This window comes from Pelodiscus sinensis, chromosome 4 (genome assembly GCF_052426305.1).
Source record: "Pelodiscus sinensis isolate ZL-2025 chromosome 4, ASM5242630v1, whole genome shotgun sequence".
Classification (NCBI taxonomy): Eukaryota; Metazoa; Chordata; order Testudines; family Trionychidae; genus Pelodiscus; species Pelodiscus sinensis.
Window position 1 is genome coordinate 47,521,912 of NC_143055.1, and position 144,179 is coordinate 47,666,090.

At 40.6% G+C, this 144,179-nt stretch overlaps 1 protein-coding gene across 1 annotated transcript; it reads right to left on the reverse strand.

The window, feature by feature from the left end:
- Positions 1–625: 625 nt before the first annotated feature.
- GABRA2 (gamma-aminobutyric acid type A receptor subunit alpha2) lies at positions 626–79,915 on the reverse strand. Its single transcript, XM_006111926.5, has 10 exons — positions 78,491–79,915; positions 77,747–77,836; positions 74,398–74,513; positions 49,586–49,653; positions 31,556–31,776; positions 29,815–29,897; positions 26,276–26,419; positions 25,039–25,191; positions 14,074–14,276; positions 626–5,914 (listed from the first exon to the last, which is right to left on the reverse strand). Exons 1-10 carry the CDS (start codon positions 79,129–79,131, stop codon positions 5,606–5,608), a joined length of 2,028 nt encoding a protein of 675 aa, XP_006111988.3. The 5' UTR covers positions 79,132–79,915; the 3' UTR covers positions 626–5,605.
- Between the last annotated feature and the right edge of the window lie 64,264 nt (positions 79,916–144,179).

Consider the following 144,179-nt stretch of genomic DNA (forward strand, 5'->3'; position numbering starts at 1 on the left):
TCTTTTAGCCTTTAGTGCAAAGCTGTCTGCCCACAATTGGTGTGTGATAACTATAGATTCAATATCCCTCTGCAAATGCACACATGAAGTATGTAAGCTTCCCAAAGGCTGTTTAGAAAGGACATACACTTACCAACTCTTCTGGAGAAGTAGTGTTGCCATTCTATCCCTCACTGCACCACTAGTTCCTAATTGCTCCCCACATGGCTCAACCAGTTTCCTGTCCTTCTTACATTCTCACTTCAAGTTCCCACAGTTTCCTGAGCCCACATACTTTCTCTGTTTCTCATCAGTCCCTTTTCCTTCATATTCTCTCTCATCCTTCTGAGTATGTCTACACCACAGAGTTTTTTTCTGAAAAAACTTCACTTACATTGCAATCACGTTCTTTCAAAAAAAAAAAAAAAAAAAAGAATAGAGGGGTTTTTCCAAGATTGATAAATCTCTTTCTATGAAGCAGAAGCCTTTTTCCGAAAGAGCTCTTTCAGTAAAAGGCATGTGTGGACGGGAAGAGGGAGTTCTTTCAAAAGAATAGGAAAGATGAAAAAGCACAAGTGCCCTGGTGACCACTCTGACCATAGTAATCACAGCTTAAATGTGAGATAGCATCCATTCACTGTGGATGCTATCTTTTGAAAAAGCAGATCTCTTTTTTGATGCACTTTTGCTGTGTAGCCACTCTATTTTGGAAGACATTTCTATTTTGGAGGCCTTCAGTCTAGATGTAGCCTCTGTTGCACTCTCTCAGTATCTTGCATACCTCCCCCAGCCACACATAGCTTTCCCTCCAGTTTCCAAACTATGCAGAGCCTTCATGGCAGGCATTTCTCCTAAAAGCATCATGACTCAGATCCTCAAAGAAATTTAAACTCTAACTTCCACTGATTTCAGTGGAAGTTACGAGACTAAATATCTTTGAAGATGTGGACCCATATAACTTCACACCAGTTGAAATAACAGGACATGGTGGCCATTTTGAGTAAGTGTAAAAATTTACACAAAAGCACTGAGAGAACATAAGAACATAAATAAAACATCACAATAGCAGAGAAGCTCACAATTGTCTTATATATAAATGGAAGATAAACTTGTTTTCTCTGTCAGAAAATATCAAAAAGAATGTTTGTAAGTCACTGCATTACAACAGACACACAAAGCAAGGAGACTACCACAGAGGCTGCCTTGGCTGATAAACCCAGGGATCTCTCTTTTTTCTTACTCCTTAATTCCAAATTATTATTAATATGTGAGCATTATTCTCTAGTCTTATGTATCATAGAGTAATTTTGTAATCCAACATCAAAAGGCTATTCTTTAACAGTGATTTGGTACCATGTTGAGCCTAGTGCAAGTTACCACAATGTTAGGCAATTTTTTAATGCAAATTAGTGTTGTATTTGTTTCTTTGGGTCACATGGGAAATGCTATCCCAGAATGCTAGAGATGATGCCCAGGGAGGGCAGATATAGTGGGCATACACTAGAAAAGACAGAAGTTAGGGAGTAAGAGAGGTCAAAAACTCAAATTTAAGTTCCTAAATCCATAAATAAATCTCTTAAATAAATGTGGGTTGATTTTTGGTAGTGCTGAACATTAACAAATCATATTGAAATTGACAAGACTTCCAACTCTACCTCTGCACAGGGATAGAAGACCTGCAGCACAGCTGTAATTTACCTGAGGCAGCTGACTCAAGTTCACAAGGCTTGGCCTGTAGGGCCAGAAATTTCTGTGCAGAAATTGGAGCTTGTGCTGGAGTCTGAATTCTAGAACCCTGAAAGGGTGGAGGGTTCCAGATCTCTGCTTCCAGCTCAAAACCCGACATCTATACAGGAAATGTGCAACCCTGAAGCCCAAGTTCTATGACCCAGGCCAGCCATGTGTTTGTTATCCCTGTGTTGTAGAATTACACCAACTACTCCACATCTATGCAAGTGCCTACATATGACGGGGGGGGGAAGCTCAGTGGTTTGAGCATTGGCCTGCTAAACCCAGGGTTGTGAGTTCAATCTTTGAGGGGGCCATTTAGGAACCTAGGGCAAATCTGTCAGGGATGGTACTTGCTCCTACTATGAGGGCAAGGAACTGGACTAAGTGACCTCTCAAGTTCCCTTCCAGTTTTATGAGATGGTATATTTCTATAACATAACTTTTCAGTGCCCAGGTTTGAAAAATCTTGACCACAGACTGAAATGAATAACTTCTTAAGTCTGGCATTTTAAAATTCATGTTTAGATACATGTGTTCACTTAAATCTTCACATTCAACATACAGTTGTCACTCTTAAGAACTCACCAGTTTCATTTTAGTCATTTTCATCATCATAAATGATTTAACATTGGAATCACAAGGACAACTAATAGAAACTGCTTACAATGCAATGAACAAAAGACATCTTTAAATCTAAACCAACTATATAAGACTTCAAGCCAAAACTCTACTTTAAGATATAACATAACAAACATAAGGACATAAGAATGACCATACTGGGTCAGACCAAAGGTCTATTTAGCCCAGTATCCTGTTTTCCAACAGTGGCCAATGCCAGATGCCCAGAGAATGAACAGAACAGGTAGTCATCAAGTGATCCCTCTCCTGTCATCCATTTCCAACCTCTGAAAATCCTTGCATATCCTACTGACTTCAGCAGTAGTTGCATATAGCTATCTGAAAGTGTATTTATGCACATAGGTAGCATTTAGATGGTATTTGTTTTTCTACAGCCTAAGTATGTGATCAATGTCTGGTGCTTATAACATTCACTCTAAGTTTTGCACAAGTCCAAAGATACTGTTCAGTGAATTAAGTTTTTGCTCCTAAAGCATTATATTTGCTCCTGAAACTACCACTGATTTAGGTGGGAACAGGATCAGGTCCTATGTGAAGTTGAGGATGCATAATTTACAGCAGTCCTTGTGCAACTATAAACTTTTCATGTTGATTTTCTGAAGTGAGGACAGGACTTACTTGATTTTGTAAGTCAGATACGTGTGTGTGTGTGTGTGTGTGTGTGTGTGTGTGTGTGTGTGGTTTTAAACAAGGATACATAGCCCTCTCTCATCATAATCAAATGCATCTCTGGACACAGTCATAGACAGTACTTAATTTGTAATGGAAGAGATGCAAGGGCTCTAGCAATTTTTTTTTATATTCCTGACTGTTGTAGCAAGCCCAGAGGTGCTAAGTCTGTAAACTGCCAAGCCTAGAGATGCTAGGGCTCATCTCTGGCACAAATTAAACACTGTTCAGGTATCTAGAGGGCAGAGTTCTGACTGCCCATTATTTGAGACATGAAACCTAACATTGTAGAGCTATCTGGGATGTAACAAGTGGAATACAGACCATGCTCCCTATAAGCTGAGGTGCAGAAAGGCCTCAACTCTTGTTGAACTTAATGGGAGTTGAGTGCTCCCATCAGGTTGCAGAAGGGCACCCAAAAGTACATGAGAACAGTAATCCACCTACTCAAGAGTCTGAGAGTAGATAAACTTGGGCCTCCACTGTACTACACAGTCAGAGCCCTTTGCCAAAAACAGAGAGAAACATGAAAGGATTTCTCTACAGTACCAATATTTACAAATATTCTACATATGTACATATTTATATACATTATACCTGGACACCATGACATTAAAGGGATTTTTTTTTATAATTTACAAATAAAACATTTTTAAAAGGTATAATTATACCATGAAAAATCTTTTTATTGCTTGCCTTCAAACCTTATACACATTATCACACTATTGCACACATCTCTGTATTACATGGAAGAGCTACATTTATATATAAATATATATATGAAAATAAGGATATTTCTATTTTAATGTTTTGAGTAAAGTGCTTGTTTTTCAACTACTGTTGATGAATAAAGATGGTTTAATTAGAGGGGATTAAGGGAATGCACATTTTACTAGTGGTTCTCCCTTGTTTGACTCAAGTCAAGTCTGTCTTCCTTGTAAAGTCTACTAATAAAATGCATTTATGACCTTGGCATCTATACTGTCATGCAAAGCACAAAATAGAATCACATTAAAAACAAAGAAAAGACAAGAAAATTAAACAGAAAAAAAAGCAATGTTTGAGTCTTCTTCTTTGTTTTTGCTAGTTTTCATGTCTTAAGATAATTCATTTATTCAGTTTTAGAAATATTTTTACAAGTTTGTCAAACTTTAAACATACTTATTTTATGCACTATATTCAAGTACTGTACAAAACTGCAATAAGTGACACTATACGATGACATATGTTTCTACTGTAAACACACCATCATAAAGGTGCATCTATTTTAAAAGGTCAACTAACAACTGCTAATGCGTATGTGAATCAAAATATTTTTGATTGGCCAAGTATATTAAAATCTAAATACGCTACACAATTATTAGTGATGCCATGATTTACCAGGCCTTCGAGGACATAAGGAATATTTGCAAAGGTTCCAACAAAAATTAATTTTACTAACTAAATATTTATATAAAATTGCAAATGGCCACTCCAATTTTACTTCAATTTGTGTATGACATAACTGATAATTACTGATGATCCACTGAAGTTTATTAAAAATAACATTCAAATCTTAGCAAAACCCTTTCTAATATACAAAGTTAAGTTATGTCAGTGAAATTGCAATTTACAAAAGCAGCAATTAATCGTATCCATGAGGACAACTTCCTGCACTGCAATCACAAACTGCTGTTTCCTTTGAAAACAATAGCTACTATGGGTAGATGAGAAGAAACCTTATTAAGGCAGCTTTTCCTTTAAATACTAAACAGGAAAAATGCATCTTTTGTTTCTGATGTGTTTGACCCTGAAAAATTTCTGTGTGTCAATTCCCAATATTTATGAGCCTGATATCAATCTAATTTAAAAAAAATATATTTTCTGACCTTGCTGAATAAGAGCACTTGGTTCAGCAACCTCAGATAAATAAACACTGAGGAGAATAAAATAGGTTTTTTTTAGTGGAAATTGGTTAATGCTACAAATTTGATTAACTACTACTGCTCACTAAAATGAATTGTAATAGTTCATTTAAATTTTAAAGCAGGTCTAGAAGTAAGGAACTCGTGACCTTGGCATTCCAATAGTCTTTACTAAGTTTCAAACATAACTACTTTTCAGCATGTTTGTAAACAACAAAATAGTTTGAGTTCATCTCTCTATAATATATATATGTAAATCCCATTGTATGAAATAAGGTTTAAAAAAATCATTGTAATGACAGCTCAATAAAGTAGTATTAGTTATTTTATAGAAAAATATCTTAACTTTAAATTAAAAAAATACTGTTCCTAAATATTTATGCAGGACCCTATTTTTCTCTTAACTATATGGAGAAGATATAATTCTGTGTATTTGAATCCCAGGCTAAAGGAAATCCCCAGGGTAGAACTTTTAAAGAGTTGGCTACATTTGCCAGGATTATTATCTGTTTACAGATCCATGAATAAACATTGTGTGCCTCCTTTGGAGATACATAGATAAGATATCTATATACATTCTGTAACTTATTGGTTCACAGATTAGCAGTTATTAGTCGTACTGTACATAGCAAAACAACCTATCTGATATAATGATGCTATACATCCCCAGTGTAAATCAGCTTTTAGGTTGAGGGCGCAAAACCAAGTAAGACAGGTTCCCTGTTTAAATACGTAGCCCAGTACACTAAGTTAAAAGTACCAAATAATACTGGAAACATTATTCTAGACATTCTGTCAATTTTGCTAACACTGTTGAATGTTTTCTTTGCTTCTTGTGGCTTGGCTTCTGGCTTTGCCTTGTTGGGTTCTGCAGTTGTAGCACTCTTGGAGATTGTTGGTAGCACTGAGTCCTTGGTAATATTTGGAGCATAATTAGCAACAGCCACTGCATAGGCATTGTTTTTCTTAATGACAGATGCTTTTTCTTTTTTCTATTGGAAGACATCAGGGAGTTAAATATTTACTGTATGGTACATTGCCAAATCAGCTTCAATAAAACTGCATTTCAAATATTTTTTAGATGAAGATGGGAAAAAGAAATGTTAGTGATACTATAATGACAAATTATATGTTGGCAATGTCCTCAGTCTCACAGATGGAAGTTATAGACTAGTATCTCAATTTAGTAAAACAATCCATAAGAATAGGCCCTTATGCCCACAGAGAACCCCACTGAAGTGACCAGAGGCATGTCTAGACTACATCCCCCTTTTGAAAGAGGGATGTAAATCAGATCGAAATTGCAAATGAAGCCAGGATTTGAATTTCCCACACTTAATTTGCATAATGGCGGCCGCACGTTCTTTCAAAAAAGGGGTTTTCTAAAATGAATAACGCTATCTAGATGCAGTTCTTTCAAAAAAAAGGGTTTTTTTGAAAGATTCTGTACTCCTCAAAAAATGAGGTGTGGCTGCCATTATGCAAATGAAGTGTGGGAAATTCAAATCCCAGCTTCATTTGCAATTTCAATCTTTCTAATTTACATCCCTCTTTTGAAAGAGGGATGTAGTCTAGACATACCCTAGGAGACTCCAGGAAAGTAGGGTTTGTGGATATCTTCGAAGGACCGACAACTACCTAGACTGATTGGCTACGTCTACACTGGCCCCTTTTTCGGAAGGGGCATGCTAATTTTGAAAGTGGGAATAGGGAAATCCGCGGGGGATATTTAAATATCCCCCGCGGATTTCCCGATTCCCACTTTCAAAATTAGCATGCCCCTTCCGAAAAAGGGGCCAGTGTAGACGTAGCCATTGAGTAGGAGCCAGCTTCAGAAACGGATTATAATCTCTAGTTTTGGCTTGAGGCCCAGTGTTCTGACAGAGCTAATAGTAAACACAAAGCAAGAAATGGAAAATAAAAGTGCTACCAGAATAAAACGTAGGGGAGAATGATAATACAATCCATTTTCACTGACCTACCAGTCCCTACCATAATAAAGTGAAAGGAATCTCTGCACATTAATATCAAAATTACTCATACACCCCATAATTGCACACCAAAGAAACCTCTTACTGTAATTCAATTAAAAAACTCTGGTTATACTTGTATATTGTTAATTATATTTATATTGCTCGTTTGAGTGGCTACGGGCATTTTAAAATCCTGCAATAGCTAAAATCTGGGGAAGAGATATTTTCGAGTGAGTAAAAGTTCTACTTCTCATTATCATAATCACCTCAAGTATGTATCTACTTATCCCTGCCCCAGATTTCATGGTCAGGATAGAGGGTAAGGAGGTTTGCCAATGGCCACTTCTGCAACCTGTCCCTTTATCCCCTTAATATACAAGAGTACAAACCTGTGGTCTGTACAAGGTAGGCTGTCTGCACACTATGACCTGGATACCCAAACAAGATGGAACTAACAGAGGGCTTTTCAACTACTGAAAACCTTTCCACTGTCTAAATAACCTTTCAACTCTCTTTCCTGTAGGATCAGGCCCTACGTTATACAAAAGAACACATTTTTAAAATCTGATTACCATTTCTGCTATTTGTTTACTTTGTAAAAGCGACGAAGAGTCCTGTGGCACCTTATAGACTAACTGAAGTGTTAGTCTATAAGGTGCCACAGGACTCTTGTCGCTTTTGCAGATTCAGACTAACACGGCTACCCCTCTGATACTTGTTTACTTTGTGTATTTCACTCTTGGCATATGATTTTGAAAAAATAATTTCTATGTTTTTTTTTAATTTACATTTTTTCTTGTATGTTAACAAAATGCTATAATGTATAGGTTGCAAATGCGGTCCTGGAATATTCAAATCTAAATAAAATATTGTCTGACATGTTTTTAAAAAATTCAACCACCTGAAAATAATTCCGTCAATAACAAATTTTATAAAATTGAAGTTGTACACCCTTATATTTTGCCCTAAATATCAGTCTTCTGCAAGTGAGCCTAAATTAAGAAAACCCTACTACAAGTATGTGTGCAGAAATCTGAGGTGCTCAAGAAGAAAGGGATCCCATACATGAGAGAAGCAGTGTATTCTCTCTGAAAAGATTAAATGAAACAACTACATGAGTAGGGAGATGTCTCACGTCCCGAGGTATACATTTACCATGGGATGTGGCCTATATACATTAACTACATGACCTCCTGGCCTGGTATAAATAGCAGTACAGACAGTGAGGCAATGGTAGGGTTAGTAAAAATATGCCTGAAACCTGGGATGGGGGAAGAGGATACATACATGGCTCTCTACATGCCAGGCCTCCCCTGTCTAAGACGGTTAATTTTTCAGCTCTGTAGCATCTCATTTGATTTGCACTGCCAGAGAATTTTGTCATTCCCTGTCCATTGCTGAAGCCTTTGACTAGCACAATGCAGCTACACACTGCAGCATGGAAACAGGCTGCCTTTTACTATGGTATGCAGCTACACCTGCCCTCACACACCACAACAGTGGCATGCAGTGTAGATGTAGCCTAAGAGATCATGTTCCATGACAAAAATGCTGCTGGAGGTGGCCTTGGGGAGGGAAATGTGGACAGATTCCCCTTGCTGAGTTTCATTCCCGTTCTCGCCTCCTGTGGGGACTTGTGTGAATTGGTGTACTAACTGGAGTGTGAATGTGCACTGCAGTGTACTCTGGAAATTCCTAGTATCTTCACATCAGTTCTCTAGTGAAATACAAGTTCCAAAACTACTTCAGAGGTAGAAAAGAATCTCAATGAATGTAAACACAGTCATTTCTCCTTGAACTGAACACTTGCTTATTAGCTGGAAGTATCTGAACTATGTGTTGTGCTCAGGGTCAGTAAAACCAGAGAGAAAAAGAACATACAGACAAAGAGGTACATATTAACTAATCTGCAAAATCCCTTTTTCCCCCTGCTGCAGTATTTATAGTTCCATTATGGGATTTTTCACATACAAAGCCCAGAATTTATCAGTATTGGAAACAATGGAAATATTGAAGGTTACATTTTTCTTTAGATGATTTCAGGGAAATAGAAATTTCAATACTGTAGAAAAACCCCAATGTGATTTTGTTCTGAATGTAATTTCTAATTTTCAAATATTTAGACATGATCTGTGGAAGACTACAATTATTGAATAGGGTTGTTAGAAATTAGAATATTTTCAATTGACAATAGGTAGGTATTATCATTTACAAAACTAATCTTGTCATATAAGAGTTAGATGAATTTCAGAATGGATAGCTTATGAGCAATTGAGTTAACACAGAAAAACTTGGGGGGAAAGGATGGAATTACTTCCTACATTAGTCATTTACACAGAAACAGAGCTAGATTTCACATGAATATGTTTGAGAGTTATAAAATGGCATTTAAGATAAAAAATGACAACCTGAGCAAACACATTGGGTCACTTGAATTTTCCTTGTTTTGTCCAAGAAAAGCCTACTTTCGCTGTTAAGCAGCTGCCACTTCTGAGAAGGCAAGAACACAGTTACATTAATTTAAAGAAACAGCTGAAGGATGACTGGAGAGTTCATAAGGTCTTCCTACATCAATTATAATAGAGTGCCTATGTGCCTGTCAGAAAATCTGCATTTATTTGACATGCAGATAATCTGGTGGTAAGCGATTCAGGATTTGTTTATAGAATCTAGACAATAATGCCGTAGGTTGTGGTGCTTCATTCTTCACTAGGAGTAACAGGAATTAAGAAAAGATGCACTAAAGTTCTAAAGATCTTTGTTATTATTATTATTATTATTATTTGCACTTTTATGTACCACTTTATACATTCAAAGCACTATTCAACCATTAAATGTTAATCTTTGCTTCACTCCTCTTATGGAAATATGTAATATTGTACCCAGGTTTGGGTCAGGCACAGCCACAAGTTAGAGATTTCCTTAGCAGAGATTTTTCCTTATTCAGTTCTTGGAGAGCTAAAGAAAGTAATTACATAATATACTAAGTCAAGACACCGCAATAGTTCTTTTTCTGGGTTATTTACTATAACGATTTCCAGTGAAACCTTTGTTATCTGGCATTGCCCCCAGCCACAATACTGTCACATCTTCAAGCGCACAGGCCTGGCTTGGTTTACCATGATTGGCTTAGCAATTTTTTATTTAAGAAGTACTAATCATCTTTGATTCAAACTTCTGTTGGTCTAAGGAGTATGTCTACTCTGTTTTGGCCAACTGTGCCATTTTCAAATCCTCTGGAATCCAGACACCTATTTCTAATTGTAATAGAATCAACCAATTGTGATTCCAATCATCAGACATCATTTATTTTAATATGCATTATTTCTCATATTCTGTACCTCTTTGATACCTTCAGTCCAATTGGATTATATTAAATGGCACTGGTCCTGAAAAATGACAATGACCAAAGTATAATTTATTTGAAAAACAATAAAAGTGAAACTAAGTAAAGTCTCATAAGTTAGAAACAGAACTGGACAATAACCAATACCTAATTCGCTTTAAAAGGAAGTAGGAAATTTAATAATGGAGTCTAAGTTATTTGCAAATAAATGTAACAAGCCAAAGTGTCATGAATATTTCATTCAGAATATTCAGAATTTAAAAATAAATGAGCTAAATCCTGAAGTATTTAATGAGGCAAAATTTCTGTTGACTTCAGCAGGAATTTTGTCCTAGTAACAACTAAGTATGTTTAGAATTTGATAATACACTGTACATAAATTGAAAATGAGTACACAAGATTCTGGTGCTTGGGGACTTCTTAAATGAAATATTATGAGAGTTATTGCAAGATAGTGTTGTTAGTCTCAGTGTCTCTGCTACTGATATTATAGTAAAATATCTATGTGTTATAACGATATGTTTTCAATAAATCCAATGTTGTGACTAAAGATTAGATCTTGCATTGATTCAGACATAATTTATTTATACTAAGAATAGAACATACACTAATTTCAGCTTGTTTGTGGAGGCATGCAATCACACTATAAAAACTAAAGATTCAATTTAGTGCCCACTGAAATCAATGTGAGTCTTTCCACTGTCTTTTATGGTTGTTGGACTTGGGCCTAAAAACTGTAAATAGTCAAGGAGTCTGCTGGGTAAAAGATGCAGGAGCACATTTTCAATAAGAAGTTTGTAAGATGTGCCCTGTAGAATATGCAGATCCTGTAAGCAAAAAAGGTAATTGCATGTACAAAATAGGCAGTTACTTATGATAACCAAGTTTCCGTACATCTAACAACTTATTTGATACATGAAGGTAACTGTTTAATAGCGGCATTCTTATTTTGCAAGTACTGATTAGACTCTTACTTTTGTAAAGTTGTCCTAGTGTATAAAAGGAATTTAAGATTGAGCTTTTCAACCAACGAGAAATTACAAGAAACTGACTGGATGAAGTGAATGTTAGAGGCTAGAGCACAGGACTGGGGGTCAAGAACAGCAAGTCTCTGGTTGTTTTGGTTGGCCACAGTATCACAGTGTGACCTTGAACAGGATACTTCACTGATGTATTTTTTCCTGCCCTGTAAAATGAGAATAATAGTTCACAGCTCACAAGTGTGCTGTTAGTCTATAGAATCTTTGAAATATCACAGAGGAGTTTACAAACCTTAAGAATGTGATTAAGCCTAACAAACTATTAATACCTACTCTCTATATCTTAGAAAGCCTAGTATTCAACTGAATATTTAGCAAATTGATCCATGGTCAAAGCAACAATTGTAATAGAGTATCACTTTACTTAAACACGATGGCTACAGGGACCCAAATGATGCTTTCCTGACTCTCCCTGCAGGAAGACTAGTCAATAGAAGTGCAAAAAGAGATGTGACTGAAAACCTGAGTAACGAGGGTTCTGCATAGTGCAGATAATGTGCACAAGGATCAGCACCATGAACAAACCTGGACTGCACAAAACTCAGTACTGATGGCTTAAGGAGAAAATGGTTGTGACCAAGGGGGAACAGTGCCTGAGATACAATGTAGTCAGAGCAAAACTGTTTAAATGCAATTCAGTCAATATAAATGTTGAGTATGATGCTGGCATATTAATGATTTACCATTACTCCTATTGCCTGTCTGGTGTGCTGCACTTTAAACTCAGACAGAGCAGCCACAGGGCCAGCCATGGAAAAATGTTTCCTGAGTTCTAAGGAAACAATCTCTATCACTCCTAGCTGCTTAATACCTTGTGACTTGTCTAGAGATTGTATTTGTGCAAGCCTACCTGGCTGTCATGCCTCCTACTCTCAGCTTCCTCCACCATGCTTAGAAGTCCTACGAATAGGCCAACACTTACTTGCATCCTCATCAGACTGGGCTACTGATTAGGTTATAAGAGGGACAAGAAGAAATTTCAGGTGGCATAAGAGATGCTTAAAACTAAACAGGCCTCATCATCTGAAATTAAATATGGGCACAGGGTCATTATATGCTTGCATTTTTCATTCTGAGATCTAGATACCAGGCCCATATTCAAGTTTAATTAAATATTCCAAAGTTCCTCACAATTCTCTGGTCCTTCTACCTACAATAGTATGTCTACACTGCACAGGAGAGCGCTCCTGACAACAAAGCAGCATTCACACTTTCACTTGCAGCAGCAAAACTTTGTTGTTTGTGGAGGGAGAGGGGTATAAGCACCCAAGAATGAAAAAAGTTTGGTCTGTCAAGTGTAGAAATACCCTTACTTTGAAATAACCCAGAAACAGCATCTTCAAAACAAAGGTAGAAAGCACACATAGCAAAGGGTTAAACAACAAAGAGTCCCATATGCATATTATCCCATACCTACACTTCAATCTTTCACTGAATGCTTTTGTAAGTTCCTTAACCTGACTAACTCCCATTTCGAGCTGGGAAAAGCAGGTTTTTCTGCCTACAGCATGCACCCTTTGCCTCTGTGTATCTGCTTGTCTGACTATTAGCTCTCCCAGACACCCCTTGAGCAGCTCCTTATCATTCCCATGGGCAACATCTTAAAGATTTTGGGACCTCCTTTGATCCCAGGCCTTCACCTTTAGTATGCAGGAACATATTCTTCACAAGCTTCAGGGGGTAGCCGAGTTAGTCTGTTACTGACAAAAAAAACAAATGGTCTGGTAGCACTTTATAGACTAACAAAACATGTAGATGGTAACATGAGCTTTTCTTCCCTCCCCTTCCCCTCTCCTATTTATTTTGGTTGTGCACATCCTAAACTCATAACTCCAGTCATCTGAAGAAGTGGGCTGTGCCCACAAAAGCTCATGATAACATCTATATGTTTTGTTAGTCTATAAAGTGCTACCAGACCATTTGTTGATATTCTTCACAGTAACACAGATAAGGTACATCTACATAGCAGGGCTAAAGTCAAATTAAGCTAAGCAATTTAAGCTACACAATTGACGTAGCTCAAGTTGAAATAGCTTAATCTGGCTTCTGGCCCTGTCTACACAGCAGGAAATCAAAAGAAGAACACTCTTCCTTTGACTTCTCTTACTCCTTGTAAAATGAGGATAACAGGAGTCAGAGTAAGAAGTCCTCCAGTTTGCCATTATTTTGAAATAATGGCTTGCAGTTTAGAAAATGCTCTCTGTTATTTTGGAATAATGCCAGTTATTCCAAAATAATGCAGCTGTTTACACATAGACATAAAGAACAAGAGGGAAATGGATAACTATGAAACAAATAAGGAAAAAAGAAGTTGGGTGAATGTGAGTGTCTCTCTAATGTTTTGAAATGTAGTGGATGCAAGTTTAAGATGCTTTTTCATTAAGTCTGAATAAAGATTTTTTCAGAAATATTACTCTGATTGTATTCATTTCCACATGAAGAATTCAGAAATATGATGTGGTGTAACCTCAGAGTTTATATTTTTGACATTTAACAAGATTTAGACAGGCTAATGATTAATGTGGAGAGAGCTTTGACACAATAATCATTTCTCCAAGGACAGCCTGCTAGAGAAAGTTCCTGCATGCAGATTAATTTCTGCTAAATTTGGCAATCTGAACACACACTTAACAATATCTTTCTACCCGCTCCAACTTTCATTTCACAAGTCATAAGCTTTCTATTGGTTTGAAACTTCAAGTATTTTTCAGTAATAACCAACTATCAAAATATCTGTTAAACTGGTTTCTAGGAATTGATTGGAAATATAAATGTGTTTCATTATCGTTTACCTTATCATTGACTACGCTTTTTCCATCCCAGGCCCATCCTCGTTTTGTGAAGTAATTTACAGTAGCAAATTCTATCAATGCAGAGAATACAAATGCATAACAAACAGCAATAAACCAATCCATGGCTGTTGCATAAGCTACTTTTGGAAGGGAATTTCGTGCACTGATGCTCAACGTTGTCATTGTCAACACAGTTGTTACACCTGTGAGAGGGTGGGGGAAAAAAGAAAATGTCAGCACTTTTAATTGAATTTTGAAATTTAATGTGCTTCAAAAGAAGAACATCTTACAGTACATATCTAAGAATTATAAAAATATTTACATATTGTTCATACAGTATGGTAGCATATTAGCACACCCTATTGAAAGTAGCTGCAGAATTGTCCTTTGTTTTTTCTTTCGTTTTATTTTAAAATAATTGTTGGTGATAACAGAAAATACAGTCTTGAAAACACATAGAGGTTATAATTTTCCTTTTTTGATTAATCATACTATTGGGGGAAAACCCACAGCAAGGCCACTAAAAGTATACGTTTGTTTAATTAAATAGGTCAAATCACTTAGCAGCAGCATAGCAAAAATGATTTTTCGATGAGCACTTGCACTGCCAATAACCCCTGTCTCCTCTCAGTTTCCTTCTTAGCTTCTTAACTACAGAATCCAAAATGGTCAATTTCTCTGAGGTCAGCCTGGCATTGCAAACAATGGAAAATAATTAATGGCTGTCATTCCAAAGAGTGGCCTTTTGTGTCCATTTTCAAAGGCTATACATGTATGGAAGCCATTATAAGACAGCCTGTGGGTTTAGTCACACTGGGAACAATAGGAGATTAAAGGCATCTTTGGTAATGGCTGTCTGACTGCCACATACAATTATTAAGAGGGATAAAGTGATCAGTTGGATAATATTGTAGTAAAACTAATTAATTGAAACTTTCAGACTAATCTGTCTTCCTGTTAATATTTTTATTTAAACATTAAAAAACCAGAGAAAACAAAGACATTTTGCACTTCATGATACCCCAACTGGTGGTGATAAAGCCATACTCAAACCAATACAAGACCCATGATATTCAGAAAAAAACCATACACCAATATAAATCACCTTTTAACCCACCCATTGACACAAATATACCAAAAACTCCCCTAGTCTACACAGCAGGGCTCAACTTGAAATAAGTTATGCAAATGGAGCTCCATCAATTGTGCAGCTTATTTTGAAACAGCTTATTTCAAAATTGGGAGCATCTGCACGGCACTTATGTCAAAATAGAGCACTCTTCCTCCAACTTCCCTGAGGGTTACAGGACTTCCCTGAGGGATACAGGAGTCCGAGTATGAAGACCTTCAGCTTGACAGTATTTCAATATTATTTCAAAATAACTGACTGCTGTGTAGACACGGACCGTTATTTCAAAATAACTAGCGTTATTTTGAAATAATGGTGCTGTGTAGACGTACCCTTACTAAATCAATCCTACCCAGCCACCAAAGTTACAACTAGACACCCTTAACTCTTCCATTTGTGGAATACCATTAAAAATGTATGTGTCTCCTGGATAACAAACAATACAAAGTTGTATGCATACCAGACATCAATATTTCTATACTACTATTGGCAGAGTCAAAAGAGCCTCAGTGACAGAAAAGAATTATTAATTCTCTTCTCATAATTCACAATTCAAATATTACAAACAAAAATATTTATTATAACTGGTTACACTTATTGAGAGGAAATAAGGTCAGATACCTAAAAGAACAGGAACAAGTGTTAAGTCTGCAGGAAGTAATCAAAGAATGGTGAATTCAGGAAAGGAAAAATCTGCAAGATACTCTATAATGGAAATCAGTCATACAAGCTCTGGAGAATGGGACTCAAACGTTCATGTCACCTTTACTGGCAAGGCACTTTTAAGCCCGGTTGGGAAAGGAAAGGAAGCAGAGAGGAGGTCTGCTCAATCCCCTTCTGCCTTTTGCTGTCCCCGTTCCCCTTTAGACCCTAAGCAACCCTCCCTTTCTGAGAGGACTGCGATGGGAAAAGGAGGTTAGGCAAATAACTTCCATCTTTCTCTTTCCTACTGTGATTAAAAGACTTCTCTAGAAGTTACAGAGACACACTGCTTACTGCACATAGTTTCCAGGCATCAAGCCACACATCACATAGTTTTATTTTTAGAATCCACCTATTAGGGAGGTAGTTATAAAATCAACAGCAACATTGTTGTGGTAAGTATGAGCTATTAAACTGTACACCATGGCAATGCAAAATAAGCATTGTACATCGACACACAGCAAATGTTTTAACAAGCATTTATTTCCCACCCCTAAAAGAACAGTACTGGGTTTTTTTTATTCCTTCCCCAAAAGGGAGAAGGGGACTCCACACCTTAAACTTGAAAGTAATACACACAAACTGTAATAGTATTCAGGTAATTCCAATAAATAAATTTCATTAAATGCAGGTGTGTATGAAGTGATTGCTTCTCAAAAATAAGATGACCTGAATGCCTATGTAAACATATACAGCAGCCAACAATGTTCTGTGTAATTCATAATGCTAATTTTCTTGAAACCACATTGGCTTCTCTGGAATTCTAATTCAAGATTTGTTAGTGACCTTTTCTAGTCTGGTTTTAGATATTACAAATGTACAACTTATGTACTGCTACTGGTTGCCAATTCCTCTAAAATGTTCAGCTGCAGACTCTGAGTACCAAACATTATTCAAACAGCTGTTAATGAAGGTTTCTGGACTTTTATTTATCAATTACATAAACTGAATGATGTCCAAGTGACCAAATTTTTATAACCTGGATTGAATGAAGAACAAATTAAAAAGAATTTGTATTGTAAAGCCAAACTTCCAATGTGTAAATCTGTGGCATTCTGTTCTTTAATCAACTGGCAATAGATTTTTTCATTATTAGGATTAAATTAAAATGAAAAGAAATTTCTGCATAATAAGACTTTGCTTAGGAAAAAGCATAGTATAATGACAATTTGTTTGTTTATTACTGTTGGACATACTATGACAAAAAAAATCAGTAATGCTAAAGAGTCAGTCCAAACGAATATAAAAGAAAGCAAAAGTATACATTAAGGGTCTGATTTTCCATTCCATTACCCAAGTTTTAACTTAATTGAAGAAATACTGATGTTATAATGAAGTGAGAGTCATGAGTGGAAGGAATCTATGACAGATACCACTTCTTTTGAGGAAAGCTGTCACCTGCCTTTAATCATACAACAGTCTGAGCAATGCTACCAACTCAATGTGCCCCAAACATTACCTAAGGTCAAATCACTCTTTCAAAAAAAAAAAGATGGTTGATAAGGAAATGAACAGTCTTCAAATATACCTGACCTCAGCCAATATTATCCTAGTCCCTTTCCAATCATTGTGCAGATATGGCACTGAACAGATGGCAAGAAATGCCAAAAACAATTATTGGTATTACCTTCATTTTGGAATTTTCTAATTTTACTGTTTGAAATATGGTTCTAGTCTATAAAAATGATATTGTGGGATTTCATATTTAATGTTTCAATGCCTTTATGTTGAATATACAGGCAGTCCCCGACTTACGTGGATCCGACTTACGTCGGATCCCTAGATACGAACGGGGTGAGGCAACTCCTGCACATGAGCAGCAGCATTCCCGGGGCTCGCTCACCTGGGTCCTAGGATCCTCCTCCTCCTCGGGCCGGCTCCGACTGGGGTCCCACAGAGCTGCAGGGCAGAGGAAAAGTGCCTCCCCATGCCCGCTGCCCCCCAACCCCCCTGCCAGCAACAGGCTGCCCCCTCCCCTGAGCAACAGGCTGCCCCCCAACCCCCCTGCCAGCAACAGGCTGCCGAACAGACAAAAGCAGCCTCTCTGCCCCTCCTCCCCTCTATACATGCCGGGCTCCCGGAGCGCAGCAGCGTCCCCAGGGCTCGCTCACCTGGGTCCTAGAATCCACCTCCTCCTCCTCTTCGGCCGGCTCCAACTGGCCTCTGCCTGCAGCAGCTGGCCACAGGGACAGGGATCCCGCAGAGCTGCCGGGCAGAGGAAAAGTGCCTCCCCACGCCCGCTGCCCCCCTCCCCCCGCGGCCTCGCATCCTGCACACCTCCCCCCTCTCCCCCTGCCAGCAACAGGCTGCCGAACAGCAGACAAAAGCAGCCTCTCCGCCCCTCCTCCCCCTATACATGCTGGGCTCCCTGGGCAAACAAAGACTCCACCAAAACAAACAAAGTGCTGGCCTCATTGTGTTAGCAAAAAAAGGACCCTCCTCCTAGAACCCTGGGTGGTGTGTGGAAATAAAGCTATTAGCTCAAAGCATGGAGCAGAGCTGTTTGGTATTTGATGAGTTACTCCTTTAGTCCTGAGTTTGTCACAGGGACAGAAATAGATGTGAAATCTTCTGAACAGGGGAACAGACAGCAAAACAAACATTAGAGGGGAGTTAACCTTTCCCTATGCTATCCAAAACTAAAAAAAATGTTTGGCTAGAGTTTCCCCTACAATATGACCAGTTCCGACTTACATACAAATTCAACTTAAGAACAAACCTACAGTCCCTATCTTGTACGTAACCCGGGGACTGCCTGTACTTAGTTTATAAGTATAAGTATGTCTTTTTAACTGTCAGCCCTTAAAATTCAATTTGTAATCTGAAAATCAAGCTTTTTAAAAATTTCTTGTGCCTCACAACCAATAATAAATATTCTCCAGGTCAAATACTCCCCTTATCTATACTTGTAGCCCCATCTCCAAGTCATTTCTGCACTTGCGCAGTGATTCTTTTCAAGAAGTGTAGCTGTAACAGAGATATTACAGGGCAGCAAAATGGAGTGGAAAGTAGCTTGCACTTCTGCATATGCTGTAGGATGCTATAAATATTGAACCTTTTAAACATTTTGAGAAGCCCTGTATTAGCCCATAACCAATCTATACCTTAGTATTACATGCATGACCTAACAAAGGAAGCTCCAAATGAGAAATCAAATAAAAATAAAAATGACTATTGATGCATAGAAATGAGCATCAAATGGTCCCCAGCCATCTGTACAGCCTCCAAATACAGTCCAGCTGGCCTATATTACCTCTCCTATTCATTGTACAGGAGAGGACTCTCCAGTGCTCTAGAATTCAACTCATTTCACAATTTAATTTCTAGTACACATATAAATACCTGAGGGTGCTCCCAATACATTGGAAACATGTGTAACTGCTCCAGTGAATAACACTAGCTGAGGTGTAAAAACATTATATGCAACTTCCTTTTCCATATGCTATTCACTTTGCCTTTTCTGAAGGCACTCAGGGTGGTGCTAGAGGAGTTTGTGGAGCTATGCAACCACAATATTTGCCTTAGTCTCTAGCTAGCCACCTCTTCCAGAGCAAAGATATGGTGCTGGATTAGCCACTGCCCAACGGAGAGGTCCTCAGCTTCTGCCACTTACTGGGCAGGGCAGGGAAAACGCCAGCATTCCCAGCACCAGCAGAAGCCATGGGATGGGGAAAGCCTTGCACAGCACTAGGGTTCTCAACTTTCTACTGGTGCAAATCCAAATAGCCTTGTCCTGTCCCCTGTGTTGCCACATCTCCGATGCCCTACCCTTGCTCACTCCATCCCCACCCTCACTCACTTATTTTCACTGAGCTGGCTCAGGGGTTTACCATGAAGGGGTGTGAGGGCTCAGGCGTGGAGTGTGGACTCTGGGATGGAGCCAGTGATGAGGGGTTTGGGTGTGGGAGTGGGCTTCAGGCTGGGGGTGGAGTATGGGAGGGGATTGTAGGCTGAGGCAGGGGAATGGGGAGTAGAAAGGGGGACGAGACTGCAGGCTCTGGGGTGGATCTGGGGATAAGGGCTTTGGGGTGCAGAAGGAGGCTCCATCCACTGCAGCGATTCACTTATCAGAGCCAGCAAGATAGTATCATTGGTGTACTCAAGATCTCAAACCACAACAGTTCTCATCTCAATATTGTCTAAAACTGCCTTCAACCAACCAGTACCAATATGGAAAAACAAAGGTGGCAGAATGCAGCTTTGCCATGCTCCTTCAGATAGGGGAAACAATGCCACATGTGTGTCATTGCCTCTAATGCAAGCTTTCCATTCCATTTTAGAGCTTTTATACTAATGCCACTATTTTCCCCAGTGACAGCTTACCTTATCAGATTCTACACCCTTGTTTGATGCACTGAATTAAAGGTTTCATGGAAGTGCATAAATGTATGACTTATGACATTCAACCATCTCAAAAACTCTCTTAAGTTAAAGATCTGGTAATCACTGAAACAACCAAGTCTAAAGTCATTCTGGCCATTATCAGGAAATTGTGAAATCCCATTTCCTTATGAAGAGGCCTATTTTCAGTGTGCTATAATTCTAACATATTACACTATTCCTTTTAAAATAGGAGGTAAAACTACCGTTTCTTTTTTCCTTTATTTTTCTAAACTCGCTGGTGCAAAAGGATTCCACCAGTTTCTTCCATTTATTTTGGTCATATGCTCCTCTATTTAGGCTTCTGAGCATCACGGTGGATTTGGCTTTTTTCCTCTACTGTTCTATATGTTTCTCTAGATTGCCCTTTTTCTCTTTCCAGGCGGCATGCATATTATTGCCATGTTGGTGGCATCCTTAAAGCAGGTCTTAAATATGTCCATCATCATCTTACAATGTTTGATGTTTTAGGTTGGTTTGTTCTTCCTAGAAGTTCTGATCTGGGAAGAAACTCTTTTCAACAGACTCTGAAAATCTTCCAAAGACATTTATTTTAGAACAAGCTGATCTCATCAATTTTCATGACTCTGCTCCATATATGACACCAAACATGATACCAGTGTTAAAGATTGACAGTTGTGTTATCAGTGCTAATTATGCTACTTTTCCATTTTTTTCATTTGAGATTTGTTCTTGACAACTAGGATGCGTCTAAACTATACCCCTCTTGCCGACAGAGGGATGTAGATTAGGCACATCGCTATTGCAAATGAAGCGGGGATTTAAATATCTCATGCTTCATTTGAATAGAAACGGCTGCTGCTTTTTCCCGATGCGGCACTTTGACGGCAAAATCGGCTGTCTAGATGGGGATCAGTCAACAAGGAAAGCCTTTTCCGACCAATCACTTTTGCCTCATGCAATGAGGTTTACAGGATCAGTCGGAAAAGGCTTTCCTTGTCGACTGATCCCCCTCTAGACTGCCGCTTTTTGCCGACAAAGTGCCGCGTCGGCAAAAAGCGGCAGCCATTTCTATTCAAATGAAGCGTGGGAGAGGGGTGTAGTTTAGACACACCCCTAGTGATTAGCTAGATTAGTATAAACTATTAATATCAAGATAGTAGATGACATCTATAGAATAGCAAAGAACAAATATTCTTACATAAACATAAAATATCTTAGATGCCTACATTTGAAAATGTTAACTAACTCCATATTAAACACCTAACTAAGTTGTCTTACTTTCAAAGGACAATAATGTTTTGCCTTTTATTCATAAACATGTTACTACTAAATCAACAAATCATGCTAGCGGAACATAAATGTAGTTCTGAATATATTTCATCCTAGGGTACTTAAACTATCTGAAGCAATCTCAGAAACACTAGTAATTAATCGACTTTGGAGAATTCATGGAAGATGGGTGAAGTCCAAGAAGACTGGCAAACATAGTACCTCTCTTTAAAATGAGGAACAAAGAGGACTCAATGAATTATAAATCAGTGAGTCTATCTTTGATACCTGGAAAGATAGTGGAATACAATATTAAAAATCAATTTGTAAGTACCTAGAGAATAACAGAGTAATAGCCAATATGAATTTGTCAAAAGCAAATCATGCCAAACCAACCTAATTCCCTTCTTTGGAGCATGTTACTGACTTAGTGGATAGGAAAGGAAATTGTAGGCATGATAGATCTTGATTTTAGTAAGGCTTTTGACAAAGCCCCACATGTTACCTGCATAAAAAACCTAGAGAAATGTATTCAAGACAAAATTATTGTAAGGTGGGTGCACAACTAGTTGAAGAGCTGTAATCAAAGAGTATTCCTCAGTGGTATGCTATCAAACTGGTGGGACAGATCTAGAAGGGTTTTGCAAGGCTCTGATGCTATTTAATATTTTCATCAATGACTTGGATAACGGAGTGGAGAGTATACTTTTAACATTTGTGGATGGCACCAGGATGGCACTTTAGAGGGCAGGATTACAATTGAAAATTATCTTAATAAAGAGTAAAATCAGCAAGGTGAAATTCAACAAAGGTGGAAAACATTTAACTTAGGAAGGAACTACAAAATGAGGAATAACTGGCTAGGCAAGTGTACTGCTGAAAAAGATCTAGGGGTTACAGTGAATCACAACTGAATATGAATCAACAATGGGATGCAGCTGCAAAAATGGCTGATGTTCTAAGGTGTATTAACAAGAGCATAGATACATGGGCGCTAACGATTATCTCTACTTGGAACTGCCAAGGCCTCAGCTGGAGTACAGTGACCAATTCTGGGTGCCACATTTTAGGAACATGACCAATGAGGAGAGGTTAAAAAATTGGGTATGCTTAGATTTGAGGGGAAAATAAAGACTGTCATGTTCCCCCTCAATAGTCTTCAAATATGTTAAGGGGTGTTGTAAAGAAGACTGATCAATTGTTCTCCATGTCCATGGAAGGTAGGACAAGCAGCTGTTGCTGCAGTAAGGAAGTAGGTTAGTTTAATTATTTGGAAAACTTTTCAAACTACAAGAATAGATAAGTACTGGAATAGACTTCCAAGGGAGACAATGGAATACTCATCACTGGAAGAATTAACAAATAGATTAGAAAACCCTATTCATGAATGTTCTAGATATACTTGGTCCTGTCACAGTACAGGGGACTGGACTAGATGATCTTGGGATTGTTGTGGGGTTTGATTTATTTTAGATCCAAGGGAAACCAGGACACTCCAAGGAGACTTAACTACTTTCTTATTTATTGCAAGCTTTAAGCAGTTAATACAATTGTTTAAGGTTTACAAGCCTTAAAAACAATTACTATACAATTTAAACCTTAAATACTAAAAATTCTAAAGCAATTAATAGAAGGTTTACTATAATACCATAATAAAGCCTAGTTCATTTATGTAAACCCACTGGGGTACGGATTCGCTTCGACACAGAGCTTCCAGTGACTAGGGATACTTTATTAATGTTGCTAAGTTACTGCTATTACTAAGTAACGCGTTAGAAATCATATGCAGAGCAAAAGCAGATAGGAGTTACGGGGCTTATGGCATGCTAACGTCCCTTCTACTATGGGAAGTTCTGTCCCCGTTGTCCTTGCTTCAAGGACCGCAGTGGATGTGGCTCCAGCTAAGGGAGGTCTGGGCACCCCCGAGGCCTGGGTCCTTGGTAAGACTTCCCATGCGCAGGATCCACCAACGCCTTTGTACCCCAGGTGTTTACTGGGTGAACGCGTACGGGCTCAATGCCATTCTTATCACTCTTATGAGCTGAATCAAACTTGTTTACTGCTTATATCCCAGCTCAAGTGCACGGGTTAAAGCTGATAAGGGCCAGCTGGTGTTTCAGGTTCCAGGCTGAAATATAGGGCTGGGAATTTCCATCCTCAGCTCTTGGACTTGTGGGCCCACTTATGGTTTCCACAGGGATCCCTTCCAGCCCCCCTTTGCTATGACCCTAAATCATGTAGTCTCTCTGTGCCTCAATTCCCTTTTTTGAAAGATTCTGTACTCGAGATCAATCCCTGTCTAAACAGCTGTTTTTCTTTCGAAATGCCCCGTTTCGAAAAACACCTTGGTTGCCATTATGCAAATGAAGTGCAGGAAATTTAAATCCCAGCTTCATTTGCAATTTCAAAGTGTCTAATTTACATCCCTTTTTTTGAGAAAAGGGATGTAGTTTAGACACAGCCTTAGATACTACAGTAACAGGAGGCATTTAAGTGTCTTAGATTAAGAGAACTCCTGAATCTTAGCTGCTGAATTCATTCACCACCTCCTTCATTGTGAATGCCATATCTTCCATCTATTTATCTTCCATCTATCCATCTAATTTGGCTGAAGGAGCAGGATTAAGCCCAGAAGCACATGTTCACTAGAAAAAGAACTACAGTTTGCACACTGCCATATTCTGAAATGATGTGAGGCTCTCATTCTGCTTAGGTATAAATAGAGCTAGACATACACATAAACCCCCACCCACACAAATACTTGTTAATAGTAGAGATAAAAATATTTCAAGCCAAAACTCAATATAAATTCAACTTTTAACTTTAGAACCTTATTTTAGTTTTCATGCAAATTATTCCCCCCAAAATGTCAAGGAAATACCTGCATGCCACTCTCATCTCCTGAAAAGCCTCAGAATTGTCAAGAGATCTGCAGCCTGCACCTGAGGGTTCTATGGACTAAAAACAGCAGCACTTTTACCCTTTCTATAATAAACTTGTTACCAATATCTTCTCTGCTTCAATTTTCTCTTCCTCCTGAGCACCCCTCATAGTCAGATATCGCTTTGTGGAACCACATACCTGCTCCCACTTCTTCAGGCACCTTACACAGAGTTCACAGACTTCTTCTGTGGTCAAAATAATCCTCCTGGGGCTCTGGGTTTATGCACAGAAAGTAAACTCAACATAAAACAAAGAAATGCTTTCTCAGGGTCTCCCCTGGCTTAGCAGGCCACCTCCAGCCCTTCCTAGCTAAAGTCTTTGAGCCAAATCTCAAGATTCTGCTCACTCCTGAAAGTCTCTACTCTCCTCAAGCACATATGCATGCTTGCCACTTTGGATTGATTTTTACAGGGCAGTCATCTGAATCATCAGGGTTGAATAGGCCCAGACCCTCTAGCCCCCATACTGGAAGCCACCCTAAAAAAGAACTAAGTGTGGTTCAGCTGGTATCAGAAATGGTTACTGACTGGTGCAGATGTTGCCTAATGCACATGCCATTTGTTCCTCAGAGTACTCACCAAAGACTGTCCTTGCAGGTACAGATTCTCTGTTCAGCCAGAATGACACTTGGGAGAGAATGACTGTCATGATGCAGGGGAGGTAAGTCTGAATCACAAAATAACCAATTTTTCTCTTTAAATGAAAATGGGCTGTCATTACTGTATATTCACCTAGTACATGAAAGAGAACAAACAAAAGACCCTGTAAAATGAGCTGTTAGCATCTGTATACAATTCAGTTTCATGGCAATTAATGGTAGCATGGTACGTCTATCTGAAACAAATATGCTGTAGATGCAATCTACAAAAGTACTGTAGGCAGAAAAATCCTGCTGAATGTAAATGGAATGTTTTACTTTATGGGGTGGATCCAACTATCACTGACCTCAAGGAAAGTTTAGCCGTGGGCAGGGCACGCTTGAATCCAGGAAGTTTTCCACAACATGTTCTAGAAGTGATTTTTTTATACAGATTAAAACTTTCTAAACTGGGACTTTCTGGTCCAGCAAAAGCCATGCTCTGGGAGACCCCACGTGCCTGGCAAGGCTGCCTGGCAGAGCTGGGAGCCGTGATAGGGGTGGCCTGGTGAGGGCCAGGAACCTCAGTAAGTATTGAAGCGGGGGGCAGAAATGGTCTCCCCTGGTCCAGTAAAATCCCTCATCTGGACTGGTCAGGTCCCAAGGATGCCAGACCAGGGAGGTCCAACCTGTATTTACAAGGAAAAACTGCAATGACAAAGATCGTAGGCTTCAATCTTGCATATCCATGTGCATGAGTAGATGTACAAAGCCCCACTGAAGTCAACACAGCTTCATGCATATGCAAGGGTCGGCTAAATGTAAGAGCTTGTGGAATAGCTATTGGTATAGGCTATTCTAATAATCTACTGCCCAGAAGAAAAAAAACAAATCACACCATCAATATATTAAAAATGGCATTTCCCATCTTTCACCTTAACCCAGGTTTTGGTTAGAAAGTTTAATAAACCCCCTTAATATTAGGTTTCATGAGAACTCTGTTGAAACAGAAACAGTGAAAAGGAGCAGCTAACCTCCACTACCAGTTGCTATTTCACTAAGCACACAGAATTAGTAAGGTGTTCCTACAGGCTGCTCATACTATACAATAATACTAAAATGCAGTAATCTTATTCCTGCCAATACTGGTTTTGGCAGGCTAATGACATTATACCATCAGCATCTTATGGTTTTTATTATAAAGCAAGTATCCTTTTCTTCCAATACAGTCTACTAACCTGTACTCGATTTAACGGTCTCCTTTCCAACTGTTTGACCTAGCAAATCATACTGATTCAATCTAGAACCATCCGGAGCAACTTGTACGGAATCAGATGCATTGTAAGTCCAAATGTAGGTCACTTCTGAAGTTGTGTATGCATCTATGGGAAACATTAAGAAAATATTTTGTCAGCATTTTAAAACAAAAAGTGTCTATGATTTACAGCCACCGGGCATACATAATTAAAGAGAATTACTTAATTATTTTACTAAAACTGTCATTGTAGTCTAAAACTGATAGGGCAAAATAATTTCCAAACTGCTTAAAAATAAGTATGCAAGTCTCATAGTATACCTTAGAACATAAGGGCATAAGAACATGCAGCAGAGGACTGTGTATTCTTAATTTTCATTGAGCTAACCAACTGAACATGATTGCTCTTGAGTTGTAAGCAACATTTATTTCTAAACTGTTAAATTATTCATTGGGGATTGCTTATTAAATGTGCCCTAAAATCTGAATTGGAATGTGTATGATTTGTTATGTCAAGGACAAGTTAACTTTCTGGAAATTTGTTTCTTCCTATCTATGAGTTTGAAATGAACGACAGGCATTTCCTGCTTGTTTGATATTCATATCTAAATATGGTGGAAGTGCCTACTACTGCAACAAGAGTCACTGTGCCCAGCTATCTCCGGGCCTGGTTTTTTCCTTTTTAAATTCTACTCCTTAACATGGCCCCTCTGAAATGCATGGGGCACAAAGTAAATTCCAGAGGATAGCAAAAAGGAAAAATACCCATGGTGCTCCTTGGCAAAGTGAAGGGACCCACGCTTGCTCCTTTAGAGAGGAGACGAATGAGCTATTCTAGACTCATTCAGGCACACTTGAAAGTTTTACTCTGCCTGGCGCAGGAAAGCTTAAAAAAGGGAACAGCACCATAGGAAGGTAGTGTGAACTGGAAGAAGATTACTATATCTCAGTAAGTTATGTTCTGTCAACATAACATCGACAGAACTCGGTAGTTTTGTCGACCGCAGTAAACCTCATTCTATGAGGAATAACCCCTTTTGTCGACAGAGTTCTGTCGATAGAAGGCGTTATTGCATATACACTGTCCTTTGCATCTATACTCTCTTGTTGACAAAGTGGCTTGCTTTGTCGACAGAATTGGATGTAGTCTGGACACACTTTATTGACAGAAGCTTTGTTGACAGTATCTGTCGACAAAGCCTCTGTCGACAAAAGCCTGTAGTCTAGATGTACCCTCAGAGACTGCTGGCCACAAAGACAGATCGGCCAAGAGGGAGAGAGAGTCACAGGCCTCACTGCTGTTGAAACTGAATGGACAAGTTCAAAAGCAGGGTGCTCCAAGAGAAGAAGCTGGATGCACACCCTAAGTAAAGACTCCATATCTGATGATAAGCTAAGCTCCAAAAGGGTGACAGTAATGTTGAGCATTGAGTTCAGTGGAGCTATTCTGATTGATAACAGCTGAAGATTTGACCACAGCTGTAAACCACAGCTGTAAACCCTCAGCTGGTCAGCTGTTTTTATAATTATTTATGGGGATTTTTTTTAACCTTGTTCTCTTTCCCTTGTTAAAATTAGAAAAATACATGGTACTCTAGAAATGATTTTAATGTTGAGAAATTAAACAATGAAAAAAATAAGAGTAAGAACAGGTGAGAAAGATGCAAAGTGGGCGTATGCAAAGGCATGCATGAGAATCTTCAGCAGTTCTTCATTATTGTGAGCTGCAGCCTGCAGGAAAAGTCAGCTTTTCAAAAGAAAAAAAATATTGTGATCAGGCTTCAATTCTTCTTCTTCCTATAGAACATGAAGATTGGGAGGATGCCAAATAAACAAAACAAGCACAAGCACTGTCATACAGACAAAAAAGCAGAAGAAACTCACTCAGTCTAACATGCCCAATTCCAGCCAGATATATACCAAACTTCTGTGTACAAATGAAGTACTGCTATACAGTGATAGCTTTGTCCAAGAAGGTATATCAGTGGATTTCTTTAATGTTTTGAGATTACCTCTAGCTTTATACTTTCCCTTTGGAATTCAGCCTTTCATAATACTTTGTCGGCAGATCAGTTCATTGTTATATAACTTACTATCTTCCTAGTACATATGGTAAATATGTATTGATTTGTACACCAAATCTTGGGTGTTCTTTCTGCACACAGACAACAGGAGCTGCAAAACCTGTATGTTATTTTTTTGTTGATTTTATGTAACACCTTTGGGGTACGTCTACATAGCAGCATTATTTCAGAATTGATGTAGCTGTTATCTGGTGTTATGTTTATGTGTTACATAGTTTGAGTTAAATTTGTATATACAGCAAAAGATGACTTCCACAGGAAAGAAATTTGATTTATATTCAAAGTAGATTTTGTAACAGACGACCCCACTCAGTCTTCACCAGACAACTCCTATTTGCATATTTTCTAGTTAAATAATGCCTGATAAAAATCTGTAGTCCCTTCTATTTCAGTGCAAAAAAGCTACCTACATCTCTCCAACTGGAGATTCCCCTAGCATGGAGATTATCCTAGAGGGCACAGACCTCGTGCAATCAATTCCTATGTCTTTCCCCTATACACTCCTGGGAAAGGGGACACATCAGAGGTATAGACAGAATATACAAGGCTATGACAATGCCCAGTTTATCAACAAAATTACCCCTTTGCTTATCACCTTGTGGAATGTGGGGTTTGTGTTGTACTCTATTGGGCTATGACCTGTGTGAAATCTGCCAGAGAATCAGATAGCAGTAACCAACCCCTTGAAATTCACCTTTTCTTTTGCGCGTGGCAGTGAATTTGCTGCTCTCTCTTAGGAAAATAAGGGCAAGAGCATGGAAATATATACAAAGAATATATATAATATTTAAAAATCCCCAACTACTATAAATCATAGGACTGATTCTGATCTCTCTTATAACAGAAGTAACACCACTAAAGTTTAGATATACTTGTATAAAACTGGTAGAAGTGAGATCAGGATCAGACCCTACATATTAAACTACAAAACATACACTGTAACTTTAATCTCAAGAAGTCGTCATTTGTTGCAGCCTTCATTAAGAATGAAACAACACATATTATTAAGTGAAGAAATGCAGTGCATTCTAAATTATTCAAGTTAGAACCTTTAGAAACTGCAGAGATATATTTTTGAATGTATGTCTTGGTTTAGAAGGCATTAGTTTACTTTGTATAAATACAATATTTGTATGTTTGTATATAGGTCTTGATTCACCACTGTATTATTGAAATCAATAGAATTACACTAGCATAAAACTAGAACAATGTATGGTAAATTATCCTCTCAACATTTTTAGTTAAAGCGACTTACAGTAATTTTTCGAATGCTTTACAAGATAGAATTCTGAAAAAGATCTCAGCATGTCAAAATACATAATACAGCATAACCTTCTGTGCCTACATAAACCTGGGCAATGACAACTTGTGAAACAAAGTGATGTTGAACCACAAGATATTCATTAGCCAACAGCTACATTCCTAGCTATGTACTCACAGCTGCCAAATTTCAATGGGCATGAATGAGCATCCATTGGAAAGTCCTCCAAGTGCATTGGACATTCAGCTTGGACTGTAAGCCTAAAAGGCAACAGAACACTATATGTTTAAGTCAGTGAACACGACAAAAAAATCAATTCCACAAAAATGAACAGAATTCATGCTGATTTAGGAGATGAAATTGCAGGGTTATATTAAACTAATTAAAATTCATATCACAGATTGCTTCTTTACTTTTGTGTGGTCCTTCAGAAGACATTGATTTATCACATCAAAAACTTACAGCTGACCTCAAAACTATGAGGAAAGGTAATTTAAATGAAAATATAAATTATATAACTATGAGGTGTTAAGAATAGTCATTTTCTTCTAATATTCAGAAGTACAGGCTGTATGGCTCCCAATAGTTTGTTGCAAAAGCATATAAAACAAATGTTTTGTCTAAGAAATGTGTTCCACAAGCATCTGAACATTTATTTGATGTCTTATGTGGAAAGTGAGGAAAAAATGCATCCATTTTCAAAAAATGGATCTTCTGATTCCTCAACTTCTACAATGCACACATCAATGCCAAAACAATAAAAACATGGAATGTCTTGACCAACATTCTTAACTCAAACTCAAAGATAAACATAATCTTAAAATATTTAAAATAATTTATTTCAGATTTTTCATCTGAGTTGCTTTTTATTAAGCACTGAATTGCATGAATGGGCAGGCCCTGGTAGAGTCTATCCTTAGCTACAGTAAAAAATTAAAATAAGTAATCACAGACTGAAAACCAAAACTGTCTATATTAAGCATGCACCTTATTTTCTGAAGTGAAGTGCTTCATTTAGCTTTATTTTCTTAAGATTCATAGTTAGAAGTTAACGAGAAGTAATTTAAGACATGAATTTCACAGCTTCAAGAGCAACATACCTCTACTTAGTTGATTTACAATTGTACACAATTGCATGATTAACTTTATCTGGCAGCTATGTAACAGTTTACATTAGCGGCCTCCAATTTTTCTCTCTCTTCAAATGGAGTGGAAATGGCATTTTCTTTGATTTCTTTCACAAATTAAAGACAAGGTTCTGAATGGTTGAAATTTCAGTCAGTTAAGACTGACATGAATTCAAATATTGATTTGATCACAGTTGAAAATACTATAAATGGTGGTGGCATCAATTTAGTTCCTAGCAAACTTTTCTATGAATTTTCCAACGATCACATAATTCAATGTGAATAGCAGTCTATTTATCAAGACTCAGAATTGTAACTGCTTGGGAGTTATACAGCAAACCAGGACTAAGGTGAACTGTCAGAGCTATGTAGGAAGACTTTATATTACCTTCCTGCTTTATGACTCATGATGTATGCCTTACTCTAGCTAGAGAGATGGAGTTCACTTTCACAACTGGAACAATTCATTAAATGTATTCAAAGAAAATAATTTAAAAGTAAGTAGGAGATTTCTGGCAATTGTTATACAATTACGGTTTTAAACTGCTCAGTACAAGTAATAGCATTGCTACAGAATATGAAAAAGCAAGAATATCTATGTAGATACACATTTTTTATGTTCCTAGTCAGTTGCAATGTGGTTTAATTTAATTAATTGTTCTGACCGAGAAAGTGGACTACATCTCTCCAACCAGAGTAAGGTATATAGCATGAGACATAAAGTATTCATACTTTAGCAAATCCATGTAAATAAATATTGTGTATATAAATAGATTTAAAAAAAGATGTACCTCATGGTATACAAGAGAGTTCCATCATCCTGGATTCGTAGTAGTTTGTTTGGCATTGTCATGTTATGAGCTACTGACTTCTTCCCATTGTGAAAGAATGTGTCTGGAGTCCAGATTTTGCTAGCCATTAAGTTGTTCAGTCGCAGGATGTTCATTGGGCCTTTAAATTTTAACCTCTCATCTTTCCATTTTTGACGGAAGAAAACATCTATTGTGTACTCCTATAATGGAAAAGACATTATTTTTGTCATAATGAACATCAGTCTGTTTTCCAAGCAGAGTACACTAAAATGCTTGTTCTATAAAATCTGTTAATAAAAGTACTTGAAGGGGAAGAATGGTCAATAACTGTAATGGTAGAATATTGAGATTCGTAAAGAGGAACTTAAGAGAAAGCATTAAGGATCTGTACTTGCCTTGGTAAGGTTACGTACAGTAATGCTCATTAACCTTAAATAGACATGCTATTTTATTATACATATGCCCTAAAGATTAGATGACTGTAGTCCAAATTTGTTTTCATAAACACTTTTTCATTTTGTTCTGAAGAATGGCGATCAGTACAAGCCAAATTAGAATGCAGTATTGCAGCAAATGCACTTGTAAAATGCACTTGTAAAAAGAAGCCAGTACTTCAGTAGCATTGAATGGCTATGTTTTGAGTCAAGCCAAGAAAAAAAACCATGTTCAGAATGAACAGGATATATCCAGGAATATTAATGTAAGAAAGATTATTCCCAAGGGGAAAAACAGTCATTAACAAGGCTGTTGAATAATTATGGGCTTTATTAGCATAAATGCATAGATAAGGAACAGTGAGCTATACTACTTCTTAGACATCTGATGAAGAAAAGGGGGCAGATTTGTCAGCTGAAATCCATGTCTGTGAAGGAGCTGATAGAAGGATGCCTTGGTGTTTAAGCTTGGAAGCAATTTGTGCTCAAAGAAGGAAGCTGTGGAAGGAGATTGATGTTCTACTTCCAGGTGAATGAATCACTAACGGCTATCCCACTATTCTGTAGACATTCTGAACACATCTTCGGGGTTGTTTATTGGTGTAGCTAAGAAAAATATTGATAAAAGTATGAGTTTATCAACCAAGTTAAAATTATGTGTGAAAGACCATCCCTCCAACCCCTCTGCAAAACCCCATGCAAATAGAGGAAACTCGCACACACCCTGATCCTGCAAACAGCTTTGTGCAGTAGAATCGTATGCCCACATAGACCTTCAATGGGACTCTCCTTTAGGGTCCATCTGCAAAGAGCTGCTTGTAAAATCAGGGCCTGATTTTATACAGCAAACAACAAAATTAGGTATACAAATATGCAAAAAGGAAATGAACAGAAAAAAAGAAAATTTCCACTTACAGATACTGTAAAAATAGCAATTAACTATTATCAGGCAGATATGCAAGTTTTAATTTAATGGCATCCCTTTCTCGTAAATCCGTAGAAGAAATTTTGCTAAAAATGCAGCTACTGAATGAACCTAACTGCTGGTGAATTATTTGATATGTAGTTTCAGTAACAAAATAAAATTCATTTCTGTATAAACTGCAAATTTTCTAGTGAATGAATCCTACCACCAGTTGGACCTTCCGGCCCAGTACCCTAAGAACCTGACTGGTCCTGAACAAGAGAATTTGCTGGAGCAGGGAAGGTCTCTCCCATTGTGGCTGTGCTACCACTGGGCTAGGACTCCAGCCTGTCCCTGTTGCTGTGTCAGCCCCCTGGGGCTCTCCCCAGCTCCGGTACTACCAAGGCCGGAGTACCATAGCCAGAGCTGGGCAGCCAGGGCAGAGCTCCACAGCTGCCTGGCTCTGAGGCTGGGGCCAGAACTTGCTGGCTGCTGCTGGGGCTGGAGTTCCCCAGTCTCTGGAGCCAGAATGTGGCTGGAGCTCCATGGCCAGGGATGGAGCCAGAGCTCCCTGGCTGCCACTGGGATTGGAGCTCTCTGGCTGGGGCCAGAGGTCCATGGCCAGGCTAGAGCTCCACAGCCCATCCCACCCACCCCCACTCAGGGCTCCTTGCTGAGTTGCCGGTGCCCCTTGCAGAGCTCCTGCTCCAGTGCCAGACCTCTTCTTCCTGGGCTCTCAGGTCCAGGAACATCCGTGGTCCATGCTGGACCATGGATGTTGCTGGCCCAGGGAACCCTGGTTAAGGGAGGTACACCCTGTACCACTTACTGTAGAAGTGGATCTTGGAAGTAGTTAGACCTTCATTACAATAGGGAGAGGTAGAGATGGGGGATCAGGCCTTTGACAAAACATTCACACTTGCCTTCAATGTTTTTTTTTTAAACAAATACTGAGGAAGATGGGGTACCTTGTTGATTTTAACTAAGGCAGGACCTTGCTGATTTAAGATCATAGGCAGGAATGACACATCTGTAGTAATGCTGGCCCTATTGAAGAGCCACTGATTTCAACCGGACCAGGATTTAACCCTGACGACCTGCATACAAAAGAGGACCTTTGGGAAATACTGTCCTGAGAACATAAAAATTTTTAAAAAAAATTCCAAGGGCATCATTTTTCCTCAAAACATAAACAAAAATGAGTTGGTGTCTGTAATGTACAGATATAGCACATCAGGCAATGTTAGCGTTCATGAAAGTGAGGAGCTGAAGACTGAGCTGAGCCAGGCACAATAAGAACAAGCATTGAGAAACTTCCTATTTCACCAATGCAACCCAACCCTGATTTACTATTCCAAACCAGTAAACATCCTTATCTGAACAGTCACAACTCATACAGACTATTCTAAAATGCCAAGAAGTGTTGGAAGTCTTGTGTAATAATTATAAATCCAAATCTAAGGGCATTCCTTTATTTTTCCTGAAAAAAAATTAAAAAGTCATGAGAAGGCAAAAGAACTATTGTTAATTAACAAACATAAAATTATCATGAGTCCCAGGTCAGAGGAAGTGCCCATAATAGGACACTTCCCACCTACAGAGTTCATCACTTGCAACAGCCCCACTCTCCACAGAGGTAGAAACAGCCACCTCATTGAGTGGAACTAGTGTAAGAAACTCTCCATCAGGTATTTGTAATACACCACTTCTATTGAAAATGTTGGGCTTCTGGTTTAACAAGAAGTGGACTAGTAAGTGTACTAAAATTGCTCACAATGTGATAAATAAAAAGGAAACATCATTAAACTTCAAGGTCAATTTCACTTTCAATTTATTAAAATACATTATTGTTTCTGGAAACTTTATATCTTGAACCTTTATGGTTAATAACCATGTCACTGCATTCATGTGCAAGCCTGCTTTTTCAGACCTCATCAACCATCAAGGGTAGGTGGGGGAAGTGGAAGAAGAACTACAATGAAGAACACTACATCCAGCCCACTGTACCCTGTGCCAGGCCCTTCTCCAGCAACAGGAAGCCTGGCCAAAGAGTGCTACACTCATTCTCACCAAAAGTTGTTACTGATGTTAGTAATGCCGAAGAAGAGTTCAAAACCAGAGGCAAAGAAGAGAAGCCCGCACCAGCCAGCAATAGATCAGAGGGAGCCTCCTCTATGTCTACACTACGAGTTTTGCTGGAAGAGGCAATGCAAATGAACTGTGGATTAGCATTTTCTCATGCTTCATTTGCATAATCTCTTCCGATCCGTTTTTGCACTAGGGGTTTTTAGAGCAAAACCAAGCAGTGTGGACATTTCCGTTTTGCGCAAAAAACCCTTTTGCACAAGATCATTATACTCGAAAAGGGTTTTTTGCGCAAAACGGAAATGTCCACACTGCTTGGTTTTGCTCTAAAAACCCCTTGCGCAAAAATGGATCGGAAGAGATTATGCAAATGAAGCACGAGAAAATGCTAATCCACAGTTCATTTGCATTGCCTCTTCTGGCAAAACTCATAGTGTAGACGTAGCCTTGGAGATTTCCCCTATGCCGCTGCCCTGAGAAATATAGACTCTCTGGAGCTGCGATGTGGAGCTCGCACCTGGGCCAAGGGGGAAAGAGATTCTGCAGCTCCACTGCAAACCTTGGTGCTTTTTTACTGATATCTAAATGCTTTTACAGATTTTTATGGGCAGGTCCAATTTTAGGTCTTTTTAAAAATTGGCTGTCCATGAATTTACTGTTAGTTGGCAACCCTGATCAAAATCCCATGGAAATTAGGTGCCTAATTTCACCAGGTTCCATTAAAAATATCTGTCTGCATATAGACAAATCTAAATGTCTGCCTCTGCTGTTTCTAGTCTCTCCATAAACAAATTATATAAATGGATCCTTTGCCCTACTGCATTGCACCTTGTGTACACAATTACAAAAGAACAGCAGAATAACAATTTTTTACACATAATCACACAGGTGGAAAATGTCAACAGAAGATACAAAGTAGAGGAAAATCTGAGCCTTGAAACCATTCTTCTAGTAAATTTGTCCAGGTCTACAGCTAATTCTAACCTAAGCTTAAGGGCAAATTTCCCCTCTTCTATCTATTCTAGTTGCACAGCGAACATGAAATAGAGCAGGGATTGTTGACCCACATCACCATGAGTGTGTCTTGTGGTCAGCCTCCATGTGTATTTCCAATCATCCGAAACAATTCCTATCCTAGACACAATCATATACATAATATCCCCATGGCATCTTCTGCACTGAGACTGGAAAAAGATTAGGAAAGTATTTTGGCTGTCTTTAGTGTAATAAATGCTTTGTCCTTTTGGACTAACATTAATAAATGTGTTTATTCTATTCATTTCACTGCCCTTTCTCATCTTATATGTTTTTGAGCTTGAGACAAAGAAGAAGTCAGCATACTGAGACCAGCCAGCTCTTGGTGGACCACAAGTAATTGCTCTACAGACCACAGCTTGGGAATCAATACAACAGAAGATCAAAAGGGATAATTTTCATCATAACATGTAAAATGTGTATCCTGACGGGAATGGATGATATGTAAAGTGACATTCCTCATGTTACTCTTTTCTGTAAGTCTGGTCCTCTATGTTGTCATACAGAGAATTGAAATATTTGGTCACATATGTAAGTCTGCAATTATTGAAACACAGTGTTCTCCAGCAAAAAAAAAAAAAAATCAGAATTTGTCAAAAGACACCGCACTTACAGAATGTTTAACAAGTCTATATAGAAGGGAAAATGGAGTGCTCAGATACCATTATGTAATAGTTGGTGGTAAATACTTACTTCCTAATGCAGACAACTGCTTTTTATGTATTCAGAAATGGACTTTCGAAAAAAAAGATTCTTAAACTGATGCATTAAAATTGTATTGTGAATTTTACAGATACTCCTTCATTGAGAAAGATGTATTGTCTATATACTCAATAATAGTCAAAATATTATTCAGCACAGTACATTCATTAAGCTAGAAAAGCATACTTTCAGTATTACAGAAAACTTTCTGGTGCTGATTTCTGGTCTAATGAATACTCCTTGTTGATTTGTATTTGAGGTGATGGTCTCACAGCTAGATTCTAATGCAGGTCAAACCTTTCTAAGTCTGGCAACATCTGTGGTCCTGCATCATTTTAGTTAGCCAAATGTCCATTTATCATGAACGTAGCCTAGTTTCCTGCAGTCCCATAAAATTTGTTTACAGACACCAATCCTGGCTCTCCGTGTTCTGTGATGTTATTTAACTCTAATTTACCCTTAAACATCTTCCAAGTGCCCAGTAAGCAGTAGACATATTGACCTCCTGTGGTTTGGCAAATTCTCTAGTTCAACACCAGTCAGGTTCCAAGAGTGCCTGACTATAAAGAAGTTCAACCAGTACTATACATTTATATATGTTGCATTAGATATTACATTTGTAATTTAATATCATCAGTTGCCGTAATCTTGTATATTGCATTATTAGAATTGTTGAGCCTATTTTCTCAGCACCTAAACATTGGGGAAAAAAATCAAGATTTAATTCTTTTTCTTTTAAAAAGTTGTACTTGACACCTATTTGACTGAAGACAGAGGGGTTACGTCTAGACTGGCATGATTTTCCGCAAATGCTTTTAATGGGAAAGTTTTTCCATTAAAAGCATTTGCGGAAAAAAGCATCTAGATTGGCACGGACGCTTTTCCGCAAAAAAAAGCACTTTTTGCAGAAAAGCGTCCGTGCCAACCTAGACACAGTTTTGCGCAAGAAAGCCCCGATCGCCATTTTCACCATCGGGGCTTTTTTGCACAAAACAGTTTTTAGCTGTCTACGCTGGCCCTCTTGCGCAAAAACATTTCCGGAAAAGGGCTTTTGCCCAAATGGGAACGTCAGCATTTGCGCAAGAAGTGCTGATTTCAGACTGTAGAATGTCAGTGCTTTTGCGCAAAAATCAAGTGGCCAGTGTAGACAGCGACTACTTTTGTGGAAAAACTTGCCAGTCTAGACGCAGCCTAGATGTATGTCAGTATCTCTGAAACAAAATTTCACGTAGACTTGAGTCTGAGCAATTCTCTCCCCTTACTTGACAATCTTCTTTATTATGAAGGCTAGACTTGGACAGAGTTTGTGAAGAGTGGGGGAAGAAATTATCTCTCCTGTCTCTCCATGGCTGACAGATTTTGAATCTGAAGGAGAGATGGAAACATTCCATACACTTCAAATATTGTGAGTGCCCATCAGCATTCAGCACTGACACTGAGCAAGCTGAACATTTATTAATCACGTCCTGCAACCCAGCCTTTTTGTTTTGTGAACAGATCAAGCCAAAATTCCTCATTTACTGACTTGTTCAGATTTTTCCAAATTGGTCCTTTATATTCAGACTGTCCTTTATTTAAATAGCAAACTTTCTGAAGTAATTCACAAACATAATTAATGTAAACTGATTCAAAATAAGGTAAGTGTGGAGAAATGAGAAGTTTATTTTTTTTCTGAATTTCTAAAGGCAGTCAAAAATGTGTGTGCGCATGTGGGGGAACAATCCCTCACCTTCCCTTTAATTTATTTTTGTGGGCTTCTCTGGGAGCTGCATCCATGTAGATGAGAGCAGAACTGATCCCTGAACATTTATTTACAAACTCATGTCAGTTGTTTTGTTATTTAAAGTATCAATGTTCCTGGTGTCACATCTTAATTTGTCTTACTGCATCTTAAGGCAATTTAGTGATCAGCCTACTAAATTAGTCCTGCTTCATTTTAATTTCAAAGCTATTAATAATGTAACTCTGTAGCTAAGTGTCAAACACTTCTATGAATCCAAAGGAGCAGTTTTAGGCAAGATCCAAAAGAAAAAATATACAATTATTCAAAGTAGACTCATCTGTGTTGCGTCTGAGCCTTTGGGACACATCTGCCTCCTTGTTATAATGTGATATTTGCCTGAGCAATAAGTATTCTGAGAAATAAGTAAAATTCCTGCAACTTATTTTACTAGTGAATAATTCATCACAGCTCCCTTTGAATGAATGCTAAACATTGGGGCCCAGCTTCCAAACTCAAGTTGATGGTTTATTGCTGCCACTGCAGAAATATCAATGTTTGTTTGCCTTCATTATTTAATTCTTTGTGAAAAGACTTTACTCGCAGTGCAGAGGACCAGTGCAAGATCCTATACAACACTGTCTATGTCACACAGAGGGATAGGAATAGAATGGCAGACAGATGGTTACCTGAATATTCACCATGGAGAGAAAGCTCCCCCCTCCCACCCTCCAATGTTGATTCTTCACAGCTCAGCATGCTAGCTTGCAATGGGAATATTTCTGCTAATCCAATGACCACCAACACTTTGTGCAACCTGAACAAAAGCAGAGGAAATAGCCAAAACTTGGGCCACAGCACTGAAATGCAACCAAGACTCGGGGGATGGATTTCTGCAACTCTGCCCTCTACCACCTGAAAACCAAATACTTTATGTGCCTAGTAGAATCTGGACATGCTGTCAGGCTATGCAAGTTTAAAAAAAAAAAAAAAAGAGAGAGAGAGAGAGAGTCAATTTCTTTTCCCCCTCTTTGCAAGTCAAAAACTATGGAAAACAAGTAGGTGGAGATCAGATGCTTTCATTCAACCTCCAAGGGATCTGAGGCAATCCTACCAATTGTTTAGTGGAGTTATTGTAAATATTGTTGAAGTACTGTCTCCCAGTACTTTTTTCTCATAACAGAGGAGACTGGACTAAATGTTCCCTGAGCCTGGAAAAACCTGAGGGAGAAGACTCTGGGAAAATTTGTGAAATTAAAATTGTAGTATAATCTAGAGGCCCTGAGACCATTAGGGAGAGTGAAGTCTATTCTACAGCCTGCTCTACTATAATGCCAAAGGATCCAGGCCACTGGCAGGTGTGATTGAACATGAGAGTTTAGAGGTTAAAGCCATGAGCTTCTACCACATGAGGTAAAAGCTGCCTCCTACTTAGCTTTTAGCTCATGCAGTACAGGCTCATGGCTTTAACCTCTAAGCTCCCAGGTTCAATTCGACCCACCAATGACCTCAATCTTTTGGCATTACAATAGTTTCCAAGAAAGATCTCTCTCATGGCCAGATGTTTGGCCATAAACTGCCTGGCTTCAGGAGATCCACAGAGAATTCAAATCTAATCTGATAGGTCAAGAAATGCAGGAAAGCTTGATACAATTAATCACCTCAGAAATATAGTACACTAGCTTTGAGCCCTGTGCCTGTTCTCTATAAGCCAATTCTGAAGGGAGCTAGAGCTCATCTGACCAGAATTCTCCCTCACATATATTTCCAGGGGGTTTCCATAGGACAGAGGTTCCCAACCTTTTTCGGTCCCCGTACCCGATTGGCTTTTAGTAAACCTTCCCGTACCCCCTATTCAATAAGGAAATAAATTCTAGACTCTAGAATCCACAACTCTTTTCACTAACACTACTACTTTTGGAATATTTCAATTAGGATAATCTAGTTATTTACCAAATAGTCCCAGTACCACCTTGACAAGCTTCTCGTACCCCCTGAGGATACGCGCACCCCAGGTTGGGAATCCCGGTCATAGGAGAATGTCATGCAGCATGGCTATCCTGACCTTTATTTCTCTGTCCTAAAATTATCCTTATATCCATGGATTCCCATCTCTGTGGCATCTATGCTAGGGGACTTGCATGGGAACCTGTGGGTCACAGAAAGATGGAAGTAATGTGGTCTGTATCTATCTCCCCCTCCACCACTTTTGCCTTTTAGGCAGATTTCCACCTCTTTGCTCCACTCTGTGACCTGGAAGATTGAGGAACATGGGGGAAATTGATTTTTTAACTTAAGAGCAGCCAAACAACTTGTTTTTGTACACACATTTTTTAGCAACTAGCAACAAAAAAACAAAAAAAAAAACCACACCATCACAGATTCTAGAGGAAAAACAATGCACAATAATGAAGTAAAACTAACATATATATACATAGAGAGAGAGAGCGAACGAGAGAGAGAGAACAAATTCACTTCAATTTCATAAAGAGTGAGATTCAACATTGTTCAATGGGCTGGCACAAGGACCCTATTTAGGTCTATTTCATATTTAACTGAAAAGTTGACATTTGCTGCAGAAGACTTTTGACAAAAATCATTTTCTGTGGAGGAAAAAACCTTCATTTTTCCATCCAGCTATATGGAAAAGCTACTGCACCTTGAAGCCCCATTTGGTCCTCAAAACAGGGTTCTGGTGCAGACTTTTGAAGCAAAGTTAAGGTTAAACAATAAAATACAGAAGTGTCGGGAAGTTGATCTGTTATAATATTCAGATTAAGCTTAATCCAGTTTTTGTACGTGCTTATCCAGATTCTGCTACCTTGCACACATTGAGTAATATCTCACACTGTGTAATCCCACTGAAGATTAGAAATAGAAAAGAGGAAATTCCATGAGAGGAACCTGGCTGTAGTTTCCTCTCTGTGGCACTCTGCTACTCATCCTAGAGTCTGGCTGTATATTTTGTGCTCCAAATAATGACTCAGAACATACAAAATAATATTTCCCATTTGAAAATTTTACAGGCTCTTCTCTTGAGGAGATCAGCAATTTTTGGATTCTCGAGACACTCTCGTTGGCTGAATGAGAGGGTGGCTTTGTCATAACTCAATCTTGAGGAAAAGCTGTAAAAACCACTGAAATAGAGGTGAAAATATACAACAAAAATAAAGATCTCTTTAAGTACAGTATTTTCAAAAGGGCATTCAGAAAGCCAATTGCCTGAATTCACAAAGGGCATTCAGAAAGCCAATTGCCTGAATTCACAAATTTACTTGAGATTGTCATTGTCAGCCATGTTCCACCTAAAGTTTAACTAACTTCTACCTCAGATTTTCAATGTTATGGTTTTTAACCTTAATTATAGATGCTGTAATTAACTGCTTTAATTACCATTTAGTCCTATAGCATTCCTTGGACAATTATGGTAATTAACAGTTTAGAGATACTGCTTTGTTTTTCAGTTGCTTTGTTTTTGTTTTTTACAAATTAAGCTCTCTCCTCTCAGGCTAATGTCACAATAAATTTGCCTCACTAACCTGGTTGGAAGCCGTTAGGGCTTTATATCACAATACTGAATGTATACATTTCATAGAAATAACAATGCAACAGCTGAACCTCTAAAGGTGCAATCTGCTTTATACCCCATTTTGGCTTCCCTTTTTCTTGGCATAATGAAGTTGAAAAACAACTCTAGCACATTGCTCTTTTTTCCCTTTGATCCTGAACTCTGTGGATTTCACATTATACAGAAAAATTACAGCAGTTTTCCCACAATTAATCCAGCATCAGCGCATCAGTTGGGTTGCTATCTGAAGAAGTGGGCTGTGCCCACGAAAACCCATGATACCATCTACATGTTTTGTTAGTCTATAAAGTGCCACCCGACCATTTGTTGTTTTTTTCTGTATAGACTAACTTGGCTACCCCCTGAAGCATAGTAACTTTAAATAGACCTTGTTTGCCTTCAGCTAGACTAGATGAAAAGGTATAGTATTATTTGTAAGAAAGCATCAGGTCTTGATGCACAGGCAGGAGTTTCAATGTAGCAGAGGAGAAGAGCACATGACAAGAAAACTGTAATTTCAAAGTAAAATGTAGTTTAAGGAAAACTTGCACTGATACACTAAATGATGTCAAGTGAGATGCAGCTATTAAGGTCATTTTTAAAAAAAATCAGGACTAATAGATATTATGACAATGAATGCACAGGTTCTTTTAATCAGATATCCACATTCAACGTTGTAATAGATTTTGGATTTTAATGTTAGTTATCCAATTTATTTCTCTGGACTTAAATCAATTCATAAGCATAGTACTCTGACTGAAAATAAAAAGAGGACCTATATTACAAAACAAAAGCATTTATTTTTTTCCATACAAAAATATTCAAAAAGTAATGGGCTTGATTCACCATGGCATTATTCCAGTCATATGCAAGTGTAACTATCAGAATTGATGGAGTTATTTTTCTTAAACCTTTGTACTCTGAGTGGAGCATAAGCCATCTATAAGTCTCCTCCACTTTACTCTGTCTTGAGACAAAACTTCTAGCTGACTCCAGGAGTACCCCAGTTGTTGTCCTGCAATATCAGTAGATCTTCTCCACGTTGTCCGAGATCTTCCTTGTGGGTTCCATGTGAGAGCTTGACGGACTATGCTGGATGATGGTTTTCTGAGAGTGTGGCCTAGCCACTTTTCTTCTCTTGTTTGAACATGGAGTGCTTCTTGTCCTGCTCTGTTCCATAGCTCCTCTTTTGGACATAAGTGGAGTATGACAGTAGTGAATTTTGCACTGTATCTTTTATCCATGTGACAGTTTATCCTGCATGACAGTAAAATAAAAGACTAAAACCTACATATTTTCAAAACTATAGCCATCTGAAAATTTCCTTTACTTTGAAGCATCTTTATTAGTAAAGAACGATATCAAATGAGACATAACTCAAGATCATTTAGGCTATGTCTAGACTGCAGGGTTTTTTCGAAAAAAGTTGCCTTTTTTTGAAAAAACTTCACCTGCGTCTAGACTACAGCCATGTTCTTTCGAAATTAAATCTAAAGAACGCAGCTTTTCTTCGACGGAGGTACTCCTCATTTCACAAGGAATAACACCTTTTTTTGAAAGAGCTCTTTTGAAAAAAGGCGCTATGTCATGCAAACTGTGCTTTTTTGAAAGAGAGCATCCTGACTGCCTGGGTGCTCTCTTTCAAAAAAGCAGCATGTTTTTTCAAAAGTACTGATTGTAGTCTAGATGCTCTTTTTCGAAAGAAGCTTTTTCGAAAGCATCTTTTGAAAAAGTCTCTTTCGAAAGAGGCTTGCAGTCTAGACGTAGCCTTAGATACAGAAGTGCCTTTAGCCCTGACTTGAAAGATGCTTTCCATTAGTTTTCAGTATTCAAATACAAATTTTTTTTCTAAGTACTATAGAAGAGAAAGTCATCCATTTCACTCTCCCATAATTCTGGAATGCACAAGGTGATATCCATCTCAGAATTAATACAGGTATTTATTTTGGTTTGGTTAAACTGGTTGGCTACTAATCATTCAAAGCAATGATCATGTGAAAAAGTGAAAATTAAAACTGGTCTAAATGAAGAAAGGACACAAAATGTAGGCATTAAAGCTTACCTAGATAGTCTAACAATAATGTAATGAATATTGTGATATAGCCCACACTTAGTAGAATAATCCTAATAATTCTTTGTGGTCCCCTGCCTCTCCTCCCCCTATCGCCTGGTTTATATCATAACATAAAGTGCAACAGATAAGCTAACGAAGGGATAGCTGGGCAAAGGTGACTATGAATTCAATTTCCAAGTTCTGCAGTGAGTATATAAATTACATTGATGGTTTTAGGATTCTCTCAGCCCCTGTGTGCTTACCAAATTCCCAAGATGACCATTTCAAATAATTAAGGGGGAGATGGAGGGGAGGGACAGAGATTAGGATTCAACTCACAAGAATAAAGGGCATCTATACTAACTCCACAGAACATGAAATAGAAATGATTAAAGCTGTTTTGCAATGGGCAAAATTATGTATTTATTTATTTGGTGCAAAAGAAAAAGCGTCACAAATGAGCCCTGCCAAGTTTTGATTAAGTCCTAAATTTATAATCTAACTGTGGCTTTTTTGTTTTGAAGAATGTTCTTTTGTTACTTCTGTCTTTTGTAGTTGGAAGGGAGAAATAAGTGTCATATGTACTCAAGCATAAGCCTAATTTTTTGGTAAAAAATGAAGCAGTAAAGAGCAGGAATCAGCTTATGAACGGGTCATTGTGTTTTACCATTTTTTAAATGGGGGGGGGTGAAGGGATGGTTGTCAAACTTCAGTTCCCAGCCCAGCAAACTGCTGGTGTGCTAGGACATTTTATGTACCTTGAATGTCTGCAGGCATGGAGCCCTTCAGCTTCCAGTGGCTGCTGTTTGCTGTTCTGGGTCAATGGGAGTGGCAGGAAGTGGTGATCAGTACATTCCTCAGCCTGTGCTGCTTCCCGCAGCTCCCATTGGCTAGGAATGGTGAATAGCAGCCTCTGGGAGCTGAGGGGCTCCATGCCTACAGACACTCCAGGTAAACAAAATGTCCTGACATGCCAGAGACTTATGCAGACAAGCTGGGACCAGAAGTTTGCAAACTACTGATACAGAGTAGGCTTATGAATGGATCATTGCAATTTTTTTAAACTTGGGGGAGGATGGTCCAGCTTATGAATGAATGGTCTTATGATTGAGTATATGTGTCATCTGCATCTCCGCAAGGAGGCAGGGCAACAGGAAGAAATCACAAAGACTTCTCTACCCAAATAAAAGCAGAAATGGAGACTATGAGCAACCATGACAAAAATATGAACTCACATGGATGTGGAATTTTTGACCTATCATAACAAAACACAAGTACTAATGACATATCCTGCTACTGACACACCATAAATAGTTTTGAACAGAGTAAAAACAGTTACCATAATGCATGCATTCTTGCAATACCTCTTTTAAAATTCAGTTTGTGCAACAATTCTGAAGCCAACAATTAGGACATTAGATAATTCAGTTTATGCATAGGAGATAAGATTGTTTTCCAAAAAACTTTCTAAATTAATTAAATCTTGATGAGCACTAACCAATGCTGTATGTGAGGGTTTAGCACAAAAAATCTTAACTTTTTAAAAAAATCTTCCAATGTTAAATCATTGAACCATATTCTGTTAGATTTACTAACAGTTTTTGCTTGACAGCTTGATACCGAGTTTTGAAAACTCCTCAGAGTAAATGATTGGTTGGCAAAACTTGGGATTTCAATGGAAACCTGTATTGAGGCATTGGTTTTAAGTGAAACTTAGATACAAAATACATCAACACTGATGGAAATTGAGAACACGATCTGCAATATGCAGTGGCCATAACTAATTCCTATTACCTATTCCTATCATTTCCAGTATGGATCTCCCCTGTTCCGTAGAGAAAGTGAAGTCAGTGTGAATCAACCACACCCAGTGGCACTGTTCCCAGACCTTTTCTGTGGTCCTCACTCCACATGCATTGTACTTCCATCCCTAGGTGCCAGTAGAAAAACTTGCAGAAAGTTAAGGTAAGCAGAGACTAATCACTCTGCCACCAATCTTCAGCTATCAGAGAAAAAACTCTTATGAATAAGTCCTAGAAGAAGCAGTAGCTATGGGACATCTTGGCAATGCAACAGCACTGGCAGAGAACCTGACGTCAAGGTGCTTAGTGATAACATTTGTACATTCTTGAAGATCCCTGGGATTCAGCCAGCCTGAGAGCAGGACCACTGCCATTTCCTTGGAGAACTAAGGGTGAGGGTGAGGAGAAGGCAATCATATCCATCCTCCCAATGAAACAATTCAAGGAAAATTCTGAGGAGGAACTGTGATTTTAGTGAAACTGCACCCATATTCCCCTCTGTAATCAACCATAAGGCTTTCAGCTCCACAGCCATCAACTGTCTTGGGCAGAGATCCACATCTCACTCCTTCTTAATTGGGGTGCTAAAACTGCCCAGCTCCCTGTCTTACACTGTGATACCCTAAAAGGCCAGCACCTATAATTTGCTTTCTTTTTGAAGGTGCTGACCAGATCATTGTCCACAGATAGAAATCACCATTCATCTCCTTCTAAACAAGAACATTTATTCTTAAGGCAAAGAGCATTACAGAGAAGCATATTAAAACAACAAAGAAAATACATACTTACTAGAAAGATTGCCAGAATTCACCCCCTCACATACAACTGGTAGGTTTTAGTCCTTCAAAACCCACAACTGGGTTTTCCCCATAATTACTTATTCTTCCAACTTAGATCCAGAACTAGAACAAAGCCTGGACAGATCAACAATTTATACAGCTTGGTTCTTTTATCTTGGCCTTCTGTAACAGGTTATCAGCAGACTATGTCCCTTTCTATAGGGAGTAGATTCAAAAGGATGGATTTTTGCATAATGAGAGATGTGGAAGTTGCATTAGTCATTCTTTAGGGATTACCCAGGGAATCCACTTAACTCTTGTTGTCTCCACAAGTCCATACTTATCTGGAACAATTCAGAATGTGAATGCCTTTAAACTTCCCAGGTCTCACATCCATCACTTCTGTAATAAGTTGAGGGTCTGCAACATAAAATCAGCAGGCCTGAAATCTAGTGAGAAAGATTTCGGCTCAGTGGAACTGCAAGCAGGAAAGAGGTTTGGCTAATGAGAAATAGTATAAGCCAGGTCAAGCATAAAGAATGCCAAAAGTTATCAAGCATAGGTACCAGGCACAGGCTGTAAGCACATTCCAGAGGGGTCGTAACAGAACGCCTCGCTGAGAAACATTTTGGTACCACCCGCCTCCCCACAAATAATGTACATATAGCCTAGGTTCAGGACTGGGTCGAAGTTGACAGCATGATGAATAGTAAGTAAACCCCACTTCTGTGAGGTAAGGGGCAGTAACCACGTAATAGAGGGTGGCAACCTGATACGTCAAGAGTGACGTGTAACTTGTTTGTACCTGTGTATAAATGTGCACCCCAAAGGGTGATCGCCAGCTGACCATGGTGGGGGAGGGGAGGGACTGGAAATCCAGAGTTCTTAGTGGGTGTTAGCTCATTGCCATGGCTTACATAAGGTATAGTGGCACAGCGATAAATCTGTTTGCTGACAACTATTATTGTATGTCATTTGGCAATAAATCTGCTTGGGTGATTTCAATCCTTATCTGATTTGTGGTCTCTGGGGAGTATGTCATGTTAACTAATTGCATCTGATTATCGCACCAGACAGGGGAGTAAACACATGCATGCACGCAGCAGAAAGTTTAACATCATTGACGAAGTAGAGGACCTGTCAGGAACCCACTGGGATCATCCCAAATCCTGATTGACGATAACTTCTACTATGGCAAAAATGTAGTATTTTAGTATCAGTGTATAAATGTAAATTTGATGTATAATGATTTGCCTATGAGATCTGTATGCTTCTATTTCACCTTTTTTCTCATGATTAGACAACATCTGCATTGTAAACTAAGTTGTGTCTTCTAGAAAGTATGTAATCCTTATCTGGAATGCTTTGTAAATTGCTTGGTGTGAGTGGAGGATGTGTGTAAGTGTGAAAGCCATCACAGATGCCCAGATGGTCAAGAAGTGGGAACCTTGAAGATAACCAGGAAACATCCATTGTGTCTGAGGCTGAATTAAATTAGCCAAATTGATGAACCCTGGAGACAGGCAGAGCCCCCCAAAAGTGAGACACAAACAAGAGATAAGGATGGGAAGCCTCACAATAACCATCAATGGATAACTGTGGAAAACTCTGAGATTAACACCTTTTAAGAATGAATGATTGCAACATGACACTGCAAAACCTATAGACTCAAATAGGAGCTTACATAAATGAGAAGGGAGGCTCTTGCCATTTGACTCTGGGTTTGATCCTCCAAGCCAAGCCTCAGAGGAGCCTTGAATCGCAATCAAAAGCCCCTGATTGAAAGATTCCGACCCTTGCCTGGCTAGTAAGACTGACTTGAGCCATGACAGACTGGTAACTATACATCATGTGCACCTGTATGTGTGGGCTTGTCTTTATGAAGCATATGTTAGCTGCTTTCATACTGTAGTCTTAATAAATGTAGCATCTTGCCTTTTCCCCTAAAAAGATCCCATGTGCTTCTTAAAAGCATAACACTCTCCTCTAGGGAAGTTACATACAATTTTGGCTCACCTTAATACATAAAATTAATAAAATAAGAACTTCCAAAGTGTTGAAGGAAATTGCCATATCAGTCACAGGAACATCAAAAAGTCTTCCTCCCTTTGGAGTTTCCCCCTTCAAAAAATGTTTTGTTTTTCGCAAACCAAACAGGGGATGCTAAAAACATTTTCCACTCTGGGTAACAACACACCTTGCACTGACCATGTAGGCCAAGACGGTTAGCTTCCTATTTTAATCACCATTGTTGCTGATGCGGCTAGTCCTTCCTGACCTGAGTAGTTCCATTGCCTTTAAGGAGGTAACCTAAGAACAACTAATATAAGTGTTTGCTGTATTAGAGCCATTGTCCAGAACTGCCAGTCAGAAACTTACAAACACAAGGGACTCCTTCCTTCCAGGAATTTTTCTCAAACCATTTCATTGTGGGGGCAGAGTTTGAGATCCATGAGGAACAAACCTCATAGCCCACTCTCTTTCTCTCTCTCTCTCTCTCTCTCTCTCTTTGTCCCAAGCCATCCATCCCAAAGTCCTGGAAAGCTCCTCAGCTTGTCCAGTCATTGGGAATCTATGATCTTCTTTACAAAAGGCTGATATAAATAAAGCCATTCAACAAAACACTGTATTTATAACAACTTGGGAACTGTTACAGATAGGCTTTCCCTGCCTTGACTTCAGTCTGGGTGAAATCCACCCAAGTGCAAAGCACCAGTAGAAAGCCTATGATCACCTATGTCACACCACACATCCTTTAACATGTATCAATGTTATATTGCCATAACTCTATTGATTTCAATTAATTTACTTCTGATATGCTCCAGTGTAAATGGGAGCAGAATGTAAACATTCTTCCAAGTTAACAGTATGCCTCCTTAGCCTTTCTGCACTAATTAAGCAAAATATTGGTTGACTCAGGAACTCACCATGTCTGTGTCTGAAACAGGTCCAAAGCTGGTTACATAGATGTTAGTGAAGACTTCTGTTATACTGTCTGATAATAGAAGAGAGAAATAAACAAATGTTTAGCATTGACATTTTCTGTATTCTGCCCACAAAGTGACGTGAAACATTCTGAACCAGATTCTGCTCTCAGTCATACTGTTGTAAATATGGAGTAACTCATTAGAATTACTCTGTTGTTATACTGGTGTTAATAGAAGAAAACTTGGCCCCTAGAGGGCTTCACTTACAGCAAATATAAACAACATTCCTATTTTCAGAGCCAGCAAAAATAATTACAATGCCTGGAATTTAATAAGATGCCACAATTCTAAACATAAAACACCTTTGTTGCAGAGCTATTATTCCTAGTGTTGCCGATCATGGCTGTTAAAAGCTTTCTAATTCAAGGCTATATTTTTCAGACTGAACAGCTTTTTCAAAGCCTAAGAAAATGTTTACAATACAATTATCAATGTGCTAAAAATAACTGTGCCCCAGCATCATACATTTTAATTGTTTTAAGTGACAAGTGTTTAAATATAATAGTCCCTTCCCTCTCTGTATTCACCATGCTGCTGAACAGTTGTAGCTCTGTAAGAACTGGAAAGAATGTCCTCCTAATGATTATAGTTGGACAGCCATGATACCAGTAGATTGAATATTGTTCTATAGGGAAAAATAATTGCTGAATTTTCTATCTTCTATTTTCAATTAGGTGCAAAACTGAATGATACACACTAACAGAGATGGGCCATACCAGCAGAAAATTTCCTACCGCAGTTTCCAACTACCATTTAATTATCAGGCACCTAAAATACTGAATATTCTGCCTTTCAGCAATTTTTTAGCTGAAAAAGAAAAAAAAAGTACTTAACAGCTAAGTGTGATTTGACAATGAGCATACTATGTCCTTTTCTAAAAAGTACAGTGCACCTTGTAATTGCTCTTTGCTATATCTTGACCTTTATATTTGATCAAAACACAAACAGGAAATTCATGGTTTTTATTCTTGATTAAAAGCTGTTCTGAAAACAATCTTTTGACCATGATGTTGTACGAATTTTTCATACCATTGTGAATATTACAATGTAGGCCTAGCATTACAAGCCCAAAAGGAAGACTGGCATAGATTAGTTTCTTATATAATCAATGTTTTCCTTTCAAAGAGCAGTGTAATTGAACACGCTAGTGTTCATGTGCGCCACTTCCCTATACTGAATAAAATTTGATGTGCTCAATTGTTTATATAGGCTTCATATGCTAATATTCCCTTTTATTTTTATTAACAGCTAAGAGCAAGACTGTGACAGTTATAAACCAGTGTATTTTGGGAATGGTGTAGAGACACATCTCCACAGCAGGGATTTTGCTGGTGCAATCCTTTCTGGACTGCCCTGGAGCATGGAGGAAATGCATCTCTCTGTTGCTGATTATGATGAAACGGTTACCAATGAGTCCGAAAAGGAGCTGTTGAAAGGTGGCAAAAAATGTTTTTTGCATCTTGTTCCTCACACGCTTAACAGGGCCACTCAATCTTATAGTGAGGGCCTTTGCTTTTGGCGTCAGGCAACCTAAATTCTATCCCCACTTCTATCATTAAATTCCAAGTGTTCATGCTTAGTAGCAAAAGTTCCTAGGTAGTTATATATATCAGACTTCTACTGTGCTATGTGTTGTACCCACACATGACAAAGAGACTGCAATTGCAGTATAAGATAAGGGATAACATATGTTGGTGTGCATTAATGTTCTTAGTATTTGGCTAGGAATAAGCATGACTGAAATAACATCTGGAAACCACAAGCATGGTTCAGAAAAACAGTAATAAAATATTGTTTGTCAGAAAATCTTAAAATGAAGATAATTCTCTCCAAAATGGGCACCTGTTACAGGCTGAGAGGAAATGAAAAATGACAAGACTGAATCTCTCTCCTGGGCACCAAACAGTGCTACAAAGATTAACTGTGAAATTTGGCTTGCACTATTCCAAAAAACACACAAACCTAATTATAGTTCTATTTTAAAAGGTGTTAATGCATCACTGACAATCAAGCTTTCCACAGGCAGAAAGCCAAATCTAATCTCAGCTACGCTGGTGTAATTTGGAGTAACACCACTGCAGGCAAAGGAATCACATGGGAGTTAGTTACACATTTTAATCTGATCCATAACAGTATACCTATGATAGGGAACTCAACACTGTCTTATTTTTTACAATACATCTATATTATGATGTATTATTTGACAATATATACTACAAGCTGGAATTTCATTATTGGTTTTGCATATAGTAAACTACAATGCATACAGTTTTCAAACTTGACTTCAGTTCTACATCTCAGTGAGAGCAAATCAATCCTTAATTTTAAGAATATAAACACACAAGTAGGGTTAAACTCCTCTTCCTCCTACTGAAAAACAGAAAGTGAACACACAATGGTGAGGGAAATCAAAGATGCAACATCAAATGGCTGAAAAGCTGTCATAACTATCTGGAGATTCCTTTAGCTGGCCCTAAATTATCTCCTTTAGAGTCCACATCCTAGGGGTAAACCAAGGATCTAGCAGAGAGAAAGAAGACAAGCACTACAGTTCAGCTGCTAGAACTTTATATCAGCCACTGCATTTAGAGCGGTACTTAGGCCAGGACCAAGTCTGAAAAGGTTGATTTGCATGTACAAAACATGACAAAGGTCACAGAAGGAGTCTGAATCCAGAGTTGGGATTAGTCCCTTGCTTAAGCAACTTGACCATGTTACCTCCTGAGCTGGCCTTCTTTCTGGCCTCAAGTCATAAAGCATGCTTGCTGGTAAGCAGAAGAGCTGACTCAGTTGAAAGTAGCTAGTAGGAAACCTGTAGTGGCCTTAGTGCTATTAAAGGTAGCCTGAATAGTGCTTCCCTTTTCAGCTATAAAATTGATCTGGAAACTTCCCATTCCCTCTTCCCCAAATGAAAGAACCTATGCCACGGTTTTACATGGACCATAAAGCCATGCTCAGATTGGCTGTGTGGGCAGGATTTATGAACAACCTGTGGCCTTTAAGAAAAAACATATTGTTTTAACAAACCTAAATATCCCAACATTTCATAATAGAACAGAATGTCTAAAATATGTAAATGCACAATTTTAATGCCGGGCATGCAACAATTTCTCTTTATTTTACAGTTTATTTTGTATGTGCAATAAATAGTACCCTGGAGAATGCTGCAGTGTTGTAATTTGATAGAAGAGCCGTTATGGCATTAAAAAGTGAAAATGAAGCACTGCTTATTAATTATGTCAACATAAAATGAAAAAGAAGGTCAAGTTTAAAGTGCTGCAGGAGCCTTGCGACAGGATTCCCAAGCATGGGTGAAAAAGCTGTCAAAACCCTGATGTTATTTTAATTATTTTTGATTAAAATATATTCTTTAACTAAAATTGACATTGTTCTGACATTGTAATATGGTCTCCACAGACGTGCTGGGTAATTTTGCCCAAAGATACTGAAATTGTGATTCATAATACAATCCAGGAGCTGCACAAGTGAAACAGCCAGAGCTTTAATCCATCAAACACTGTTCCAACTCAACATTCTCTCCTTAGCTGACAAGCTTGTTAGTACAGCTGAAAGTGCCAGCTCAAGACACTTACTGGTGGGAGGTGAGATAATTGGGAGCTCCAGGAGTGGAGGGAGAAAAGGGAATGTAAATATTTCAGTGTAGATTTTGCTTCAGTGGTTACGGACACCGTACCTGTCCAATTATTCAGCATTTTCTACTACTATCCACTGTCACCAGTTATAATAGAACACTTTACAACACTTTAAAACCACATATAGGTATTCAAGTAAAGATGTACATAGGAATTTCAGTTTGTAAACTGAAGATGGGTTTTGTGAGAAGAGGAAACAGATTCATTTCCCCCACTGCGAACTATCTGAGAAATTTTCTTAAGGGAATCTATATATAAAAGTACCTGTATATAGTCTATTTGACTGGACTCCACTTAATCACTCCTGTTCACCTCATCTATAGATGTGCTTAATAAAAAGCTATTTAAATACAATTTCCAGTTCCAAAAAGGTAGCCACAGAACAAAGCTACTTGACGGCAACTGTGACAGTCCCCCCTTCCATGCCTTATGAAATTGGCTTATGAATATAAATATGCATAACTTGGAGATGCTTTGGACAAGTACCTCATGTAATCTATCAATTTTAATGTTGCAGCCTGCAGGATCTGTATATATCTTATTCTGGTGCATATATAATTCTTATATGCAACATTAGAAATAGGAAGTATGAGATTGTTTATGGTTTTAAATGTGCTAATGAGAGCACCAATGGTGCTCCAGAAGCCTTACGGTGCATCTATACTTCAGGGCTTAACTCGAAATAAGCTACACAAATTGAGCTGTGTCAATTGCATAGCTTGTTTCGAAATAGGGAGCGTCTACACAGCACTTATTTCGAAATAGAGCATTCTTCCTCTGAATTCCCTTATTTCTCGTACAATGAGGGTTACAGGAGTTGGACTAAGAAGTCCTCCAGCTTGACAGTATTTTGACACTATTTCAAAATAACTGCCTGCTGTGTAGACACGGACTAAGTTATTTTGGAATAGCACTAGTTATTTCGAAATAGTGTTGCAGTGTAGACGTACCCTTAATGATTGGGTGATCAACTTAATGACTTGTAAACAGCCTTGTTTGTCCTTTAAATCTAAGCAGTGGTTGGTCCTAGGAAGACATGTGACCATTCCATCTTGAACTGGGATACCAGTTTGACCAGATAATTTTCCATGGAAGGGGGGATGAAAACAAAAAATTCCTGCACAAGAAAAAGTCTATTTAAGCAACAAGAAGCCATCAGTCCCTTTATATTTGGCCTGCGTGATACACCCAAAAGGAGAGCTGGAGACCTGGGTGAAGTAAAGAGAGTCTCTGACCTGAAGATGATGGCTAAAACAAGACCACCTTTTAGAATAAGAGTAAGTTTGCAATAAGCTTTAGTGTATTAAAATTAGGTAGGTGTTTTCTTTTCATTTTAATTCTGTAACTCACTTTGATCCATCTGTTTTCACTTGCAACCACTTAAATCCTACTGTTTGTAGTTAATAAAAATACTCTTCTGTACTATCAAGTCCAGTGTAAATAATTGTTACCTGGGGGGGAACAATCAGCATGCATATCCTCCTTTCTTTGATAAAGGGGGCTTACATGAGTGAGCTTCCATTGTGTAAAACTCTTACACAGAGAAATATGGATTTATCTGGGGGTTTAATCCCTTTAGAGGATTGGTTTTCTGGGTGCTGTGCCCTAGAACTTTATTCTCCTAGAGCTGAGTGGTTCGGTAGCTGCATTGTTCTTAGGGGGACAGTTACCCCAGCTCTGTACTTTGTCTGGGGAAGACCAAAGGATCTGGCCCAGCAAGACAGGGTGGTGGGGAGCCCCAGAGAACGAGTGTCCATGGCATAACCAGCACACTGGGGAATAGCACCAAGGGGTCTTCCACCATAGCCATATTATAGCTTTAACTGATGCCATCGTAAAGCAACTATCATGCCTGATTCTGATCTCACACCAAAGTAAATCATGATATTGAAGTTCATGAACTTACACTGACAGAAACCTGGCAAAAGCCTGAAGAAAACCAATTTCATTGTTTCTTTAGAATAGAAGTAGAGAGGGTCTGATCCAACTTCCACTGAAATAAGCAGCAAAATGCACATTGACTTCAGTGGGAATACGACTGAGACAAAAAATTGTAAATTGTTTTTTATAACTTCTGAAGTGTAAGCATACCAAGTTATGCAAACCAAAAAGGATGACTCTGAAGGAATGGATAGTTTTTTATAATGTCATAGTCTTAATAAATAGCAATATAGGTTGAACCTCCCTGGTCTGGCACCCTCAGGACCTGACCAATCTGGGACAAGGGAAGTCTGGGAGGGGGAGCACCAGCCTCCCTGCTGGGTTCCTCTCCTCAGCCACCAGAGCTGCTCTCTCCAGCTTCCCAGCCCCGCAAGCTGTGGCAGCCCCGCCAGAGTGCCTGGCAGGTCCCACTGCCCTGCTAGAGCTCCTGGCAGCCCCATCGGCCTTGCCACAGCCACACCGGAGCTCTTGGCAGCCCTACCAGAATTCCTGGGACCCCTGCCAGCTCTGGCCGCATTGCTAGCTTTCCTGCCCCACCTGCTGCAGGCTCTGGTGCCCCATGGGCTCCACTGGCCCCACCAGCTGGCTCCCTTCAGAACCATAGCAACCTCTACTGCCGGAGCTCTCTTGCTGTGCACTGGACCACAGAGATTCAACATATTACAATTTTAGCCTTATGTAAAAACCCAAAGAAGCTATGTTAGCTATTTGAACAGAAGATGGCACCCATCACCAATAGGATAAAGACAGAGGACGCTCTATCACAAGTAACTTGGTCACAAGTAACCAGCAAAAATGGAGATTCCTTAAGACCAGCTGCAAAATAGTCCTGGACTACAAATTTCCAGTGATGCAGACCAGAAAAATATTGGAGTCCAGAAAAACAAAGAATCTGTATAGTATAATTATATATTTGTATACAGGAACACCGACAGTTTCACAGATTAGATCTCTGTGGTAATCTAATCTGACATCCTATATAAAACAGCATAGAACTTCAGATAAATAATTCCTAGAGCATAATTTTGAGAAAAACATCCAATCTTGACTTAAAATTCTCAGTGATAAAGAATTCCCTATGACTTTTAGTAAATTTTTAGTAAACAAAGAGATGATTAAAGGGTGGCTTGATCACTGAGCAGTGCTTTTTTTGTGACAGTACTGCCTGGTACACAGTACCAGTACATCCAGATGCAGTACCAGGACTTCCAGTCAGAGCTCAACAACGTTTCTCCTGGAGTACTGGCACCTTTTTTTTTTTTTTTTTAACAAAAAAAGCACTGTCTCTGAATGTAAATATCTATATAGGCAATAAATATGTGATAGTAGGCTCTTCAATCTTGAAAACGAGGGTGTAACACAAACCAATGGCTGGAACTGAAGATAGACAAATTCTGAATGAAAATAGGGCATAAATTGTAACCAGTAAGGACAAATTAATCATTGGAACATTTCACCAAGGATCATGACAGATTCTCTATCACAGGCAATTTTTAAATCAAGTTTAGATGTTAGTTTCTATAAATCTCTTTTCTAGGCATTATTTAGGGGAAGTTCTATGGCCTGTGTTATACAAGAGGCCAAAGTAGATCATCTTAAGGCCTTGGAATCTATGGATTGATGAATCCATGACAATAGCTGACAAAAATTGAGACCTTTCACATAAACGTTGTCTTCCTTGCTTTTCTATTTTGTTCTTGTTTACTGTCACAGATAATATGTTACAATCCTATTTACTGTAATGAAATAAAGTTAAATTATAGACAGTCCAGTAGTTAGAATAATACATCAGTACTCAGAAGATATGGGTGCTATTCTTGGCTCTGCCAGAAACTTTCTAAGGCACCTTAAGAAAGTTACTTAGTCTCTCTATGTCTCTATTCCCAGCTGAAATAGCACTTCCCAACCTTGCATAGATATTGTGAGGATAAATACACCAAACACTCACTTGTGCAAACACTGTGGCAAAGGGGGCCATATAAGTATTTAAAATAGATAGTGTACTTCACTGTCTATGATTTCTTTTGTGTTAACCAATGCAAAAACTGATAAGAGATGCATACTGAACAAGTGAATAAGTTACTTGGGAAATAAAAGGATCAGAACGGCAATACTGGGTCAGACCAAAGGTCCATCTAGCCCAGTATCCGGTCTGTTGACAGCGGCCAATACCAGATGCCCCAGAGGAAGGGATCACAACAGGCAAATATCACATGATTCATCTACTGACATCTATTCCCAGACAAACTGAGGCTAGGGACACCATTCCTACCCATTCTGGCTAATAGCCATTGATGGACCTAACCTCCATGAATCTAGCTAGATCTTTTTTGAACCCCATTAAAGTCCTAGTCTTCCCCAAATCCTCTTTCAAGGAGTTCCATGGGTTGACTGAGATGAGTGAAGAAAAATTTCCTTTTGTTTTAAACCTGATGCTCATTAATTTAATTTGGTGACCCCTAGTTCTTATATTGTGGGAAATATTTTTCCTTATTCACTTTTTCCATATCAGTCATGTTTTTATAGACCTCTATCATATCTCCCCTTAGTCTCCTCTTTTCTAAGCTGAAAAGTCAAAGTCTTTTTAAGCTCTCTGCATATGGGACCCATTTCAAACCCCTGATGATAAACATGGGCAGCATTTAAAATAGCTTACTCTTTTGCCACAATTAAGATGGGAAGTATGGCAAAAGACCACTCTGGCTTACCCAGGAGATCTTCAATTATCTGAAATGCAAAAAAGAGAGTCCTACAAAAAGAGGAAAGTAGGTCAAATTACAAAGGATCAATATAAACAAACACTACAATCATGTAGCCCAAAATTAGAAAGATCACAGAACAAAATGAGATTAAACTGGGTACAGACATAAAAAGAATAAGAAAATATTCTACAAACACATAGAAGCAAGAGAAAGACCAAAAGATAGGGTGGGTCTATTACTCAAGGAAGAGGGAAGACAATAAAAGAAAATGTGGAAATGGCAGAAATGCTCAACAACTTTATGTGTTTCAGTTTTCACTAAAAAATTTGGTTCTCTAATGTAGCGAACACCATGAAAATGAGGTAGGTTCTACAGACCAGTCATCTTAACTTCTGTACCTTGAAAGATAATGGAGCAAATAATCAAACAATCAACTGCAAACTCCTAGAAGATAATAAAATTGTAAGTAACAGTCAGCGTAGGTTGTCAGGTACAAATCATATCAAACCAACCTAATATCTCTCTTTGAGAGGGTAACAAATTTTGTGGATGGCAGAGTGGTAAATGTGGTATTAGCAAACCTTTAGTAAAGCTTTTCACACTGCCTTGTGTGACCTTTTCATAAACATAGGGAAATACAACTACTAGCTAGCCTTTTATGTTGTCTAGTTTGGACTCACTTGCATGGGCACTGAGCCTCATCTATCCAAAGGGAGAGCTACCCTAAGGGTGTCTAGACTACAGGGTTTTGTCGACAAAAGTGGACTTTTGTCAACAAAACTATACCTGCGTCTACACTACTGCTAAGTTCTGTCGACATAATGTCGTCAGAACTCGGCAGTTTTGGTGACGGTGGTAAACCTCATTTTATGTGGAATAACGCCTTCTGTTGACAGAGTTCTGTCAACAAAAGTCTTTATTGCATCTACACTGTCCTTTGCATCTACACTCTCATGTCGAGAAAGCGGCTTGCTTTGTCGACAAAACTGGATGTAGTCTAGATGCTCTTTGTTGACAGAAGCTTTGTCGACAGTGTCTGTCAACAAAGCCTCTGTAGACAAAAGCCTGTAGTCTAGATGTACCATCCCTTGTGCTACAGGACACACACAGACTCCAGAAATACAACCTAGATGGAGCTATCACTAGTGCATAACTGGCTGGAAAACCAGTCTCAGAAAGTAGTTACCAGTGATTCATAGTCAGGCTGTAAGGCACATTGGCAGAGATCAGTTCTGGGTCTGGTATAGAGAGTACACTTAAAGTCTGTGGATGATACCAAGTGGAAGTAGTAAGATTAAGATTCAGTCTGGACAAACTGGATAAATGGACTGAAGTAAACAGAACAAAATCCAATAAAAACAAATGCAAGTGCTTCCTCTAGTAAGAGGCAATCAGTTACACACATACAAAATTGGAAATGATCCCTAGGAAGGAGTACTGAAGAAAGGGATTTGGGGGTCATAGTGGACCACAAGCTAAATATGAATAAACAGGGTAAAACTGATGAAAAAAAGAGCAAACATCAAAGTGTTGTAAGCAAGATACCAAAAGTAATTCTTCCATTGTACTCTGCACTGAATAGACCTCAAATGGAGTTCTGTGTCCAGTTCTGGGTGCCTCATTCCAGGAAAGATGGGAACAAACTGGAGAAAGTTCAGAGAAGAGCAACAAAATGATTAAAGATACAGAAAATATGACCTATGAGGAGAGACTGAAAAAATGGGTTTATTTAGTCGGCAGATGTCTGAAATGGGGCAGGATAACAGTTTTCAAGTATATAAAAAATTATTATAAGGAACAGGGAGAAAAACTGGTCTTGTTAAACTCTGAGTCTAGAACAAGCAACAAGGAGCTTAAATTGCAAAAAGGGAGATTTAGGTTGGACATTAGGAAAAACTTCCTATCTGTTAGGGTAGTTAATCACTGGATTAAATTGCCTAGGGAAGTTGTGGAATCTTTTCCATTGGAAGTTTTTAAGAACAGATTAGACAAACACATGTCAGAAATGGTCTAGATAGAACAGTTCTATCTTCAATGCAGAGAACTGACTAACATGACCTCTGGAGGTCTCTTTCTTGTCTACACTTCTATGATTCTCTATCCAGAAGATGAAACTAATTAGCTCTCTATAAAGCTAGCTTTTAACTGAAATGGATTTGTTAAAAGAAAGATAAAATATTCCCCACACATTAGTAATAAAATCCAGGCATCTTATCTACACACATGCTGCAAAAGTCAAACAAACAAAAAACAAACCAAAAACCCCCCCAAAACCAGGGAATATCCAGTTACATATAAAAATCTTGTTCTAAAATACAATTAAAGAAAATAAAGCTTAACTATTGAGTTGGGTCCTGTTCTGCTTGTTTCTTTTCAGTTAGTTGGAGGTTATGTAAAAAAAGTGCACTGGAGATTTAAAATTGGAAGCTGAAAGATTAAAGTTTGGCTCTAAAATGTCTGATTGTATTGAGATAAATGCTGAGGTAAAGCTTCCTTTTTTTCACATCAATAAGTTATTTGTCATTGTGCCAAAATTATGTCAACCAAAATAAAAAAGCAAGCCTTTTAGTATTCAGCCTCCCCTATCGAGCCATTACAGCTTCCCCCATGATTCAAAGGGCTTGCATATTATAACCAGTCTGAGTTATTAATGGAACTATTATAATGTTCAGCTCACTAGGTGGACATGTTGTAAATCTAAAAGAGGATAAAAAGTCAAAGGGCTTCTATCCAAAATAGGAGTGTGTGTACTGGGGTGGTATCATAGAATACTCTGCTGAGACAGAGATGGGGACAAATTGATGTGGGCCAGTTTGCATCAATACTGTTTGACTAACAAAGACAACAAAATATCCATTCCCATCTTGTTATGCAGTATTCTGTCCCGGCATATTAGAGAAACAAGTAGGGTGACATAATGAAAAAATTTCTATTAGTGAGACAGTTGTTGAATCTTACAGAGCACTTTTTTCAAGTCTGAGAAACATACTCAGTGTATCACAGCTAAATACAAGGTTGAACAGATTGTATTTAGCTGTGACACTTTAATATGTTTCCCAGATCTGAAGAAGAGCTCTGTGTAAGTTTGAAAGTCTCTCTCACTAATACTAGCTGGTTCAATAAAATATTTTACCTCCATCACCTTGCCTGTCATTCCCAGGCTTGGTTGTTTTCCTCAGATTCCTATTCTTTTCAGGATTACTTGGAATGACATCATAATGCACACCCAGGGAATATATATATATATACATACATACACACACACACATACTAGAAATACATCACCAGCCATCTTAGAAATTATTATACAAAATTATCTAATTTTAATGCTTAAATCCTGAGATTTGCCAGTGAGAAGCACCCTTGTCTCTGCAGAAGCTTTTCTTTGAGCACACTTATGGTTTAACACCTCAGTAGTTTGTGCAAAGATGTCATATTCCCTGATCAGCGAATTTGAATCTCTGCACCTCAGGGCTGATTCTGCTTCTGCTGTTTCCACCAAACACATCCACCAAAGAAGCAATATCAGATGAAAAGGTATTTGAATAATCTATGCCCATATAACATTTTGCTACAAAGTAATGAAATGGACCCATCAGACATTGCTTTCCTTATCTTTTTGAAGGTTTGTGGGTACCTGTTTCTTCCCCTGAATGTAGACTAACTTCCAGAAAAAAGTGCTATGTTTGCATGTTCCTCCCTAATTATTACTGGATTAAAAGGACATCGGATGCAGAGTTTCAGAATGCTTCTGGACTCATCAATGCAATTGGCCCTCTAAACAGAAGCAGTACCCAGAAGTGTGTTTTCCCCATCTTCATAAGACTAACGCCTCTTCTTTCCAGATGCAGACCAAATCTTCTTCACCTTTAGGCTGGACTGAAGCAATATGGTCTGACTTCATTGACTGAGAATTTCAGGCAGAAGCTTCAAGCAGTCCCATGTACAGTAAGGTAACGACTGACAAAAGCATATCACCCCTAGTGGTGATTGGTACTTTTGTCTTCTGCACTTGTTACCTACCAAATTCCAGATTGGCTTCAAACTCCTGATACTTCTCTTAAGTCTATCAATAGGTTGAGGCCTATCTATCTTTCAGTATGTCTTCCTGGCAGAGTTAACTAGTCTCTCCTCAGCTATTACACCTAATCTCCCTCCTGTCCCAACACAAAACCCTATCATCCAAATTTAGTGTTGCTTTCATGCCAGGCTAGCCACCACAACTGAGACTAGAGACTATTCGCTATTTTCACTGAGATGGATAAGCCACCTATTTTGCAGTGAAAGACACAGGCTAAAATCATGCAAGTGATGACAGTCCATTTCTCTCCACATGCCCAACATGCCAGTAAAGATCTCCCACAATTCACTGGGAAAGAATCTGAATGGCTCAGCTTACTGCAGCACAAAGAACCATGTGTATGCCCTTTCAAGTCCTAGTGACACACATAGGTTGGTATACATCCAAGCAGAACATAGTAACTTGGGTCTGGCTTTGCAGTGTGGCTGTTCACACTTGGACTAGGCTAACCCAGGAGCTCAGACCTAAGCATCCATCACACAAGTTAACTGTGCAATGAAGGGTAATTCAGAGCCTATTGATATCAGCAGAAAAGACTCCATCAATGGGCTTTGGCCAATGTCCTTAGAGAACAACCTTTTAATCTCTCCTCCTCTTTCTGATTCACTATGACATGTACAATCAACTGACCTGTTGCATTTGATGGAGCCCAGAAAGAAACTCTGGGAAGCCAAAGGCCATGCTTGCTCTGTGACAGACCCTCACATGTCACCAGAAGTCAGCATGAGCCCAAGTCTTCTACCTTTATGTTTCTGCACTGACCTTCCATGAATAAAATATTTTTTAAATGGCTGAAAGTCTCTCCTGGAGACAATGTGTGAACATTTATTTATGAACATGCTGCAAATGATGTAGACTATGTTTCAGACATACTACTGTACCACAGGGATGGGCGAATTAAAAATGAACCCAGAGCATTATTTTCCCTACTTAACTCAGTATTTTAAATACAGAAACTACTGATACCAGCTTAGAAAAACTCATTTTCTTCATTAAATATATCTTTTGTGACAGTGAGGCACCGATAATGTACTGCTGCAACGGGAGGCTCAAAATGTTAGTTTTGTTATAATCAGAAATACTATAAGAAATGACAAAGCAGAATTTCAGTAGAGGATGTTGAGGCAGAGCAATTGCAGAAACCTCAACAAAACCTGAGATCCTTTGAATCTATTTATCAGCCTGATAGTAGGTCCTCTGTCATGGAAGGTGAAAGAACTATTAAACACAGAAAATTAATCTTGATCCAGAGTATTCTAATAAGTATACTTGCAAAAAAGTTAATGTAGAATGTCTGTAGCAAGCCAATTGTTGTTAATAACTTAGTAACTATAATTCTGTGTTTATGTTTGAAATCTATTGACATTTTCTCTTCTACAAATTGTACTATTAGGGCTATTGATTAATCACAGTTAACACAAAACAATTGCAGTTAACACAAAACAAATTACTGTGTTTTTTAAAAAAGAGTTATTCATGAACCTATGTTATGAGCCTCTTCACTTAACATACTTTATTGGTTAGTGAACATTGGCACAATTCCCCTGTTTTTCTCTCATGATCTGGAGTGATTAAATATTAGAAAAAAGTTAATGGAGGAAAGAAAAAAAAAAAGTTCAGATTTCCTGAATGGGATGTTTATTTAAATTTCTGGATGGTCCTCTGATTAAAAAATGGTTAATATCGCATCAAGATATTTCAATTCTGCAATGGCACCCATATGATAAACATAATTTTGTCTTCAGTTCTTGTGCTACAGATAACCCATTGGCATGAAATGAATACTGCCCAATACAACCAAGTACACTTACAGAGTTTCAGGATCGCTATGAGCTGATGGATCAAAGTATTTTTATGAGGTGAATTGAAAATGAAAATTATTATTTCTTTTATCTCTTTTACAATGCAAGTATTTCTAATAAAAATAATATAAAGCAAGCACTGTATACTTTGTTTTGTGTTGTAACTGAAATCAAGATATTTGAAAAAAATATTAAAAAGCATCCAAAATATTTAATACATTTCAAACTGTAGTCTATTGTTTAAAAGTGCAATTAAAACTGCAATTAATAGCAATTTGAGTTAATCATGGAAGTTAACTGAGATTAATGGACACCCTCGATAAAAATGTAACACTTTTACTTAGTGTTTTTATATACCACAAATGGACTTGAATGAGTATGAGGCTCACATCATTTTGCCTAAAGAAGTGCCAAATTCAGACTGCTGACATATGCACATAACTGTTTAATTTCAATAGAAATTGCACGTGTGTAGCTAATGCCAAAAATTGATCCAGAGAATAAAGAATATCTTTTCCTAGAATATTTTGTAGTCCATATTGCATATCATATTGCAAATATGACAGTGCTGATTTGGGGCATATTTTACTAATACCTGCTTTAAGCACAAAAGTGTCTGAAACCTGCAGCATGCAAGAGAAGAATTCACATTCTAGAGCTCACTTTTGCAAAGCATTAATGGAATCACCTGCATGAGTGAAGGTTAGCAGGATCAGGTCCTACCAACAAATCCACATTTTCAGAAACCTGGTTCAAATATTTTGGGGAGTAAATAAAATTTTCCTTTCCCTGTTGATTAGTTCCATGTGTGTATCAAACTGAAAAGATGACATTTAAAAATGCATGTGAGGTTTATCTTTGCAGCACTGCTATGTTTGTCCCATGAAATTAGAAAGACAAGGTGGATGATGCTATATCTTTTGTTGCCTCACCTTTCATTGATGAAAGAGTGAAGCTGTTGAGCTTGCAGTTGCAGAGATCTTCAGAAATACTCCAAGTATACTTCAAAGCTTCTCTCATTCGCCAACAGAAGCTAGTCCAATAAAAGATATTCCTCATGCACCCAGTTGCAGCAAAATTTATTTTGTTATGTTAAAGCTCTCCAAGTCTTATAATTAAAAACAATTAGATGATTTACTATTTTAATTCATTGTCTGTCGTTCTGATTTAATAGATTAGTGTATTACAAAACAACACAGCAGCTTAACAAATATATCTTCCATAGCTGCTTTTGAGACTAACTTATCATTAGAATCCATTAATGTCACAATTTTTAAAAAATGCATAAACCATCATGATCCAGATGATTATATTAACTGTTTCATTTGCAGTTTTCAGATGAGCATTTCAGATGAGCATCATCCTTAATTTGTCACCTGCTTTATCCACTGACATTGTTTCAGTTTCTCTGCTGTTCCTAAATCACCTCACACCATTTACTGACTTAAACAAGAACAAATTTTCCCATACAGGTGGTTTATTATTCAAATAACATCATGAACAAACCACTGATTGGGATCTTTGAGTGCTATCATAGTATATATAACCAACTACAATAATTAACTGTGGCCTTTTATTTTATTTACAGTAACCTTTGTAATGTGGTGTTACAGGTTGAACCTCTCTTAATCAGGACGCTCTGATCCAGTAACATCCCTGGTTGGGAAGGACCACAGATATTCCAGGACCAAAGAGTCCCATTCAGAGCTAGTGGCTGGGAGTCCTGTAGCGGGGCTGGAACCCTGTAGCAAGGCTGTCCTGTGGCAGCAAAACCAGGAGCCCAGAAGCAGGGCTGCTTCCTGGTGGCAACACTGCAGGAGATTCGGGGGGCTGGGAGGCAGTGGGACTGAAGCCCAGCAGTGGGGTTGCCTCCCAGCAGAAGAAATGCCCAGCAAGAACAGGCAATAGGGTTGCCCGGCAGCATAACCAGAAGCCCAGCAACCCCACTGCTGCCCAGCTACCCAGTGTGACTAGGAGGCAGCAGGAATGCCCCGCAGGGCTGGGATCCTGACGGTGGGCTGCCTGGCGGTGGGGCCAGGAATCTGGGAGTAGGGCTGTCTGGCAGCACAGCAAAGAACCCAGCAGTTCAGTGCTGCCTTGCAGAGCTGAGGCAGCGGGGCTACCCAGTGAGCTGAAGCCCAAGTGGCGCTGCCGCCCAACAGTGCAACTGGACCCCAGCAGGGTTGCTGCCCTGCAGGGCCAGGAGCCTGACAGTAGAGATGTGCATTCCATGGCAGGCCTGCCACGGTGGGGCCAGGAGACCTGTGCCTGGAGGGGCTGGCAGCTGGGGGAAGCTGGCTAGGAGGCTAGCAGTAAGGCCCTGGATGGGAGGGATGGTGGCAGCAGGTGCCCAGAAATGACCCTCATCCGGGACCGGTCAGATCCTGAGGGTGCCGGATCAGGGAGGTTCAACCTGCACAACACTGTGGGTTCGGCTCTGGTGGCTACAGTTTCGAATTTAACAGGGTGAAAGTCACCTCTGCTACTTGCTTCAGATCTAGAGTTTCTAGGAACACATCATAACAAGCAAGGCTAGGCACCACATATACATACACCAGTACAAGATCTATCTGTTTTAGAAGTTTTATTAAAGTTACGATTAAATAGTTACAATTACCCAAGCATATAAAAATTCTACAGAGATGTATGCGCAAGTTAGAAATATAGTTATACTCATATCCTTAACATTAGTGTTGGGGTTTGATGGGTCTCTCCGGGTTTGATTAACAGTGGAGGGATGGTTCCTGCTGGAGTATTGCACAGGGAGCTCAATTTTCCCATTCTGGATATCCCCTTTTTATAATGAGCTTGCCTAATCCTACATTCTGTGCATCTCGAAAAAGGTGTCAATTCTGTTTTCTCTTATTGATTTGTGTCCCCTGGAAACTTCAGGGAACCCAATTTTCTATAGGTTGTGTAAATTCCCTTTATTCTCATTAGTATTGGCACATGGTTAGTATTGGCACCTCACAGAGCCTTCACAGTATTATAATGATCTAACATTAATCTTCTGCGTAATTTTTTGCAGTATTACTATTTAGTATGTCTTTTTCCATAATCTTGGCGCACCGGGTTATTTTCTCAGCACTTTTGTCATCATTTCTTTTCTCCAAGGCTTGAAAAAATTGCTAAGCTAAAGACTTGCAGGATTTAATCTACAAGCTCTTACATTTCAGCTTGTTTTAGTCCTGTCTAGAACACAGGTCAGTATCTGGAGAAACTGTTTTATACTTTTATAATCTGATAAATTAATTAATTGATATTCGATTAATAGGCTGTAAAATAATAATAACATCAATAAATTAGTAATGAACTAAAATTATTGGCCATATAACACAAACAAAATGTTTTGCAAAACATCTGAAACTCCTACACACAATATAAATTACACTTACAATGGCCTTCTGCACCACCCTCTAGCTGTAAATACTGAGTGCACTGCTTTAGTGTGTTGGGAGGGAATCATCTGGTAAAGAGGGTGATGAAATGATGGCATCCCTCCCACATAGCATCACTGGAATGTAAACAGGAGATTTAAATAGAAGCAGCAGAATTGCCACAGACCACCCCTCCAGATTGTACCTCCCAAAACCAGGACGCTCTAATCAGGCAACATCTGTGGTCCAGCAGAACCACTGATGTTCCCTGATGTTCGAAAGCCCAGGGTCAGGGAGATCTGGTGGCATGGCCAGAAGCCAGGCAGAAGGACTGGTGTCCAGCCACCCCAGCCAGGGCTGGCAGCAAAACCATCTGGGTGAAGGGGAAACTGGGGCCGGAAGCAGAACCAGCAGCAGGGAGCTGCGCTGGGCTGGGGTGCCTCCCATAGCCCAGAAAATTTCCTCATTCATGCCCAATCAGGTCCCAAAGGTGCCAGACCAGGGAGGTGCACCTGTACTAGCAACAGCATTATATTGGCTAGGGATGTGAATGAGTAACTGGTATTTGATAAGCATCACCCTTAATGGGTGATGCTTACTGGGTACAGATTAACTGGTACCCGGAGCAACCCCATGGGGGCTGGGAAGAGAAGTGACTGCCCTGCACGTGGGGAGGCCAGGAGCAGACGCCGTCCCATCCCCCCATGCTTAGGGCTAATGGCAGTGGCAGCCAGCAGCCCCAAGTACAGGGCACAGGAAAGGAAGCAGCAGAAGATTGGCTGCACAGGATCCTGCTTAATTGATTAACCTGACATTTAACCAGTTAACTGATTAACTGGGATTTTACATCCCTAATATTGGTATGAATGGAAGATGAGTGCAGAGGTTGGGCTGGGGAAGGGGTGGAACCCATCCTCTCATGCCCAACCAGCCTCTCATGCCCTCCCTGTGATTTTTCTGACTTATTCAACCCCAGATCTGATCAATTGATTTGTCTAATGAAATCTAATGGACAAAAACCCCACTAATACAATAGATACACCCAAAACCTGACCACAGCAAGGAATTTCACTGCATATGATTCTTCCCCTGTGGGGAGGATGAAAGAACAAACATAAGACAGATATTAGTCACATTGCTGGAAGGTACTCCGATATTAGAGTTACAAGTATACTATCAGAAAATACATAGAACAGAATAGAAAGCTGTGCATGAGAGATGGCATATGGGAAGGGGAAAAGGCAACAATGGAACTGGTGTGTTTGGGACAGAGAGATCACAATGAGATGAAACTGGAGTAAAAGATAAAGATGGAGTCGGGGGCAAAGTTGTGAAATATGGGAGATTTCAGATGAAGTGGAGCAAATGCTGGAACCTGGGGTGAAGTGGAAAGGGGGATATTTTCTGGAAGGATAAGAGATTATATGGATGTTTGGGAAAAGATTGATTTTTTTAAAGAGGAGAGAAGGGAAATGTTATGAAGCGAAATAGAGAAATAATTTGTCTCAGAAGATACTTGTGAAGGGCAGGTTTGTGGGTGTTTGGTTTTGGACTGTGTAGTGTGAAGAACAGGCTTTGTTGTTTGATTTTTGTTTGTTTTTGTACTTCAAAGAGCCCACTGAAGCCTTTTTTTCAAAGTGCTAATATTCCCTTTTGCAAACGCCATTGGACCCCTACTGCCGCTACCAACTTGTTACTCCTACCTGTAGTATCACACATTAATTCCTCAGGAGAATGGTTCTGTGAAGTATGATGCATTCCCTGACAGATGCTGACGTAACTTTAATGGGAACTGGGGGGACTCAACACTTCATAGTATCCCATGTTATTATGGGAGCTGGACATAATATATTACTTGACCTGCTAGTCTAGCCCTAATTTCTTCACAATAATTCCAAGTCATAGGCAAGGACTATCCAAGAGAACAGGTTCTGTGTCCTCTAAAATTTCTAAGCTCTTTCAAATTCACTCCAGTTCTTCCATCTTGTCATTGGTATACTAATTATGAATTATTTTCTCCTTCCTTCAGGTACTTTCCTCTTTCCACTTAAATATATGTTCTTATATATTTGTTCACTTTTAAGGACCGATGTTGTCAAATTTATTATACTTTTACCTGTCACAGATTAGAATCTGCAGCTATCTTCTGCTCCCTACACTTATAAATCAGAACTTTCCCAGAATAAAATTAGTCTACGTGAGAAAATAAACAGATCCTGCATTTGTTCTTTAAAACTACATTTAGAAACCATAGCTGGCACTATCATTGTTGTTTGTTATCTGTGTTATGGTCATGCCAAGAAGCACCAGTTATAGGCCAGGGCCCCATTAAACCAGGAACTATACAAACAGAATAACAAGATGGCCCTGGAAACAGTTTTTATTTATGGGAAGCTAAATTAAAATAAACCTATATCTTTACATTTTTCATACAAATACCTGTTTTTGTGCAAGCACACAAAACTGAACATGTATGATATGCCCACTTTATCCTAGAGCATACTCCCAGCTAGTTGCTCCCATAGAAGAGAATCCAAATCAATAAATGATTTTAGAGAAAAAGTCCATATATGACTTTTGATCCCCATTAACTAAATTGATTTCTGCTGATGTGAAAGTACATAAACCTTTGGATTTTACTAGTGGTCATTTCTTTCGTAAGTCCTTTTGAGGCAGGTTCTCGAAATACTTTCAAAGACAGAATTCAAAATATCATTCATGGAAGACAAATTGTAAAGAACACAGCAGATTTAGGGTTATTTTCCTATGCCCAATACAGGACACCTAGAGGGGGGCTGCCAGCATTCGGGGCTTTAGCCCCACAGTGTATGTGGGTAGTAAGCCACCAGCATTCAGGGCTTCAACCCTGCAGTGGGGGGTGAAGAGTGAGGGGAGCCACCAGTGCTTGGGGCTCTAGCCCCACAGTGGAGGGTGGGAGGAAATGGGATGGGGGTGGTACCCAGAAGTGGGGGCAACAGAGAAATGGGAACGGAGCTTCAGCCAGCAGTGGGAGCAACAGAGAAAGGGGTTTCTGCCTTGGGGGGGCACCAGCAGTTGGGGCTTCAGCCCCATATTCTGGAAAGGCTGCCATACTTCCCCCCTTCTTTAGGGTGCGCAGGGAGGAAAGACACTATTACTACCTGGTTACTTTCTATGTTTCTCCCTTGGCACTGTGCCTGACTCCAAATACCACGTGCTGGTGCCTGCTTTACTGCCAGCCACATTTATGAGGTGGCAGCTGCTGCTGCTGCTGCTGCTGCTGCAGCAGCATTGAGTGGGGATCTCAAGGACCATCAGGGGGTGTGCAAACACAGAACATTTTACCCCATTTAAAAAAAAAAGTCGGAATACCTAGAAGGCATCTTAAATACAGGGTAGTCCAGGTAAAAATGGTATGGATTGTCACCTTATCCAGATGTATCCATGTTTTCCTACTCCGAATTAGTCTGAATGGATCTTTGCCAAAATCTCTTTAATTCCTTGTAGATGCTTATATCAAAAATATAAAAGAAAACTTTACCAATAAATACAATCAAAAGTAGACACTCCTAAAATATATTCATGTTTTGGGTCAAAATTTATGATCTTATTTTCATGCAAAAATATTACCAATGACATATATTTATGTATTTATTGTTTGAAAGAAACATCCACAGTAACCCTGATGTCCCAACAGAAGATTATAAGGCACTATGAAGATTAATCAAACAACATATTTTAGAAGAGGTATTCTGGCCCACTTTTGTACCTGCAACCAAAGAATGTCATACAAAACTAAGGAGAAAGGGTATAATCCTCCATTCTGTCAGGCTCAATCCTGTGGCTACTCCATGGTAGTCTATTTTACAGAAACACATTATAATAGCCTGAGAGCTGTCTTAACTTCTGCCTACTCCCTACAGCTCCACCCCCTTTGCTGGTTGTATGGAAGACCAGAGCTGAATAAGTTTCCACAGTAGTTGTACGCCCAATTTGAGGATCCCTGTTACTAAGATGGGCCTTCAGTGACCAAGATTGTGAGTTTTGCAACAGTTTTGCACCAACAATACAACACAAAGCTGCCTTAACACCCTGCCTTAACCTTCAGAACTGAAACAGATGCACACATATTTTTTAAAAAATCAACTCATGTAGTATACACACACACACACACAATATATCAAGTCTATAGAGACTAGGAGTCTCTGAATTTCTCCCAGAATTTAGGAACATAGGTTCAAACAGACTCTCACTTAGCTAGAGATTACACAAACCATTTGTTAGAAAAGTTTTTTTGTATTGTATTTTATTTTGTAGTAATCAATTAAAATATTTAGTACAAAACTAATATTACCAATTTTGATATTAAGCACAAAGGTATTAATTTTTATTGATCTCCAAATTCCCTGAGTAGAGCACAGAAAATTCAGCTGACACTTTTGGAAATGCATCAGATAATCAACAATTAACTGGTGCAGGGGCAGATATAGGGCAGGGCGAACGGGGCGGCCGCTCCGGGCCCCGTGCTTCAGAAGCCCCGCGCATGCGCCGTGGCACCGCTGCGCATGCATATGGCATCACTGCGCATGCGCCGGGGCAAAGGGGGGGCCCCGCAAAACGGTCATCTGCCCCTGAACTGGTGCTTTGGGTTTTCCTTTCAAAATGCTTCAAAGGAATCTATATCAGGTGTTTGATAGTTATATCTTTGTATAAGGTAGGCTAAGTTCTGAACTATGCTATACTAATGTAATCTATTACACAAAAATAAATACTTTAATGACTTAATTTGAGTTGCTTCAGATTCAGTCAGTTTATCAGGGATCAGCATCTAGTCCAAGTAATTAAAAATTATTCCAAGATTAACACCTATGCAAAATGGACCTAACTGGTGCCAAACCAGAGAATTTGCTGAACCACAAGCAATTAATATTGTCTAGAAACATTACCAACACTTCCACTGCTTACTGGGCTCTTAGAAAACATTTAGTAGTAAATTAGAGCTAAATAACAGCACTGAACACTGGGAGCCAGGACTGCTGGCTGTAAACAAACTTTACAGCATCACAGGAAACATGGTCATACCCAGGCTAAGTGGACTTTCAGCTACCTAAAATCATGCCAGACCAGAGAGTCCTGTACTAGAGAGGTTCAACCTGTAGTATACCTGAAGACACAATTAGATCATACCAATATCTACCTAGCATGCAATTTAAAAGAAAATTTCAATAACTAGTGTTTTCAATTTTTTGCCATAGGTAACCATTTTAAGATGACAAAGAAAGAAGAGGTTACACAATTTTTATAATATGCAATTCTGCAGAAATAGTACCTTGCATTGAAGTTTTGTTAAATTATCAATATTATTGCAGAATTCAGACTAAAATCATCATATAACATGAATGGTTCAATATGCATGGCTCACTTTCATTTCACATATGTTCTGCATTGGTTAATGGCATGCATGTCAATTATAAACATGCATATGTGTGCATTCCTGTGATCCTAATCCCTTTATTTTCATGCTCACAAATCATGCATTAATTACCTGAGACGTTTGAGAACTTTCTTCTTAAAGATATTTATAAAGATTTATTTTCAAAATTTTAAGTACATCAAAAAGATAAAAATAGTTGCATTCTTTAAATCTGTGTTTTTAATAGCATAAACATTTAATTCCAATGTTCTCTAGATAAGGCTCCATATGCAAATCAAATGTTGTTTTAATTAATTAGTATGTTCCTCTTTGCAGGCACAGAATTTTTCCATTACTTTTTCACTAAAAAGATTTTTTTTAAAGAGCTACAAATTAAATTCAGTTTTCTGATAAGTTATTTCTGCACATCATCTGTATGGCCATCTGTTCTTACTACATCAAACTGATTAAGAAAGGATCAATAATTCTGCCAAGAAACAGTATATCCTTTTAAGCAATCGCTATACATGTAAATCTATTTATTATACTTTGCTTCTCATTTTATCAATATCAACATATATAGCCCTTTAAAATATAAAATAAAGTTATTTGCAAATGTTTACTGAAGGAAGACCAGGACTGGAAGTAAAAAGGGATTCTATGTCAGGATTAATGTATAATGAAAGAGCTATAGGTAGCTTGTGCCATTTTATGCTGGTCATATGCTAACCAAGGCTTTCCAAACTGAAACAGCAGGAGAGCTACCAGTCAGGACAAAAGAGTCTTTCCACTGATATCAAAGGGAGCTGAAACAAGTCTTTGCCTGAGGTCTACTTCCAAATAAATGAATGGGAGTGGAAATGGGCTCTCAGGAAGTTTATCCTTGCCCACACTATGCATGGCTTTGGCCAATTGTAACAGCTTCACACTTGAACCCTGAACTTACTAAAATTTCAAACAAAACAAGAACAGAACCACAAAACATCAAGAGCAAGATATTTCATCTTCTTCATATACTATGGAGGACTTATAGTATATCACTACTTGTAGCCACGGAAAATTCTTCAAAATTTGCCACTCAGATAATTTGCTTCAATGGAATACAGTTTTATAATTAAAATGCAAATAAGATAAACAGACATTTTGAAAATCACATATAGCCAGGACACAACAGCCCCTCAACTCCTCCCTCCAAGCTTTCTATTATTTGGACAGCTGAAAATAAGAAGGAGGGATAAGATGCCTAGCATTGTGATCTTTTGAAGCTAAATCCTGATCCTAAAACAAGTGTCACACAACCATATGTACATGTATATGTGTGCATTGCCACCAATATTACATGACTACATGTATGTATTCATAAACTCATTGAATTCCAAGGTTCACCCAAGTTTTGCATGGGTATTCATAATCATTTGGGATGTGCAAAGGAATGAAACAGCCAATCAATATGTGCCTTAGAGATCTCAGAGTAAAAGCAACTAATGCCAAAGGAGTTGTATCTATATGGAAGAAGATGACTTTATTTACAACCTATTTCAGTTTTTTAACCACCAGACTTTTTTCTTTTTAAAAAAGGTTAATATATAAATGGTTACTACTAGTAAAAAGATTTTATTTCCGTTATACCTTTATTGTTCCATTATTTTTGGCAATCAGATAAATATGGATTTATAAATGATTTAGCAGCAGTATTACATCATTGGGAAAGAGTTCCTAAAGGAAAAAATATATTTGTTTAAACAAATCATGCAACATAGAACCTGATTTTATTTTTTTAAATCAAGTTTTAATGTTTTGTTACCTCCTAATCCAGGTCTAAGACGATTATCATAACCATCCAAAAGTCTGTCTAGTATTCTTGTAAAGATAGTGATGTTATTCTTAGCTTCATCTTCTAGGGAGTCAGCCAGCACTGATCTAAAACAACATTTTACATTTTACACACTAAAATATATGGTTAGTTGCATACTGAATGTAAATGATGTTATCATTTAGCACTGAATTTTTCAGTTGCTGCCCTCTAATCTTCTCTATTATCCTAATCATGCCACCCTTTCCTTATAAAAATGTCAAGTGAGGAATAGGGATACAATAGTGAAGTCGATTAGCCAATGAGAAAAGCTTATAGGTTAATGCATTTCCTTTGCCCCTTGCCAGCAAATTTTTTAGCAGGCTGGCCAGCAGCCTGGCACAGTCCTGGTTTGTGCTGGGTCCAGGACCTACCACTGCTGCAGCTCTGCATTTGAAATGTATTAGTAGCCAGCTGGGCAGTCAGCCTGGCTCAGTTCCGGCTCATGCTTGGTCCAGGAGCTCAGACTCCCCCACCCCTCATCCCAGACAGTGCCTGCTGCCACCAAGTGCTGCTTCCTCTTTATCAGAGGCCACAGTGCAGCAGGCAGCCAGTCTGCAAGGGGAGCTGGTTTTTAAACAGGCTTCCCTCGCAGACCAGCTCCTGCCTGGCACCCTGTGCTGCTACCTCTTATACAGAGGCAGCAGCACAGGATAGCAGGGGGCTCCTTGAGAGTGGAGCCAGAGTGCACTTGCTGCCAGCCCCAACCCCAGGGACTATAGAATAGTTGACTAACTGATAAGAATTCATGAGGTTAACCGACTATTTAATTAACTGATATTTAACATTCCTAATCAGGAGTATTCTGAAACATGAAAAATATGTGTTGTTTAGTATAAATATATGCACATACACTAATTATACATTAAATACATTAAACAAATGGTTTGAAAAACATGATTCTAAGTACTAATAGCCCATATTAAAATACAATAAATATTGTTCCCTATGAGCTCAATTAAAAATGTGGCTGTTCAAGTACAGAACCACAAAAAGTGCCATGTGCTTTCCTAGATCATTTACTCAGGGACTGATGTCCTTTCTTATGATACAAAACTATCTCCTTGGACCTATTGGTCTACTCCCTCTCACCTTCCCTCCTCCCTCCTCCTCCTCCCCCCATACACTATGTCTTCAACAGATACTTTTGATATGCCTCCACCCAATGGCCATATAATGTATACAAGCAGAAGTACTGACATGAAGGAAAACTCCACTGATCATGCTCAGGGAGTCCTCTGATGTCAGTACATAGTGGGTGGGCACAATGAGCAAGCAAGCTGGGCAAGAGCTGTGAACAGCCTAAGACCTATTGTGGGTTTCAAATGGTATTTAGAAACAATTCTTGTCTTTCAAATAACAAGAGTACTTCCCTATGTTTTGCATGATCCAACCATACCTTGTAAAAGTTAGTATGAAACTATAAATTAACCTAAGTGTGTCACAGACTTCCTTGGTGAAGAAAGAGACCTAGTTCTCTCCATTGATCAGCTCTTCTTGGAAAACAGCAATGAATCCAATGAAATGTGATTCTGCTGTCCAGTCAAGAATGGTGCTGAACATATTGCCTGGGTGTGAAACCCTATCCATGGTTTTGTATACCTTTCGTATGTTCTCCTATATAGAGTCTTCATATTTCAATGCTCTTGTGCAACCCAATTGTAAGCATCATTTATGTGAAATAAATGTTACCAGAACACCATCTTAATTTAATACCAGGTTAAAGCATTAGGACAGTAAAATGGCATATGTTAGATACATTACCAGTTTAAACTATTTTTCAAAAATCTGCACATATTTTTGTTTTTCAGATTTCTTATTTTTTGTGTGTGCTTATCTTCTGCAATGGCAGTGCTGATCAAGGAATTTTGGTTGAACAATATGTACTATGTAAAATTAAAACATTTTGTCTTACAGCAAAAGCAATTAGGTAACATCTTTACATTTATGACAAAACAACCTAAATATTAACAAAGAAAGGATTTTCCTTTCACCCTACAATTAACATCATGGAGGAAGTATTTAAATGTAAATTATTGCAGTCTGTGGTTTCCAAGATACTACCCTTATAATCAAGCATAATCAGTTCATTTACAACTCAAACGCCAAAATGTCACATGTAAATTTCTACACAGAGCTTTTAATCTTACTATTGCTGTTTTTCTTTGCTTAATTTTTAATAGCATGAATATCTGCCTTTTATATTACTCTTGTTAAAACATAATAGTTTTTTAAGTCAAGATATGATTGAAGAACCCAGTTATAGCACTTTAGAATGCAATCATACAATGTTTATTCAAATGGAAGATCTTTAATTAAGCAAATTGTCTCTTTGATAGCAGTGGGATTACTCATGTGAGTAAGGGCTACAGGATTGGGTCCCTGATGACTTTAATACTGCACCATATTTAGGTAAGAGGTAAAATAGACATCCTATTTTTAGAAATTATCGAGTCACTGAAAGATAAACACCAGGTAATTGTACTAGACCAAAATAAAAGCAAGGATTTTCAGCCATATGGATCCTTATAATTTTGAATGTCATATTATCCAGAAAACCTACTGCATTTACAATTGAAGCAAGTAAAATAAAGTTATACATGATAAATAATTGCACATTTAGGGAGTGTAGGCAACATTAAATTAATTATATTTAAAATTACTTTCTGGTATGTTGTCAATTCAGAAATTGAGATCTCTAAACAACAATATAAAAAATTGATTGAGCAACCAGTCTATTATTTTATTATATGGTCTGTGAAGTTGTATGCTATCTCCACCTAGAGGTTTAAAGCTTAAAAAATTATTTCTGGGGTCTGTTATGTTGACGACAACAACAACAAAAGACAAATCTATACTAAAAAATGCCAACATTATTGAGAAAGTGTAGTCTGATATTTGACTTCACAACAACCTATATCTTTGTCTATACCATTGTTCTAAGTGATTAGCTCATGATGTAAAATGGCAGTAACATACTAATTCCAATACATCCCTTACAACTCAGATGTTACAAAGAAAATATTTAAGGGTGTATTTTTTGTCTTTCAAGTGGTAGAATTAAAAATATCAAATCATGCTTGTAGCAAATTGTTTAAGACAAATTAACTTTACTTTGTCCCTTGAACTCCTCCTGCCACTGATCTAGAATTTGCCAAATGTTATATTAAAACAACTAATCAGGACTTTTTAGGAAACATTGCCCCCTTCCAGTATGTATCACCACTTATAGGAAATGACTATGACAAATCAAACACAATATGCCTTTCTGTTGAACAGCAATATGAAACGTTTTGCTCACCTTGTTGGCACCCCCACCAATAAAACGAGAAGAACCAACTGCATGTCATAGTGTGTCAATTTCTTCTTCATAGCTGCTGTTTTGCACAACCTAGCCATGCAAGAAAAATACAAATCCACTCAGACCTAGAGTGAGTGTTCACCAAGGAATGCTTTCAACTTAACCAGAGGAAAAATATATCACTTCAATGGGGAGGAAAAACCATTGGATTCCTACAGCACTTTCCTTTACTAGCAACTTATAGCTCCATCCTCTGCAAGGATTCTGTTTTGTACAATCATGTAATGCATAATCAAAAGTGGCATGTGAGCAAATGCATCAGATGCTTCCCTTTTCTGTAATAGGAAGCTCCGACAAGACCTAACAAATAATCAGTTTGTAATCATTCATCGGTTCACTACAATATTCCGCAACCCACTCACCCCAAAATAATCATCATGCCCATCCAGAGGTTCAATAGCATGACTGTGAACCAACCGGCGGCGCAGCTGTTGGACAGCAGTTTAAAAAAATAACAATGGCCATAGACTCACAGCAAAAAGAAAACGGGGGCAACCACAGGGCAGTGCAAAGTTGCAAAAAACGAGGAGCTTAGCTAGTGCAACGCCGAGTGCGTGTCTCGCCTGAGGTTAAGGGAGGAGAGCCCGCCGCCCCCGTGCATCTCCCCCCCGAAGCCACCCAGACTTTCCGGGGGTGGGGGCATGCCCAGCAGCGCGAGGCGGGGGGAGGCTTTAGGGTCCCTACCTGGAAGCAGCAGCAGGAGGCGCTCCGAGAAGGGGTGGGCGAGAGGGAGTCCCCCAGTGCGCTGGTCTCCCGAGAGGAGGATGCCGAAGACAGGCAAACTTGGAGCCGAGCAGCCAGACTGCTGCGGCGCTGCGAGGAGGAGCCGCTCCGGAGTGCTGTGAGCGAGGCGGAGCAGAGCAGCAGCCGCGCGAGGCTGGGAAAGGGGCAGGAGGAGGCGAGCGAGCAAGCGTGCGCGCGCGCAGGTCGCAGGCACGCGCCCCCTTCAGCCCGGACTCCCGGGAAGGCAGAGGCGGGACTGCAGAGCTTGCCTTTCTGTCGGGCCGGCGCGAGCGCTGGGAGCCCGCGCGCTGCCGCAGCCTCCGCGCGCCCGTCAGCCCAGGGAATGCTTTGCTCCGGTGCCACCCAGCGCCAGGCACCCCACCCAGCGCGGGGCTCTTCCACGGAGTGGCAGGCAGCGCCCGGGGCAAAGCCCAAGCTCCCCCCCCCCCCCCCCCAATTCCTTTACAGCAGCCGCAGACCTCACTAGGGACTGGGCACACAGCACGGGGCCGCTGAGCACCCTCCCCCCAGCTGCCAGGGAGCATCTCGGAGCAGCAGCAGCAGCCCGGTGGGAGCCCTTTGCAGCTGCTCCCTCGGGACATCCCTCTCGCTGATCTGGGCAGACAGGCTGCCGCAATCGCCCCCGCCACCAACTCGCACCCTGGCCCAGCGTATTCAAAGAAGTTTGCACTGAAGGGGGAGAGAGGGAGACGCGCTGAAACGATTCTTGCGTGGCCGCTGCACCAGCCCAACAGCAGCGAGCGCGACTGAGGCAAAATAGAGTGGGGAGGGAGATGGGGGTGTTTCCTTATTTAGCCTTTCACTTGTCAGCTCCATGTGCATCGAAGAGCATGTTATGTAGAGCTCAGCTGCAAAGCCCCCTCCACCCTCTTCTAAGGGGTTGTGTTTGATCTTCGTGGTTGGTATGCTCTGTTTTAGCTCGAGTGATGACATGCAAACAGGCTGATTGCACGAAAGTGGTACCTTCTGTTGAGGCATCTAATTTGAGATGAAACATGCAGACAAAGTCTACAGGAAACGAGAGGCATAGCTGCTCTCTAGGTGTGTTTAGAGTGCAACCCCATGTGAAGATGCAAAGCGGGAAAGAGAGGAGCTGCGTGGTTAATTTTTCTTCACGACTGATGAATCATAAGTTATGATGATATGAGCATATTAAACATACACGGGACACGACCTCCCCTAATGACAATGCATGAGTAAACGTGAACGAATAAATGTGGTTAGATACTGATAAGACACAAAAAAACATTGTCTATGCAAGAATAAGGAAGGAAGAAAAGGATCCCTTAAATGCTAAATAATATTTGCACTGACCTTTTTAACCTCTTAATCACTACTTTCAAAGTAAGTGTTTAATGTGCTATAACCTAAACAAACAATTACTGGGTTTTGTCTGCTCTATTTCCCACCCTGGGTATCATTAATATTCTCTTCTCCACTTACCCATTGGCACAATCTAATTGATATTCAGAGAGATGAAAAGTCTGTCATTTAAACCCAGCTCAGTATACAGACAGCTGAAGAAACAAATCTCACCTTTCTATCCAGCTTGCATACTTCTCTGTCCTTTTATATTATGGTGTCTTCCTTCTAGCAAAGAGTCTTTGTTTGATATTGACTGAACTACTGTTAATGGTTCTGTTTATTAGATTTTCTCACCTGAGTAGATCAGGCTTTGATAATTGAAGAACTAGATTTATTTTCAACATATCTGAAGAACGAAAATAAGGCTTACATAAAAATATGAGGAAGAGCTAAACAGCATCATGCCCAACATTTGTGCCCTTACTTGGCATCTCACTTTAGCTGGTTTTTCATCATGCCCTTCAAACTGCTAAAGCAAGACTCAAATGCTGTGACTGTATTCTGACATCACTAGTCTAGATGTTTATTATCTTTTATGGAACATCTTTTTACCCAGGTTTCACATTTACTTGGGAAGCTAGGAGTAAAAGATCAAATTTTATGTAAAAATTGTAAAGAATAATTTTTAAATAACCATAGTTGAAAAAACAGCTTTTTATTTGCCAAAACAAGATTTTTTTCTACAAATTCTATTCCTAATACTTCAGACCTGTTTTTAATTTGTAAGCCTTTTACCAATCTAGAAAAAGATCTTTGACTAGTTATTTTCTAGACAATTTATGTGGGCCTTATATAGAGATCAAATAAAAGCAAGAATTACTAGCAACCAGTACCAATTTAAGACCAAAATTGTATTACAAATATAAGAGAAAAAAACTTTATTATGATCACTGTTACTCACCTCTATACACATTTTTAAACATTGGTACTTCTTCAGTTATACAGAAGGCCTACTGCTAAAATCCAGGAAACTAAGAGGGAACTTCTAGTACAAACTTGTTAACTTAATTAGTTGGTAGACAAAACTAACCACAAACATCTATTCCAGGATATACAAATATATAGTGGTGCCACAATGGTCAACTGAGTGTTTAGCATATGGAACAACTGCAAGATCTAACCATTAATTTACTGGTGACTCATCCTATGTCTTCTCTCATGTCCTGGCACACTTAACATCATTTATACATTACTCTGTCCATAATTTCTCTCCCCTATTTGTTTCTTTTTCATCTTTATTTAAGATTTTTTCTTTATTTTTTTTCATGTTACATAAGTTGTTTCCATTTTCTCTGTAGTCCTCTGCTCCCAAGTGGTGGCCTCTATACTTTCTCCTGTTAGCTTTCTTCTCATGGTTCCTGTTCTTTTGCTGACTTCCTGTTGCTCTGATTGATAGATTTCTCACCATCAGTGATTCATTGGGCTACAGCTCAGCTGAATCAAAATGGCACAGGAAAAATATATATATATATATATACACACACACACACACACTTTGGCTGCCAGGATGCTGTCTTCATCTTCCATAAATCTATGTTAGAACCAATGATCCCTCTAATTTTTTTCCATCCATGTGCAAAATAAATTTTGTTATGAGCACTGTGACATTTGCAATGTGCACCATCAATAGAAACACATGCTGCTGCTAATCAGATGAGCAACACCTGAATCTCTTTTGGGTGGCCACACAAGTGTTCAGCTTACAAGGAACACTGGTTATAGCATACACTGGGAACAGGAGACAAGGCTTCAAGGAGAGCTTTACATATAGCTGTAAGAGCATGTTAACAGTTCAGGACAAGGCACATGCATTCTATACACTGCTGTTCCTCTTCTTTGCTCTATTCCTTCACAGAATAGTTTACTGGGAAAAACTACCTTCCTCTGTTGATCAGCTTTTGTGCAAAAAAGCAACAATATATTCACACATTTCAGTCAGACTGGTGTATTAATATTTATCTTTACTCTGCACAGACTTACATGTAATTTAGTTAGCTGATTCTCACTGCATTCTGAACTCAACTAGTCATTTTAGAACTCTGAGGAATGACAATCAAACCCAAGAATAAAAAAAATATAGAGAACTGGAAATTTTGTAGTCAGTATTTCATTAAGTGGAAAAGCAGGTCTGGGTTATTTGTTTAATCATTTATTATTTTTAAAAGCCAAATTATTATATCCTTTATTCATATTGAGTAGTACCCTGCTTAACAAATAATTCTGTTGACCTCAATGGAGCAAACAACTCGTGAACCACTGTATCAGAATCTGACCTTAAATTATTATGTAGAAAAAATAACTTTTGTTGAAAGTAATATCAAGATTTCTTTAGGTGAACGTCCCAATGACTCATGTATGAGGAGGGAAATGAATTCTAACTATTTATCTTGGGAAGAAAATTGTGGAGGTGTTCAGAAACAAGAGTTTTGACAGTTGATCTTGATGTGGAAGGAATGGGTCTCTGAAAACTGTATTGGAACAAAGGCTTTTCACAGTTATATGCACTTTCCCTCCTTCATTTAACCAAACACCTTCATTTAACCAAAACATTTAAAAGTAGAATCCCTCCAGGTGGGGTTGCATCAAGAAGTGGGAAAATTCTACAATTAGCAAAATGATTCTGTAGGGTGTAATACAATGTTATCATTCACTATTATCTTTTCTAAGACTTTTCCATAAGGGATGCTGCCTAGCCAGTATCACGCCTTGGTGTGAATGCTCCCTCTCCCCCAAATCATTAACCTCTAACCAAATCACTGTCCTCTAGTTTGTAGGGTTTATATACTTCTTCCATTTAAGTGCACTGCAGAGTAATGGAAATTCAATTCAACAGCTGGATGTTAATATCAACAGTTCTGTGACTCTTTCATGCACATATCATTGTACTCATATGGCCTCTAGTGCTGAAGTATCTGAGTACCTCACCACTATCCTGTTGGTATGAAAGTACTATTATCCTCATTTTACTGTTTGAGAATGAGGCAGAGAGAAACTAATGACTTGATCCTATCAAGGTGGAAAAAACTACCATTGATTTTAATGGCGCAGGATCAGGCCTTATGTGACTTGCTTTAAGTCAAGCAGGAAGGTGTGACAGAAGAGAGAGTTGAAGACATCTCTTGAATCCCAAACTAGGCCCTAATCACCAGACTACGTTTCCCGAGCTCATCCTGACCTAAACTAGTGTTTTAGATGCAGCATTAGGATTCTCGGTCTTTTTTGCCAAACAAACTGGCCTATACAATGTGAGCAAAAGAAAAATCACTCCACCACTCCACTTTCAGTAGATCCCTTATCCTACTTCAGCCTGTGTTGGCTATCCAGTTGCTCCCAGGGTGGGCGGAACTTGAACCCACCACCCTGCACCCTCCACCAGGTTACGTCTAGACTGCCGCTTTTTTTTTATTGTTTTTTAAGAAAAGGCTTTTCTGAAATTTGGCCCATCTACCCAGGGCCAAATTTCAGAAAAACCTCCTCTTTCGAAAAAGCCCTTTTGAAAAATGAGGAATACAGGGCTTCCAAAAGAGCATGTTTGCTCTTCTGAAAAAAATGTCGGAAGAGCAGACACGTTCCTTGGATGCAGCAGAGTTTTTCTGTGATTATTCCGGTATCCTGGAAAAACTTCATAGTCTAGGCATAGCCCCGGGTGAATGGCCTATACAATGTGAGCAAATGAAGAGTCACTTTTAGCTATTAGTAGAAATGAGGCTTATGTAACCTTTTTAGATTAGACTAGTTTCTTCTGGCAAAACAATCATAAAACAATGAATACTTTATCCAGTAGAGGGCAACACAACACACACACACTAGCCAGTATATTGAAGCTACATTTCTATTACTAGCCAGTATATTGAAGCTAAGATGATCACCACAAATGTTTCTGCAAAAACAACAGAGTCCTTAGGCACTTACATCTAGAAGGTATCATAGATAACAATCCCTCAAACTCACAGACCGTGGGTGGCAGGCCATTCCTTGCTTACAGACAACTCCCCCAACCTGAGACAAATACCACCAACTTTCACAGCCCCCTGCAGAAACACTAATCCAGGACACTATCCCTGCAACAAACTCCATTGCCAATTCTGTCCATACATCTACCCTAGTGACACCAACACAGGATCTAATCATATCAGCTATTCCATCAAGGTTCATTCATATGCACATCTACTAATGTAATATTTGCCACCATGCACCAACAATGCCTGTCTGCCACTGAGCCGGCCCAAGCTACGGGCTGACCGGACTACTGCCCGGGGCACCCCATTGTAGGGGACGCCACATGGGGCTGCTGGACTGGGGGGGGCAGGGCCGTGCGTGCACCGGTGCCCCAGGGATGGCGCCGTGCTTCCAGGGCCTGGGGCGCACAAATGGCTCGGGCCAGCCATGGTCTGCCATGTATATCGGAAAAACCGTTCTGTCTTTACACAAATTAATAAATGGACTCATATCAGACATTAAGAATTGCAACATACAAAAACCAGTCCAGGAGAACTTTAACTTCCCCGGACACACAATTTCTGACTTGCAAGTTACCATTCCCAGGCAAAAAATTCCCAAACTAACTGCAAAGAGAAACTGCTGAGCTGGAACTCATATGCAAATGTAACATCCTGAAAAATGTTTAATTAGAAACATGGAGTGGTTCTCACATTACAATAGATAATTTCCTCTTCACGTGTTCTCACCTCATCACTGCTGGAGATGAGCCACATCCAATTTGATTTAATTACCACTGATGTTACACTCCCATCTCTGTATCTCTTCCTTATTTTTCTTTTCTCTTCTGCATCTGAGAAAGTGACTTGTATCTCACAAAAGCTCATGCCCTAATACCCTAATAAATTTGTCAGTCTTTAAAGTGCCACCAGTCTCCTTGTTGATTATGCTGAAACAGATTAACATGGCTACCTCTCTGAAACCTATCACAAATGTTTCTGACTCCCATTCAGGAAAACTAAGTACCAGTTCTGTAATGGAGGAGAGAAAATAGGTGGCCTTGAGGTTTTCTCCGTCTACATACTGGATTATTTTTTACACCTGTATAGACTATGGCCAGAGGGAGGCAATTAGACAACTCACACAAAGCATGTTTAAGATAGAATACTAAGTGATGCGAGACTTTTATCCTCTATAAATGTTACAGAAAGCATACTTCTGAACTATTTTGACTCTTAAATAATTTTTTTCAAAAGCAGTGTTTTAGATTCAGTTTTTAATTTTCCTTTAGCCTAGAGAAAAGTTTTGTTGCTTTTCATCAAAGATGTTCATTGATTTTAAATCTCGGATTTTTAGTCTAACATAGATATGGCCTCATTATCACATGTGCTTTTAGCAGTTCTAAAAGTCAGGCCCACAACATTAAGCTAGACATTTCTCTCAGGGATAATTGTTTCTCTGAAAATATGAAAACATATTCAATTATGACTATGGAGTGAGTCAGAGAAGAGTTTGTTGATTTAGGCCTACCTGTGCTCTGTCCCTGTTCAGGAATACAAGAAAGGGAGAAGCAAAAAGAGCTTTTGCTGCTTTGTGCTGCCCTTAAAGTGACCAGACAAAAGATAAGTCCTTGCCCTCAGGGACTGCAATGATTTTTTTGGACAGAGATGGGCAATTAAAAACAGCAGCCCACAGGGCTAGTCCTGGACAGGCTACCACTACAATGTTTACCTGTGCCTCCGCAGGTATTGGAGGATTGCAGCTTTGGTTGGTTGCGAATCTCTGTTCATGGCCAATGCAAGCAGCGGGAAGAATTGCATTCTGGGATGCCGCTTCCCGCTGCTCACTTTGGCTGTGAATTGTGATTCACAGCCAATGAGAACTGTGATCCTCCGATACCTGCAGAAGAGCAGGAAAGCTGGAGGTGGGGTCTGCCAGGGACTAATCCTGTGGACCAGATATGGCTCTCAGGCTTGAATTTGCCCACTGCTGATTTAGGATCATCAGTGCCAACCTCTGCAGAAGGCCCATTTCCATTCTCAACTGGCCAGCACAGCAGACCAGCCATTGGAAGGAGTACACCCTACACTGGGGCAGGCAATAAAATGGCAGCAGTTCACCAGGATTAGCTCTTGGTGAGCCACCGCCACTATATATAACTGCACATCTGCAAGTACCGGCGATTGCAGCTCCCGTTGCCTGCAGATCACAGTTCCCAGCCAATGGAAGCTGTGAGAAGTGGTACAAACCACAACACCACTTCCTGCAGCTCCCATTGGATGGGAACAGTGATCCATGGCCAATAGGAGCAGTGATCACCCATACCTGTGGTTGCACAGGCAAATATAGTAGTGGCAGCCTGCAAGGCTAACCCTGGTGGACCGGATCTGATCCATGGGCCAGTATTTACCCACCTTTGCCCTACACTTTTCCTCACAGATGTCCCCTGCACACCAAGTTGCTCTAGAAAAACTGCCTGCTTACATCCCAATGCCTCAGAGAGTTCCTAGCAAAAAACGGTCCCTAACTGTTTATCACACAGATATTATTTACATTCTATTTTGTGAGTTCAATGGGTTGCTATGCGATAATGGAGACATTGAACTCAATCCCTTGCTTATGTACAGTCTTGCTAAGGGATAGGTTTCCAGTAGAACTGATCAGAAAGTGTTTGTCTATTCTTTAGGTACTTTAGACTACCAAAGAGAGCAAACTGAAATTTTGAATATTGTCCAATATTAATCCATAATGTTTGGTTTACGACAAGAAAATTGTGAAGTTCTGACAGAAAACTTTCAACCAGCCCTAATCTCCAGTTCTATGCCACTTAAACACACAATGTAAGTTAAGATAGTACCATAAGTTGTATCTTTTCTTGATTCTAGCATATGCTTACAGAAGTAGAATTATTTTGGTGCTAAAGGCTGTGCCCATTATTAACTATTCTTTAACTTGGATATTCATCTAAAGTAATCCTAATGGAGACTAACATTAGCTGAAGCATTTTATTACTAGAAAAACATGGTGACAAGAAATAACAGCCCTATAAAGAAGATGGGATTACATATGTGAGTAAGAGTGGAAGGTTTGGAACCAGTATGTGGGACCATCATTACTTGAAAATAGAGTGGGAGAGGCACCTCAGTCAAATTTGAGAATGCTACTGACCTACTAATACAAGACATATGCAGTGAGTAGAATATTTTATTTAATTTCCATAATGCTGTAAACGTGCAAGGCAATTTACAGAACAAATATAACATGGCCCCTGCCGTGAATCTATTTGGTGCTAGTTGTGCTTCCTCTTGGCGATTCTTGCTGGAGTATTCTGGCCAAGATTTACCACAAATCTCACTGAAAAGACAAAATGTATGTACCTTGTGCTAGACTTCATATCACAACAAGTCTATATACAATTAAGGCAGTATTAGGTGTTCAATATTTTACGATATGTTCCATCTTATTCCCTTCTGTCTTGGCAGAATGTACAGACATAATTTGGCCAAACAGTTTAAAGCATTAAAGGAGTATTCATAGTTCCCGCAGTAGCATTAATGCATACCATTCACAGTGATATTAACTATCAGTGTGCCATTAGCTATCAGAACAGACCTCAACCTATGTTTTTATAATACGGTAACATTGTATACAATCAGATAGTTGTCATTTGAGGTTCAGCCACCACCTTATAGCTCAGTAAATGGATTATTTTGAAAAAGTAAACCCAGGCCAAGCCTTTTCCTTGATTGAGGTAGATTCCATTCTGTTTTTTTCCTTCACTTGCTAGAGTAAGGCTTTCGTACAACCCTTTTTAGCTTGATGGATCTATTTACTGCTTACTTGTATGTGGTGGTTACCACAGATTGCTTCATTTAGGGTAGGCCTGTTTACCAACTTTTGCCTAGCGGGGGTTGTTTCATTTTGAACAAGTAACATTATATGGAAGAATTCATTACTTTATTTGTAGTGTTGCTAGAAACATTTCACCATGATATTATTGATTGGCAAGTTATTAGTTTTCAAATGATACCTCACAAGAGATATTTTGTACAAAGATTACTATAATAGCATGCAGAGTATGAATACTGGGTACTTTGGATCACACACATATTGGATAGTCTCCATTTCATTGTTTTATACAGTATCACAGAGTTAAAAGAAAAGCATAGCCACTTCTTTCACTGCAGAAGTCTGATGTGTAAAAGCTGATATCAAACACATTTTCACAAATACTCACAGCTAGATTCTGTTTTACACACTCCACTATCAGCACCTGCTGCGCCAGTGGATAAAATGATCAGAAAGCTGCCCTAATGGAGCAGATGAAGATTCCCCCAGCATGAGGACTTCCCCAGCTGATAGAGCCAACAGTGCTGGCTCTCAGCCACTCCATTCCCAACCCCTTGACAGAGGGGTCATATTTGTGAGGGATGGGTGTTACTAGAGTGTACTGTGTACTGGCAAAGCCCTGCCAGTGTAACAATTTAAAACAAATCCAAAGCAGCACCAGAGATTGAAAGATCTTAGACCTGGTTTAAAGCCATCTTTGCTTCCCCATCTCCTCAGCTGTGCTGATCAGATCTGGTCCATTTTTTTTCTCTCTCTCTCATAGGTGCTTATCTCCTGACATCATAAATATCTGGTAGGAGAGAGGGAATGAAGGAAATGAGAATAGAATTAAAACCATCCCATAATGCCAGAGGGATTTTATGGACTTCTGAAAGCAAGAAACTCCCATATCTATGGAAATATTTGAAAGACTGTCTCAAGCCCATGTCATCATGATTACAAACTTATATGCTGTAAGCGTCACATTTAAGAGTTTACACCTATCCCCAGTTACAATGCATACATAACACTTATGTTTGCATAAACTATTTGTTATATGTCAATTAATCCACCTAATCTAAGAATAAATTTAACAGAATGAGGTCTGGGATTCTACTGGGGAATAAAAATTGACTCTAAAAATGTCTCCTATGGGCCAATAAGTGGCCTTTTGGAATTATATTTGTCCCAAAGGAAAAATGTCAGATACAATTTAAAGTTATTTATTCTCGATAAGATTATTGGGGATCTCTATTTAAAAGATGTATCCTAAATAATCCTTAAATAAGATCATAATCTGAGATCTGCATAGATCAGATAAGAGAATAAACCCTTATGATTTGCTCATTTTCCCTAATCACATTTTAGTAAATTGAGGACTAAGGATTAAAGTTCATGTATTTTTCACTTCTGGCAGCATCCTGAAACCACAAAGAGCTAAACTGTGTTTGCTAGACATCTAAGGAATATTACACTGAGGCAAAGTCTCCTCTTAAAAAATAAATTGTAAACTTCCCTGAGCAGAAGGGTTGGGAGATGCGACAGTAACAGAACTGTGAAGAAACATCAGTGCTCTAAGAAATTGGATTTATCTTCTCCAAATATCTTCTTGAGTAAACTTGATACAATTCAAAGGACAACCATGTAGCCATATAACTAAAATGTAGCCTTACGCAATGTAATGTGCCTTAGTGCACCTTGCTAGCCATTTGTCCTGACTAGCAGAATGGAATAGCCTAATGCTGATGGTAACGATGCAATAAGCAGGTTGTTTGTGTTTGTTATCTATGTTAAGGCAAAAATAGACCAGAAGGGTCCTTGTGATTCATTATGATTACTTTTTTGCTTTTAGAAATAGTTAAATATAAGTGTGCTTAATAAAAAAAAATTAAAAGTTTTAGTACTAGAAGAACAGTATATAGAAGTTTTTGTGCTAGATGTGTTTTTTTCCCAAAGCAACTAGGTATTTTGTGTGCGTGTATGTAAAATAATCATATTGCTGTTCCTTGAGTAAATAAGGAATGTTAGTATTTTAAAAAAGAAAAGCTTAAAGGCATTTAGCCTTCAGATGGCCAAAGGGGGAGCTGGAGACCCAGGAATGCCATAAAACTACCAAACTGACCCATTGTATTAAAAAAAAAGTACAGGGTAAATGAACGACCCTGCAGCTAGGTACAAGCACCCTAAACTCTAAAAAAATCAAAAACAAAAACACATCTCAACAAAACCAGACCATGACAATAACCAGAAAAAGAGGCATCAAATGCAAGGATAACCTTCAAATAAACATATGCAACAAATAACTGATTGTAATGTAAAATAACTAATTAATAACTAAGCAACATGAACCAGTTAAAACAAAAGGTAGGTCCTATAATGGATGGGATATCTTACATGGTTCTCCAGGTCTTCATCTGTCAAAATTAGAGCATTGGTCTAGAGCAGGGGTCTCCAAACTACGGCCCGGGGGCCGGATGCGGCCCGCGAGGCCCTCTCATCCGGCCCGTGGAGACCTTTTTGGATTCAAAGGCAGAAGAAGTGAGATTGTTTCAAAACCCATTTGAAGCAGATGTGGCCAGTTGCCCAGATGAACTGCAGCTGGAAGTCATTGAGTTGCAAGCAAATGACCTCCTTAGGGACAAGTTCAAAATAGGACTGGTGGGTTTTTACCAGTTTTTGCCCAAGGAAGACTTTCCTAATGTCAAAACTTTTGCATCAAGGTACCTTTCAATCTTTGGAACAACATACCTGTGTGAACAAACATTTTCAAGAATGAAATACGTGAAGAACAATTTGAGAACAAACTTGTCCGATGATAATCTCAGGTCACTGTTGATGTTAGGGACAACAAATCTAAAGCCAGAAATGTCTGCTATTTTGGCATCCAGGAAACAATTTCACCATTCACACTAATACAGGTGTTCATGTGTAGTGTATGAATGTGTTATTAAATAATAACTGAATAAAATAATATTAAATAAATAATTAAAAACAACATCCATGTTTTGATTGTTTTTTATTTGGACCTCAAGTGTGTAGTCGGCCCCCGAACTGCTGTTTGATAGTTAATGCGGCCCTCGGGCTGAAAAGTTTGGAGACCCCTGGTCTAGAGCAACAGAAGCCTGGCTCCTTTCTTGAATTTGACTTAGCTGGCCACTAGGTAAGCAACAGACTGGTAACTATAACATCAACAGGATGGGCTCTCTGTGTGCAAGTATAGTATATGAATATGCAAGAAAAATATTACATTATCAATTAATGTGGTATTTTGCTGTATTCCCAAAATATCCCACATATTTATTTCAAGTATAACAACAGACAGTGTAATGTAATGTAGCAATGTAGCTTACTAGAATCACCAAATTCCACTCATGTAGTCAGCAACATACTGGGCCAAATTTACTGCTGGAATGAATGGGTGGAACTTCCTTGAAGTCAATTGGGCAGCACCAATTGATACCAGTTGCAAATTTAGCCTACTGTATTAACTTTTATCTTTATTAAAGGAACATTTACAGCATGTTCCTCTTTCTATGTGAAAAATGAAACACCATGAACATTTAAGAAAACACTAGTGCTATTTCTCATCACCACTCATCTGAGATCAAGGCACAAGCCAGATTCATAACATGGAAGAACAGCGCTTAGCTATGTTCACAGTAGCTCACACCAATGTAGCAAGCATAAAAGGTTAATCTGGAGATTATTACAGAGTACCTGATATCCTACAACAGAATCAAAAGTGTGTGAACATAAATATACCACATACATTTAAACTTTCTAAATGTTGGAGCCTTTAGACTAATATGATCTGTAGGTTATTCAATAGTGAGTTGAAAAAGTAATTTTTCCATTATCTGCACAAGATCTTCTATCTGTTCTACGGGTTTAATCTCATATGGTGTTAGTGAGCTCCACCCGGATAACAGAGGTAAAATATATTTTGTAGATTTGCTATATTTGAACTATATGAGATAAAAAGGAGTTTTCAGTTGTTCAACATCAAGTTACAAAATTACAAAATATGATAGTCTAGAGAAAGAAGAAATATCAGGACACATTTTAATAATCATAGAATTGTATGACTAAAAGTGACCTTGAGAGGTTTTGTAGTACAGCCCCTCATCTCATGGCAGGACTAAGTATTAACTACCATCCCTGATAGGTGTTCATCTAACCTGCCCTTAAGAATTTTCCAGAGATGGAGAGTCCACAAGTTCTCAATGATTACCTAACCTGATAGTTTGGAAGTTTTTCCTAATGTCCAACCTAAACTGCTTTCCTGCAATTTAAGCCCATTGCTTCTTGTCCTATCATCAGAGGTCAAAGAAAAGCAAGTCCTGTTTTAACATATCAGAACTAATACAATTTACATATGGGTAAAAAATTTCATTTGAAGATTGAAGAAATATGTTGAGTATATCATGGATAAACTCAACAGTTTATAAATGGCCAAAGACTTATGGAACCAAAAGTGTGTTTGAATCAGTTATTCAAAAAAGGACTCCATTCAAGGAGCTATATTGAGACAGCAAACTCATGAATATCACCAATCTTAAATTCCAGAATAAATCCTATTATTTTTTCTATTTACCAAAGCTGCTTTCCAGGCTGTACCATCTTGTGTTTGAGAAGCAGCTATAATTATTTTAATGCCCAATAGCATTCCAATATCCCATTAAAATCATTTCAAGAAATACTTAAATCTAATTCCTTAGCCATGTTTTGCAAACTCCATCTCACACATGATGCTGAAGAAACAATGCTTAACTAGAAGGCTGCTGCTTGTTAATGCAGTTTTTTGTTCTGTTTTGTGCAATTTAGGAAGCCTGAAATTGGTATGTAGGTGGAGCAAAATAATCTACGGTGCTGAATCTCTAAAAGGCTGACTCTGTTCCCATAAATGTAAGTTGTTTTGTCATTGACTTCAATGAAAGCAGGATGAGGCTATGGCATAGGATGTAAAAGAATGAAGCAAAAAATGTTCACTTTGTCCTTTGTCAGATCACAATTCATACATACTCTACACATTATGTACTCTCACCCAGCTTCTTGCCTTTGCATTTATTGGCTCTCAGAATTTGGCAAAAACCAATCTAAGTAATTACAGCAAATACATTATGGATTATATTTGCCTCGTAGGATGTCCTCAACAACAGAGCCATGCAGGTGTTATTTTTAAAATGTTGCCATCTCCTTAGATTCCAAATAAGCGCCCAAAACAAAAGGTTGTTGGGGTGGGAGGACTCTCTGCCTCATTCATATTTATGCCAATAAAATTGGAAAGGCCTCATTTTCATCACAGTGCAGAAGGAAACCAAATGTTGAAAGCTCAGAATTTTTCACAGAAGGGAATTTTTCCCCCACAGCAGCTCTAGCATGGGTAGTTAATATGAGCTGTGTTTTGGGTTTGATCAAGTCTGTTGTTTTCCACCTGGATCTCAGAACGTGATAAAAAAAAAGCTGGCAAAAATTAATTTCAAAAGTTGTCAAAGTAATTTAAGAAGTAGTATAATTAAACTCCATACGTGTCTAACTAAATTGAGATCTCTCAAGTAAAAGTGGTCAATGACAAATATATTCCAGCCACTGGCAAGCAAAGAATAGACAGCAAATCTTATTTTTGTATGAAAAATGTTAATGAAAGACCATAATAAGCAAATAAAATATTCTTAATAATGTAGTTAGGGACTTTGATAATGAAGGCTAAAAGTAGAAAACAGGTGTTCAAAGACATCTGAGTATAGAATAGTATGTCATTGAAACAGAAAAATGTAAACACAAATACTTTTTGGTAGACAGACTTTACAAAATAAAGCAGCTGTGTAGAAGCAAAAGAGATGGATTTTTATACCACTGAAAAATGCCATTTGTTGGCAGGTTTTTTGTTTGACCTGGTTAACCTGCAGTGCTCATTCAAGCAAAGCAATTGTATTCAGTGATTTCCCCCCTTTTTTCTCTCTCGGAAAAAAAAATTCCTGTGGGATGACAGTGACATCATCATGTCATCTGCATCTTCATGCTGCCATCACCGCCTGCCTCTGCCTCTGCCTTCAGCCACTTGCTGTGGCCAGCCTCAGCACTGTCCTTTCTGAGGATGGGCTACTCCAGCTCCAGCTACCACTTCATGCACTGGGGGATTGCACTGCCAGGGAGGAGCTGCTGGGGCTGGATCCCCTCTGCCATCTGAGCCTGAGCCCCTGGGCTGTGCCAGGTTCCCTCCATCATCCAAGCTTGAACCCCCCCAGCCACCCCGTGTCCCCTCCATCATCCAAGCCTAACCCAGCCTCCTCGCCTCTTCCACTGAGACCCTGCACCCCCAGCCCACTCCTGCCTCCTTTCCCCCCTTGGGGACACCTACCCACAGAGAGAGGGGAGTTGGTGAGTGAAGCAAGCAGGGTGCACAGCCCCCTAGTAAAGTCTGTTTAAAAGAGTTCAATATAGATAAAAAAGAAAAAAATACAATTCTGAACACTGAATTTTTCATTTTTCTTATAGGAACAGTCCAGGAAAGTATGTGCCCTGCCCATGTGCCACAACCTTACTTCAAAGGTTCCACTATCTTCAATATTCAGTGCTTAGCCTCTGGGACTACCACTACCGGTGCTGATTAGATAAGGGGGGTTGTTTTTGTATTATTTTATTGTGATCAGGAAAAGTTTAGACCACCAGGCAGCAATCAGATTACAATGGCTTTTGGATGCCATTAAGCTGGGATGGATTTGCACTAGTGACATTGTAGTTTGTAACTCAGTACCAATCTCATCCATTCTCATATGAGATTCAATAAATACCAATATGTAACTGGTTCACCCTCTTCTCATGAGCACCTCATCTTGGTCACGGACATGTGCCCACATGCTCTTTCTACTTCTTCAAGCTCCAGGACACGGTAGTGTCTGAGAACTTCCTCATCTAGATTGCCTTCGGACAGGGCTTCTTTCTCCCTTCCAGTAGCTAATGGAAAGTTAGGGGGAGGGAGAGGGACCCAGGCCCACACACTTCTCTTGGTCTTGGCCCCGGTACTTTGTAAATAGTAGTTGTCTGCTGTGTCACATTCACTAAAGTTAGATTGCAATTCTCATTCCCTTGGCCACTTCTCAATGGCTCCGCACCCTCTTTGCCCTTACTCAGGGCTTTGTCTCAATAAAGTCCCAGTGGCACCTTATTTCTGCAGCTCTTTCTACCAGCCAAGCCCCAGTCTTGAGTAGCTGACCCTAGGTACCATTCTAGTCTATAATAAGCTCTATTCAGTGAGCTGTCCTCAATACTGCTGCTCTCTCAAACAGTTACCCCATTTTCACTCAAGCTCCAAAGAGGAACTGTCTGACTCTGGCCAGCAAGTTGCTGGGCCCTGAATGGCTGCTTCTCACATTGCCACTCCATGGTGTTTGGATGACTTTTCCAATGTTCTTTTCCTGGCATCAGGTGTGGGAAGGCCACAATCCTTCAGCAGGGGCTTCTGGTCTAAGCCTAGTCCACCCCACCAAACAGTAATATAGAACATTTTATGAATTCTTATTCTGGCAGTGTACAGACACAGTGGTAACAGAACACATGCATGCAGCTTTGGGTTACCACTCAAGTCTTTCTACTTCAGAAAAATCCTCCATTGACCTAAGGAGCAGCAGTTCTTGCTCAACCAAAAGAGGGAGCTAAAAAGTGTTTTAATAGGCCTGATATATTCTATCCAGCAGAGGGCAGTTTTAAACATGCAAAAAAGACAATTCATTGCAGAGTTCTAGTGTGTAGTTGTATAGGTAGTTTGTTTTTATATTGCATTTAATATTAATTACCAATACTGTTTACTGCAAATTAGGATGAAAAGTAATACTCATTTTGAGATTTAGGTAAGTGAAGGGACTCTGGAAACATCACATGAAAATAGAAGCTCAAGTTTTCTTCTTATTTGGAAAAAAGAACAGCATGAGTATTTTAATTTATTTATTTAGATTTAAAATAATAGTGATGCCTACCCACAGTTGTCACGCTAACATGGTAATATAGTAATTACATTTCAGCAGCAGCAACCAATTCTATGGACACTCAGGTATCCAACCCGCTCTCACCTTCATCAAAAAAGAATACCATAGGCCCTCAAAAAACCTCTCAAACAGCTGTATTTTGCAGCATGCCTGGAAAGCCCCCCCGCCCCCGAATTCAGGCTATTTTGAATCAAGTGAAAGCAAATTATGGATTGTAGAGAAAACTTGGGCACCTAACTCAGAGTCTATGGGTTCCTTTCGGTGGTTAGATGTGCAAGAGTCTTACCTCCAAATTATTTCTCGCAAGATTTGAGGGAGCACAAATTATTATTAAAACTAGGACATATAATCTAGAAATACTCTTTTCCAAGAATCAAACTAATCTAACTTGTATTATAAATGAATTAATATTTGAATGTTTTATCTCACAGAAAACTTTTAAAAAAAAAGTAAAAATTAGTGTTATTTTCCTGGTGAAAAAACTAACATGTTCTGTAGGGAGGGATAATTACTTGCATTCAGTAAGTCTACCCTGAGCAATAATTAGAGTACAAAATACTATTTTTTTAGAATAAAAATACTGTAAAATTTCACCAGGCCCATATGCTTTTATCATTCCTACTGGCTGATTGCTTGCTTATTTTGTTCTAAGTATACTGGCTGAGTACTTACCTGCATGGTGCAGTAAAGTACACCAGAGAAGTGTGATTTGTGAACAGCTGACATGTAACTTTCCAACTGCCCTATAAAGACCCTGTAAGAATACTCTAAAAAAGGTGTCCAGTTTGCTGAACCAAAGTAATTGGTTCATGCCACCAGGGTCCACACAGGGCAGTTAGAGAGCAAAACATCAACATGCTTTACAATCATACCTCCCCAGAGTGCTTCGCCAGTGCTGTGTAGATATTTTGAGCATTTAGCACTGATGGTAAATGTAGTTTTCATTATTAGTGCAGCTGGAATGCTGATAAGATGAATAAAAAGACAGCCATGTGTTCTAAATGGTAGCATGCTTTTGTCTCCCTTAATTCTCGTAGAAGTGGATTTAGTGCTGGGAGAGAATTACGTGTGCTTATTTGTTTTACAGAAACAGGAACACAATTACATTCAACCAATAACTGGTCCCATATTAAATGTTTGTCTTATAAATGTTTTGTTTGTTGAAAGTAACTTGTTCTAGCTAATAAACAAAGTTGACTCCCTATACTTTCATTACAAAAAAAACCCCCATCTTCCTCATCTGTAACAGTAGTGTGCACTTTTGTTTCTCCTGAAAATCCAGGTTTCCAAAAATAATTTATATTTTTATATCTAAATTATGCACTTTTATAGCCTACGAGTCAATATCGTCCCCAGGCAAGGTGTTTATTTAAACCAAATGCTGCATATATGTTATTACACAAATCACAGGGCTGCTTTAAGGTGAATGGGCATACTGCCCCTTTAAACGGGTGGGAGTAAGGTTACACACATCACACAAGTTTATGCATTTTGACCAGGGACTAATCTTTAGTGATCTGAGCATTTAAAAATCCTTCCCTCCCTCATCCAGAGAAAAGCCTTTTCCTCAACTTCATTTGTATAAACCAAATTATTCCTTTGTGGGAAAAGAGCAGGCTTGGGAAGCCTTAGGAACCTAAATTAATTCAATGCAGCTTCCTTTAGGACAAACTGTGACACCCTTACTCATGCTTAGTACCTCCAAGGGAAGGGAAAATGCCTCCACTGAATATAAAGTAGTTACCTCGGATAGAAAACCCTGAACCTTGAGGAACTGCCTTAGTGAGTTACCTATTTCCATCCAAGGAGGGCTCCACTGCCTACCAGTTCTGTATCAAGTATGGTGTGAAGGGTGAGCAACATTTCTTCAGCTGTGGAATAACTCAGGTGTCTGAAAATACTTATGATCTTTACCACATAACAATTTTCAGTGGAGGTGTAAAATTGGGTTCTGATTATAAGACTAGGTTTTAGTAGTCTTGAGTCACCTTTGGTTCACAGTCTCCCTCCCACTTCCTCCCCAACATTTTATATTTTTTGCCTTATAACTGGCTGCATGGATATATCAGAGGTAGGTCCCTGTAATCCAGCAACATTTAAATGTACTATGCATCTCTGTCATGCAATACTTCCTAAGGTAACCTTTTTCTCTTTAGCAACCTGTAGATTTATTTAAAATACACACACACACACACACACACACACACACACACACCCGCCGCCAAAACTGTAGTGAATGTTATGCCTGCTTTTCTTTCCATTGTAGTGATCCTTGAGACTATCTGACAAACTTCTACTATGGCACTCAGTTTCAATATTAGACGAAAGGTAATACACAGATGTCTAGGAAGGAATACTATAGAAAGGAATCTAGAGGTCATAGTTGACCACAAGCTAAATAAGTCAACAGTATGATGCTGTTGCAAAAAATCAAACATGATTCTAGGATACATTAACAGGAGTGCTGTGAGCAAGACAAGAGAGGTAATTTTTCCACTCTATTCTGCAATGATTAGGCCTCAGCTGGAGTATTGTGTCCAGTTCTGTGTGCCACTTTTCAAGAATCAGAGGAGTAGCTGTGTTAATCTGAATCTGCAAAAGCGGCGAGGAGTCCTGTGGCACTTTATAGAGTAACTGAAGTGTTGGAGCATAAGCTTTCGTGGGCAAAGACCCACTTCGTCAGATGCATTTTTCACCACTTTTCAAGAAAGATGTGGAAAAACTGGAGAAGGTAAAGAGAAGAGCAACAAGAATGGTTAAAGGTCTAGAAAACTGAACCTATGAGGGAGGACTGAAAGAATTGTGCTTGTTTAGTTTAGAAAAGAGAAGACAGAAAGGACATGATAGCAGTTTTCAAGTATCTAAGGGTATGTCTACACTACCACCCTAGTTCGAACTAGGGTGGTTAATGTAGGCAACCGAAGTTGCAAATGAAGCCCGGGATTTGAATTTCCCGGGCTTCATTTGCATCTTGCCGGGCGCCGCCATTTTTAAATGTCCGCTAGTTCGGACTCCGTGCCCGCGTGGCACAGACTAGGTAGTTCGGATTAGGCTTCCTATTCCAAACTACCATTACTCCTCGTGGAACGAGGTGTACCAGTAGTTCGGAATAGGAAGCCTAATCTGAACTACCTAATCTGTGCCGCGTGTAGCCGCGGGCACGGAGTCCAAACTAGCGGACATTTAAAAATGGCGGCGCCCAGCAAGATGCAAATGAAGCCTGGGAAATTCAAATCCCAGGCTTCATTTGCAACTTTGGTTGCCTACATTAACCACCCTAGTTCAAACTAGGGTGGTAGTGTAGACATACCCTAAAAGTGTGTTACAAGGAAGAGGGAGAAAAATTGTTCTCCTTGGCTTCTGATGACAGGACAAGCAGCAGTGGGCTTAAATTGCAGTGAGGGAGCTTAAGGTTGCACATTAGGGGTATGTCTATACTGCATCCCTCTGTCGGCAGAGGGATGCAGATTAGGCAGGTCGACATTGCAAATGAGGCAGGGATTTAAATATCCTCTGCCTAATTTGCATTAAAATGGCTGTCGCATTTTGTTGACTCAGCACTTTGTCAGCAAAAAGCCGCAGTCTAGTGGGTGATCTGTCGAGAAAGAAAGCCTTTTTCAACAGATCCTGTAAACCTCCTTGCAGGAGGCATAAGGGATCTGTTGAAAAAGGCTTTCTTTCTCAACAGATCCCCCTCTAGACTACCGCTTTTTGCCAACAAAGTGCTGCGTCTGCATAATGTGCAGCCATTTTTATGCAATTAGGCACAGGATATTTAAATCCCTGCCTCATTTGCAATGGCGATCTGCCTAATCTGCATCCCTCTGCCAACAGAGGGATGCAGTCTACACATACCCTAGTAAACACTTCCAGTCAGTGTGGTTAAACACTGGAATAAATTGCCTAGGAAGGTCATGGAATCTCCATTACTGGAGATATTTAAGAAGAGGTTGGATAGACATCTATCAAGGATGATCTAGATGATACTTGGTCTTGCTGTGAGGGCAGGAAACTGGACTCAATGACCTATCAAGATCCCTTCCAGTTCTAGTGTAATGCTCCTCTCTAACTGAAAAATATTTAATCAGATCGATGCAAATTATGTTCTGTAATCTAATACTAATTTTTCTTGGTATCCTTCCCTATTAATGATCCTCAAGAAGAATTTGAGCATCATAGTAGATGTGACTTGTGATGTAAACACCACTTGCAGTCATTTAGGCACATCTACAGTGCATGCTTATTTCAGAATAAGCTATTTTTGGGAAAATACTCCAAAATAGCTTATTTCGAAATAGCACATCTGTACAGCAAATGCCCATTGAAATAGTGTGGAGCTATTTTGAACTAGAGCGTCCATGCTCATTGGAGGCTGAATTGTATGTAAGACCACCCAGAAGCACTTCAGGAAGGGCATCAGGTCAGCACACTCTTCCTGGAGCTGCTGCCTGAGGTTATCTGAGGCTCAAACTTAAAGGGACTCCCTGTACATCCATGTCTCAGGTTCTTCTCCTTTGCCTACCTCCTAGTGGGACAGCAAAGCCTTTTCTCCGCCTGCTGTGGTTGCCCTCGCAGACATTTCAGCTCCCTAGACATGGAGCTGGACCTGCCTCCCAGCAGTCAACAGCTCTTGTACATCTTAGTGTACCTCTTCAGTCTGCCTTCCAGGCCCTGCAGGAACAGGACCCCCAGGTCATTGCGGGGTACCTCCTCTGTGCTCTCTGGGCACTGCTCATGTAGCTTGACCCCACCTGCCCTCCCCTGCACATCATGCACCACCACTACTTGTGACTGGACACCAGCTCCAACTGGTGGGACCAGATCATCCTGGAGTGGTGGGATGACCAGCAGTGGCTCCAGAATTTCCACATGCAAAAGGACACTTTTCTGGAGCTGTGTCAGTGGCTCAGCCCTGCCCTCAGGCGACAGGACACCCAGACACCCCCCTCCAGATGCATGTCACCATTGCCATCTGGAAGCTGACCACGCCAGACAGCTACCAATCTGTGAGGAACCAGTTCGATGTTGGAAGATCAACCATCGGGGCCATGGTCATGCAGGCATGGCGCTCTCATGCTAATGTTCCAGCTGGACCTCAATGAGTAGAACTTCTTCCAGGTGGTGATGGCATACTGTTTTCACAAAGGTTGTGGAGGACACAAGGGGGAGACGTTCCTGTCAAGGTGGGGGCAGAGGCGGGAGGGGCAGAGATTGACCAGATTGGTAGGGGCTTTGAGCAGCCGTGCACAGCTGCTATCTGGCAGGCCCATCAGGGGACTGTGCAAATCCATGAGGTCCTGAAGGAGAGTTTCACCAAGGACCCCAGTAACACTCTCCCTCCACAAGAGGCCTGTGCAATGCCCTTCTTTGCCTTTCCTCCCTTAACCCTCCCTTCCTCTGCCCTCTTTTTCTCCCCTCCCCTGCACAGACAATAAAGTACACTTTTGCTTAGAATCAATAACAATTTTTTATTGAGGTAAATATAATTGGGGAGGTTTTGGGGAAAGAAGGGAGGTGGAAGAGGGAGGAGGGAGAAGGGAGAGGAGAGGCTCACAGTTGGGGCTGGGAGTAGTGCCTGCATTGGGTAGTGCCACTGCCTCATGTTCAGGGTCCTCAGTGGCCATGGAGGAGGGTTGTGGGGGAAGCTAGAGGGGTGGGAGCCAGCATGGGAGTAGCCACCAGGTGGTTGATGACCATATGGAAGGCTGTACAGATGGATTGACCCTGCTGCAGCAGCTCTCACCAGGTGTTGTGGTGCAGCTGGAGGTGGTCCTCTAGTCTCCAGTCCTGCTGATCCATGGAGCACTGCAGGGCTCACAGGGCAGCCATATGCTCCTGCTGGAGGTCCTCATGGGCTCTCCAGCACAGGCGGATCACGACGATGACACAGGAGACAGCAATCACTCCTTTCTTGCTGTGGAGAACAAAGAGAAGGGCAGTCATGCCAGAGACACCATGCATGAAGCCTTGCACTCATCTCTGAGCTGAGACCAAAATGTCTTGGGTCAGACATAGGTGATGTGCTTCGAGCAAGGCCACCTGAGGCCTAGACAGTGGGCCCTTTCCTTCAGGGATACAGATGTCCAAGAGGCAAGTCTCATTACCCCCTTTTCCCAGGAACAAGCAGTCATGGGAAAGTGCCGGCCAGACTGGGAGCCTGTGGGTGGGAGGGGGGCCACGGGGCAGCTGGGCATCCCTCCATGCCATGCACATGCCAGGTCCACCAGTGATGCTGTCCCACAGGGAGAGGGCTTAAATCCCTGGCTGCAGAAGGAGAGTGGGGCAGCATGTTGGCAGAAGGAATGTGTGTGTGAGAGAGAGATGCTTCTCCACCTTGCATGCTGTCCCCAGGAGTGGATATGCCCATGTGCAGGACTCCTGAGTGTGTCTCCATGTCCCCAGTCTACTTCTAGTGAGGGTGTCCCACTTCGGTGTCAGGAGTAAGACAGGCCTCTCTAGACACCCTGTGTGCCAGAGCACAAGGGTCCTTTGTTGCTGCCGGCTAGGGCTGTGTCCCCCACACTAGTGCTCCACATGCACCCACGTGCACAGGCTGCTACATGATCCCCAGCTGAGAAGGCCAAGTGAGAAGCACGCAACTGCCCCTTGCCAGTCTCCTCCACCTGTGCCTGTATCCAGACAGAGAACCTGAGCATGGATGCCTCTACCCAGGTCCTGGTGTGGTCTTGCTGTATTTGTGGCTTGCAATTCCCACTGAGTGATCTCCAGGCTGGGGGAGACAACCGTTGTGAAAGGTGCCTGCTGGTGGAATCTCTCAGGCAGCAGGTGGGAGAGCTACAGGAGGAGGTGGCCAGGCTGAGGAGCATTCGAAGCCATGAGGAATTCCTGGACAGTATTCCTGTGGAGTCCACGGAGGTCACTGTCCTAGGATGTGGGACTGTTGACCAGCCACTTATGGAGGAGGCGGTGGTGCAGGGTGAGAACTGGCAGCTGGTTACTTCCGGCAGCAGGCAGTGTTCCACCCCTGCTCCTAACCCTCCCACTGTGTTGTTACATAACCGTTACACTTTACTTTCAGCAGGAGACAAGGAGTCACCCCCCACAGTGGAGGAGACCAGGCCTTGCACCACCAAGGTTGAGCAGTCTCCTGCCACCACTGCGAGGATGAAGCGTAGGGTAGTGGTGGTTAGAGACTCTCTTCTGAGGGGAACGGAGGCACCCATCTGTCGCCCTGACAGCTCATCTCGAGAGGTATGCTGTCTGCCAGGGGCCCGTATCCGAGATGTTACGGAGGCATTGTCGAGGATTATCCGGCCCTCTGACTACTACCCCATGCTACTCATCCACGTGGGCACAAATGATACTGCCAGGTGTGACACTGAGCAGATCAAGTGTGACTACAGGGCTTTGGGAGTACGGGTTAAGGAGTTTGGAGCGCAGGTGGTATTCTCTTCTATCCTTCCTGTCAAAGGTAGGGGCCCGGGCAGAGAGAGGTGCATCCTGGAGGTGAATGCCTGGCTGCGACGATGGTGTCACCAGGAGGGATTCGGCTTCCTTGATCACGGGGTGCTTTTCCAGGAAGGACTGCTTGGCGGAGATGGAGTTCACCTTTCCAGGAGCGGGAAGGCCTTGTTTGGACACAGACTGGCTAACCTTGTGAGGAGGGCTTTAAACTAGGTTTGTTGGGGGCAGGTGAACAAAGCCCACAGGTAAGTGCTGCATGTGCGGGACTGGGAGATGGGTTGGAAATGGGGGGGACTACGGCCTATAATGGGAAGGAGAAAGGAGGGTCAGGGCACAACAGGGAGGCAAGATCAAATCAGTATCTTAGATGCCTATATACAAATGCGAGAAGTATGGGTAATAAGCAGGAAGAACTGGAATTGCTAACCAATAAATACAACTATGATATCATTGGTATTACAGAAACCTGGTGGGATGGGACGCATGATCGGAATGTTGGTATGGAAGGGTACGGCTTGCTCAGGAAGGACAGACAGGGAAAAAAGGGAGGAGGGGTTGCCTTGTATATTAAAAATGTACACACTTGGACTGAAGTGGAGATGAATGTAGGAGATAGCTGTGTAGAGAGTCTCTGGGTTAAGCTAAAAGGGGTAAAAAACAAGGGTGATATCATGCTAGGAGTCTACTACAGGCCACCTAGCCAGGTGGAAGAGGTGGATGAGGCCTTTTTTAAACAATTAACAAAACTATCCAAAGCCCAAGATTTGGTGGTGATGGGGGACTTCAACTATCCAGACATATGTTGGGAAACTAACACAGCGAGGCACAGGCTATCCAATAAGTTTCTGGACTGCATTGGAGACAACTTTCTGTTTCAGAAGGTTGAAAAAGCTACCAGAGGAGAAGCTGTTCTGGATTTGGTTTTAACAAATAGGGAGGAACTAGTTGAGAACTTGAAAGTGGAAGACAGTATAGGGGACAGTGATCACGAAATAATAGAGTTCATGATCTTAAGGAAAGGTAGAAGGGAGACCAGCACAATTGAGGTAATGGATTTCAGGAAGGCAGATTTTGATAAGCTCAGAGAACTTGTAGGTAAGGTCCCATGGGAAGCAAGACTGAAGGGAAAAACAACTGAGGAGAGTTGGAAGTATTTCAAAGGGACGTTGTTAAGGGCCCAAAAGCAAACAATTCCGCTGTGTAGGAAAGATAGAAAATATGGCAAAAGACCAGCTTGGCTTAACAAGGAGATCTTGCACGATCTCAAAATAAAAAAGGAGTCATATAAAAAATGGAAACTAGGACAACTAACAAAGGAGGAATATAGGCAAGCAACACGGGAATGCAGGGGCAAGATTAGAAAGGCAAAGGCACAAAATGAGATCAAACTAGCTACAGGCATAAAGGGAAACAAGAAGACCTTTTATAAATACATTAAAAGCAAGAGGAAGACCAAGTACAGGGTAGGCCCACTGCTCAGTGAGGAGGGAGAAGCAGTAACAGGAAACTTGGAAATGGCGGAGATGCTCAATGACTTCTTTGTTTCGGTCTTCACCGAGAAGTCTGGAGGTGTGCCTAACGTAGTGAATACAAGCAGAGAGAGGGTAAGTTTAGAAGATAGGATACACAAAGAACAAGTTAAAAATCACTTAGGAAAGTTAGATGTCAGCAAGTCACCAGGTCCTGATGAAATGCATCCCAGGATACTCAAGGAGCTGATAGAGGAGGTATCTGAGCCTTTAGCTATGATCTTTGAAAAATCATGGCAGACAGGGGAGATTCCAGAAGACTGGAAAAGGGCAAATATTGTGCCCATCTATAAAAAGGGGAATAAGAACAACCCAGGAAACTACAGACCGGTCAGTTTAACGTCTGTCCCAGGGAAGATAATGGAGCAGGTAATTAAGGAAATCCTATGCAAACACTTGGAAGGTAATAAAGTGATAGGGAATAGCCAGCATGGGTTTGTGAAGAACAAGTCATGCCAAACTAATCTGATAGCTTTCTTTGATAAGATAACGAGCCTTGTGGATAAGGGAGAAGCGGTGGATGTCATATACCTAGACTTTAGTAAGGCATTTGATACGGTCTCGCATGATATTCTTATTGATAAACTAGGCAAATATAACTTAGATAGGGCCATGATAAGGTGGGTGCATAATTGGCTGGATAACCGTAGTCAGAGAGTTGTTGTTAATGGTTCTAAATCCTGCTGGAAAGGGATAACAAGTGGAGTTCCTCAAGGGTCTGTTTTGGGACCCGTACAGTTCAATATCTTCATCAATGATGTAGATATTGGGATAGAGAGTACGCTTATTAAGTTTGCAGATGATACCAAACTGGGTGGGGTTGCAACTTCTTTGGAGGATAGGGACATAATTCAAAATGACCTTAGCAAGTTAGAGAAATGGTCAGAGGTAAACAGGATGAGGTTTAATAAAGAGAAATGCAAAGTGCTCCACTTAGGAAGGAACAATCAGTTCCATACATACAAGATGGGAAGCGACTGTCTAGGAAGGAGCATGGCGGAAAGGGATCTAGGGGTCATAGTGGACCACAAGTTGAATATGAGCCAACAGTGTGATGCTGTTGCAAAAAAAGCAAATATGATTCTAGGTTGTATCAACAGGTGTGTTGTAAGCAATACTCATGAAGTCATTCTGCCGCTCTACTCTGCACTAGTTAGGCCTCAGCTGGAGTACTGTGTCCAGTTCTGGGCGCCACATTTCAAGAAAGATGTGGAGAAATTGGAAAGGGTACAGAGAAGAGCGACAAGAATGATTAAAGGTTTAGAGAACATGACCTATGAAGCCAGGTTTCATGAACTGGGCTTGTTTAGTTTGGAAAAAAGAAGATTAAGGGGGGACATGATAGCGGTTTTCAAATATCTAAAAGGGTGTCACAAGGAGGAAGGAGAAAATTTGTTCCTCTTGGTTTCTGAGGACAGGACAAGGAGTAATGGGCTTAAAGTGCAGCAGGGGAGGTTTAGATTGGACATTAGGAAAAAATTCCTAACTGTCAGGGTGGTCAAATATTGGAATAAATTGCCAAGGGAGGTGGTTGAATCTCCCTCTCTGGAGATATTTAAGAACAGGTTAGATAGACATCTGTCAGGGATGGTGTAGACGGAGCTTGATCCTGCCTTGAGGGCGGGGGGCTGGACTCGATGACCTCTCGAGGTCCCTTCCAGTCCTATTATTCTATGATTCTATGATTCTATGAATTACTTTCTCTAGACACACATGGGGTGAGGTGGCAATGACACTCACCTGAGGGGCCTTCCCTGGCTTCGGACAATGCCTGAGACACATCCTGGGAGGGAGGTACTGGCTGCAGGGCAAGCTTGGAGTCCTGGCTGGGAGGCATGGTGCTGGTGCTGGCCTCATCCAGCTCCTCCGCCTCCTTAGCTCTGCCTGCCCCACAGAAGGGTGATGACAGGCATCTCCAGCCATGAGTCCACAACAGAGAGCTCCCCACCCACCCCAGATGTGGTGGAGTTGCGCATAATATGGGCAGGCCTGCAATGCCACTCTGGAGCAGGAGCTGCGCTCCCTGGCCTTGACATAAGCCTGCCTGAGTTCTTTTACCTTCATGCGCACCTGCTCCTGGGTGCACGTGGCCCGGCTATTAGCCATCCAGCTGTAGACGTCTTCATTCCTGTATCTGTGTGGAGATCCTGGAGGTTTGCCTTTTCTTCCCAGACCTCAATGAGGTCCAGGATCTCTACACCAGACCAGGGAGGCACACGCCTTTTTTAGCCCTGGACAGGGTCCTGGGAGCTTCCTGAGGCAGTGCTAGCATCTGTGGGGGCCTCTTCTGGAGCAGTGGGCTCATCCATGGCAGCAGGGAAGGCTGTGCAAAGTCCTGCTGCATGGCACAATCGAGCAGGGCCTGCTTCATGCCACAAGTCCTTTCCCTTCTGCCTGCACCTTTAACAGGTGCAGGGGAAGTGAAGCGATAGAGTTCTGATTAGTGTGGACAGAGTAGCCAGCATGACACTTGGTGGATTGCCTGGAGGCTCCTTATTTCGAAATAACTCCTGCTGTCCTGTCTACACATAAAATAACTATTTTGGAATAGGTGTTATTCCTCATAGAATGAGGATTACAGAATTTGGAATAAGATGACCACTATTTCAAAATTATTTCAAAATAGTGGGCTTGCTGTGTAGATGCTCACCTAGTTATTTCAGAATAACTCTGCTGTGTAGACAAGCCCTTACTAAAACATGAATTCAGGGTGATAGCATAGCTATAGTCACCTGGCATATTGTCAAATGGACCTATGATGTTATTGGCAAATTATTCCCCCACCCCCTCCCGTGCTGCATCTGGAAGAGGAACAGACTGTATTGGTAGCACATACAGGACAAGATGGCAATGATACAACTCACAAGTAATGCATTTTTGTATAGCTGCTTCAATTTCACCTCCATCCCTGGCTACCAGTACAGGTTCTGTAGACACGATGTCATTCTGACTGTTGCTTGTATATGAATTTTGGCTGTAGTTCATCGGATACTCAACCATACAGGTCATGTGCCCATCTTGTAGAGAAAGTTTGTCATGTGCTATAAAGAAAGAGAACACAGCTGAATCAAATGCATTTGCAGTTGTGTGACCAGATTGTCAGCAGTTCCTGCAATCTTTGTTAAATCAGGCATGCTAAGCAAGCAAATTTAAATTGTTCTGGTTTAACAGCTATGAAAGTGCCCATAATAAGCGGAACTACTTTTTAGTCATCAATCTGTATGGCAGGAGAAGGTAAGGGTAGGTGGATCAAGCAAGCAGCAGTCACATTCTTAATTCTCACATATGGCAGAGTATAGGCTGCAAGATGGTCTTTCTGACCATCAAGCAATTCACCTTCATATATGGAGATGTTTTTTGTGTTCCTCAGGGGTCCTCCCAAACAGTAATATCACTTGACTTCAAGCTGACTGGAATCATTCTTTGCAAAGCAGTAGGTGCTGATGTACGTCCCTATTATACATATGCACACGTTGACTCTCTAAAATCCGGGACTCTGTTACAGCAACATCTATGGTCCATCAGGACCACAAATACTGTTGGACCACAGAGTCCCGGCTGGCCAGGTTCAGCAGCACAGCCAGGGCTGGGCTGGCCGTGTGGAGACCAGCCCCAGCAGAGCCAGTGCAGTGGAGAGCACATCCCTGGCCAGGGCTGATGGCAAGGAGCATAGCCCCAGACAAGGCTGGAGGTAGCGAGGCGGGTAGCCAGGAACACAGTCTCAACTGGGGCTGGCACGGTGCAGGAGCGCAGTCCTGGCCAGAACTGGCATCGGGAGCACAGCCCTGGCTGGGGCTAGAGGCACCTGGGTGCACAGCTCAGAGTGTCACTGTGGGAGTGGAGACGCAGCACTGGTCAGGGCTGGAGGCATTGGGGCTGGTCCCCGTCTGGAGCTGTTGTTGTGGGGGGGGACACAGCCCCAGCCAGGCATGCCCAGTGGAGGGCTGGAGGCAGCAGCAACGAGTGCAGCCCCACCAGGCAGCAGAGCCTACAGCTGGGCAGGGAGCATTGACCTCCCCTCGTCTGGCAAACTCCATCATTTGGGATGACTTAGGCCCAGAGGATGCTGAACAAGGGAGGTCCAACCTGTATAAAGGAATAGTCCATCATACAAAACACACAGATCTCTGCAGTCCTACTGTAGCATAAAGTTGGTGATAAACACTGTGTGACTCAAGAATAGAAAAACATCTCTGTGCTACAAAGTTCCACAAACTTCTTCTCTAGGTGGGAATGGACAACTGACAAAAACAATAGCTTTATTAGATTTTCTTAAGTCTGTGCAAAGACAAATACCTCCCATCACCATCTTTGTTATTGTCAGTGAGATCCAGTCAAATAATTCAATTTATTCAATTCTAATACTAGTCTGTACTAGTTTTAAGCTCTTGTGATACCGACTCTGCCTGAGAATGGAGGCTCCTTCTTACCATCCTCAATGAGTGTAGAATTGGAGTTGGTTCTTAATGGTTCCTGACGGGGTAGAAAGAATACATTCATCAACTACCTGCACGTTTAGGTAGGATAGGTGTATCCCTACACACAATATATAATTCTGCTTGTATTATCAAAAGTCAGATACGTCAAAGCAGCCAAGCACAGGCTTGCAGTTAATCAAGTAGCACTGTTGGCATAAGCTTTTCGGTAAGTGCCACACATCCAAAGTACTGCAAATAAAAATGATTCAGGTAGCATAGAAATTGCTGAGCCAGTCTCTCACATTAATTCTACCACCTGGTGCTTCACTTTTGCTGTAGCAGAAACATGAGCAACACATTATTTTATCCACACGTGAAACTGCTTCTGTTCACACTCAAAAGAATATCAGGAGGCACAGTAAGGGTGTGCTTATTGATGAGACTAGTTGCTTCAGCATACCTTAGAAAACTCTCCATCCCCACTGAGCTGCTTTTGCAGGACATCTTAGTTTGTGGTATGTTTAAATCCACAACAGTAACATACTATTCCCTTGAGCATTTTGAAGTCACTGGGCCTTTTGACTTCTAATTTGTATTACTCGTATAGGCTGCGTCTAGACTGGCATGATTTTGCGGAAATACTTAGAAAAGTTTTTCCGTTAAAAGTATTTGTGCAAAAGCGCGTCTAGATTGGTCCCGAAGTTATCATTACAACGTTGCGCTTTTGCGCAAAAGTGCGTCTACATTGGGGAGACGCTTTTGCGCAAAAGTGGAAGCCTGGAACCATTTTGAAGAGGGCAAGAGGGCACCAGCTCTTTCCAGGGGAGGGGGCTGGAGCTCCTTTGAGACACGTGCTTAAAGGGATCTCGCTGGACAGCCTTTTCTCTCCTGCTGCATACTATAGGACCTCTTGCAGGGACTGACAGCCATAGCAGTTTTTGTGGTTGCCCTCTGCCTTTTTGGACACCACTGCCTTTTGCCTTTTAGTGCCTTTGCCTGTTTTTTTTTTCATCTTGCTGGTTTTTTGTGCCATAGAGCCAGGGGTGGCCATGTGCCTGCTCTGGCCCCTTCCGGCCATTTTGTAGTGCCTGCAGCTGGTGTTCCAGGCTGCTGCCCTCCTCTTCCAGGACCTGGAGGTGCAGATCACTCTAGACTTCCTCACCAGAGAGGCCATGCGTGGAGAGGCCACTGTGGATACTGGACACCTGTATGGACTGGTGGGACCGACTGGTCCTAGGACAATGGGACGACCAGCAATGGCTCTGGAACTTTCGCATGCGAAAGCAGACGTTCCTGGAGCTATGTGCCTGGCTCACCCCTGGGCTCCAGAGAGCCACCACCTGGCTGCAGGCACCCATCCCCATCAACAAGAGGGTCGCCATCGCAGTCTGGAAGCTGGCCACCCTGGACAGCAACCGATCGGTGGCATACCAGTTCGGGGTGGGCAGATTGACTGTCGGTATAGTCGTGTTGGAGGTAAGTCCCGGGGGAATGGTGCTACACTCCATGCCCAAGGGCAACCAAGACTCCAGGCTGGGTCACCCAGGGCTTTGGGCCATCCCTCCCTTGCACATGCCTGCTGGTGGGGGGCGGGGCCCTGGTGTGTGCGTGAGCACAGAGGGTATCATGGGGGGGCGGCCCAAGGGAGCGCACACTCACCCTGTCTTATGTGAATGTGTTCCCCTGTGTTTCTCTGCACCCTTCTGCAGGTCGTCCATGCCATCAATGATGTCCTGCTCCCAAGAGTCATCCGCCTGCGCGACGTGGAGGCTACGGTGGCCGGCTTTTCTGCCCTCGGGTTCCCCAACTGCGGGGGAGCCCTGGATGCAACCCACATCCCCATCCATGCTCCGGAGCATCGAGCGGCCCATTTTATGAACAGAAAGGAGTACTTCTCTATTGTTCTCCAGGCCCTCATGGACCACCGGGGCCGCTTCCCGGACATTTATGCAGGCTGGTCCGGCAGGGCACACGACTCCCGCATCCTCCAGAACTCCGGCCTGTTTTGCAGGCTGGAGGCGGGCACTTACTTCCCCTGGTGGGAGTTTACTGTCGGGGATGTGCCTATGCCCATCTGTGTCATGGGGGATGCGGCCTAACTCTGCTGCCCTGGCTAATGCGTCCCTACACGGGGCAGCCGGACAAGAACCGGGCCCGGTTCAATGACCACCTCAACCGGGCCCGCAACCAAGTGGAGTGCTCCTTAGGCTGCTTGAAAGTCCAGTTCCGTTGTTTGCTCATCCGGCTGGAGATGGGTGAGTGGAATGTCCCGGAGGTAGTGGCCGCATGCTGTGTGCTCCACAATCTTGTGGAGCAGAGGGGGGAGGCCTTCCTCCCGGCATGGATGGCAGGCGAGGGCCAGGCCTACAAACAGCCCCACACAGCTGCCATCCGCCAGGCGCACAAGGATGGGGTGCGCATCCGGGAGGCCCTGACGGACATGTTCTCCCAGGCCCCATAGTAGGGTCACCTCAGTCTCCCTTTACAACTCCCTCCCATCCCCTTACCTCCCAATAAACAACAAACACAGGTTTTTTGTTTTTTTTTTAAACACAAACTTGTAACTTTTTATTTACAATGGGGAGATCTAGGATGGGAGGAGGAGGACACCTTCAACTGGGAGGGGGAGGGAGCTACTTCTGGGAGGGGTGGCCCCTGTGACTGCTTCTGTGGGAGCGGACCTGCACATGGGAGGCAGGCCATGTCGGGGCAGGCAGCACGGGGAGGTAAGCAGGAGGGGCAGGGGCAGTGCTAGGGGAGGGATTGCGGGGGCATGGGGCAAGGCCATGCCATAGTGGATGGCATGGCCAATGTGTGCAGTGAGAGTGGTGATTGAATCTGCCATGCGTGTGCACTGGGCCTGGAAGGAGCCCCAGGTCTCCTGGCGCCACTGCAGGTCTGCCTCCACACGCCGAGTGATGGCTGCCTTGACACGCTCAACGGCCTGTACATGGCGCCGAAGGAGCTGGTCCCAGTGGCGGACCTGCTGCCTTGGTGGTTGGGCGGCTGGGGGTGCTGCCGCAGGGCTGGAGGGTCCCCGTCTTGTGCTTGGTCCCACTGCAGGGAACAGAAGAAAGGATGGGTCAGTCAGGCAGCCCGGCCACTGTCCCCACACCTCATGCCCTCCACCACTGAGCCCAGCTGACACCACAGTAGTGTGGCTTGGGCCCACTCGTTTCCCCCTCTCCTCCCTCCGTGTTGTATGTTTGCATACAGGACCGCCCCTGCAGTAGGGTCCTCCTCCGTGTATTATAACCACCAGTCTGTGTCTTGGCCCCTTGGAGGGTGGGAGGGTGCTTGTGTTGTGTTAACTTGTGGAACTCCCTGCCGGTGGAGGCTGAGAGGCTTTGGGCTAATCAATGGTGTTTGACAGGGAGCAAGATGAATCCCCACAGAGCGCCTGGGAGCACATCTGGCAGACGTGGTCTGGGCTCTCAGATCCCCATCACATGGGATGTCTCCTGGATGGAACCAGGAGAGTGACTGGGGAGTGTACCGTTCTTGCAGCAAAACTCAGGCGGCCCTAGGACCGGCCCGAGCGCTTCCTCCCCTCCCCCTCCCCCTCCCCCTCGCCCTCACACACGGTAGCCCAGGGACATGTGTGGCCACAGTGGGGACTTCCCTCGGGGGGCCAGCCAAGGCACCAGGAGCAGGCGAGAGGCTCAGTGGGGGCTACGCTCACAGGCTATGATGTTGTAGTTTTACCAGGAGCAGCTGGCTGTGCCACAGAGCCCAGGCATGGGACAGTGTGCCATTCTGTGTGCTGCACCCTTGCGGAGGTGCGGGCTCTGGCCTGAGCCCCTGGGGCGCTGGCTGGTTCCAGCCGGCATCCACCCTTCCACCCTGGTCCCGTCGGATGTGTGTGAGCAGCACGGTCCCAGGCATGCCCTGGAGCTGCCTGCCACGGCCACATGGTTGCACGTGCTGCATATTGCCTAATGCTACACAGCCCATGCTGCTCATGTGGCCTGAGTGATGTGCTCTCCCCCTCTCCCCTCCGGCCCCCCCGCCCCGGCCCTTGTGAGTGCAAAGTGCAACACTCACCGGTGGATCCTTCCCCGGCCTCCGAGGACACACGGGAGACGTTGGGGCTGCTGGAGGAGGCCTGCAGGGTGACAGTGCTGACCTCGTCCTCTGACCCACTGCTGGTGTCTCCTTTTCCCACCTCGGTGATCCTGGTGACAGGGGTGGGTGGGGACACACGCACACTGGTGTCCACAGGGACATCCGGTCCCTGCAGTGCTGGCTGGCCCAGGATGCGGTGGAGCCATTGGTAGTGGGGGCAGGTGTCAGCTCCTGCACCCTGGCCCTCGCTGGCCCCGACATAGCCCAGGCGCAGTTCTTTGACTTTAGCCCGGACTTGCTCCAGGGTCCAGGCTGGATGTCCCTGCTGGGCGAGCGCCTGGACCATGCGATGAAATATGTCTGCGTTCCGGCGCCGGGAGTGGGTGCTGTGTAGGGTCTCCTTCTCCTGCCAGAGGTCCAGTAGGGCCTCCAGCTCCGCCGGGGACCAGGACGGGACTCGCTGTTTCCGGGCCCTTGGGGCCTCCTGCGCTGGGGGTGCGGGTGGTTGATCCCCCCCTGGAGCTGCCATCGTGCTCTGGGTGGCATTGGGGACAGCAGGGGCCACGTGGGTCAGCAGAGTGTGGCAAAGGTGCTTCTGCCTCATGGCCTCTGCAGGCTGCGTCTGCCTTAAGGGGCTCGGGTTACCAGGAAGTCTGGGAGCTTTCTGCTGCTACGGAACCTCCAAACGGCCACTAGGGCTTTTTTCCATTTATCCTGCTTTTCCGCAAAACGTCTTAGCTGCCTGTCTACACTGGCCCTCTTGCGCAAAAACATTTGCACAAAAGGGCTTTTTCCTGAACGGGAGCGTCAGAGTATTTGCACAAGAAGCACTGATTTCGAACAGTAGAATGTCAGTGCTCTTGCGCAAATTCTCGCCGCCAGTGTAGACAGGTAGCAAGTTTTTGCGCAAAATCACCTGCTTTTGCGCAAAATCTTGCCAGTCTAGACGCACCCATATAATGTTTTGACTGCCTTGCTGTAGTCCACATCTAAGTAGTTGCATGGCTTTTATCACGGCTACTGTACCTGCACTCTCTATTTTCACTTCCACCATAGCTGACTCAGTATGATTAGCAATAGTTATGTATCAGAGGGGAAGCAGTGTTAGTCTGAATCTGCAAAAGCGGCGAGGAGTCCTGTGGCACCTTCTAGACTAACTGAAGTGTAGGAGCATAAGCTTTTGTGGGCAAAGACCCACTTCGTCAGATGCATGTTCATGTTCGTCACATGCATCTGACGAAGTGGGTCTTTGCCCACAAAAGCTTATGCTCCTACACTTCAGTTAGTCTATAAGGTGCCACAGGACCCCTTGCCACTTTAGCAATAGTTATGATTTTCTAAAACATCACATATGATTCAATTAGTAGATGTTCTCTCCTATGGGGCACAACTAATTTCTCCAAAGAGCTGATCTCAAATTATTTTATGACACGTTGCCAAGAAATATCACACTGACAATTGATTTCCTTAAAGTAGGAATCTGTTGACTCCTCTATTGTTTTCTTCACGCTGACAGAATTTATAGCATTTTGCTACCACATATGCTGTCGGCACATATGCAAATCTTTAATACATTGAGTGCAGTTTAATTTTTCACTCAAAAGGGAAGAGTCTGGAATATAAGTGCTCCTAGGCAGTAAATAAGGAGAACATATTTTCTAGATTTGGAAAGTTCTTTGTCATTAATTCCAAGAGTGTAGGGCTCAAATATGCTATTCCACATTTTAAAAAGCAATTGGAAGCTCACCTAGTCTTTAAGGAATGGGTGCAGGTGGAGTCAAGGACAGAAGGGCCATCCTTATTTCCAGTTTGTGGAGTAGCAGAGGCAAAAGCTGAAAAAGTGAAATATAACAAGGTTTTGTTTTATTATAAATCATTAATTATTATTTATTCGTATTATTAAAACAACATACAGGCAGCTCCAGAAACAGTTACAGGAGCAGAAGCTTTTCCAGATCAGCTGTGTCACATACCTATTTATGTTTTCTGACAAAGTTTAAAAAACAAACCACTAAGACGACCACTCCCAGTATGCAATACTGGGTGTCGCACTGCCACATATCCCTATTTCACTCCCCACCAACCTCTGCCTAATGAGAAGGGATTTGAATTTGGGCTACCCACCTTCCAGGTAGGACTCTTATCACTGGTTGACAGAATCACTCATGCCCAATGCGTATTTAGTTTATAGAAATTTAAACAGCTTCAGCAGAAGAGCTTGAGAGTGTCCCACTTTAGTGTGGAGTTAGATATGCTCAGATCATACAGGATAGAAGGAGAGGGAGACACCTAGTTTCACCTGGTTTAAGAATCCCATTGCGACTTAGATGAGATACACTGTAGGCATCTATGTTGTGCACATTCACAGCAATGGAAACATGAGTGCTTAGGGAGCTTTTCCAGTGAAAACATAGGCATCTCCAGAGTTAGCTGAGCAGTGGTTTTTAGGATCTTAGGGTATGTCTACACTAGGCCCCTAGTTCGAACTAGGGGGGCTAATGAGGGCGTCCAAAATTGCAAATGAAGCACGGGATTTAAATATCCCGCGCTTCATTAGCATGTTCCTGGGTGGTCGCCATTTTGGAAACTGACTAGCCCGGAATAACTGCCCACATCTACACGTGGCAGTGAAATGGGAGTTTGAAGTAAACCCCTAGCTCAAATTAGCTGTTACTCCTCATGGAATGAGGTTTAACAGCTAATTTGAGCTAGGGGTTTACTTCAAACTCCCATTTCACTGCCACGTGTAGATGCGGGCAGTTATTCCGGGCTAGTCAGTTTCCAAAATGGCGACCGCCCAGAAACATGCTAATGAAGCACGGGATATTTAAATCCCGTGCTTCATTTGCAATTTCGGTCGCCCTCATTAGCCTCTCTAGTTCGAACTAGGGGGCTAGTGTAGACGTACCCTTAGTGGCACCTACATTTTGGACTTCAGGTAGGGTTACCATATTTGAACTTTCAAAAAAGAGGACACCCCTGAGAGGGAGTGTATCTGTATCCGTATCTACCAACTCACGTCGTATTTCTGTGTTATATATTATAAAAACACATAAATACAACATGGGGTGGTAGATATGGATAGAGATACATTAATACAACGTGAGTTGGTAGATACTGATACACCCCTGAGAGGGAGTGTCCTCTTTTTTGAAAGTTCAAATATGGTAAACCTATATGAGCCAAATTGAGAGTATATACTTAGTAAATTACAAATTTAATTTAGGTTTAATTTTGTGCTTAGAAGTATTGGACGACCTTATAGAAACCCTGAGCTTTAATTCTATACTCTGACATTGTTTAAGTATATTATCCATGTAGTAATTCATAATATTTTTATACCAGCTAATGGCAAAATGAGGTCATTCACGACAGTGAAGATTTAAATAATTATTTTTACAAGAATTATGCTTACTTTAAAGGTTTCATTGTAATGCAAGATTATTTATGTTTAACACATCATGTATCACTACTGCTGTACTATTTTTCTTTTTCTATTTCAAATAGAACACCAAGAAAGGCCAATCAACACATTATAACAAAAGGGAAGATGAAACGATTTGCATTAAAGAATCTGTTGTTCAGTAAGGAGCAATATTTTATATTATGAGGCCTGTCTGGAGATTTTACTGACTTGCATCCCACAATGTATTATTATTAATTTGAAGAGATATTTAGAGCTCACTGAAAAAGATAATCTGTCATAATCCTCTGAAATAGTCTGTCAGCACACAGCTAACTTCAGGAAACTTGTCTACATATCAAATATTACCAACAAAACCAGAATCACAAACGATCCTTTTGCTTTTACTTTGGGCAGAAAGGATGAAGAATAGATGTACATAGAGGCCCAACAACCTTCTCACCACTAGTCTAGGTCTCTCAAAGCTGATTCAAAACACCTCAGAGAAATGTATACTGCCTTGTAGTATCTCGTGCTAGTAGAGAATGGCTCTGCAGAGTCCGGTCTCCATTTCCCCTTCTCTTGGGGCTCCTGAAGAACTCCACACAGTCCAAAGTCAGGAGGACAAAATTTCCCTTTTAGAGTTCTACATTTTAAAGTTTGTATAAACTAAAATCTGTTCACTAGACTCAAAATAAAGCCTTCCTGGGCTGTATCCCTCTTGAGTTCAGGAGGTTGCATAGCCCTCCTTCCTTGGAGACTATTTTTCTGACCTCCACCCCTGCTTTCTTCAGGAACCCTTGCAGCAGTTCTCCGTGTAGCTTTCTCTTATCTCCATGGAGTGATCAGTGGAGAGCCCTGCCTCTGTGCAGTATCACAGATGCAGTGGACCACGCTCTCAGAGCACATCTTTATAGCAGTGTTATTTCAGAGTAACTGACATTATTCCAATATAGAAGCCTGTGTCTACACTCAAGCAGTTATTTTGACAATGTCAAAATAATGTCGAGCTGGAAGACTTCTTACTCCAACTCCTGTAGCTCTGATTTTAGGAGGAGTAAGGGAAGTCGAAGAAAGAATGCTCTCTCTCGGACTTCCTGTTGTGTAGACAGCGCCAAAAGTTGAATTTAGCTATTTCGATTGATGTAGCTCAAATTGCATAGCTTATTTTGGCTTTAGCCCTGCTGTGTAGAGGTGTTCTCAAAAAGGCCAAGCACCCTGTGTCATGCTCCTGTGTTGTATTTGACTGGGGAAACACAAAAGAAACAAACAAACAAAAAACCTTCCTTCCTACATATCTTGTCCTTCATCCCAAAGTATTTCCTCCAAACCTTTCAGAATTAGAAGAATTAACTTTTTTCCACATGCTTCTCAATTGCCTGAGTTGAACCAGAAACCAAAGTGCCAAAAGAACTAGTTCCTGATTTCCATCCTATTTTTGCAGCCCCAGAAAGGTGTAGAACAGCTTTGACAGTTTAACAAAAACATTTGAATTTCTGGATGCTTCACTGAATTTAACTTCCTATCCTTTGCTCACAAATAGACTTCACCTTTGTTGCTTATCTGGCACTCTCCATAGTCACTACATTTGCTTAGAAATAATTAAAGAGAACAAATCAACCACAGGCATTTTGCTTAAATTCTAGCTTCTCCTGGGTTGTCTCTCTTTCTTCCCAGTTCCCCTCTTAGATGTAATATTCAAGATGAAGACATTTGGGAAAAAACAAACAAAAGACAGAATACACCATGTACCTTGGTAGAATAGTGTATTGCATGAAAACATATGCTGTGTCTTACAGAAATAATTGCACAGTAAGCCCTAGTTCTTAAAACTAGTTCACCACAGTAATTAAAAGAGCTGTTAACCTGACTTAATTCCCAGTTAGGACTTTCTAAAAAACTCATTTTAAGAAACAAAAGTCAATGTCTCCCTGGCCATTTTAAATATGAGCTCAAGCTCCTGTTAATTTAATATATTAAATTAACGGGGGGCTCCTGCATATATGATTTTATGTGATGTTTTAATATTTCATCCATGGTTTAATGGTTTTAAAATAATCAGTCTTCAAAACCAACCTGAGAAGTGAAACACATTAAGAAATTGCTGTGTTCAGACTGCTGTGACCTTATGTAGATGGCCCAGTTACTAACCTCTACAATTTGTATTATATGTTCACAATACAGCATTTTTCAGGGGTTGGGGGAGAAAAAGACTTAGTCATAAAGCCTCCTTTGACCCAGACTAATAAATAAAATGAAATACATTTGTAACACTTCTGCCAGGTAGTGCCAGCAACAGCCAGGGCTGGGTTCAATATCTAGGGGTCCCTTTTCTACCATCTCACACAGAACCGGCTCGAGACCCCTCCCAGTAGCCTGGGAAATTCACACATCCCTGTGCGCCTCTGAGAGGCAATGCTTCCCCACTCACAAGCACAGAGTCTGAGTGTAGAAAAGAAACTTTTAATGAAAGAGGGAGAGGTTACATGGAATTAGCTTGGGAAAATACCACAAAAAGAGTTCATAACCCCCCCTCGAGTAACCATCCCAGCTCAAATGGATCAAGCAATGTCCTTTGCCTCTCAGGCTCACTAGTCCAACAATGTAAGGGTTCCATTCACTTACCCAAACTTTCTCCATACCCCACTTCAAACATCCACTTACAGCATCGTCCAGTCAGTGTGGACCCTGACGCATCACCCTGAGAACTCCACTCATTGAGCCTGAGGCCATGCCACCTTTGTGCTGCTCCTGTGATCCGCTTGCACCACCTGCCACTGCTCCTACCAGCTGCCCGCTGGTCATTCCCACCAGATGCCCGCCATTCCTGCCAGCTGCTCTGCTGGCTGCAATGGATCTGGCTCCAGGCCAAACCAGTGACTTCAGCTATTAGTGATTTCAACTCTTTAGCCACCAGCTAGACTGGCAAAAGATTCCAGCTTCCACTGAAATAGCAAAAAGAATCCTGATGGGCTGTGTCTACACTGGCATGAATTTCCAGAACTGCTTTAAATGGAATAGTATTCCGTTTTAAGTTTTTCCGGAAAAGGAGCGTCTACATTGGCAGGCTGCTTTTCCGGAAAAGCCCTTTTTCCGGAAAAGCGTCCGTGGCCAATGTAGACGCGCTTCTCCGGAAAAGAGCCCCAAGCGTCATTTTCACGATCGGGGCTTTTTTCCGGAAAAGACTACTGGGCTGTCTACACTGGCCCTTTTCCGGAACAGTGTTCCGGAATAAGGACTTATGCCCGAGCGGGAGCAGAATAGTTTTTCCAGAATAGCGGCTGATTTTGTACAGTAGAGCATCGTTGCTTTTCCGGAAATTCAAGGGCCAGTGTAGACAGCTTGCAGCTTATTCCGGAAAAGTGGCTGATTTTCCAGAATAAGTGGCCCAGTGTAGACACAGCCATGGTGTCTGCTTTATGTCTATCCTTAGAACAAGGGGGCGGGGAAGAGGGCAGGTTGAACCAGTCTTACAGCTCATGCCTGGCAGGCATGAATCAGGCTGGCTCAAGTCCTTTTCCCCCCAACTCAGTTCACTCAAGTCTGGAAGGGGGAGGCTTGTACATCTGAGACCCCTTACAATGATGGTGTCTATCCTGCAAGCACTGGTGTCATATTTTATAGTTCCCACATTTAGGGGTAGCATGTTTTGTTACCCCACAACATCCCAAATTACTTACAATACATCACATTCCATTCTAACAACCGATCCTCCATCAGCCCTGACTGAATTGAATTTACATAACCACACCCATCCCCATCCCAGCATGAGCTGTATTTACATATCAACAGTTAATTATCTTGCAGGGCTAGACAACTTCAGCTGGCTGCATTGCAAACAGTCCTTCAGACCCTTGGCTTACACATTAAACTTGTAGAGTAAGACAACTAGAAAAGCAAAACCTCCTCAGAGTTTGTTTATATATAATAAAAATCAGCTATTACAGACTTCATATGAAACCAACTGGATTACTAAATTGCATTCATTTTAGGCTTCTTTTGATATTTAAAGGTCACTTTGCCTCTCATTCTTTTAAGCAGAATGAAAAGCTATTTAGTCAATTCAACCATAGTGACCCAGCAGGAATTTACCTCTCTGGCTTCAAGAGAAATGACTGTTACTTCCTTTCATGGGCAGGTTTGCTATAGGATTGTACTGAAATTGACTAAAATGTCCCTTGTAGCTATTCTATAGAAATACCATCTACCTCCAGCTCATTGAAACCTTTTCTTAAAGTAAGGTCATTGCATTTTGTATAGAGATTGCACACTTGATATGGGCTGAAGAAATTAAATTAATTTTAACACTAAAAGCAAAGACAGCTGGACATTTCCCTTTCATATTTTCCAAACAGTATTTGGAAAGAATAGTAAAGTAACATTCTCAAAGTAACATTCTAATTTACCCTTCATATGAGCTTCAACTCAGCCTTTACATGCTAATGGTTGGGGTCAGCAGAAGGGGTAAAGGAGGGGAATTCACTCAAGTGAGCAGAATGCCAACACATTCATGAGGATAACTGATCCAACCACATCCATACTCCATTGGGTTTGGTTGATTCGTGCACAAGGATTTGAATTGTGTCTATATTAGATGGAGGTGTGAAATGTTGATCCAAGAGTTCCCATTGGCACTGATACCTGATGTCTGACCACACCACTGAACCTGCCAACCTGCCCTGTAGGGCATTCTACCACCCTGTCCTATTGAGCCAGAAGCTCTGGTCTCCTCCAGCAAAGACACAGAGTTAAGCTAACAGCACTTCAGAAGAGTAACACAGACAGTCACAAGAGCTCAACTTTGGGAAGATTCAGTCACAGAGATTTGACAGCACCAAGGAGCACAGCTCCGGTGAAACCAAACCCCCAAATAAATCCACCTTACTCTGTATAAAAGTTTTACACAGAGAATGCTCATAAAGTTTGTTGCTTTTATCATAGAATAATATAATACTAGGACTGGAAGGGACCTCGAGAGGTCATCGAGTCCAGTCCACTGCCCTCATGGCAGGACCAAATACTGTCTAGACCATCCCTGATAGACATTTATCTAACCTACTCTTAAATATCTCCACAGATGGAGATTCCACCACCTCCCTGGGCAATTTATTCCAGTGTTTGACTACCCTGACAGTTAGGAACTTTTTCCTAATGTCCAACCTAAACCTCCCTTGCTGCAGTTTAAGCCCATTGCTTCTTGTTCTATGCCCAGAGGCCAAGATGAACAAGTTTTCTTCCTCCTCCTTATGACACCCTTTTAGATATCTGAAAACTGCTATCATGTCCCCCCTCAATCTTCTCTTTTCTAAACTAAACAAACCCAATTCCTTCAGCCTTCTCTCATAGGTCATGTTCTCTAGACCTTTAATCATTCTCGTTGCTCTTCTCTGGACCCTCTCCAATTTCTCCACATCTTTCTTGAAATGCGGTACCCAGAACTGGACACAATACTCCAACTGAGGCCTAACCAGTACAGAGTAGAGTGGAAGAATGACTTCTCGTGTCTTGCTCACAACACACCTGTTAATGCATCCCAGATTCATGTTTGCTTTCTTTGCAACAGCATCACACTGCTGACTCATATTCAACTTGTGGTTCACTATAACCCCTAGATCCCTTTCTGCCGTACTCCTTCCCAGACAGTCGCTTCCCATTCTGTATGTATGAAACTGATTGTTCCTTCTTAAGTGGAGCACTTTGCATTTGTCTTTATTAAGCTCCATCCTATTTACCTCAGACCATTTCTCCAATTTGTCCAGGTCATTTTGAATTATGACCCTATCCTCCAGATTAGTCGCAACCCCTCCCAGCTTGGTATCATCTGCAAACTTAATAAGCGTATTTTCTATACCTATATCTAAATCGTTGATGAAGATATTGAACAGATCCGGTCCCAAAACAGACCCCTGCGGAATCCCACTTGTTATGCCTTTCCAGCAGGATTGTGAACCATTAATAACTACTCTGAGTACAGTTATCCAGCCAGTTATGCACCCACCTTATAGTAGCCCCATCTAAGTTGTATTTACCTAGTTTATTGATAAGAATATCTTGTGAGGCCGTATCAAATGCCTTACTAAAGTCTAGGTATACCACATCTACCGCTTCTCCCTTATCCACAAGACTCGTTATCCTATTAAAGAAAGCTATCAGATTGGTTTGACATGATTTGTTCTTTACAAATCCATGCTGGCTGTTCCCTATCACCTTGCCACCTTCCAAGTGTTTACAGATGATTTCCTTAATTACTTGTTCCATTATCTTCCCTGGCACAGAAGTTATCAATGAAAGAGAGATGCAAAATGGTTGTTCCCCTTCCCCTCTCCCCTCCCCCGTTACAATTCTTTATACAGGGTTTGATAATAAACAAATGTGATTTTATTAAGTATGAAAAAAGATAGAGCAAAGTAAGTTACTGAGCTAAAATAAACAAATCGTGCCAGCTAAGCATGAGAAATGTTTACAAATCATAATTTCTCACCCTAGTCCTTATTTCATGTAAAGGTCTTCAGGCCCAAGCTGATCTTTTTTCTGACCTGGGTTCATCTGTTTCTTCCTCCCTTGTTAAAGTCCTTTGTTTCCAGGTCTCTTCATGTGTCCTCTTGAGGTGGGGAGCTCTCTGTGAAACCACATGAAGACCATCATTTTCTTCCTATCCCTTAAAATAGAATTTCCCCAAAGTAGGAAGTCTTTATTCCATTCCCCTCTCCTGAGCCCAATGGAAAATACCAAATTCATGATGGATTCCAGTACCAGGTGGCATGGTCCCATGTCTTTGTAAGACCAATCACAGTTTAGGCTTACAAGAAAAACAGAACTATTCACAGGTCCTTGTCTTGAGCACTGGGCCATTAAGTTGCTTAAGTACCACTAATGGCTTTCACTAGAAGACCTAGATTAATAAACAGATTTATAATTTCTAACTTCATATACAAAAAAAGATAGTTGTACACAGGTATAATATGCACACATAGTGGATCACAAGCTCTTGAATATTAGGTTACTGGCCCCATTTTCCATAAAGCATCTTTGAATTATGCATATTCATATTAAAACACATTTACATAAAATTAACTAACAAAGACAAGTTGTGAAATTATACTTAAAGAAACTGACACCTTAGTGAACTTAGGTTCCTCAGTATCAAGCAGGAAGTCTAGTCAAATAGACAACTTTGTTTTTTGAAGAATCTACAGTCATAAGTATCATGACTTCAGGGGCAATTCAAAGAACGTGTTCTTTTGAACAGATAAAACAATATCCAATGTTCCCACAGTGATTATATTTGACTTCTGTGCAGGACATGCTCAGAGAGGCCTTTGATTTACAATTCTGAATCTTTAACTTCATTTATAGTCTTCTTTGACCTCAGCCTTGGACCTGCCACAAAAGAACCACTAACATATGCAGAGTGTGAAATGATGTGGATGAGATCATTTCAAATTAAAAATGAAATTAGAGAGGATTTTGAAAGGCTTAGCTATGGTTCTTACAAGATTCCACCATTCTAGGGTAGGATAAGAAGCAGACCACACGTGAGAATTGTGGAAAGCAGTGCTCTCTGCAGTTATCAAGGAACTCTGAGGGTATGTCTACACTACCCTCCTAGTTCGAACTAGGAGGGTAATGTAGGCATACCGCACTTGCAAATGAAGCCCGGGATTTGAATTTCCTGGGCTTCATTTGCATAAGCGGGGAGCCGCCATTTTTAAAACCCCGCTGGTTCAAACCCCGTGCAGCGCGGCTACACGGGGCTCGAACTAGGTAGTTCGGACTAGGCTTCCTATTCCGAACTACCGGTACTACCGTACCGTGGAACGAGGTGTACCGGTAGTTCGGAATAGGAAGCCTAGTCCAAGCCCCGTGTAGCCACGCTGCACGGGGTTCGAACCAGCGGGGTTTTAAAAATGGCGGCTCCCCGCTTATGCAAATGAAGCCCGGGAAATTCAAATCCCGGGCTTCATTTGCAAGTGCGGTATGACTTTGTGCTTTCCAGTGCTGGGAGATCGATTGTGTCGGACACCTGCACACGTATTTGGGGATCAAGAGATACCCTCCTGAATGTAGGTGAAAAACCAATGCTAGACATCAGGGAGAGCACAGAACACATTGACAGATTCCTCAGGTTACATTCTTTCCTTTAAATGTATGTTCTACCTGCATTACTTCTTCATTTCATCGATCCTGTGAGGTATTGAGCACCCATAATTCTTGGCAGGTACATGCCTAACTAGGCTGATTCATGGCATGCAGGGCAGTTTAAATACAAGATCCTCATTTAAACCATCTCATGATAAGGGCTTTAAAAAAAACCTGAGATTTATGTTCCTCTAAAATATATGTCCTTACCAAGGACATACAGCAACCAGATAAGAACATTTTAAAATTTATAACACATCCTAGGCTACAGACCAAGGTAAGTCAAATTTGGAATTCAAGCTTGAAAATAATAAATCCTGAAAAATCAATTTGGTAACTGGTAAGTGTAAGTTTTCCATCACCAAGAAGTTTAATGAAAATTAGATTTATTTTCTGTTTATAATCTTACAATAATGATTTAAGCTGTAACTCAACAAAGTATATGTCTAATTGTAAAACATGTGAATTCAGTGAAATGACTCAAGCTTAAAGGTAAGCACATGCTCAATAACCTTCCTGCACCAGAATAACTATTAATAGTAAATACATTTTTTGAATAGGAAGACATTATCATACTGTAGAAACTACATATTTTTGAAATATAATATCAGCACAGAATGAACAGGTTACTCTTGCCTTAGCCATATGGATCCTAGATGACGAACAGGAGGCGTGTCAAGACTTCTTATTTCTTTAAGACTCCTATACAATTGTGCCTTTAGGTATTGTGACAGGTCAGGCTGGAGGACTACACTAGATAAAGAGAAAGGCAGCTCTAAAACTGTAATAGCTCTGATCAATCAGGAGCAAAGGAGCTAGGGCTGCTGTAAAATCAGAGCCAGCTCATCTCACCTGAGGCTACTGTGGAGCCTTTTATAGGGGAGCCCTCCTTGTGCGGATGGGGCGGGGAGGGGGAAAGAGAGGAGACCAAAGCAGACTAAGAATGGAAAAGTTGCCATTACCAGAGATAGCAAAGGGGGAGGAGGAACTCCAAACAGGGGTTTTAGGCCCTCCTTTTCCTGGCAGCCCGAGAGCCCAGCTGAGAACTGGCAGCTTTGGCAGCCCAGGCTGACTCTGGGGCACTGGCCCCAATGCCTTTTGTAACTGAGGGACCAGAGCTTAAACCCTGCCAAGGGCTAATAGCCCAGTACTGAAATTGCCCAGTGAAGGACTAAGCAGGGTACTGGGACCCAGGAGCGGGGTTACCCTGCCACAGTACATTACAGCATAACCTCACAAGCATTAAAACAGAGCAGTCAGACAGAAACCTACTAAAATGTTTTTTCCCCACCCCATCATTCTGAAATTACTAAATTGCTCAATAATAGTTACTAAAGTTCAATATCCACATCTAAACCTGGATTTAAAGTGTGATTTTAACACGTTAACAAGACATGTTTTAAAAATTTAGTCTAGATAAAGTGTAATATTGTCAGTGCATTAGCTAACATCTTTAAATCCAAGTCTAGGAAAGACCATGGTGAGAGGAATCATACTAAAAACAGGTTTAACAAACTCAGCTATAGATAGGGGATTTTTAAAAGAGACCCTAAAGTCCGAAGTGAAAAAATGAATCTTTAGTTTGAGCACATAAACTACTTAAATCAATTTAATTGAGTCATAAAAGGTATACATCCCCTGAAGGAAAAGGCAAGCTAAAAATACATACACCAAAAATTCTGTAAAAATTAAGATTGCTCAGAGGTTACTGGCCTGATCTAAAGCCCAAAGAAAACTATAGTAGTCAAACCTGGTCTACACTAGATACAGAAGATTGGCTTAAGGTTCGTTAGTCCAGCTACATAAAATGCATAACTGAAGTTGGCTTACCTTAAAGATGAGCGTTAGCAGCATCCACATTGCCAGAGACCGACAGAAGCAAATGCTCCTATTGGCTTCCCTTATTCCTCGCAAAAGGAGGAGTACTGGATGTCAGTGGGAACTGCCTTCAGCATTTGATTTATGGGTCTATACTAGACCCAATAAATCAAATGCCAGATCAACCTCCGGAGTGTCAATCTTCCAGTAAACATAGCTGTGCCTTGAGTGACTTCAGAAGAGACCCTAAGTATAAAAATGCAAAATTATAAACCAAGAATAAAAACGCATCTCCAAATTTGTATGGAAATTAGAAATAAGTCCAAACTACACACATACTCCAACCTGTGTTAATTTGAGAAATCTATATCAAAATGTTATCTTTCCTTGGGTTCTGTCTAATAAAAACCATAACATCCTGCATACCTTTTCCATGAAAGTGGCTGAAAATAAATGATTGCTATTTAAGGTTCCAGCTCATCTGAAGTGGGTTTTTCCCCACGAAAGCTCATGATAACTATCTATATATTTTTATTAGTCCCTAATGTGCCACAGGACTACTCATTGTTTTTAAAGTTACAGATTGACATGGCTACCCCGCTGAGACTATTATTACTTAGTATTCACTAAGGCTACATCTAGACAACAGGGCTATTTCAAGATACTGGAAGTATCCCGAAATAGCAGTTCTGTGTCTTTAAATGCATCCATTATTTCGAAATAACGGGTGTGCTATTCTGGCATCCCTGTGACCCTTGTTCCATGAATGTTAAGGGATTTATCAGATTGGTGCTTAATTTTGAAATTTGGTGCTATGTAGACAGTGCCTAATTTCTAAATAAGCTCTTTTGAAAACCTCAAAATAAACTATGCAATTTGTGTAATTCAAACTACAGATTGCAAACCTGACTTGTCCCAGATAATATTTAAAGAGATTTTTTTTAAAATAAAAAAGGGGAAATTAATCAACTTGAGGCACTCTCTGCTATGGCAGCTAACTTTAGAGCTACAAGAAAAGCAGCACTAGTAATACACTGAAGTACTAACATCATCTGCTTTTTCTGCCAGAACAAGAAGCAGAAGTGAAGTTCTGCTCTGACGCTATGTCTACACTGCAAGTTTTTGCACAAAATGGAAACAGCTACACTGCTTTTTACTCAAAAACCTCTTGCGCAAAAAGAATCAGCAGAAAATATGCTAATGACATTACAACTCATGCTAATGAGTCCCTCATTGGCATTTTTTCTGCCGCAAAAACTTGCAGTGTAGACGAAGCGTCAGTAAATGGTTGTGCACTGGGTAAAGGGGAAGGATCTCTCATTCTTCCATCCTACCTAAATACTTACTACATCTCCATATTATTGTTTATGGGGCTAGTATTATATAACCTAACTAAAAGTAGTGGGTGACTACTACTGACTTTCAAATTGCATGGGATTATTCTGCCCCAAGAATAGCAACTCATTAGCCAATCAGACGTATACATTCAGATGCACTGCTGGTTCCCACACATACTCTTGGGAGAATGTGATGATGGGGGAACAGCATTGTCCTATACAACAGGAACAGTTCCTAGTAAGGAATCCCTGAAGCTACCAAAGTTGCTTCCAGCATCTTGAAAATATTAGTTGGAACAGGAGGAGAGTCATTCTGAGACACTCCCTGAATTCTTGTATGTGTTGAGTCTGCAACTGGTCCATATCTCATTTCTATAACATACCATTGACTAGTTTTACCAGGAATGACATAGCTCCTGAGCATTTTACAAGTTCTCTGGGAACTATAGTTGGGAGTCCACATAAAATCTCCTACTTAACAAGAATGACAATGAGTATCACAGATTATTTTCTAAACTTGGGAATGGGCAACATGAGACAATTTAAAGACATAGCAGGCCCCAACAGGTGCACAAAGACTGCTTTAGAAAAACTGAAGGTAACTCCTGATTAACTGCATGTGGTGAGTTCCCATAGACAAAAAGTTTTCCAATTACTGTTGATTCAAAACAGACTTGTCTTGAGGCATGCTTAAGTGTTTGTACAAAGCATTCCACTAATCCATTCACAGCAACCGGATATGAAGCAAAACATGTGCTGAAGTATACTTCAAGCTAGGAAACTCTTGAATTCTACTAATTGAAATTGAGATCCATTTTCACTTATTAATTATAATAGTAGACCAAATTGGCTAGGTAAGGCAAGATGTCCAATAGCCTTGGAGGCTACAGCAGAAGTCATACTTTCTGGCCATTTTGAATGGGTGTAATGTGTGTTTCTACTTAAGACTTTCTCTAACCTGGCAAAGTCCATGTGAATGCATATCCATGGAGTCCAAGGTCACGCTAATAGGTGTAGATGAGCTGACCCAGGATCATGCTGAGTGTGTTGACATGTAATATAGCACTTCACTTTCCTCTCAATATCTTAGTTGATTCCTGGCCACCAGACATGATTCTGGGCTATGGCCATCAGTCACACAATTTGAAAATGGCCTTCACGAAGAGCTTCCAGAATTTGAGAATGAAGTGATTTTAGAATGATCCTTCACATTCCCCATAAAATGCAACCTGGAGTCACAGATGATTCACATTAATATGACACAAATTGTGTTAATGGGGGAATTCTTATGAGCCAGAACTGTACCTTGTAGTACTATTCTCTTCACAAGAACACACATCATCCTTCATAGTTTTTTGGTCAGTGCCTGTGCTAGTGACAGGTAATCTATCAAAACTGAGACACGACACTTTGCATTGTCTTTGGGATGGCAGGAGTGACAGCCCATGTTGAGACCCTTTAAAAATTGAATAGTATGAGTGAGCTGAAAGTAGCAATGTCTATAGCTGCTGCCAGTATGAAAATCATAGAGCCTCATGTTTCAGTCCAAACATTTCAATTAAATGGGCTACACATGAAGCAAGATCGCCGTGTCTGGTGTTCTCAGAGTTTTTTCCAGACCTGGAATGAACATCATTTTTGGTCCGTCAGTATGTGTTGACTTTCAAATGAGCTGCAAGTCTTATTTGTTTTCAAGAATGAGCTTCTGGAGTAGGTTAAATTATATTTACTAACTGCAAGGAGCTGTAATGGTGTAAATAGAAGGCTGAAATAAAAAAATTGACACAGAATTATTAGTGATAGGTTCTTAATTGTAAATGCAGCCAAAGATCATGGTAGCTGTACAGTTAGAAAGATGATTTAAAAAAATTGAAAGCTAATCAGGTGACAAAATATGGATTTCATTCCAGCTCATACACTGGAGCTACAAAAATATTCAGTTTTTAAATTATGGAAGTTTTATGATTAAAAAAAAAAAGCAGTGTGATCTGGATGCCAAATTTTAGGAATGTTCAAGCAGGAATACAACTGTCCAATGCATTTAGGTTAATGTTAGCTGAACCCACTGAAGGAACTGATATTGTGTTGAGGAAGCACAGTTAGGGCAATAAGAAATCATTTTGAAAAATTTCACTGCAGAGTATCTAAAAGCCACACCTCCATGTTAAAAGCAAAATGTCAGTGTTCAATGCCCAGGTCTGCTATAGCTGCAGGTGTGGAGCAATTTGTCATGTTAGAAGGCATTGTTTTATATACTTTCACCACCACCACCTCCTCAGACTCTGGGGAGCATATCTAAGGCACATAGACTTTTCTCTGTTTCAGATCTTGTATTTGAATATTGGCTTCTAATGTCTGAAAAGTATTTAAAGTGTGCCTTAAATATTATGTAAAACCAAAAAAACCAAATATCCCAAGGACAACAATTTAGAAGAAATCAGCTCAACTAAAGACAGGAAAAAAAATCAGAAAGTTTAGGTTTTCATAACAAAGATACTGTGAACCAAAACAGGAAGTAAAAGGATCTAGGCCTAAAAATTTGGGGAAAAAATAAAAGCAATTGTATCCTCAGTAAAGCAAATGCCTCACAAACATGGCAAGTTATTGCTGGGAAATAAATTATTTGGTAAAAAAAAAAAGACTGAGCAACATTAGTTTATAGGACTAAGTGACTGAATGTTAGTTTAGCTGTAAAGCAAAGTAATGTTTATATATAAAAAAAAAATGTAAATATTTGCCCAAAAATTTATTCAGGTTTTCCTTAATGTCCTCTCAGAAATTTAGAATCATGGTAGTTAACATATGGACACTATTTCTTTTAAATATCCTACCTATGAATCCATGGCTAGCAATGTAATAGAAAGAGTAAGTTTTGTAGGAAATTAGCAATGAAAATCAGCAGGGAATCACTTATTCCAAACACTAGTCTAAAGAGCTAATGAGCAAGAACCGCAAGGCTAAGCGCAGTGAAAAGAAGCATCTGGGGGAAGAGAGGCACCAGAAGGAGACTCTTGATGTTATCAGGGAGTCCACTGACCTGTCGACTCAAACAGGTCGAGGACAGTAAAAACGAGAATAGTAAATATGAAGCAGCAACTCAATCACTGAGAAAAAAAGCCAGTTAATGGAAAGAGACATTTAAATATCAGGAAGCCAATTGTCTGAAACAAACCCACTCTTGAGGAAAGATGCAATATAACACCACTTGAAAGAATGTGGCCAGCTGTATCCAAAGAAAATGAGAACAATTACAGAGCTGAAAACCAGCAAGAGAGAGAGATTGAAGGCACAGATACAATTTGACATCTTTGTCATATTGCAGCCATTATTTGCGATTAAGTTATATTGAGCGGTGGTCATAATTAAAATACAGCATCTATACCATAATGCCTTTTTTCCAGAAGTGCTGGATAACCCGATCTCCCCTATTAAAATAAGGCATCATAAGACGACTTGTAATGAGCCAGCAACTCTGAAATGGTGGCCCTAGGTGTCTAAAATTTATTGTTTGTTTAGCTGAAGGTCAAGTAGACGTTTTAATTGACAAGAAAGTATTCCATTCACTCAATGTCAGGAAGTCTTCTGATGCCAAGCACTAGAACTAAAATTGTATGCCATGACTAAAGGAGAAAAAAATATCCTAGTGATTAGGGCTCTAGTCTGGGAGTTGGGAGCCAGGGTTCAATTCCTGCTCCATAAAAGACTACTTGTGTGACTTAGACAAGCTACTTAGAACTGTCTCTCTTCCTTGTCTGATAAAAGGGGATAATAGCACTGCCCTGTTCAACCAGAGTATTTCTCCTCCTCTCCTTTACATTTCGGTGAACTGTTACCACAACCCATCACAGCCTTAGTACTCATTCATCTCTTTGAATAGGTCATTCCTCTTAGTCTTTGATCATATCTGCTACTGTTCTGTGCCCTCCATGCAGTTTATCTTTCTGGCAATGTGGTTTTCAGAAGCAGAAACAGCATTTTAATTGTGGCCCCTCAAGTACAGTATAATGCCAAGTCATTCTTCCACATGATAAAAATCAACAAGAGGAAATTAAAGGCAAAGCAAAGGGTCAGAACCTTCACAAGTTTCCCCTTGTGGAAAACTGCTCGATGTGTGAGGTGATGCTTAGAGGAGACATGCCAAGCTGCCCCTGAAGGCACTGTGCCTTCCCACAGAACATTTCTAGCTCGCTCAGATCCTCTCCCTGGCAGCTGGGCCTGGGGAGGGGTGGGAGAAGAGATGGAATGGAGCCACTTCTCATAGGGCAGCTGCTCCTCTGTGTGGCACAGTGGTTGCCTGACAGAGTCCAGTTGGGGGTGGCAGTGGCCTACTTGCTCCTCTTCTGGGATTGGCTATCAGGGAGAGAGTCCAGGCAAGCTGGAAGTGTGCAGAGGATGGGGGACTTTTGCTTCATCAGCCCATGTGCCCAGCAGCTGGGCCTAGGCATGGAGCAGAGGGGATGCTGCCTCCCCAGCTGGGCTCTCTCTCAGGGAGTCGCCACACTGCACAGAAGAGCAAGCAACCATCCTCACCTTGTGAACGAATTGGCTCTATCCCATTCTCTCCATTACCTATCCAGACCTGGTTGCCAGGGAGAACAGCCAAACCAGCTGGAAACACACTGGGAAGGAGGCACATTGGGAGAAGAACAGAGCTCTCCCTTCACAAATAACCGATAGGATGAGCCTGGCAGCCCTGGGCTGCACACTGGGTCAGGAGTCACCGAGAGCAGTTACCACACTGCTCCCCCTGCTGAAGGCAGGGAGCTCCAGGGAGACACTGGTGAGAGTCTCCCCAGTGCAGGCCCAGTCCCAGCCTGGCCCAGAAACACATGCTCCCTGCTTGTGTCTCCCCAGTGCCCCAGGAGCTGGTGGGATCAATTTCCATAGCCCAGGCAAGTGGGGTGGAAAGATTCCTTCCAGAGTCAACATGACCCCTGCCCTTTTACAGTCTGAAGCAAAATGCAGGACAATGTAGCACTTTAAAGACTAACAAGACGGTTTATTAGATGATGAGCTTTCGTGGGCCAGACCCACTTCCTCAGACCACTTTTACAGTCTGGCACCCTAGTATCAGCAGGCATGAGTCATCTCTTTGTTGCTAGCCAGGAACAAGGAGATAGTCCAGCCCCAGCCTTGAAGAACTCAGGGAATCCACTGAAAAACAAAGTCATCTATTCAACAGCCTGTATCTCCATACTCCGTTGCCGTTCCAGGGGAATATGAGGGACAATGGATTTTTCCCCACTGTTCTTTTCCCACCCATTATGGGCAAGCATCTTTTACACCATCAGAGACATTTTTCAGGGAAATCCTGGGAGACATCACATTCCTGACAGCTTCCACACAGGAAAGCTAAGTTCTGTGTCTACTTTAAAGTTATGAGTCATTCCCCAAAAAGAGGACTTATTACATCCATATTCTGTGGTTTTGTGCTTTTACATATGCAATCCACAATTACATTGCCAGTTTTCAGTCATTTCACATTTAAAAATCAAGTTTAATGTGTCCACTTCCATTAACCCAGGTCACTTTCAGCATCACTGCTTTCCAGGCTTTCCGCACTGATTTTTCCCCCAAATACATAAGCTAGAATTTTTCCAAACCGCGTCTCAGTATTATTTTCTGTCTCTATTTGTGATTTCTCTTGTGTTTGCAACTCCTCTGAATTTAAACTACTTATATGAATTTCACCCATATGCTTTTTATTGCTTTAATATGTATGTTAAATTATCTGTTAAATTACCGGTTTAAACATCTCTAACCCATTTTGATACATTGCTACTTTAATTTAATCTATTCTTATACTTTGTTTAGTCTTCCACCCAGTTTAAGTCCACATCTTAGTTCTTACATCAAGCTTAATTTAAGTTAATTTTTCAGATGAGTTCATGAGATATCAAATGCTGACCTGAAATAAAGGAATATTAAATTTTGCCCATCCACTAATTTTCTACTGCAATCAAGTGTGTCTGGCAAAATGTATTCTTTACAAAGAGTTATTTTACCAGGGAAAGCAGTTAACATGACAGAAATTGCCAGGCTGGCTCTTCTCTTTTGCAATGATCATTACTCCTGTACATGTGCTTTTCATACATCTTTCCATGATTTCTCAGTTCTTGTCCCTGATTCTTTCAAAATAATGATTGGTGGTTTGTTAACTACCCAATTTAAAACTTATTTCCTACCAGCCAGACCAGCTGATTTGTACATGTTCAGATACGCCAAGTTTTTCTTCCCTGTTCCTTATCAAGAGTTAATTTTAAATGAACTTCCTTCCCTACAAATTTCTCTTTTGTTTGTGATGAAGGCAGATTTTTAAACGAATCCAATCTCTTAGCCATTTCCAGGTCATGGTTTATTCATTCTCGTCTCATGGGCTCACTTCTCTAGACTCTTGTGAATGTTTGCATTTGTTATAGGCAAAAGTTGGATCAATTTCAATGAGTTGTTGCACAAGAGGACCCACAGCAGCTCTAAAGAGGCAGACTTTGGTGCCCTGATGTCCAAGAGGAGCCATAGAGCATAGCAGGAAAGAGCAGCAGCTGGAGGCTTAGGGATGAAGAAACCAGACGCTTCTGGAGTTTTATGATTGTGTCTGTCTAATGGTCTGAAAAAGTATTATAGTGTACTTCACAGCATACTCATTCTTCACCATAAAGAATATCTTAGTTTTAGGGAATGATTTTCAATGGAGCTGACAATATTTTTCAATAAAATGATTTTCTAATAAAATATGACTCCACCCCCTTTAAATAAAAAACAAAAAAAACCTTGATTTTTCTATGGGAAAATTTGTTTCACTGAAGAATGTCTGTCATTTTTGGGGAGTCAGGAGGACACAGGTAAGGAGAGAAGGATGTCTCTCCACCTGGAAGGCTCACAAATTTCACTTTTGACAGTGACATTGACAAAAGCTTGCTTGGAGAGCTGCATGGCCGAGTGCTCTGGTTCTTGGTCTCTCCCTAAGCTCAGGCTCTGGAAGATGGGCAGGTTGAGTGCCAAGCCTCTTTGGGTCTTCAGCTCAAGTTATGGGGAGACAGGAAGCCTAAGCACTGGGCTGGCATGCTTCTCAATTTCATGAGTGATGGGCAACTGAGAGATTGTTTTGACTGCTCCAGACCAGAATTAGGTCTCAACAGCCTTCTTACAGTTGCATTTGACAGATCTTCCCAGCTCAGGACAATGCAAAGTTTTTCATGGGAAGAAATTTCCATTTTCCAGCCAACTCAGGCCTTGTATTTTATTACTATATGGCACGCAACGCTGTAAGCCAAAAATAAAAAGTCATCCAGGATACCCATTTCTGTCAGATCCATCTCTAAAATTAAGTATTCCCAGATGTTATTTTAATCAAATTTATGACAAGAGGACAAGTACTTGAACCATCTCATTAATATCTGAGGGAGACTAGGTGAAGATGTAATCTGAATTACAATGGAAGTCAGCTGCATGAGAACAAACTGCTGCTGCTATATTCAGAGAATGATTCAGGCTGCCTATTCATATTTTAATTTCTTTATCACTTTGTTATTGAAGGACTTCACTGTATTTTCACAAGGAGAGCACAGGTGGATACTAGCAACAGGAAAATTAGTTAGTTTACATTACAAGTAAAAATTACATTAAAATCATATTGAAGACCAGTTATTAATGAAGAAAAAGCAAGGAACTTCAGTGTTATGCCTGCCACTGAAACTTTAATTGTGTCTAAGTATTGCAGCAGACTCAGAATTTAAGTTAGATTAAAAGAAAACATTCTTGATTCCTCCTCCTCCCACCCCCACTATTTATAATGCTTGATGGAGGATGCAAAGAACAGAGCTAATTTTCACTGACAGCTATTGGGAAATGAAATAACTGCATAAAGGAATCTGTGCATAGGTTATTTTGTAGAGGAAACAAATTCACAGGAGCTCAAATTCCCAGATAGACAACTATTTTGTAGCAACCCATCTACAATGGGTCATCAGTAAGAAGAGAACCCAGTACTTTTAAATACCCACACTGCTTGAACTAAAGAAAAAAATTACTCTTGGAATGGAAGACTTCCATCCAGCAAAGCACTTAAGCACATCCCGAATTTTAACTATAGAATTAATCCCATTAAAGTCAATATAATTACTCGTGTGCTTAAAGTTCAGCACAGCATTAAACACGTGCTAAACTGGGGCCCGAGAATCTCCACAATGGGGTGGGGGGAGGTAAAAAGCTCTCTTAGCTTTGGTTAGCTCATCTCAATTAAATAACTCAGACTGAAACAGCCATTAAGACATGTGAATTCAAATCTATAGGATTAACACAAGTCAAGTCTCAATGTTTCCACTGCTACTAAAAGCCACTCTTCCCCTCCCACTTTTTGGCAATGTAGTTGTCTTTGGTTTCCTACCAAAAACAACATCATCATCCCAGATACATTAGTCACTTCATTTTACAATGGTCCCCATGTAAAACAAAGCAAGTGTTACAGAAGTACAGACTTCATGTGCTCTTGCAGTAATGGAATTAATAGCAAAAGACATTATCTGTGTTTTACAACGTAAATAACTTCAGCCTTCTTTCTGAGAGGAGTAACTAAACATTTTCAAGAATATCAAAGTATCTCATGTCTTCTGTCTCCTCAACTTTGTGAATTGCATTCCATTTTATTTAATTTCTACATTATGTGAAATGTCAGTTCATTAGGCAATAAAATAACATAAAAGTCCAATTCTGCACTGCCTTGTAGTTTGTACTTGATCTAACTGGTTGCAAATCAGAATGGGTATATTTTCCATATACTTTTCACAATCTTTACGGAGGTGTAAATGAGTATGCAAAATATAAGGCAGTAGATCAGGTGCTATGTAATTATACCCACTAGCTGTTAAAGGGTGCTTATTAATCTCATAGAAACCTATTATAGAAAAAAAAATCTGGAAACCCCCTAGAAATCCAATTCTGATGTTCTTAGTCCATATTCAGGCAAAACTCCTTGAATGCAGTAGGACTACTGCCCCAGTAAAGACTAAAATGTTAAGTTTAGGCACTGTGTTAACAGTTGAAAAGCTGGAGTTAAAAGAAAGCGAGGTTTATGCAGGATTGAATTAAGCTATTGACATTGCAGGCTGGGCCTCTATAGTCTGGATTTCCACAGTCTAGCAACATCCTTGCTCCAGCAGCCCCATGGGTGATCCTAGGTTGAAGTACTCATGCAAAAAGCCAAGCTCCACACTCAGCTACTCCTTCCCTGTTCTTTCAGAGCACCATAAATAGCTCATTTACAGCACTCAAGCACAAGGAGGGAGGGAAGGAGTGGACAGAAGGGAGATGCTCTGGGGAAGAGGCAGAGCTAGGGCCAGGGCACAGCTGAGCAGCGGGATCCAGGAGTGCAGCCTAGCAGCTGCAGAGATCGGTGACCCACAGCCACCCTACCTCTTTATCTACGCACCTCCCCCCAGTCTCTGCTCAGTCAATTCTATCCCCTCTGCTGCTGCCAGGTGAGAGCCCTTCAGCAAAGCCAGCAGCATCAGAAGAGCCAGTATTGACCTCCCCTGGTCCAGCAGAGTCCTGGTTCAGGACCAGTCTGGCACTCTTGACACTTGACAATCTGCACTAGGGTACCAGTAGTAGCACACATTGACCAGATAAGTGGGAGTCAGTCAAAAGAAGATTATTAAGTCACAGCTCATTTTATTTAAGATGGGTATCATTCCTGCAGATTAACTTTGCATTGAAGATTATATAGTACCTTCTGTTAGTTTGCATCCAGAGATTCTTGGGTGACACAAATGACTAACTGAGGACAGCGCAAGCACGTAGGGACAAAAATCAGAAAGGCTAAGGCACAAAATGAGTTATACCTAAAAAGAGATACAACAGATGAAAAGGTTTTATAAATATATTATGACTAAGAAAAAGACTAAAGAAAGTTTAGCTCTCTACTTAGGGTGTGTCTAGACTACATGCCTCCTTCGACGGAGGCATGTAGATTAGCCAGATCGGAATAGGGAAATGAAGCCGCGATTAAAATAATCGCGGCTTCATTTAAATTTAAATGGCTGCCCCGATCTGCCGATCAGCTGTTTGTCGGCAGATCGGGGGAGTCTGGACGCGATGCCCCGACAAAGAAGCCTTTCTTCATCGACACAGGTAAACCTGGTTTCACGAGGCTTACCTGTGTCGATGAAGAAAGGCTTCTTTGTCGGGGCATCGCGTCCAGACTCCCCCGATCTGCCGACAAACAGCTGATCGGCAGATCGGGCAGCCATTTAAATTTAAATGAAGCCCCGATTATTTTAATCGCGGCTTCATTTCCCTCTTCCGATCTGGCTAATCTACATGCCTCCGTCGAAGGAGGCATGTAGTCTAGACACACCCTTAGAGGGGAAGGAGAGCACATGACTGAGAAGGAGATTGTTAGCATTTTCAAATCTGAAGACACTATAATTTATCTCCCAGCTACTTATCACATTGAGATAATACATGTGTGCTTTAAGGATTTATTTATGTTTTCTTTACATAGGTTTTATACTCATGACCTGCTAGTTCCAAGGCAAACTTATTACCTGCAGAATTTACCACTTCCACATAAAATACTCTGAATAGTTTGACATATGCCTGTTTGAAAAGTGTTAATAGAGGACTAAAACAAATGTTAAATTTAAATCAGATTTCCTTTGGGTTTTTTTTTTTCAGACAATATTAGATTAGAAAAAGAAAAAGTTAGCAAAAAAATTAATGTAAGTATCTTGTCAATTTAACTAAAAACAAAGAGACAGCATTTAAACAAAGAATCTTCAGCTTTTGTTAGCAGTGAGACCCTTATAATTTAAGCAGGAATGTATGAAGAAAAAATGGAGAATTTAGTCACTTTCCTGCAAAACAAGTGTTACTTAAAAACTTTAAGCTACAGTAATTTCTGCCTTCCTCCATTAAATAAAAGTACCTTATGAAATAATGCCCTAAGAAGAAAAACAATTGTGAAAATTATATCAATTACATCTAATGGGAAGATGCATTTAAATCCCCAAGACTGTTTAGATAATTTCAGCCACTGACTTAGCCCTCTTATCTTGCCATGTAAAATCTTATTTCATGCAAGATGCAGGAAAGCTCATTTATTTTATGGAAGTTCCTCATGGCTAAAGTTATGAATAAATGAAATATGGACTTCCTCAGATAAGAATGAAAAGTTAGAGGCTTATAACAAATGCGAGAAGTATGGGTAATAAGCAGGAAGAACTGGAATTGCTAACAAATACAACTATGATATCATTAGTATTACAGAAACCTAGTGGAATGGGACGCATGATTGAAATGTTGGTATGGAAGGGTACGGCTTGCTCAGGAAGGACAGACAGGGAAAAAAGGGAGGAGGAGTTGCCTTGTATATTAAAAATGTACACACTTGGACTGAAGTGGAGAGGAACGTATGAGATAGCGGTGTAGAGAGTCTTTGGGTTAAGCTAAAAGGGGTAAAAAATGAGGGTGATGTCATGCTAGGAGTCTACTACAGGCCACCTAGCCAGGTGGAAGAGGTGGATGAGGCCTTTTTTAAACAATTAACAAAACTATCCAAAGCCCAAGACTTCAACTATCCAGACATATATTGGGAAACTAACACAGCGGGGCACAGGCTATCCAATAAGTTTCTGGACTGCATTGGAGACAACTTTCTGTTTCAGAAGGTTGAAAAAGCTACCAGAGGATAAGCTGTTCTGGATTTGATTTTAACAAATAGGGAGGAACTAGTTGAGAACTTGAAAGTGGAAGACAGTATGGGGGACAGTGATCATGAAATAATAGAGTTCATGATCTTAAGGAAAGGTAGAAGGGAGACCAGCACATTGAGGTAATGGATTTCAGGAAGGCAGATTTTGATAAGCTCAGAGAACTTGTACGTAAGGTCCCATGGGAAGCAAGACTGAAGGGAAAAACAACTGAGGAGAGTTGGAAGTATTTCAAAGGGACTTGTTAAGGGCCCAAAAGCAAACAATTCTGCTGTGTAGGAAAGATAGAAAATATGGCAAAAGACCAGCGTGGCTTAACAAGGAGATCTTGCATGATCTCAAAATAAAAAAAAGGAGTCATATAAAAATGGAAACTAGGACAAATAACAAAGGATGAATATAGGCAAGCAACACGGGAATGCAGGGGCAAGATTAGAAAGGCAAAGGCACAAAATGAGATCAAACTAGCTACAGGCATAAAGGGAAACAAGAAGACCTTTTATAAATACATTAAAAGCAAGAGGAAGACCAAGTACAGGGTAGGCCCACTGCTCAGTGAGGAGGGAGAAGCAGTAACAGGAAACTTGGAAATGGCGGAGATGCTCAATGACTTCTGTGTTTCGGTCTTCACCGAGAAGTCTAGAGGTGTGCCTAATGTAGTGAATACAAGCAGAGAGAGGGTAAGTTTAGAAGATAGGATACACAAAGAACAAATTAAAAATCACTTAGGAAAGTTAGATGTCAGCAAGTCACCAGGTCCTGATGAAATGCATCCCAGGATACTCAAGGAGCTGATAGAGGAGGTATCTGAGCTTTTAGCTATGATCTTTGAAAAATCATGGAAGACAGGGGAGATTCCAGAAGACTGGGAAAGGGCAAATATTGTGCCCATCTATAAAAAGGGGAATAAGAACAACCCAGGAAACTACAGACCGGTCAGTTTAACGTCTGTCCCAGGGAAGATAATGGAGCAGGTAATTAAGGAAATCATATGCAAACACTTGGAAGGTAATAAAGTGATAGGGAATAGACAGCATGGGTTTGTGAAGAACAAGTCATGCCAAACTAATCTGATAGCTTTCTTTGATAGGATAACGAGCCTTGTGGATAAGGGAGAAGCGGTGGATGTCATATACCTAGACTTTAGTAAGGCATTTGATACGGTCTCGCATGATATTCTTATTGATAAACTAGGCAAATATAACTTAGATAGGGCCATGATAAGGTGGGTGCATAATTGGATGGATAACCGTAGTCAGAGAGTTGTTGTTAACAGTGCTAAATCCTGCTGGAAAGGGATAACAAGTGGAGTTCCGCAAGGGTCTGTTTTGGGACCCGTACAGTTCAATATCTTCATCAATGATGTAGATATTGGGATAGAGAGTACGCTTATTAAGTTTGCAGATGATACCGAACTGGGTGGGGTTGCAGCTTCTTTGGAGGATAGGGACATAATTCAAAATGACCTTAGCAAGTTAGAGAAATGGTCACAGGTAAACAGGATGAGGTTTAATAAAGAGAAATGCAAAGTGCTCCACTTAGGAAGGAACAATCAGTTCCATACATACAAGATGGGAAGCGACTGTCTAGGAAGGAGCATGGCGGAAAGAGATCTAGGGGTCATAGTGGACCACAAGTTGAATATGAGTCAACAGTGTGATGCTGTTGCAAAAAAAGCAAATATGATTCTAGGTTGTAACAACAGATGTGTTGTAAGCAATACTCATGAAGTCATTCTGCCGCTCTACTCTGCACTAGTTAGGCCTCAGCTGGACTACTGTGTCCAGTTCTGGGCACCACATTTCAGGAAAGATGGAGAAATTGGAAAGGGTACAGAGAGGAGTGACAAGAATGATTAAAGGTCTAGAGAACATGACATATGAAGCCAGGCTTCATGAACTGGGCTTGTTTAGTTTGGAAAAAAGAAGATTAAGGGGGGGACATGATAGCGGTTTTCAAATATCTAAAAGAGTGTCACAAGGAGGAAGGAGAAAATTTGTTCCTCTTGGTTTCTGAGGACAGGACAAGGAGTAATGGGCTTAAAGTGCAGCAAGGGAGATTTAGATTGGACATTAGGAAAAAATTCCTAACTGTCAGGGTGGTCAAATATTGGAATAAATTGTCAAGGGAGGTGATGGAATCTCCCTCTCTGGAGATATTTAAGAACAGGTTAGATAGACATCTGTCAGGGATGGTGTAGACGGAGCTTGGTCCTGCCTTGAGGGCGGGGAGGCTGGACTCGATGACCTCTCGAGGTCCCTTCCAGTCCTATGATTCTATGAACTCCTAGATACAATTTTTCCTCTACTTTAGAGGACAGTGATAACAGTATCAAGACAGGATGGAAGAGGCTGGGGATTTTCCTGTGAACATTGGCAAGTGACTGTGGCTTACCATAATGTCTTGGTTTTTCCTTTGTTTCTTTGTAAAAGAAAGGAAACATAGGTTTACTTTGTAATAGTAAATATCAAAATAAAATCTGCTAACTTTTCAAATGTTTTGTCTGTCATCTCCCCTTGGTATGAGGTTGCTACACTTATTTTACTCAACACACATTTATTAGATCAGTCTATAGAAATTGAAGGATGGATGCCTAAATTTTGAAGTAGGAAAGCATTCTCCTCTTAGTCAAAATAGTCCAGGTTGTAAGTAATTGTTGATTAGTTGGGCTGGAAACATAACAGACTAATGAACATTGTTAAGGTACTTGGGATTGAACAGGTTTATAGATTTTGTTGAAAGCAATAGATTCAATATATGTGCTCTTAGGAGTTAACTTTTCAAACAAGTGACAATCATTTACTTCACATGGGTACAGAAAGAACTGATTCCTACTGCCAAATTAGATACATCTAGAATTTTCACTATAGTGAATGACTAGACGAATGTTTAATTAAATCCTTGTCACTCTGATGTACAGTCCAATCACCCCACAGTCTAAAAAGAGTGTAATAAGAGTAGTTGCCTTGATAATATAATACGTAACAGGCACTCACAAGAAGCTTGTCAGACAGCAACAAGAAGAGTTAAATCATTTAAAATACATATTTAAGGCCAGCTTAAGAAAGCTTCATCACCATTATTAGTACTTCCTAAAACAAGTAGTCCCCATTGACATTGATTTGTTTATGTGAATTAGGGGCTCTCAAGATAACATTTTCTCCTCACAAGACTAAGGCCCAGTCCGGTTCCTACTCAAATCAGTGAGGTTTTGATTTCAGTTATACTGCAGTAAGTCAGCAACAATTCAGCTAAAGTCTATGGCATTATGCTAGTGTAAAACTAGTGTGAGGTCAGAATCAAACCCATAGGCTATTTTGAGGAGTAATCAAGTCAAAGCTAATTGAGTTCTTGACTGGTTCTGTTTATAATGTAGATAAGAAAGTTACTCCAAAAATTAGAGGGTTTTTTTTTTCATTAAATGCAGAGGCCAAATAGTATTTTAGGCAACCAAATGCTGCATTGCAGATTGTGTTAGAACTGTGGCTCATAAGGAAGGAGGAACTTTATCACTTTTTTTTTTTTGGCTAATTAAATGCATGAGTCTATGAATTTATCACTCATGTTGAATTATCTTCCACTGCCCTATTACTCCAAAAGGATAAAAAGTGGGACAGATCTGAGATTAAGTGAAAATTGTGTGAGGTAATGGGAGGGACCTGAAGTACAAACGAAAAAACGGAACAGCCTCTGCCTTGAGATAAAAAGCATGGTGACTGACCTGGCCATGACTAGAAAGAAGCCATTCTTTTGGAAACCTTGACCCTAGAAGTATATGAGATCTTGACATGTTATTAATGAGAAGGTATGAGGCAAAGATGTCTAGAGCAAAGTGTGCTGTAGCAAATGGCTGTTTCTCTTCTACTTCTAGCTTTCTCCTTCCTCCCGTTTAACATCCATCACCATCCCTGCCCAAATGGCATTTCTCCATCTGTTATAACAGCCAGCTGGCTGTTTTATTGCTACAGTGTGTCATTGTAAAATATGTGTAAATGGATGTATGGGCCTCACTTTTCCACTCACACTGGAATAGCTAGCAGAGAAATATGTGGCTACACTGTTGTAATTGAGAGTAGATTTTGGCCTTATCTCTTCAGTCTCATTTCATGTCTCAATTTATTGCTGTTACATTTTATAACACCACAGTTCTCGAATTAATGCAGCGCAAGTTCCAAGTCCTGCACACACCAGCACCTCTGCATGGAAACCCCTAATAGCATGTGCATATTGTTAACAGACTGAACAATAGGTAACTGCACTTATAATCACCTGCCTGCCTGCCTATTTAAGTCATTGGTACATGAAAATGTAGGTATACATATTGATGCACATTCTTACTGCTGACCTTCTCCGCTTTGGCCTTAGGCCCTCAGCTTAAGCTGAGGGCCTATTTTTACAAAAAATGCTGGAAAAGCCAAAAATTAGCTTTATATTTAAAATCTTTAGGTCTCCGGACCAGCATCACTGGGAACTTTCACAGTCTGAGCTGCAGCAAGCAGCTTAACTGAGATTTCAGCTCAGCTCACTGAGCCCCTTTGAGCTCAGGGTAAGCCTAGTAGCTTACTGGTGTTCACATCAAGCCATCTAGAAGCTTAATAAAGTTAATTTACACACAGCTCTTCTCTTATTGGAGGAAGTTTTTATCTTCCCAGCAGCCATTGGCTGCATTT

Coding starts and splice junctions, on each gene's coding strand:
- GABRA2 (XM_006111926.5), bottom strand. CDS start 79,131: ATGTCCCGAGGGAGCAGCTGCAAAGGGCTCCCACCGGGCTGCTGCTGC. Junction 26,420..29,814: donor CCCATTGAAATTTGGCAGCT/GTGAGTACATAG, acceptor TGTTTCCCATAG/ATGCATACACAACTTCAGAA. Junction 14,277..25,038: donor ACCTGCAAGGACAGTCTTTG/GTGAGTACTCTG, acceptor ACCCTCTCACAG/GTGTAACAACTGTGTTGACA.